Below are 134432 nucleotides of genomic sequence, written 5' to 3'. Positions count from 1 at the left end.
GCGGAAGATCACACTCGGAATAACTTCAGCTGAGATCCCTCTGAGGAGGCTGTGTTACAAACACAAGTGTCAGAACTGTAGTTTTCCAAACAAAAAAACACTGAAGTGACAGGAACATGAACAAATTGAAGCCCCTGCTGAAACTGCTGCAGTAGGCAGAGAGCCACTGCATGATGAGATGTCTCTGGTGCCAGGGAGACGCCTTAGCAGTATCTCTGATAGCTGGAGGGGTAGTGAAGATTTGGCAGCCACAAACACCACACACCAGTGACCTGGGACCACTGACCTTGGCAGTGAGATGTGGGCTGTGCCAGAGGGAGGAGAGGCACTCAGAAATCCTAGACACAGAGATCCTTTGGCCATGAAGTGAAGACAGAAATCCCACCAACTCATCGACTACCACAGCATTGTATTTAAACAGGTTTGAACAAATTTTCAGTTTCATCCCACGTGTTTTCGTTTCCTCAGTCATTTTCTCAACATACATATAGCCCAACTCTTACTTTCATCTTCCTTCACCATTTTTTTGCAATTTGCATTTTTTACTCTTTATACTGAGAAAGAAACAATTAAAATGTGTATGCTTTAATACCACAATTACAAGTACTCTTTTTATAAGACTTTTGCTTTTTCATTATATTTAGTTGACAAGCTACTGAACACATTATTTTGGATCTGAGACTTTCAGTATTGAATGTCAGACCCAACCACCCACTAACCTTGCAAGCAACAAAATGGAACTTTCTCAGATCAGCTGGAAGAACTGAAGATTCTGAAATATGGTGAAGAGATGAAAAAAATCTGTAGAAAGTGCCCTTGAAAACCAACACATGAGAGACTATGGTTTCCACAGCACCTGAGTTTTTTTGCTTTTGATTTAATGCCTATCAAAGGTCAAATAAAATCCAGTTTGAAGAAATGTTTTTAGAAAAAAAAATTGCAGGAAAGGTCAATAAAGAAAGAATTTCAACAAGAGTCTGCACAGCTTGTAATGGGTCTCAAGTCTGCACATTTTGTAGGCCTTCTCTGATGAAGAGAAAATGTTTTCTATGCCAATATCTTCATTGGTTTAGCCGAGTGATACAGAAAGATTGGAAGCTGTGATACCTCTGCAGCCTTCAATGCACTGAGCACAGAGCAATTGTCATTGCACAGATGGTTGGAAAATGTAAAGCTCCAGCACAAAGTCGGTGTTAGATACATCACTCCTTTGGGCTCCAAACTGCTCTTCAAGTCCTCCAACTTTAGACATGGAGGAAAATGGAACTGTAGACCCATTTGTTAATAATTCTCACATAATTTTATTATAATGTCCTTATTTTATATATATGTGATTGCATTTTCAGTTTTAGAGAACTTAAGTACAAAAGCAAAGCAAAGTTTAGAACTTGGGAAGATGAAAGTATCTCCAAAAACAGCAAGAAAGGGAATGTGCTGACGCTGCGGCTGCTGTCTTGGGTAGAAATAATTAACTTTTCTGTTTGCAATGTAAGAAACCAGATAATTCCATGTAATTGCTTATGATTTGCATTGCTTGAAATGGTATTGCTAATTTCCAGTGAAGATTAGCATGTTATTTAAGTAATTACTCTGCACCATATCACTTGGACACTTCAATTGCATGTATATCTACTGTGAAATTCCTAGAGGTGTTCACAATGTTTCTGGTTATTTGTAGGCTATGCCAGACCTTTGCTATTGCAGTGTTTTAGGAAACAACAGCAGAATTATTAATAATGTTGTACTGAAATGTTGAACTTAACCCCTAAGAACTTAAAAAAACTTTACTATCATAAGAATTGACCTGGCTGATTATCTTATTTAAAATACCATATACCAGCTCTCTGGAAAAAAAAAAAATCTCATTTCATCAACAGTCTAAGCTTAAAATGGTAAAATCTTCTCTTTCTCTGGGCTGAGTGTTGCCTCAATGTAGTTGAAACTGTGGAAAGGCTTTTTAGTGGGTTTTTTTGCAGCAGCTGCCATGTTGCTGTCTGGCGATCTCTGCCTGCAGCACTGAAGAGATGGCACAAAGAAAGGGGAATTCAGCAGGTTCTGTAAATCATTCCTGTAAAAAGGTCTGGGAGGGTCTTTGCTAAGGGTGACCAGCTCCAGATTCTTACAAGCAGCTCCCCTGAAAATAGTCTGGCTGGTAGTACACCTTTGCCGAAGAAACAAGAGCACTGCTGGAAGGGCACAGCTGAGCAAACATCTTTCCCCTTTGCTTGCTTTATTCTGAGGCGTCTCCTGCCATGGGCTCTTCAATGAATCCTCATTCAGCAAGTGTAAAAATGGAGCCAAGATTACAGTTCTCGAGTAATTATTATCAAATACAGAGTAATACCCTACTTTTTACAACTGCCTTTTCCTTCAAGAAAGCCATTTCTGGAAAAGTCAGTTTTGCTCTGAGCCCACATGCACAGAAGGGAGCCTGAGCACAGTGTGCTGCCTTTGAGCACTCAGCTGCTAATGGGCAGCTCACAGCCAGCACGTATAAAACCGAACAAAACTGTGGGAAAGGAGCTGCTGGTTTTAATCCTGTACCTTTTCTGGGGCACAAGTAATTGATACTCACCAGCGCTGGGGAGCAGTGGTTTATCTTGCTCTGTCAGAGACCACTTCTAAATGCCTCTGTACACAGCATGTTCTCCATGGTTCTTCCTCCTGCTCAGAGCAGAGGATGGATCTGAAAGCCAGGTACCTCCCTGCCCTGCCCCTTGATGGCGTCTCCTTTGTGGCACCTCACATGCACGCACCAAACTTCCCGCCATCATCCCTAAAGCTGCAGCTTTATGTCTTCCAAATGTTTATCCCTGCATTATGGCAGCGTGAGTCACTGCTGCCAAACACTTGGTTGGAATGCAAGAGGCTGAGGACTCTTCTCTTTCATCTAAAATCTATTTGCAGTATGGAGCTGGGCGCTGCCAGGGCAGGTCAGCCTGGCCATCAGGATCGTTTGGTCCCTGCAGAGACTCGGCCAACAAAAAGCATCCTGTGAAGGGCAACAGAGGCTTTTGCTGGGAGCTGCTGACCTCTTAATTTTTTTTTTTTTTTTCAGGCAGTTTATGAGTTTCAGCAAAAAGTCTGTTCAGGAGTGAATAGTCCAGAGAAAAAAAGGGTGGGAGTGGGAAATGAGGAAATAAATGGATTGAGACTTATGCAGCCAGTTCAGAGGTTTATCTTTAGTTCATATATTTATTTTGTTTGCATGCATGAACTTTGCATAACTAATGCCTTTTAAACCGCTAAAAAATATACGCTCAGTCAATTCATTCAACTATGAACAGCTTTGAAATTTTCTACTTTTCATTCTATGCCACCCACATTACAGATGTCATCCTAAAAAACACAAATAGCTCTTGGGTTTTTCTGCCTTATTTCTACTATTTACATGACAAACCTTAATGTCATTGATCCTATTTTAAAGACAGCAAAAAATCCCACATCCATATGTCAGCGCTTTAACATTGATTGATTGGCAGTAAACCAAGAAGGATACATATGTACATTTTTTAAGGGATAGTCAATAGAAACAACCATTAGGAGGTCTGACAGCATCTACCTTGGTTCATTAAAAATAATACAATGGGCAATAGTACAGGGCAATGGGAAATATCCTTAATAAGGGGAAAAACCTGTGAATTAGCCCTGATTCTAGAAACTACTACTCAGGTCCTGATGAAGCACGGGCCCTGCTAATCTTACATGTGGCTAACTGAAGCTATTTCTTTCAGGTGTGACCAGTGTGTTTCCAGAGCTAAGCCTGTCCTGCCTTCCTTTCTGAAGCAGTTTGCAAACCCTTAAAAATGTGACCATCTTTGGACCAGTGGAAGGAAAAAAGGAAAAGGGGCGCATGTGGAAGACAGAGATACAGGGCTAAGCTCCATTTAGAGACGTCCTTGCGGAGACACCACTGAACTGGGGCCAGGCAGATGGAGCAGGGGGCTTGCCTGGGCAGCTCCCTCATCCCCCTTCAGAACAGAATCATAAATGATCCTTCACCTCTAATAACTTAGAGTAGGAGAAATTCTCTACTATCCCTCATTCCAGACCAAACATTTCACTGTTCAAATGTAATTAAATATCACCAAATGGCAGGCTGGGGGGGGGGCAGTGGGATGGGGGGGGAAGGCTGAACTTTTTTTTTTTTGGTGGGGGAGAAATATGGCCATACTTTGTTATCTCCCTTTAATGCAAACTCTATCAACTGCATGTAAAGTTATTTTAGTATTATTTTTAACTATTTTAGTAAAATATTTCCTCTGCACCAAGCTTTTGAACATTAGATATCATCTGAGAAGTGTTCAGCCACACCTGATAGAAGCTTCTGCACCCTATGACTAGGAGGGTGGATGTTAGGGTAGCATTTACTGTGGCTCCTGCACACACACTGTGCAAGCCAACACGACTTGAGACATCCAGTGATTGTTTTAGAGAGGACATCCATGCCCACCCCTTTATCTCTCTATTTATTTGTGCTCTTTTGGGGAATATGCAGTTTTGAAAAGCAATGGCAGCACACAGACCTTTTAACTATGATTGTTGACCATCCACCACAGACCATCCATCTGGCTGGCAGCGTTCCTGGCAATGGCTGAAGAGAAAATCGGGTTTTAACGCCCTTCCCTGGTGGTTATGAGGTCTCTTGCAGTGCAAGAGTTGAGAGAAGTTGCATTCCTTGGGAGCTTTCTTGCATTAGCATCTACAAATCCAAACCACAACTCTTATATAACTCAATGTTCAAGCTTCCTGCAGAATCAATACAGAAACTTGGGATAAACTTCTAAAATCTTATTTGAAGCCTTAGGCAGTCAAAAAGACAAGACAACATTAATAAATAAACAAAAAATATTGATCTAAATACACTGGGTAAAAATGTTTCTCTGAGATTAGGGGATCAGGTTTTTGAGGGCAGAAGCGTTTACAGAGACTTGAAGTGGTCCTAAGAAAAATTCTCTCAAATATGGTATTTTTCTCTCTGCACAAAAGCCGCAGTCAGTATAGATCACATCTCCTAAAATGACATACATGCTGATTTCTAGCATGAAGAACGAATTGCCTCTTCTGTTGTTGATAAAATCATCCAAAGGTCTCTTTTGATGTCCCTGCCAAACTAAGCTTGTTTTTTCCTGATTTTATAATCTGTGTATGAAAGATTTGATCTGGAATGGAACCTCAGCCTGGATCCTGATTATATTCCCTCAGGTCTAAAAGCAGAAAACTTTTGCATGCAGGGCCTGATTCTCTACTCACTAAGGAAGGTGAAACTAGAATAACTGCAATGAATCCAGTGGAGTTCTTCCAAACTGGCATTTACTACTGGGTCTACAAATTTAGTCCAAGTTTTTGTGGGGAAAAGAACTGTGAATAAGAAATGGCAATTTAATCAATTTTCAGTTATTCTTACTCATAAAACTCAGGAACCATGCACTCTTCAATTAATGCAATTTAAATTTTAAATTAGGATGAAGGAATCTCTTTCTTGACTCAGCTAGGACCACATTTTTAACTAACTGAAGAGTTTTCTCCCCAAAGGTTACATCCTGAGTTCTCACCCCCATCAGAAAGACATCCCAGATGTTAGTTGGTTTTGTTACAAAATATTTAATATCTAATCAACCCATTAGAATCAAGCTTCTCAACTTCCCTCCCCACACTATGGAAATGAGTGGGCCAGCAGCAGGGACAATGCAGCAGGAGTCTGCCAAGGAACAAATCAGAGCTTGCTCTCCTTCTAGAGTTACGGTCACCCCTGGCAGGGAGAGCTCAGGAGCTGGCACAGCCCCCTTGGCATCTCCATCCCCTGTGGTGCTGGAGATCTCCTCACTGTGTCTGAGTCACTTGGCTTGTTCAGCAGAGCCAATTAGCCTGCTCTTGTACCCCCTCTAAGCCCCCTCTTGCAGAGGCTGTGGGGTCCTGCTCTGTTGGGTTTCCTTCATACACAGGAGCTTCCCAGTCCCTGCTCCTTCTTGCTCTTGCCTGAACATTTCCTTCCTACAGGAAAGGCACCAAAGTTCACACAGTGCTCAGTACATGGTTGATACAGCAACAAAACAACGCTTTCTACTGTTATCTAGAATTGTTCCTAATTCCCTCCTATCACTTGTTTTTTGCTTTTCTGACTAATATCTCTTTTAAAAGCAGAGGCTGGGCTTCTCCAGGGTTGCAAAGACCCAGATGGGTTTTAGGCTCATGTCAAGTGAAGTTTAAATTTCCTTTTGTGAGAAGATGTTAAAGTTTTTTTTTAAATGACAAAAAACCTCAACAAACCAGCTTCCATGTGTTCACTTCAGCTCAAAACAAACAAACAAACAATCATTTTAATATCTGCATATATGCAATAGTATGAATGCAAAAATTCCCAAATTCTTCATCTATTTCTCATTCTGAACTGACTCAAGCACATATACATAATACTGTGGTCTGAGCAATAGTTGTTGTTTCCAAGCTGTCTTAAAAAAAATAAAATACGTCCCTGTCATTATCAAGGACAAAAACTTGGCTACTTTGAAGCTGATGACAAAAATTCTTAACCAGCTTCACTGGCTTGGGATTTCACTTCAGAGATAACCATCCCTATTTTAACTCAAGGTTACAAATGATATCCTGAAGTAAAATCAGTAACTGGAATGTGTACTGTGTCTTGTAAACAGAGCTCCCAAAGGACTAAGTAATCTTTTAAAGTGATTCCATAGACTGTGTCATTGCAATGCAAGGACAATTTGGGTAGCAAAAAGTAACTGCCCAGGAGCTAATAGCCATGCTGGCACTCACTAATTCCACTAATCACAGTTAATAATAATTATTAATCTTGTTTTTGTATATTTTCCTACCCAGCTGCTTTACTGTGGCCAACATAACCACAATTTTGAGCCCCAAGATGCCACTGAGACACAGCAGTTCTGCATCTGAAAATGCCCTGCTCCACAGAAATCTCTCTCCTTGCAGAGGCTGCTGCTCCAAGCAAGCCCAAACAGGCTCTGCCAACCCCACACTGACACCTAATTCCACACCCAGTGTTGGATTAAATTTTCACTATTACTCTGAAGTGCAGAAAACACAGTGCTGGCTAAAACAAAGGACTTCTCTGAGGTTTTCCCTCTTTTTCTCTTTTTAGCTTGGTCTTTTTTGAAAAAAACGCAACAGTTAAATCCAAGAATGAAATTCCTGGATTCTTGATTCAGTTATAGCATCACCACAGGTTTGAAGAAGTGTCATTAGCTTAGGAGAAGGTAAATTTTATACAAATACATTTGTTCCAAAAGCTGCAGAAAACTTGGAAGACTGGACCGATTTCAATACTCTCTTCTAAAAGATTAATAAAACCCCTGCAAACAGCCAGGGCAGATCTGCCCTAACACAGTTGCTGCTCCAAGGAGCCATTAATAACCACACCACAAGAGATGGGGACTCCTTTAGTGTTTGTCACTGCTCTGCAGCCCCAGGGACCAAGGGGTGCACACCTCTGGAGCCCAAACGATCCAACCTGACATTCCCAAGGGCTGGATCAAACCTGGGTGTGTGCAGGGAACCCAAACCGCACAGCCAGCCCATATCTGCCATCAGCTTCAATATTTCTGAGCTGGGTTTCCCATGGATAGCACATCTGTGGGGATCTCTTTGTGCTGTTCAAGCTTAGCTATTTGAGAAGGAGATGCACCTACTGAACATGCCCTCAGAATTTCAAATAGTTCCTCATCTTTCCTTAACAAAAGCTGGTAATGCACTTACCTATTTTGGATGTGCTGAAAACACATTATGGAAAAGAAATGGATGGGAACAATAAGAAATTATTCCCATCAGAAATTATGCATCACCCCCAGGTTTAAGCCCTCACCCTTTTATTGCCAATAAACCTGTTACACCATTTGGCTTCAGACTGATGCCAATGAGGTTGTGTCTGTGCTTGGGGCTGCAGGTCAACACTGTGTGAGATGGAGAAGCTTAAAGGTTTGCCTAGAAGAAAAGAGAAAGCAGAGACCTCACAAGCAGAGGTGAGTCCATCACACATTTCTCATTTCCTGAGGCAACTGAAATAGGACAGTATTCAGCAGATACAACACAAGAAAGGTTTTTCTGGGGGCAGAGTGGTGTCAAACATTGTATTCCTGCATCTACTTCTGCATCTTTCAATATACATTGAGAGATTAATGTATTTTTATATGGCTGTGACTGATGTAGAATTGCTCATAATTGTAATCCATTTTCTCTTTTTCAGCTCCCTGAAATGGCCTGCAAATATTATTGAAAATGAATGTTCCTTTCAGTACCGAATGCAATAGACCAACATGCAATAGCTTTTACACAAGTTCCAATACAGAAAAGGTAAAAAAGCACTTTAATTATAAATTATTCAGAAATACTTTATATGAAATAAAATGTCAACCTAAAGAAAGTGGAAGATGATGCAGCATCCAATTATGCAATGATAGGGCATAAAAATAAGACATATCTTTTGCCACCCATCAAAAGTGGAAATCATACCTATTGTATAAGAAGATAGACTTTCTGGGGAGTTAAACCAGCTTAACGTGACATTATTGCTGCAGGGGTGTATGCCAATATGTCCCTTTTGAAAAACCGGAGGATTCTTCTATGAGGTTTTGGGTTTGACTCATTGATGAGTTAATTTCTACTGCAACAACTCTTCTTAGACCAAGTCCTGCACCAGCATGAAACTGGCACACTGCACAGGATAAATCAGGCCAAATATTTAACATTCTAAAAATCATTTCTTACCAGCTGCAGAATGATTAAGTGAAATGTGTATTTTGTAAGGGTTGTTTGCCACTTCAGCTCTGAATTTCTAACACAACTTCCGCTGAATAACATCCAAAGTCTCCTGTAGTGTTTCAGACAAAAGTCATCCCTCAGAACCAGCTCAGCCACATTCTGGGGTTTTCTTACAATAACATGTTCTTACAATAACATGAAATAATACATGTTTCCCACTAAAAAACAGTCCCTACAAGCTAAAAACCCAAATAATAAACACTCATTAAAGTGACTAAAAGAGAGAGTACATCTGGATCTCCAGAAACACGACAACTTTTCCAAAAATCTGACGAAATATTTCACCTATTCAGTCCCTGCTTAGGAAGTCTTTAAACTCAGCATAGAGGTGTTTTCCAGTACTTATGGTCAAGCATCTCTGCTTGTGAAGAATCACAGGGTCAATCACCAGAAGGATCCAGGTAAGAAGCCACCTTAATTCCATGTCGGGCATCCTTCCTGTCCAAGTGACTGAGGAGCCAGGGCAGCACCACATCACAGGGAGCAGATGTGGCACAAACCCCCACCTGGTGAACACACAGCCTCCCAGAGAGCCACAGTGGGACACAGTCCTGCAGAGAGAAGGATAGGGCTGCCGGGGGTACAGCTGATCCTTCAGCTTGCCACAGCAGGCTTTCAAGCCTGGCTCTGGACTGTGCCATCCCATGACACAACTGTAATACACATAAGACAGGATGCTGGACTATGACAGAAGGGCTGAAATCATTAATGGCTTTGTTCCATGGTAAGGTAAATGTACATAAATCAACCACGCTGTGGTCCCACCTCATTTCCTCTCCTGACCACACAGCCTCTGGCATTTTCCCTTGCACTGGCTGCAGACCTCATGCACCAGGCAACAACCTGCTTCCCTGAGCTGTTCCTGAGCAGCAGAAAAACTCACTTAAAAAGTAAAAAGTGTTCAGCTGGATTGTCTCCAAGAACTGACTGGCCATGTCACCACACAAGTTCCTCTGCTGGCAGAAGGCTAAGGACAGGACCTGCAAATGCCACTAGAGACACAAAGAGGTGAAGAGGAGTTGTGCGGTTCCAGAACAAAGCAGCATCTCACCAGCAGTGAGGCCCATGCACCTTACATGTTGTGCTACACAATGTTCTCTAGGGACTGCACAGCACGGGATAACCTCGCCTGTGTGGCACCGAGTTATCCAGCATTGTGCTCACAGGGTAACGGTGAACAAGGAGGTTTCTGGGACTACTCACCAGTTTTTCTCATTCTTAGTTTTAGCAAAGAAAAGAATAAATTTAATCCTAATTTTGCACTTAGCTGTTTTTAATGATTATTATTTTTTCAGTTATGCTCAACTTCTTCGTCTATTCTGTGTAGTTTTCATGCCAGAATTACAGGAAGCTGACTTTCACATACTTATTAGATGGAGTTTCAGTTGACCTCAAGGCAGATACATATCAGATAAGAAAACTCAGAACACAAAAGGCAAGGGTGAAGCAGTTTGAACCAGAAATGTAGCTGATGTATCTGGACCTTATTAAAGCATTTGATACAGTGCCTCAGAGAAAATATACTTGAAATATTAATTCATATTTGTGTGGATCTGAGGACTTTCACATGTTTTGAAAATTGTTGGAAGTTGCAAGGTTATGAAAACGGCAATAATATTAAAGAAAAGGAAGGTGCCTGGGATAATCCGACATCCTTTAACAGTGAACTAATTAAATAGGAAGATGATGCTAACTGGGAAAGAGTAGCAAGCAAAAAAACCAAAACAAATCAAACCAAAATAAAAACCCCCACAAAAAAACAAAACCAAAATAGACAAACTACTGGGAACATACATTTTAGAATATAAGAATGCCTGAGTAAATTCAATGAGATTAATTTTAAAAAAGAAGTTACCAGAGTTAGATGAAAATTCATCAGGCAGATTAGCTGAGGTTGCAAACCAGTGTGGGCTTTTAAAAAAGGGTAATTTTTGACTCCATGGGCTGAGTTGCTGTGCACTATGGACAGTGACAGCAAAATTCACCTTCTTTCTTTTTTTTAGAGACATAACTAACATTTCTAAAGGATTTTAATACATCTCTTAGAATAAATTATAAAAACAATGTCTCTCTGTACAGAGAACATTCCTAGTCTTTGCTGTTTGCCTTTAGCCCATTTCAGTTTATGCTAAGCTATGCTCCCTCTTTTGCTAGGACAATCACCACATCTGTCATCACAGTTTACAAATATGTTGCTTTTCATCTATCCAACAAGTCAGTCTTTCTAAACAACGGTTCCCCCACTTTATTTGGCTCTTCAAGAATGCTTAGAGCTCCAGAACGAAGTCCTAGCACAGACAGCACTGAGGAGAGAGCTGTCATCAGCATTTGCTGTGAAGCACGCCTGATCTAGCATGTCCCATGGCAGAGCAGGGGAGAAAGGTATCCAAGATGACACAGCTCTCAGCCCAGAGTTGATATGCCCAAGATGCAGCTTTAGCAAGACAGCAAGGCAATGCCACGTACCTGACACACGGGCCTTACTTGCCTAGAGCTATCCTCAGAACCACAGAGAGAAATAATCACTGTTATGGCCTCTGCTAGACCTAAAGATAAAGGAGTTTCTCCATAGAGTTCCCTGATGAGAGAGCGCAGGCTTTGATGTACTGAAATCTACCCGGTTGTTTAACATATGATGGCGACAGCTATGGACATCTCACTGTTTGGATGGTTTCTCATTAAACTGGGTAAAAGCTCTCAATTGCATACCGGTGTCAGGATGTAAATAACAACATCAGCAGCTCCTTCTGCCTCCAGCTTCCAGAATAAAACAACTCTTATTTTCCAGTGTGCACAGTGAACAAGAATCACAGTGCACAAAATGTTCTTTCCGAAAAGCAGTAAAATATCAGTTAGCCTGTGAGCTGTGGTGGATGAAAGAGATGTCACCCTGCCTTCCCATATTAACCCTTCATCTGCCGCGTTCGTGCCTAACGACTGTCATGTCATTGTAACTGCTGGTCCCAAAGCCTACTGACAGTGGGGAATCCTCGTCAACTGTTAAACCAACAGAACGCTTCAAAAAAATGCACTCCGGGATTAAAAGGCTGCCCGGCACCCAGGCGTGTTACCCGCAGCGCTGCAGGGCGGAGGGACTGCGGGAGAGCACCGAGCCCCGCCGGGTCGTGCTGCGGGGGCGGCTCCCGCCGGCCAGCCAGCAGCAAGGCGCTGGAACCGGCACCGCGGCTCTCCGGAGGGCCGTGCCGGGCCGGGCCGGGCCGTGCCGCGCCCCGCCGCACGCCAGGCGGGCAGGGGAGAGGCCCCGCAGCCGCCGCCGCGCACCGGCGGCCGCTCCCGGGGGCGGGCGGCGCCGATCCCGCCCCCCGCCCGCGGCAGCCGCCAGCAGCCCCCGGCAGCCGCCAGCGCGGCGGGCGACGCAGGCAGGCGGCCGGCGGCCCTGCCTCCATCCCCCGCCCTCCCCGCCGGGCCCCGCCGCAGCCCGCGGGCGCGGCCAGGAGGCGGCGGGGTCGCGGCTGCCCCGGCTGCTCCCGCCCGGCTCCGCGGCGCGGGGCGGCCCGGCACTCCCCGCCTTTCCGCGGCTCTCCGTCCCCCCTCCGGCGAGATGTTATGGCCGAGCCGGCGCAGACGGGCGGCGTAGGGCAGGGCGGGCGGCGGGAGGATGAGGCGGCGGTGGCGGCGGCGCCGCCGGCGGCCGCCGCCCCCAGCTCGGAGGACTACGAGTGCAAGATCTGCTACAACTACTTCGACCTGGAGCGGCGGGCGCCCAAGCTGCTGGAGTGCCTGCACACCTTCTGCCAGGAGTGCCTGAGCCAGCTGCACCTGCGCGCCGCGCAGCATCCCCCCGCCGGCGGCGCCGAGCCGGGCCCGGCGCGCTCTCCCGGCGGCTCCCTGGCCTGCCCGCTCTGCCGCCACCGCACGGCGCTGCCCGACCACCGCGTCCACGGCCTCCCGGTCAACACCAAGCTGGCCGCCGCCTGCCCGCCGCAGCTGCGGGCCCGCGACCCGGTGCCGCAGGACCGCCTGCCGCCGCTGCCGCCCCGCCGCCCGCCCCGCGCCCGGGAAGCGGCGGCCGCCCTCGCCCCGCCGTCCCCCGCCCCCGCCGGGCCGCGCTCCTCGGGCGGCGGCTACGAGAGCTGCCAGAGCTGCAAGCGGGCGGCGCTGAGCGCCGGCTGCGTGTGCGTCGTCGTCTCCTTCCTCTCCATGGTGGTGCTGCTCTTCACCGGGCTCATCTTCGTCAACCAGTACGGCGGGGACGCCGCGCCCGGCGCCGCGGCATCGCCGTCGCCGGTGGGGCCCATCTGCCTGTCGGTCGCCAGCATCCTCGCCCTCTTCTCCGTCGTTGTCACATGGCTCATCTGCTGGCTCAAGTACCGGCCCGAGGCGGCCACCGGCGGGGCCACGGCCAACGGCTCGGCTCGGGGCCGGGCCGCCCGCAGGAGCGACACGTAGCCCCGGCGGAGCGCAGCGGGGCCGGGCCGGGCCGGGCCGAGCGCGGCCGCTGCTCCGGGAGCCCCGGCCGGGGGCCGAGCCCCGAGCGGCCGCGGGGCGGGCGGGCTGCGGCGGGGCAGCGCACGGGCGGGGCGGGGTGACAGGTGCCAGCCCTGCCGCGGCCGCCGGCCCGCTGTCACGGCGGGCACTGACACAGCCCGAGGCGGCGGGGTTGGGCTGCGGGGTGACCCGGCGAGGGGTCCCGGAGGGTCCGGCCGCTCAGGAGGGAGGGCAGAGATGGCTGGCAGGGCCTCCCTGGGGAGCTGCAGCTGGGGATGTGCGCGATCCCCGCCTCTGCGGGAGCGCATCCCGGGTGCTGCGCTCCTGGTGCAGAAGGACACGATCGCGATTAAAGAAAACTGGCTTACTGTTGCCCCCACCTGGAAGATAATTGGAGAGGTTCACTGTGGTTAGGCGCAGAACAGGAACACGATGTTAAATGCGCTTTCTTTTCTCCCTTTTATGGCGTTAACATATAGAAGAAGCTGTAACAGAAGTGTATTATCTTAAAAGAGACTGAGCCAAAGTTTCCTACGGTGTATTGAGTATGGTTTCAATATAATTTCATTAGAAGGCTGTTGAGCCCTCTGATGGTTGCTTAAAATAAGCTGTTTTATTTAATTCTTTGAAATTCTGATTTAATGTGGGAAACTGAAACACTTCATTGAACACTTAAAACAATTTATGGAAGATTATTTAATTAATGGAGTTCTAAAATAGAGCTAAGAGACTCCTGTAATAGGGATTAATATTTCACTGGCCACTGATTTCAATTTTTATGCAGTGAGAGGAGCCCACATTAAAGTATGGACTTTCAGCATCACTGTAAAAGTGGAATGCAGTAGTGTAAGTTGTGATTGAAAATTCGGTCGAGATAGTTGTGGTAAGACAGTGGTTTTCCCTTTTGGTGAGTTTATCTTCTGTCTTGGAAGTTTCTGTAATGGACAGTAGAAAACGGTTTTGTTCTGTGAGGTTGGAACATCAAAGTTGTCTTTGAAATGTGACAAGATGTTCATGATATGAAATGGAAAAACATTGCCATACAGCTGGTTTTGTAGTATATTAAGGAGAGCACTCTATATAGATACTGTTCTATGTTGCAGGATAATTCATTTGGTGCCTGAATTTTTTAAACTTAATTAGTTGTTATAATCTATTCTATCGGGAATAAGATAATGCTGCTTATTCCGTGTTTCTACACAGTACTGTAATGGAATGAGGTAATTATTTTCGTGCTTAACAATTCAAGAATTTTAAAAGTGATCTTTTAGTATGTGTATTTTGCAAGCTGTCTGCATGATATTCTGACAAGTATCCTCTTAATAGACCTTTACTTGACCACTTCTGTTTATCACAAGTGCAAAGAAATTGACTCTGTAGAAATGTAAAGACGGCAGGTGAAGATGTGTGATGTGTTTTATGAGTGCACCAGTGATGTGTGCCGTGCAATGTCTTGGTTATCACAAATGTGTGAAAAACAACCCCCTGACACCCAAGAAGCCCCACAAACCAAGCGGTGTTTGTATAGACTCCGATGATGGACGCAGTTTTTGGAAACAGCAGATGATTTCTGTGTCACTTATGTCTATTGAAAAAGATCCACACCAGCCTTTTAAAGTTGTATATCATAATATAAAGGCCCTGAGGAGATAAATTACTGGGATCAACTGTGGCTCTGACCGAGATTTGTGTATTTAGACCAGTGTTTTCCAGCTTGGAGTTGCTCGTTAGCTGTCTAAAAGGTTGTGCCTCCTAAAATCAGGCCTGACCATTAGCCCCTGTTGACTTCAGCAGTAGTTGTAGATGTTCTGCACCAAAGAAAATCACAAGACTTTTATTTAAGCGTCTAAATGAGAATTTAGGTGCTTGACTTCAGGTACAAATATTTGAAAATTTGGGCCTTAACCTCTCTGTTCTTCAGTTAATGCATCTGTAAAGTTTGATAATAGCCTTGACCTACCTCACAGGCAAGATGTGAGGCTTTATTTATTAATGTTTTTAAGCAATTGGAGATCCTTGAAGAGGAGGTGCTATAGAAGTGAAAGTATTATTGTAAATGATACTGTAGTAGGAATAAATATATGTAAATTAATGGACATAAACAGCAGCAATGTTTTCTAAGAAAAATAAATATATAAAATATGTACATGTGTACATCATATACACCAATACATGATTTACCTTTTTGTGCTTCTCCTGCAAATGCAGTGTCTGTATCTGCATTTCTGTTCAGCCAGGTAAGCTCCAGTACCCTGCAGTTCAGGTGAACCCAGCCAGCTGTTGCCACTCTGTCTCAGAGACAGCCAGAGGTAACTCTGAGTGCTCCTGGAGCTCAGCTGGAGCTCCCTGCAGAGTTCTTTTCTTTCCTTTGCCTTAGTCCTGCAGGCCTTGGCTGCAGGGAGCTCCAGTGAGCTCCCTCCTATGTGGGAATGGCTGTAGGAGCTGCTGTCCCACGGAAGCTGTTATGGAGCTGAAATACTGATTACAGTAAGAAGTGTATACTCCATCTTTTCCTTTACTTGCCACGTCATAGTTTCATTCTTGCCTTTTCTCTGTAAGCAGTATTTGCCATTTTGACTAAACCAATGGTTTCAACTGGGATCCATGGACTACTAAAAGAGCTGTGAAAGGTAAGTAAGAAAAGCAAACTGATCATCAGAAACTTAAATCTGTTGCGTGAGGGTCAACTTTAAAGCATTTAGAGGTTGGCACATTACAAAATATTGAAGATCACTGGCCTAAACAGGATTTTCAGGCTTATTCACATTGAATGATCATGTTACGTATCAGGTTCTTACCCATATATTTGAAAATATATCAGAGCCAAATTAAAATGGACAGTCTGATCTTATGCCAAATCCTTCTCTCTCTTTAACACAAATTTTGGGAAACTCCACTGGTTTCAGGAGCGTTAGTCTGGATCCACATCTCAGTACCAGTCAGAAAAAATCATGCATTGTATACATCTCTGGCTACTGTAGAATCCCAGTATTATATTTGTATTTTGGGTTCCTTTGAGTGTACAGATTGCTTGTCCAAAGCCAAACTTTGCTCAAGTTTCAGTAAAAAAAGTTAAGTAAAAATACCATAAGATAAAATCTGCGTGGCTGGTGGTGTTTTATTATTGTAGCTATTTCAGTCACAACATTTGTGTGTTCTGGTTGTTTAAAACCACGCAGAGATATGCAGCAGAAGGGTTCTGCATCGGTCACACAATCCACACATCTTGCAGAAGTGCCACTTTGGGGCACTCTGTGGGAAAGCAGGGAAAACAGAATCCACAACACTGTGGGGGAAATCATGGGAAATACAAGCTGCTGGCTGGGGTTTTTTCTTGTGCCTTTTTTTTTTTTTTTTTTTTTTTTTTCCCCCCCTACTGTGCAATATTTTCCTGTGTTACCCAGTCTGGGGCACAAGGAATGGAAACACCAAGAAAAAATACAAAGGCCTGGTGCTTTCTCCGAAATTTTTTGACCTCTCCATGATCACAGTCTGGATGAACTCTGAAAGATCCGTAGTTTCCTGTTGTGCCTAAAGATCTTAACGTTTTTGTGGCACTAATCCCCAGTTCCTCTGCCTAACTGGAGTGTACTGGACTCCAAATGGGAAGATCAAATGTGAAGTGTGAGATTTGGAACAGGCTGCCAGATGTCAGTCACGTTAGACCCAGAGAAGGAAAGAAAAACAGGAGGGAAGAACCCAGATAATCAACACACAACCTGGGTGAGTAGTCGTGTGCTGCAAACTGGGCTTTCCTGTCTCACCTGGGACAGGTGGCAACTTCTGCTGGATGAAAGTTCTCACTGGACCAAACAGCAGCTGCAGGAGAAAGATCAATATGGGCTATTTGTGGGCAGCTTCTGCCTTTGAAAATATGTGGAGATGCATCAGAGCAATCACTACCACAACTTCTTTAATGTTGCCCTTCTGTGTAACTTGTGCTCAAGAGTTCAATTTTTTTAAAAATTATGTTTTTAATACTAATCCTATATTTTCAGTGACACAGTTATTTCTGCTCTCTCCTTTGAAAGTGTCTCTAATAAATCCTGAGGATGCAGAGAAGAAATTATTTTCCTTTTTTTTACCACTAGCCCACAAGTAGTAAAGAATAACAATGCTCATTTATATAATGGTGGGTATTCATCTTGGAAAGGCAGGTTTGACAGAAAAACACTTAAGTGTTTTGTAAATGCATGAAAGGAATGTTATCTAGTTGGTTGGTTAAAAGGCCTGCTTATGGATAGGATTTTCTGTTTTATCATGCAAAAAGCAACATAGCAGTCACACTATGATAATTTATAATTTAGCACAAAGCCAAATATTAAAAAAGTAGCTAACAGCAGTGGGTACTGGATTGTACATCCCTTCAATTAGAGCAATGACCTGTATTTCCCGAAGTGACTGGTAGTTTGCCTCCCATCTAGTTTTGTCTGGGCTGAAACAGCATTTTGGAATATTTTGAAAATCATGATTCATCATAGTACTGTGGGCTGAGAACCTCAACCGTCTTATTCTGAAAAGTGAGTTTCTGTCTGCATTTATATTTCAAAGAACAGAAAAGAATAAATTTCTTATTTTTTCCTTGTACTGTAGAAATATATTTTTAAAATCTGATGAAGGACAAGTACAATGAAAACATTATTGCTTCTTACCTTAATGCTCTTTCTTTATAGCTCAAATCATCATTCACAGGGTTTGTTTTCAAGGCTTGCATCCCAAGGCAGCTCACTGTGGGGTGACACTTCATATATAGCACTTTTTATGTATGATGGGAGAGTGAGTTACTGCACACAGGCAGTCACCATGGGCTGAGAGGTGCAGGTATAATTACAGGGTTAATGTGGATTCCCTGTTTAAATCCTTGCTGAACGATTTCACTGGAGTGGAGAGCTCTTCCTGCTGGCTGTCCTGGTTGTGCAAAGAGACAGAACCCCACTGAGTAGGAATTTGAAGTGTGTGTGAAGTGCAGTTTCTCTGTAGGTGTGTTGTGTGTATTCACACCTGGGGCTGCCCAGCTTTGCTTAGGGCAGTGGTCCTGGTGAATCCCAAGGGAAGCTGCTGTTGCAGTGCCCTTGCTCATGCTCATGACTGGCACAATCCCATCTCTTTCCCATAACAGTGTATTCTCCGCATCACCGAAAATTTTAACAGCTGCTGGAGAAGCCAATTTAAACACGAATGTGTGCAGAGGAATGCTTTTAACCATCCTTGATCCCCCAGCTGAAGCATTAACAGTGCAGTTGTTATTAATATGGTGTGAGATGTGTTCATGGACACAAAATTGAGAGCCTAGAATTTATTGAAATTGAATGTGTCTGACTTTGTCAGAGCTCCTTGTGTGCACTTAAACTCTCCTCAGCTCAATGGCCCTTTCCCCTGTGTTATGGATATTTTGTAGCTATTCTGTCCTTATCTGTTCTACCAGTCTAGAGGAGAAACTTTTAATTGATTTTGAAAATCATGTTATATTACCAAAGAATCTAAAAAATAAAGAAAAGATAAGAAAAAAAGACAAGAAAAAGACAAAAAGATAAATGTTTATATTTGCTTGTGATCATTTCTTCTCTTTTAAACCACATCAGAGGCAGCTCTCTGTCAGTTGTCCGTTGGTGGAAAAACTTCACACAAAGTTCCCTTCATGTTACAGACAGGTCAAGGAAACAATGGGGTTTTCATGGCAATAATTCCTAATGTTTCTGAAGGGTATTTAAATTTGCTGGCTCGCTTTTGTTAAAGCTAGAAAATCCTGCCATTTAGTTAGCCTGCTTTCACATTTTATCCAGGTGTTTGTAGAAATGGAGATAGTTGGAAGAAATGCTTCAACTGCACTAACAAAATATGGTTTGTGTCATGGAAGAGGCATACATTCATACTAGACACATTCAACTGCGCTGATCTTTGATCAATACAGCATAAAATACTCTTGCTTGTGTTCAGGGAAGGAGCAGTGTTGGCCGCCTGCCTGTATCTGGTCTTACTGAAAACACCTGGGTCTGAAACCGGCTTCACAGCTCAGCGTCTGAGCTGTCTCAGGCGTGCCGTTCACTTGTCATGCAGATTGAGAGATTTGGCATCTAGGTAATCATGATCTCTTACAAATAGCTTCAAATGAGAAATGTTTCTGCTGTTTTAAGAAGATTTTTACAGTAATCAAGTACCATGAGGTTGATTAGTCTCATTGGATTATGAAATTTGAGGGGAATAGCTTGAATTATTACTCTTTTTTTTCTCCCAAACCTACTTCTGATTCATCGGGAAATCTAAAATTTACACTTCAGCTCATTATAAGTCTGGATGTAAGCTACATTTCCCCATCCTACCTCTAAGTTGTTTAATCATTTAGCAAAACCTAACAAATCCATTTTAGTTATTATTTTCTGATATTTTTATTAGTAATAAATAGCAACAACAGCATTTGGATTTTGGATGAGGCTTTGTTTGTTTAATTGTGTGTTCTTCTAAATGAAATTTGAGGAATAGAGAGATAAAGATCAAAATTTGCTTTCCTTTAAAATGGGAAGAACAAAACTTTTTATGACTTAGAAGAAGTGATGTTGAACAATAATTCCAGCTTGGTTTCCACGTGGAAAATAAGGACTTGTTAGCTGGACAATTAATATTAGGAGAAAGAAAGTATTCCTCTGTGGAAAAAAAATGTGAAATTGTTGAAAAATCTGAAGTAAATTAAATGAAACCATAAAATAGAAAACACACTTTCTTCTGGTTAGGTGACAAACCTTTCTATGTGAGAATAAATTTAGATCCTCCTGCATTATGTAAGCGTCAACATTGCTTGGAAAATAGGTGACATTCTAGCTCGGAAGTTCCTTCTGTTTTCTTTCTGAAGGGGAGAGAAAAGTCTGTCTTCGGTACTGAGCACTAACTAATACTACTAGTCCAGATATTAATTGGGTCTGTTGCCCCCGAAAAAAAAAAACAACCCCCCCTCCCCCCCAAAAAAAAACAACCCAGAAAACAAACCAACAAGCGAACACCCTGAGTTCTTTGTTTTTTGTGGGCAGTTGTTTAATTTCGGCCCGAGGCCGAGCCCCAGCTCTCCCCTCGCTCTGGGGGCTGTGACCGGGGACAGCGGAGAGGCCGGAGCGGGGAGCCGCTCCCCCGGAGCCGGGGCTGGGAGCGCCCCGAACCCGCACCTGGCGCTGTGTCTGCCCCGCTGTGTTCTGCTTAACCCAGTCATGTTCTGACATTGGAAGTGGGCGCTTGGCACTGACGGGAGCTGTGAAGCGGGATCCCTGTATTCCAGCATGGGGTGGGTGGCGGGGAAGGAGACGGCAAAACAGCGGCGTCAGCCGGCTCCCGGCCCCGCTCGGGGATGGGCAGTGCCCGCTGCTGGAGCGGGGGCTGGAGCCGAAGGCTGGAGCTGGGGCTATAGCCGGGAGCCAGAGCTGGCCGCCTCCTGCCGCTGCCCCTGGTCCGAGACTCGCCCGCTGGAGCGGCCGAGGGCACGGCCACAGCCCAGGCACCGGCAAGACCTTTCTCTGGTCCTTTCCTCTTTCGTACTTTCTTTCTCTTTTCTCCTTTCCTCCCTTCTTCTTTCCTTCCTTCTTCTTTTCTTCTTTTCCTCTTTTCTTCTTTTCTTCTTTTCCTCTTTTCTTCTTTTCTTCTTTCATTCTTTCTTTTGCTCTTTCTCATTTTTTCTCATTTTCACTCTCTTTCTGCTTATCCTTTCCCAAATTTTAATTCAGTTCATCTTTAAAAGAATAAACGGTGAAATCATACAGCTGTGGGCGAAATACCGGTTAATGAATTCAATGTCCGTGCTAGGAGGGCCGCTTCTCCCTTAATATCGTTATTTCCCGGCTCCATCGTTTTGGATGGAGGGCAAGGAAGCAGGGAGAGAAGTAAAAATGTCCCAGGAGACATTTGGGACCGTTGGGATGGAATGTTGGATGCCTGCCGGTGCCTATCTGTTGACAGACCCGGAGTGGGTCGCGCAGCGCCACGGGTGTCTCTCGTTTCTCCAGCCGCTCTGCAAACCCCTTGTTCCGCAGCAAATGTGTCTGATGGTCCGAGCTTCGGGTTCCTAAAGCCTCCTGGTCTCTGCTGCAGTAAAACTCCCGGTGTAAATCCATTGTGACACTGCTGGAATTAATAATCTCTGGTGTTTTTACTAGTAATTAACGAGGATTAGACGCTTCATTTTGAAATGGGGCCGTTAACTACGGAGGCGGTGCGGGAGGAAGAGGAGCGTTTCCCGTGGGTGCCTCGCCGGCCCTGCCCTCCCGGCGGGGACACGGCGGGGGCATTGCCGCCGCTCTCTGACATGCACCCAAAACTCGATGGTAGTCTTTAAAGTCATAAATAAATGATAACGCCGCCTTTTCCTCCCATCTCTTCGCAGGGAAGGACCGTCCCTTCCCAGGCGCCGCGGCCCGCTGGAAGGAGCCCCGGGCTCTGCGGTCCGGGGCCCGCAGCCCGCAGCCGCTGCCAGCCCCAGGAGTGCAGATGTATCCCTGTCCTGCCTCCGAGGGCACGTGTCAGCGCGGAGTGGCAGCTGTAGTATCGCTTACTGCGGGATCTGGTAGTAATCAGAAAGGTGAGGAGTTAGTGAAATACATGTTGTATTTATTGCCAGTTTACAGGGAGACAGAGGGCGGCCGTTGCCGCAAAGTGAGCCATTTGTAGGGTTAAGTGTTTCAGCCTTCGCCCACGGGCAGCCTCGCCGGTTACGGGGAGATGGACTTCGGCCTTTCCCGGGACCACCTCCCACCCCCTGGATGTTTGTTTGCTCCCTCTCACGGCTCCCTTCGGGGCCCCTGTGATGAGTGAGCTCTACCTCGGATCTTCCCACCACGGAAATGCTTTGCCGTTACCCTCCAGATTTCTCTTCCCTCCGTGGTGCTGGCGCAGGCGATCCCCGAGGATGTAACCCTCGGAGGAAACTCTTCCTTAGGAGTGGCAGAGGCAGGGTGCCCTCCTTTCCCCTCGGCCCGGTCAGCGGAGCTCGAGAGCGGTCCCGGACTCGTCTCGGGGGATCCGGGGTGTTCTGTCCCCTATTCTTGGCCTTCTGCAGAGCCTTCTCCCGTACTGAGCTGCCCCTTCTCCGACTGCCAGGCGCACTGTGGCTGTAAATTGATGAAAACGTAACAACTCAAAAAGGAAAGAAAAAAAAAAAAAAGAAAAAAAAAGAAAAAAAAAAGATGGTGCTGAAACGTGCGGATGGGACATAAAAGCGATGGAAAAAGGTTCAAAGCTTTCAGTGATGACTTTTCAACCTTTATTTATGTGCCTATTAATGCAATATCCATCATGGAGATACGCATCTTTATCCTTTCAACTGATATGCTGGGAATCAATTGGATATGCAGATTACATTTCATAAGTTTCCAAATGTTAATCTCCCCGGCCCTTTGCTGGTAATTTTTTTTTTTTTTTTTGCCAAATAGTATTATGTTTCTGCCGCACAAAAAAAAACCAAAACAAAAAAAAAACCCCAAAAAACCCCAAAAAACCCCCTCACTAAAAATAATAATTGTTTAGGCTACTTGTCTCGATTTATTGCTGAGGCTTGGGCCCAGGTGCCAGCTCAGGAGCCGGCCCCTCCAGCACGCTCCACCGCCAGCTCGGCCCTTCCCAAGGCATCGGCCCCCGGTCCCGGCTTCTCCGGGACTCGGGCGGCCCTCTGCCCCCGCAGCGCGGTGCTCTGTGGGCCGGGGGAGGTGTCTGAGAGGGCACATTTCCCTTCTAAAATAAGGCTGGTTCCCTCCCAGCCTTAGAGCCGGGAAAGCGTCCCGCTGATCCCACCACCGCGTCCCGCCGCGCTTCCCAGGTGGCTGCCCCAGAGCGCGGCGGAGGGGCTCCGTCACTCCCTCCCTCCCTCCCTCCCAGCCCCCGGCTCCACCGCTAATGTCCCCGGACACCTCTGGGTCCATAAATGGGAAGGGGTGATGTGCGAATAGAGGGTGCGGAGCGGCTTTCCTCGGAGGGTTCTATGGCGGGGCTTGTTTCTTAGGGTGAGCCTGGGCTGTATGGAGCCGCCTGTCGCTGTGTCCGCCGGCGGGTTGTCGCGGGATGCCACCACCTGCTGCCTCCCAACCTGTCCCTCTTCTCCGTCCCACCACCCCCCGGCACTCTCCATCGCGTCCCCTCTCGAAGCAGGGGATTTAATAGCCGTTCACATCACACTGACACCAAATTACGTGAACAGTATTGAAGTTTCTCTTCTGTGGCATTGTACGCCTCGCCGTGCTACGCGGGTCACTCTCCTCCGAGCACGTCCATAGAGGTTTGGCTTAATGCGCCTCTGCTCCGTGGCAGCGCCCGCATCCCCCCACGCCTGGCTTGGGATGGGGAAGGACCCTCCGAGCACGGAGCACACGCTCGGGGCGGGACAGCAGTTCCTGGAAGCCCGCAGCCCCACAAGCCCGGCTCCATTCCCGCCGGGCACACGGTGCTCTGCCCTCACCGGCGGGCAGCGGCTCTCGGCCTCTGTCTGCCCTGACCGGGGGGCCGTGAGCGGGCGGTAGAGGGTCCCACAAACACACACACCCGCTCGCTCTGTGGGAGGGGGGGAAGAGGGAAACCTGTGTGAAGGGAAAGCCATGAGGCAGCGGGTGAAACTGAATCGGGCAGCGCCGAGTGTCTCCTCGGCCGGAGATCCGAACCCAGAAGTTTCTTTTTGAGCTGTTTATGGCGAGAACAGCGTGGAGTACGAAACAGCAGTTACAGGCGTCCATACTCAATAGTTATTCTAGTCTTTACTTCCTTCGTTGTTTCTTAGGGTTTTTAGTGTTGGTGGTTTTCGATTTTATTTCTCTCTTTCTCTCCTACTCTCTCCTCCGCTCTTTCTCTCCTTCTCTCCCCTTCTTCTCTTCTTCTCTCCTTCTCTCCCCTCTGCCTTTCCTTTCCTTTCCTTTCCTTTCCTTTCCTTTCCTTTCCTTTCCTTTCCTTTCCTTTCCTTTCCTTTCCTTTCCTTTCCTTTCCTTTCCTTTCCTTTCCTTTCCTTTCCTTTCCTTTCCTTTCCTTTCCTTTCCTTTCCTTTCCTTTCCTTTCCTTTCCTTTCCTTTCCTTTCCTTTCCTTTCCTTTCCTTCGTGTCTATGTATCACACTGTAGTCTCCTCTCCATCTCCCTTGGAAATAGCCGGGGATTTCGCTTCAAAACCCGTATGAGAAATGAATTTGTGCTTGCAAAACCGGAAACAGTGTAATTGATTTATTTCTAATAGAGGGGAGACCAACACTGTTTATCATTCAGAAATGATTGCCTGTGTTCTTAATAGCTCTAATTTTCACTGTCCATTTGATGTGCTGCAGGTTTAATACAGAGCACTTACTAATCCAATTAAAAGTGCACCTGGCCTGGAAGAGCTCTGTAATTAGCAGGAGCGTTTTTAGCTATTTCCACTGGAAAACCGTGAAATCATCTCTGCTGGCCTAAAGGACTGTAATATGGGGGTGGGGGCGAGGAGGGGAGGGAGGAGCGGGGCCAGGCGTTCGTGCCTAATCTTTTTGCCTTGAATTTTTCACAGTTCCCGTGCGGGAAGATGAGGCTGTTTCATCGCGGGGCACTCGGTGTCTGGTAGCGCAGGACGGCGAGGGCGAGACTAGGTGGGTTTCACACCGCTTTCCCCGGCCGTCCACGCCGGCCCGGCCCGGGAGCCTGTCCTGGGGAAGCGCGGCTCGGCTTTGGGGCTGCGGGGTGGCGCTGGGGTGGCGGGCCGGCAGCGATCCTCGGCCGGCAACGATCGCCGGGAGCAGCGGCGGCTCCGGAGCTCCCGGGACAGTTTCTGGCACGGGCTGGGCCCGCCGGGGCGGCCCCGGGCGCCGCACTGGCTCCACGCAAAAACACACCGCACGCACACGAAGGAACGTCCTTGAAGGAGGGGGGAAAGCAGCTGAAAAACACTGCCCAGGCTGGTACTCCTGCCGGGATGAGGGGATCCGCTCCTCCTCCTCTGCGGGTGAGGGGTCGAGAAAGTCCCTGCTCACACCCCTCCTCGCATGGACGAGGATTACTGCCCACAGCATCACAGTGGTACTCGATCCCAATGGGTAGGAAGGCTTTCTGCTCCCATGCTGGGAGCCGCAGTGATACTGATGGGGAGTGAAGTGGCCCCGGGGATGCTGTTAGTGCGCTTCGCGTGGCCTTGCTCCCCGCCGCGGGGTTCCCAAACGAGAATTAAACCCGAAGGAGTTTCATATCTTTTTCAAAATAACATTTCTACCGACTTCCTCCCTCCAGTAAAAGGCGCGTGGCGAGTGGCGCGGGGTGGCTCGTGGAGCGACGGCTCGGGCCGCACGGCTCCTGCCTCCCCGGCCCGGCCGGGACACGGGGCCGGGGGCTCCCCGGCTGCCGCAGGCGTTCCACCTCCCGGCTCTCACGGGGCTGGGTTTCCATAGGGCTCGCTAACGGGTTTCCCAGAGCTCCGACCACCGGGGTGTTTGTACAACATAAACGCTTTGTGAAATACGCTCTGACTTTCCCTGAGTGCGAACTTTTCCTGCCAGCCTCTTCCTTGGGGTGCGGGAGCCTTCCCGGGCAGCACGCGGTATTTGGATCTGTTTGGGTGCGTTTGAAAGCGTGGGAAACCACTCGGTTTGGTGGCCGGAGCGTGGGGCTGGAGGGAGAGGGACCACGGGCCAGAGCCGCCCCGGCGTGCAGTGGGTGCCGGTTCCTCTGCGGACCCCTCGCCTCCCATTGCGGAGCCGAGCCCGACGCAAACTGCGGGTTTCCCCGGGGGCCGCGCCGTGCTGCTGCCGGTCCCTTGGCGGCCGGTTCGCTTATTATTGAGGCTCCAGATTTGTGCCTAAATAACGCGAACCCCCGCCTACCCTGGGGCCGGCCCCGGCCCCAGCCCCGCAACGATCGTCCGGCTCGTAAAGGGAACGCGGACTGGGAGCCCAGAAAACATTTTTCCCCTTCATTTCAAAGGAGGAAACCTGAGCGATTCTCATCCTTTTGATTGATTAAGGTCTTGAATAACTTGAAGCTCGGGAGTGACAGTTCCTGAATAGACGATTGCAAATAAAGAGCCCTGTGGAAAGCCGGGCTGGCACTTCGGAGTGTAAAGGAGGCGAGTTTGCTGGCACTTACCAAGTTATAAATAAAAGGCCGTGCACAATGGTACCTTCTCTAAGGACAGACAGTCTTTACAACACTCCTGGCGTCATATCCTGCTGTGGGCACTCCAGCTCCGAGGCAGACTTTACCTCTTTTATTTTTCCAGCAGTTTAGTTTGAATACTACAATAAATTCCTGGGAACAAACGCTTGTTAGTAAGGCTTTAACACGCACCGCCTCGCACCCATACACATATAAACGCTCACGCACACGCGTGAAACGCAGGGACACCCTTGTCCCGCCGGGTTTTAAAAGCAGACATCCCTACGGAGATCTCACTGGCAGCTCTTGCTTTCAAAACGGTGAGCACCATTTGTCCCAGAGATGTTTCTTCTGGACGGAGAGAGATTTCGGTTCAAAGCAAATAAGTAAAAGGAAAGAATGAAGGAAGAAGAATAATTTTTTTTCTTAAAATGAAAAGTTATGCCCCCAGCCCGCCGCTGGTGCTCGGGGAACGGAGCCAGGAGAAAAAAAGCTTCACGGCGGCCAGGCGGGGGCTGTTCCGCGGAGTCCCACAGTGACACGGGGTGCTGAGGGCTGCGATGTCCAGGCCGGCCGGGTTGGTGCTTCTCTCCCGGGGCTGCGGCGGCCGTCGGGGTACATCCCGGGTACCCCATCGCCGGCCGCTCTCTGCTTGCGGGGAAAGGGCCCAGCAGGGCTGTGCCCGCGGGGCCATGCCGTGTCCCGCCATGCCGTGTCCCGCCATGCCGTGCCGGTGCGGTGCCGGTGCGGTGCCGGTGGCGGTGCCGGTCCGGTCGCGCCGCCGTCGCGCGGGCCGGGGCGATGAGCGGAGCCGCCCGCTCGCCCAATCAGCGGGGGCGGCGCGGCCGGGCCGGACGGCGGTGGCCAATCGCGGCGGCGCCGCCGCCGAGTCGCGGCGGGCACGGAGCCGATAAATGCTCCCGGCCCCGCGGCCGCCGCTCCCCGCCGCACCGGGGACACCGCCGCCGCCCCCCGCCCCGCCGCCCGCCCTCCCTGCGCCCAGCCGCGCCGCCCGGCGGGGCTCCGGCCCGGCCCCTGCCCTCCCGGTGCGGGGCAGCGCGGGTCACTGACAAAGGGGCAGCGGCGGAGCTGCCTCCTCCCCGCCCCTCGGCGGCATCCCCCACCCCCTCCGGGACCGCTCCTGATTCGGCGGGGGCCGCTGACAGCGCGGGTCTCCCCTAGATCAGCCCTCACCTGGATATAACCCTGCCGGCCGCTGCCGCCGCGATGACAACTCTGGCCGGAGCTGTCCCCAGGATGATGCGCCCCGGGGCCGGGCAGAACTATCCCCGCAGCGGGTTTCCGCTGGAAGGTAAGGCCGAGCCTGTGCTGCTGCCGGTCGGGAATGGGGTAATAATTCCGTGCCGGGACGCCGGAACAGAGCGGCCCCCCCCGGCCCGCCAGAACTGGCGCACGGAGGGCTCCAGGACAGCCGCCCGCCTTCCCTCCGGGCTGTCACAGCAGGGTTTGTCCCAGGACGGGCACGGCTCGGACCACTGCAGCCGCCGGCTCCGGCCTCGCACCCTGCGAATGGCCCGTCCCGGGAGCGGGAGAAACCGACCGCGAGGTCGGCGGCGCAGCCGGCCCCGGTTCTCTTAGTGAAGTGAAAACTAGGGATTTGGGGAGCCCAAAGTTCGGGAAAAAGTTAGGAAAAAAAATTAAACTCTGATAAAGGTGATGCGAACCGAAGGGAAATTTATAGCTGTGGGTCGGCACCGGACCGCTGCGAGTGGCCGCTCGTAATCAAGGTAGCGGCGGTGCGAGGGCCCCGCAGGGCCGGGGACAACCAGGCCGCTCCCCGAGGGAGGACGGGCGGCTGCCGCGGCTCCCACCGCCGCTCCCGGGGCACCGAGCCGGGGCCGGCCCCCGCGCCGCCGGGGACACTGCGGCCTTCCCGCACCGCTTTCCCCTTCTCCGCCGGAGCCAGGCGGGCTCTGAAAGCCGGCTCCGGCTGAGTGCAACAGGTGAAGCCCAGGGCCGCCTCCTTCCCCTGCCCGCCGGGCCGGCGGCGGGGTCTCCGCGGCAGCTGTGGGCCCCGGGTGCTCGGCGGGGCGGGCGGGGGTGAGTTGCCTTATAGAAAAGCAACGAAAAAAAAAAAAAAAACAACAAACGAAACAATAACATAAAGACGCGGCAGGATCCGAAGGAGACGTTAACGCCATTTACCCCCCTGCCTCCCTTCCCTCCTTTTCTAGTCTCTACCCCTCTAGGCCAGGGCAGAGTCAATCAGCTCGGAGGAGTGTTTATCAATGGCAGGCCTTTACCCAACCATATCCGGCACAAGATAGTGGAGATGGCCCACCATGGCATAAGGCCCTGTGTCATCTCCCGCCAGCTGCGAGTGTCCCACGGCTGCGTCTCCAAAATTCTCTGCAGGTACCAGGAGACGGGCTCCATCCGGCCGGGGGCCATCGGCGGCAGCAAGCCCAAGGTGAGCCCCTCCCGCCCGCCCGGAACGGGGCAAATCCCGGTCGCGGTGGCGGAGAGCGAGTTCTGACCGGGACACTGGAAACCCCGGCGGTCGGCACCGGGGTTTCCAGTCGGGACGGCGGCACCCGGGAGGGCCGGAGGGACCTTGCGAGGCCGGGAGTGGGCGCAGACATCCATGGGGCACAGCACCCTCGCCGTGTCCCCGCCTGTTGCTCTCAAACTTCCCGACCTTTTTGGAAATATTGTTGGAGCTCTTGGCAATCATATATCTTTAATTAAGGAAATGCTATTAAAAAAACAAAAGCAAAAACAAAAACAAACAACCTCAAACGAAAATAGGGCGAAAAGGGTGTTGTTATGAACGCTTGGCTTCCCAGAGCCCCGCGTGCCCCACGCTCGTTTTTCCCGCAGGAGCGCAGGCGGGCTCAGGGCTACGGGACGGATCGGGACGCGGTCGGTCTGGTGGTGGAGCTGACCCAGCACGGCTGGATCGGGCCCTCCCCGCTTGCATGTAAAGCGCAACACAACGACCTGTATTTCTGTCTGTCTTTTTACTGCTCCTTCTGCTGCTCTATTTGCTTTTTCTCTCTGCTCTAGAGCTGCGTTTATTTTTAGCTACGCCACCGAAAAGTTTGCGCTAACAATAATGGAGACGAATTTTTTTCCCCCCCAATATTAGGCTTCTCCTTCTCCAGCTTTTCTTTCTCACTACAGTTAAGGTTGGAATTTTTATTGGAAGTTGTGACTAGTTTTTCCCCCGCCTTTGATTCTTCTAAAGTAGCGAAGCGATGCCCGAACTTTTCCTTTCTGTATTAGGAGTAGAGGTAATTTTTTTATAACTGTGCTACTCAAACGTAAGGCCAGCCGGGAGATCGTTCTTTTTGTTTGATTTTTAGATTTATTTTAAAATCACGAGGCTACCGAAGAAAAATGCCGGTACTCGAACCTCTCCGCGTTTTTATCAAGATGGTTTTTGTTCAGAGCCGAAAACTTTGTTCAGCCGAAAATTTACTGACCTGGAGCTTCGTTGCCCGGAGTCCTCCGGGTATTTTCTCGGCCGCAGGGCAGCCTGTGCTGCCTAATTCGCGGTTTTCCATGCCGAGGGCTCTGTCCCACCTTCCCGGTAACCCCGGAGGACTTCCTGGGATGTTTCGTTTAACGCGGAGTGTGTTCGTCTTATGCTGCCCGTTATTACCTTCTGTGTCCCCTGTTACTTTACCCTGCCCGCATTCCGCATTCGGGTGTTTTATATCGGCGTTTCTCAGCGGGGCCGGTGTCGGCTCTCGCTGACGGCGGCGCGGGCGGCTCCAAGAGCCCCGGGGCTCTGACGGCGGCAGTCACGGCTCCCCCGGTCCTACAGACTGTGCCCGCTCGCCTTGTCTTTACTGAAGCAGGTGACGACGCCGGATGTTGAGAAGAAAATCGAGGAATACAAGCGGGAAAACGCGGGCATGTTCAGCTGGGAGATCCGGGACAAGCTGCTGAAGGACGGGGTGTGTGACCGCAACTCGGTGCCGTCAGGTACGGAGCGGGGGGTACGGAGGGTCCCGGAGGGTCGGGGGCGGCCCGGGGAGGGCAGCGCGGTACCGGGTGAGCCCCATCCCCTCGGGATGGGAGCCCTGGGCCGGACCGGTGCCCGCGGGGCGGCTGGCATTAGCCCGCGGTACCTCTGGCGCGTCCCGGGAGAATTCCTGCTCTCGGCGGGGTGTTTTCAATTAAATCGCAACTGCGTCCCCCTCCCCTCCTCCTCCAGACGCTTCCCCGCCATCCCCTCCGGGCTGCTGCCGCAGGAGGGCTCGGGGCTTGCCGGAGAGCCGGGGCTGGGAAGCAGGAGATGGGGAGCAGCTCCCTATGCCGGCGGGTTGTTTACGGGATGGGGCGGGAGGCACATGGAGCCGGGGCAGGGTTTGTGAGGCGTCCGAGGGTCTTTATCACCCGCCATGCTGGCTCGGGGGAGAGAAAGATTCTCGGGAGCCGCTGTGCCCGTGCTGGAGCCCGGTGTGGGCCGGTGCCCCGTGTAACCCCCGCGGGGACGGGAGGGGTGTGCGGCTGCCTTCCCCAAGTCCCCACTGGCAGTGGCCGAGGCACACAGGCCAGGGACACGGATGGGGGACTCGGCTCCCCGGGCCGGCCCGAGAGTCGCGGGGGGCTGCTGGGGACGGGCCGGTCACAGCTCTGCACTCCCCCCCTGAAGTGAGCTCCATCAGCCGCATCCTGCGGAGCAAGTTTGGGAAAGGCGAGGAAGAGGAGGCTGAGCTGGAAAGAAAAGAGGTGGAGGAAGGCGACAAGAAGGCCAAGCACAGCATCGACGGCATCCTCAGCGAAAGAGGTAAAGTCCTGTTTGCCCCTACTCCCCGTGCAGCCCTGCGACGGGCCACTGCCAGTCCCGGGTGCTGGTGGCTATCACTCCCCGTCTCTCAGGGGTTGTCCTGGGGCCAGCGCAGCGGGGGCTGCAGGGCAAGGGGTGAGCCCTGACAGCCCGGCTGCCACATCCCATCCTATCCCATTCCCCGGCTGGAACGACCCTGCAGTGTGCAGGAATGGCGCAGAAGTTGGAACAAAGATGGGAGTTACTGCTAGTTTGGCTTTCAGCAACGAGGGAGCAGGGAGGGTTGGAGCCACCACAGGGACCCTCATCACAGCCGTGCAGGGGTTCCTTTTCCGAGCCAAGTGAAAGACTGTGGTTGCCTGGAAGGGGCAGTTGTAGCAAAAGGCTGCGGAGCCTCAAGTCTCTGCAGTCTGAACAGGGCAGGGAGACACGTTTTGTTTTTTTCTACTCTTAAAACTTCTGGGAAGAGTGTGTGTTGGTGTTTGGTCCGGGACTGCGAGGAGGTTGCAACCTGAACAAGGCGGAGGTGAAGGGCTGCTGCGGGGGGACAGCTGCTGCTCCCGTTGAAGCCATGCTGGCTCCCGGCTGGGCCAGGGTGCAGGGGCAGGCAAGGGTCTGGCCGGGCCGCCTGTGTGTGTGGAAGTCGCTGCCCAGCACATGCACAGGCACTGGAGAAGGCGAGACAAAAGTACCAAATGAGCTGGTCAAACATTTGTACAACTTTTCCAGCTTTTACAAAGAAGGCCTTCTATACACAATCTACACTTGGAGATGAACTTGGAAAACAAAGAGGGGGGAGTCCATTGAAACTCACACTTTGGCTTTGCACAGACAAAGCTTCAGCTAGCAGCAGCTTGATGTGAACAAAAGAAGGCAACCTTTTTATAATTCAAGGAGAAAAGAAGAGAAAACAGCCCAACAAAAGGCTGAGAAAAGACATTATGGGCTTGCAATGAGGGATGAATTATTCAATGAGCCCCTAATAGCTGATGCTCCACGCAGTTTTATGGACTCTCCATCGTGGAAAAAAATTAGCTATTTTTAGAGAGAAAATGTTTATAGCATTTCTAGGCATCAAGGGATGCTGGTGCTGTGCAGGGACAACAGAAATCCATTCTTTGACAGTAGGACATGTCTTCGATTTTTTGGAACAAACCCCTAATCCCTCCCAAAACATAGTTTTTAACTCTTATTAAAATTTTCAGGGAAGCCTCATCTTCTGTGTGTCTGTGTTTGCAAGGAGGTGTGTAATACAGACATGCAGAAGATGCTAACAAAATTCAAGATTTTAAGGGCAGAAGGCACAGTTAGATTGCCTGGTCTAGTTGCCTCCAGAGATTCCTCCAGCATCTCCTTCAACAGAGGATTTTTCCAAGAGGGATGTGCACCACGGGGAAAAGAGCTAAATTCAGTGCCCTAGTTGTTAAATAAATAGCTTTGCTGCCTGCTTGAATTTCTTGACAGAGATTAGAAACAGAAGATAGTAAGCCTTGATAATATCACTGCTTTGTGGAACAAAGAGTTGTTAATAGAGACAGCAAGAGAAAAAATACTGTTATCAATATAACCCATCCTTCTGTTTCTGTTTGAAACAGTCTTCCTGTTCTTTGACTGTTTGCCCTTAAAAGTGGGGCTCCTGATTTATTATAAATCAGTGTCTGGGTGCATGGCTGCCTTCCACCAGCCCAGGGGAGTCCCAAAACTCTTGTAGGAAAACCACTGGGGCTGGTGATGCCTTGCTGCAAGAGGGGCTCACTCGTGCCTTGCAGAACAGCTGTATGAGGAGGCTGCATTCCACCTCCTGACATATCCTCTCTTTCACTTTCTGTGGATTTGTCTAACTTTATTTGTTTTGAGTTTCTGTGGATGTGAGCATCTAAGTTTATTTGTTTTGAGTTCAATCAGTAGCAATTTTCCCCTCGATTACATGGGGTAGAGCAATCCTCTCCTGCCCTATGTTTGCAGGTTTTTGCTGCGTGAACGTGACCGGACAGTTCCGTGGAAACAGCAGCTTTGGTAATCCCATCTGTTGTGTGACAGTGGCTGGGAAGGCTTGGCAGTGTGAGGGAGAGCGTGCTCTTCCCCACAGCAACGCCTGCTCCCCCCTCCCTGACTAGCAAGCTGTTGCTTAATCTCATTACTGGAGTGGCTGGGATGCTGCAGTGCGAGCAGGCTGCTGCGCCAGAAAACATTTGTTGCCATACTTGTGCCTTGCCTTGCATGGAGTGTGATACTATAGGAACAACACACACCAGTGAGACCATTACAAGAAAAGAATAACCATAAAAGAAGCCCACCACTACTTTCTGTATCTGACCAACAAAAAAAACCCCAAAAAACTAAAACAAAACCAAAAAATTCTGCTTCAACTCCTGTTGCCAGCCAAGCGGCTTTGATTTCACTCCATCTTTAAAAACAATCCTGTTCTGTTACTGAAATAACTGGCAGCGTTCCAAAGGATTTTGATGTCACAGGATCATATTTGCCAGCACCCACCAGCTTGGCTACAAGGCCTGGTGCGGCAGAGGGTGCCCGCTGGCAGTGCATCTCAGATGCCCTTTCAGACACTCGGGTTGCTTGTGGAATGCCCAAAGGGTATCCATATCCAAAGGGTCCTGTGCAGCAAAACCCTCGGGAGCTAGCTCAGCGCTGAGTGCTCCATGGTACAGAGGGGATAAAAATGTGGGGTTTTGTGCAATATGAGGAGTTTTAGTAGCTCTGTTCTTGGGGACTTGAGGTATCCTGGAGCGTGGGTGCAAGAGAAGGCTGTGGGATAGGTCAGAAAGTGACTCCTGTGGCTGATCACGAAGCAAAGTTTGGCTCTTCTGCTCGGGAGCACACATTAGTGCTGGGCATTTGCTGGCGCTGCCTGAAATCCCCTCCTCGCCACGGGCCTTTGGGTGGCTCAAGGAGTGGCATTTTTTCCAAGGACAAGGACTAGAGCTGTCATTTTAATGGTAGCTAATTCAAGATTTAGGGAGTATTTACAGCAGGGTGGGATTAGAGAGGATGGAAATGTGATATTTTTAAAAATTGTGTGATAGAAACAGTGTATCATTGGGATCTCTCCCACCACATATATGGGTGTAGGTAAACTTTTGTAGTATGCCTGGTGTGATTCTGTTTCAGCCTCTCTTCTAGGACACTTACACGTGATTCTCACACTGTTTACGGATGCCACATGTGCAGCCCTGTACGTGCTATATTTCAGTGTTTCTGCCAGCGTCACCCTCAGCCCTGATTCTGGGTATATATTTAAAGAAAACTTGATTGTCAGAGCGTGTATCAGGAGGCTGGTAGCTCTCTAACAGCATATCTGTATTTCTGCACGCGCGATGATTTTTTTCTTAAAGGCACAAGCCATAAATAAAGAACACGAGAAAGTTTTGCGCCTTTATGTGGCACACAAGGGCTTATTTTTAGCATAACCACTACAGAAGAGGGAGTTGCTTGTACCTTTGGTGGGAGTTACGCGGGGCATGGTTTGCTGACTAATGTGATAACTCCCCCCTTCATAAAATAGCTGTTGTTTTCTGGCAGGAACCAGTGGCTTTCAGCACTGCATCGATGGGGCAGAGTCGGTTCCCGGCCCCGCTGTGAGCGGGCTGGGGCCAGGGCCGGGACCCCCCCGCTGGCCTCAAAGGGGGCCTCTGTTCCCAGCCAGAGGAATTGGCCCCCGGGCCCTGTCCTGGCGGATCCTCCCCCAGTCATGCGCACCCGTCCAAAAAGGGCCCTACTCATCCCAAGCCTCTACCCTTGGCTGTACTGAGAGCAATTCAGGCTACAGCAGACTAAATTGCCTCCTTTATTTTCTTCTTACTTTCATCTTGGACCAAACCCTTCCCCCTCTCCCTCCCCTTCCTCTTTTCTTTTTTTTTTCTGTGTGCCTGAGGCTCACATTAATACAATTTCGGCACCACCCCTATTTTAGTGTGTGTATGTGGGGAGTTTGAAGGGGTAGGGGAAAAAAAGGACCTTAGCACAAAAGCCCTGCTCAGCAGCTTGAAAGTTCAAGCTGCTGCTGCCTCTCTTAGCTGTGTGATGCTTTTCCTGTTTGTGAGTTTTGGGAAACATTTTTGCTTTGTACTGTAATGGAATTAGAGGACAGATGCTGACTGTAAATGGGACACGCGACTACCAGCCCCTAGCTTAAATATTTAGATGCAATGTTACAATTACTGACTTGATGCAGGAGGCTTTGAAGTGGTGGCACATGATCTAAAGGGTAGCTCGAGCTAGATGAGCTGGCAGATGTTTTGATTAGGGTTGGTCAGTATCATACAGCCAGTTATTTTTAGATTTCTAAACTAATAAAGACACTTTATTAAGGGAGAAGATTAACACGGAGGCACCAGATATCAGTTTGAGTAATTTATTTCTACACAGTAGACGGTTGGATTAATGGCTGGAGTATAGGATGAGTCAGGTGCTGAGTTAGATTTTGGTTGCAGGGGTTCTCCTGGTTTTGCTCCAGTGTCCTGTCCCAAGGTGCAGTGGTAGGAGGACTTAGGTGCTGTGTGAAATGCTCTTGTGGGCTGAAAAGGGAAGTTTGTTCCCCTGCTCAATGTTCATGGTAAAGATTCACTTACTGAGTGAGATGTGATGGCTGTGGCTGCAGGCAGTTATCTCCTCGTGCCTGAAATTTCATGTAGTACTCTATATATTTGGTCACTAGCAGGTCTAAGAAATAAACTTGAACAGTGTAGCTTCTGAGGTTCTCAGAGCTGACAAGAAAATAGTACTTAATTAAGAAAAAACTCCCTAGTGAGTCCAGAATTTAGCTCAAGGGAGACAGTGCCAACTATATTTTCTGTCTTTTTTCCCCTTCTCTTTCCTCATAACTGGATAGTGAGAGCCCAGGCCAGGGTAGAAAAGCCATGTGTTGCACAAGTGCAGATTGGTGCAGGTGATTCCATGCAATCCCAGCAGAGCTTTGTTTCTTCTCCCTGACCCATCATCTCTGTGGGGCTCTGGGCCAGGCTTCTGCTTCCAAATCGTGATTCTGAGATGATGATGATGATGATGATAATAATAATAATAATAATAATAATAATAATAATAATAATAATAATAATAATAATAATAATAATAATAATAATAATAACTTATGACCTCAGCAATGAATAATGCCCTCACCATCAAGTGACAGTGTGATGTCCCAGCATGCTGAGCATTTTTAGGAACGTGTTAAATGTTTGACTGTAGGGTGACTTCAAAGTGGAGTTCGCTCTTCCAGAGCTGCTGGGGGCAGCCCATTCCCTCCTGTCTTGAAGTGGAGGATTTTGAGGAGAGTGCTAATTGTCAGACTAACTGCAGGCTAATCGTCTGACAAAAGCACCAAGTAATATTTCCAGCTGTGGGAAGAAAGGGTGTTAATCTAGCAGCGACTCTCTGAAGTAATATACATCATCGGCTTGAAATCATGATTTTATTAATGGCTTTGAATGTTTTGCCATCTTAGGGGTGCTTTCTTCAACTTGAGAGTCAGCGCCTATTCAAGCAGAATTGCTGTGGGCATCCTTTCCAGTTTTTCTAATTGCATATATCTAGAACAAAGCTGAATGTTATTTTAGCAAATGTCAGGATTGCTTCACACACAGCAGTCGATTAGAGTTAATTTGTACTCAAGTTAGCACCTTATTTGGTTGCTTTGAAAATCTTCATCTATTAGATTTAGAGGGTGTCATTCTGGAAAGGCAGAGGCTAGAAACAGTTGGTTGATTTCGGTGTGGTTAGGACTTCCTCTGAGAAGTTTTTTCATGTACTTGGCTTTCCAGATTCTCCTAGGATTGCGGAATCTGTGATGTCAGTAGGAATTTACCATAATAGACATCAGGTTTTTCTTGGAACCAGCTCTGCAAGGTGCTGAGGAACTGCAGCTCTGGGGCAAAGCCTCAGGTGTAGGATGTTAGAGGGGTTTACTCGACTGGGCATCAGTCCTGCCGTCCTGCAGATGTGGGCAATGGCGAGGAGACCCGAGGAGCCCCACTCAAAGGGCCTATTCATGTGTGTAACATTGCTCACGTGGGCTGGGGCAGGCAGGAATGGGGCCCAAAATTGTTCTATTCTGTTAGTAAAAAGTACCTACTGCACGAGAGTTTGATTTTAATCCCAAGTGAAACTCTGGCAAAACTCTCGCTGAGGGCAAGGATCTTTGTGTCTCAGTTTACACTGAGGTAGCAGTGGAATCAGAAGACAGACAGAGGTTTTAATTAGATAAAAAGCTAATTAGCAATTAATGCTGTAAATAAAAGCCAATACCGATAAAATCCTTAAAACAAATAATTTCCCGTGTCTGATTTTGAATAGTGGTTCTCTGTTATATCATACAAAGACAACATTTTATCTAATACTTATTTGAGGAACATTTAATTTGGTTTAGGTTTACTTATTGATAAGGGTTGGAACGGGGTTTAGGTGAGGGAAGCCAATAAAGTTGATAGTGATAAATTATCATGAGTCCCCAGAGCTGTGTAATAAAACAGCATTGGGAAATGAAGCAGAACTACAAAGTGCTCTCTGGTTAATTTAAGAAGAAATTGAGTGAAACACAAAGCAATAAATCAGAGCAAGCCAGTCAATGTGAATTTCTCCATGTAAATGTCACTTTAAATCCTAGGCAGCAAACATACATGGCTGGAGAAAGAATAAAATATAGAAATAAAAATGCAGTATACTTCCAAGTGGTCCTTGAACGCTGAGCTCTCTGGCTAATAAAAATGATGTACAGTAATGTAATTCACCACAGGACCTTGTTTAGAGTAGTGTGAGTGCGGCATTTTACTTTACTTGCCCTGGAGTACTCCTGCCCCATGCTGTTCGACTAATTCAGTTTAAATCACTCTGCCTAGAAAAAAAGTGAGGCGTAATGAAATTAAAATTCGCTGAGGACACATTAGAGTTAAAGTGTGTCATGTGCTGAGATTATTTAGTTAGGGGAGTTTGATGTAATTGTTGACAGGTCATTTATTCATCATAGTAAATAAAGATTCACAAACTATTAAGAATGTACATATATAACTAGTAAGACAGTAAAAGGCAATTAAGCAGTCAGTTTAATGTCTTATCTTGCTGGTTGCCCTACAGTTGTTTTACAACTAGGAATTAAAATTTGAAAAGAAAGTTTTCAGTGTCCCTGGCCAAATATTGATTAAGTAGTTGTTTGCTGATGCCATTGTGGCACATAAAAAGGCCAGTGGTTCTGCCCCTTGTTGTTCATCTTCCATTGTTGCTGATTCTTAACCTTGGAGATCAAAGGAGGATCATTTCAGTTTATCTGTCTTGGAAAATCCTTCTTTGCTCCTAAACCCGTATGGATTAATGGCCAAATTGTCTTTAATGAGATGTGAAATTTGAATGGAATCCTTATTTTGCATGGTCTGTTGAAGGTATACACTGTATGCCCTTACAGTTTTGTGGGGTTTTTTTTGTTTGTTTTTCTTTAGCATTACTGGGTTTGATTTTGTTTAAATCACTTTGTTTTTTGTATACAGTGCATTGAAATGTTATTGTTGTAGCAGGTAAAATACAATGTATTTGACTGATTTTTACTAAAACTAATTTTGTTGCATATAATCTTTTTGGTGAGTGTAGCCTAAGGTGGAAAAAAAAAGTTGTCTCTGTATACCAAATCACACAGGAGATAAATGGTCCAGGGCTGCCAATAAAAGAAAGGGAGCTTGAGGAGCCAGCCCAATCTCCAGACGGGGCTCTCAGAATACAGGGCATACAAACAAGCTTGCCACATTTGTTTGGTCATTTTCTTCAGTTCGGATTTTATGGACCCTACTTGCCTCAGCTAGGATAGTTGTGCTGTCCCTTCTCCCAAAAATACGGGAGTTGGATTGACGAGGCTGCGCAGAAAAACAAGCAAGAGCCCTTGAGAACAATCAGTTCCTTGTTGCATGGTAGAAAGCTATGTTTATTTCAGAGAGAGTAAAATATATCCCACCACATCCTCAGTAGAAGAGGCTGTGCAATCTGGATGTGTTTTCTTGTCATAATGATACAAGTTTTCATCTGAATTGTGAGGTATGAGAGTGTTAGATCCAGCTCCCACTGTGCCCACTGGACTCAGAAATTTAGCTTCACAAACAGTAGTCAGAAGCCTGGTGAGACCAGAAAGCCTCTCCTGGTGTTACACTGATTTTTGGGTGGGTGGGTGAGTCTTCTCTGCTGTTGTGAAAAACAGCAAAGTAAAGGACAAGACAAAATTTTAAAATCATCGTTTTCTCATTTCCTTTCCTAAATACACTCTGATTCCATTCTGTCTGGGTAACACCGATTAAAATATCAGACCGTGCATGCTTTGCAAGTACTCAGCTACTTTAAGAGAAATTTTGTCCCAGAGTAAGAGCTAACACTTTGAAAACATTTTAGATACAAATTTTCTCAAAGTCCATGAACTCAACTTTTTTGTTTCCACAGAGAGCTGTGGTGAGCACAGCTATATCCATGCTACCTTTTGATTTTTTTTAACCGATATTTGCCTGGTTATAGACTTTCTGCCCAACATTATCAATGTTCATATCTTGCACAAGCCATATAAGGACCAGTCTTAAGGATTTTTATATTTATGATATGCCTCGTGTTGGATGTCTGATCTAAAAATTACTATGTAGTATTTTTTTAATCAGATATAATGTCACATAGATCGCTGTGGTTTGAATAGTATGAGGAATAAACTGTCTGTGGCTGACAATTCTGCAAGCAGACAGCTTATTCAGCCCCTGTCAAGTCTTATTCACCTTACTGAAATGAGCAGGACTGTTCATGCCAATATAATCAGAATCTCTTCCACGTACTAGCCCGGAAAAGCAATAGCAACCGCAGCTCTTTTGGCAAAACTACTCTGCACTTTGTTAAAAATGTAACCCACCTACCCCCCGCGAGGCAGTAGCACCAACCATACTCAGTGTAACCAAGTTGCACTTAAAACTGTTTTCCATCTCTGTTTTTAACTGTCCCAGAGAGGATGGAGATGCGTACGGACAGGCTTTATAGAAACCAGGCTAGCAGAGTAGCAGGGAAAGCTTCCACAGAAAATCCGTTTTTACTGAAGACGGTGTGGCAGGACTTCCTTTTCATTTTGACCTAAGGGCTGGCTGTTTGATCTGGTGTGAAATGCTGAAGGGTCAGAGCGTGAGGTGGGGGGATCTGTGCCCCAGTAAACACTCTGACACCTACCCAGCCCCTCCTGTCAGGCTGAGTGGTGAGAAAAAAAGCTTGCACAGAACTAGCTGGAAGTCAGGACTCAGCTGGTCTCATGAACAGCAATGTAAGTTCTTTTCAGAAGGAAGGTGTTTTAAAAGAAAAGAAGGAAGTGGAAATTGTTCAGCTAAAGAAAATGGGAAGTGAAATACACTGTTTCACAATAAAATCCTGAAATTACAGATTTTGAAAAAACCCCACGAACTCTGGAATTCCATTTACCAAGGGATAAATCAAGTTACTCCACTGCAGAGGGTGAACTGATGCTGTTGTGTGAGTGAACACTTAATTAAATTATCAGTATTTACACAGAAGAAGAGATACTTCCAAACAACTTCTAGCTAAGAAGTGATCTTTTAAGTGAGCAGTCATCTAATCTTTACGGTGTGATGTTTAATAGATAGAGATCTATAATTTTTTTTTTGTAGAATTTTAACACATGTGATGCAGAGAAAGGCATAGTGTGTAACCTCCCTTGCTGAGTTTGGTGGCTATTCCCTGTATGGTATATGACTTCACTGTGTTCTTTGTCTGTGGAACTGGAAAATAATAGAAGAAAACATTAAGGAATCTATTTAGAAGATTATACAATAGATGTCACAGTTAGGAAAAAGCCCTGTGGGTTCATCCCTGCTTTAGCACAGTTGATTTGACCTGCTCTCTTTAAATCAACAGGCTCAAGCAAAAATGCTGGAATATTTGGCAGCTACATAGAAAACCACACAAACCCCTGTTGCTTTAGTACCCACAACTTGTTTTCCAACAAATACAGTGTTGTCTTTTGAAAACCTCTTAAAACTAACTGCTTGTCCACGTCTTCTGAACAACACTGAGACTGGCGTGAGCTGCATGTTGTGTGCACTGGGGCAGGGACTGAAGCAGCCAGAAGCACTGCAGGGTCTCAGGATGCTCACATGTCCTGGTGCAAAATGCAAAATGGCTGCATACAGCAGAAGTATTTTTAATCTTTTTGTTATTTCCATCCCTATGTTTTAAAAGTTTCTTAAGACCAAATTGTATTGGCATTTGTGCTAAAATTGTATTGTCCTGTGCTCTCAGCAGGGCTGTGCAAGTTACTTAGGATTGAATTTGGCCCTGCATGAAAGTTTAATCACATTCCAGACTTGAGGGAACACCTTCACTTTCTCAGACTTAGCAAGACCTTATAGTGCTAAACATCTATTTTTTGCTGGTGAAGAGACCTGACACAGCCAGTAAGCACCGTTAAAATGCTACAAGTAGAGCAAATTTAAAAAAGCTGCTTTAGAGAATGGCACTTCATTTTTCTATCATATGATTTAGCAATAAAAAAGGCAAACACCCCCACCCCACCCACCAGATCTCTGCTGTGAGGAGCCCTGTAACCAATCTGCCCCATCAGTCCTGGCAGGGTGGGCAGCAGTGCTGCTCACTCCCTCTTATTTCTGCATCCTCCCTGGCTGAGGGGTATCAGGAGGGGAGGCACACTCTGTCCCCATATACAATATTCCTGTCCTCAACATTTGGTCCTAATCAACACAGCACACGAAATTTTTGGAAGGACACCCTGTAATTTGAATGGTTGTCAAACCTTATGCTACAATGGGTGTAAAGGGGGTTTGTCCCCAGGCTGTAAGACGTCACTTGGCCAAGGAAGAACTTAAATCAGAATTCAGTGTTACTGTGCTTCTCCTGTATTGGCAGTCAAAAACATGAAGTGATGATTGATGGCATAAATATTTCTGTTAATCTGACATCATAAAGAGACTTGTCATCCCTGGAAGAGTAAATCAGAGACAGAAATCTAAAGTGAATATTAAAAAAAATTCTAACTATAGCTAGTATCTGAATCCTGGTAATGATAGTTATAAATAAAAAACAAAACACCCTAGAAAAGTGTTATGAAGGGGGAAAAAAAGGATCCCCCAGGTGACCAAGAAGTGTAGGAGGGACTCACCTGTTCCTATTCTTGAGTGCTACCACGCAGAAAAGTGACCTCTCTGTTAAAGAAACTGGCCACCTGGTGCTAAGTGTTTGGCAGCTGGTTAGCACAGGGAGGGTCCATGGACTGCTGGGTTTCCCAGGATGGCAAAGCAGGAACCCCTTTGGACGCACTTCTCTGTTGCTCCTCCTGTTTGAGCCCTTAGGGTGCCTTGGGCCTTTTTTCAGGGCCGGATCCTTTGGTTGAAAGCCCCATTGTGCTTCTCTGAGCGCGAGCTTGAAGCAGCGAGCAGAGCCCTTGCAATTCAGGGCTGGGTGCAGGGCTGGCTCCCAGCCCAGGTGGGAGCTGGGGCTACCCTGTTTCCAACCCAGGAAGCTCCTCACTCTGCCCTTTTCTTCTGTGAGGCTTGCACGTGGTTTCTTTATATTTATTGTGAGGTTTCAAGCTTCCACAGGAGCGTTGTGTTCTCGAGGTGGAGGCAGGGGGGTCACAGTTGTGCTTTGTAGGTGCTGCTTTGCACTTGGTGACATTCAGGTCCCTATGAGTTGGGCTGAAGGGCTTGCTCCTACCCTTGCACAGCTGGTGCTGGTTTGCTGCTGTGGAAAAGGGGCTGCCCGGGGCATCTTTCCATAGGCTTTAACTTTCTTCTGACTGGGCTGTGGTGAGTGTGGTTCTGCCTCTTTGAATTGGGCTAAGGGATCTTTTTAAATATCCCTTTAGAGTAGGAAGGAGTGATCTTGGTGACTAATATGTTTATAAGTAAGTGATACCCCTACACAAACAAACAAGAAAAAGGTGGTTATGGCGAAATTGGTGCTGGAAGAGTTGGCTTCAGTTTGAAGGAGAACTGGTTGGAGTTGGTACAGTTTGCTCGGTGTTCCTTGCCGTGACTTTCTGCATTGCTTGTGCCTGGAGCCAGCTGAGATAGGGCTGCTGGCTCCTCCTTCCCAGTTACTCATCTCTGCTGCTCCTCTGTGGATAAATTTTCTCCTTGTATCTGTGGTGGTTTTTTTTTTCTTTTTGTGGGTTTTTTTTTGTGTTTTCGGTCTGCTTTTTGTTTTGTTGTTGAAGAAACAGGATCAATGATATTTTCCTCCCTCAATGGTATTTCCAAATGTCTGGTGTCCAGAATCAAAAGTGTTCCATAGGTTCAGCTGTCATCGTTCATCTGCTGAAACTGCAAATCCAGATGGAATGATACTTCAGAATGAGTGTTTGTGGCTAGATAGGATTGCAGCCTGTCCTTGGAAGAGTAGCTGGGATTTCAGCTTTTGGGTTTGCAGAATTGGGAAGCACCAGGGGTTGTTTGTAGAGGGTTCAGTGGGTATCCTCTAGTGCAGTGGCCCATGGTTTGGACCACTTAACTCACTAGCTGCAGCAAGCGCTGGCACAGAGCAGCAGGGGTGTGCTTTGGTGAAGTGGTAAAGACTCTGCACCTTTATTTTTAGTAGCTCTATTACTATTTTTTAAAGCTAAACCAGATCAGTGGTCTGGGATTAAGTCCATGAATCTAGAGGTGTTACCTCATTTACACTGAGGCTCTGAGCCACCAAGTATTTACTGTAGTACAGCAGTAATTGATGCATATTTTTTGCTGGTTTTGCTGAGTCTCCCATGAATACCCTGCAATTCTCTCAAATATGTGGTGTGAAAAATCTATTCAACAATACATACAAATAATCATTGGTTCTAAGAAAGTATTTAGTGCTTGGAATTTATGTGGTTGTGACTGGGCTCCCAGGTCTTGCACTGGTTTCTCTTCTACAACTGCTCTTGCACTCACTAAAAATGTGTATTTCCTGAATAACTGTTAAAACTTTTTTTTTTCTTCTTTTTCAAATATATTTGCTTTTTACTATTGTACTTGTTAAAACAGAAACATGTACTGAGCAGAGAAGGAGACAAAATCAGGGTTTAAATATTCTTTTGTTGTACATTGCCAGTATTTATAGTTTAAAACTGTAGCTTTCCATCCTTATGCAAGAGAATGCATTTCTCAGCAGTGGGATTTTGTGTTTCACAGGATGACTAGAGATGAACTGATTTTGTTTGATTTTAAAATTTCATTAAATGAAATCTGTAATTCATTTTATAAGCATTCTTCTTGACAAAGAGAAATAGTCCAGCAACTTGGACATGAATTTATGAGCCAAAAAACTGGGGAGCCAGTTGCAGTTGATAGACTGGCCTAAATTTGTCATCAGGTCTTAAAAAAGAAAATATTTTAGATTTAAAACTGCAGGACAACTTGCAGTAGGGCAAGATTTGATTTCTAGAGTTAGTGAAACATATATTTTTTACCGAATTCTAAAATTTCAAGGAAAATTACATTGTTGCACTCTATTCCTCAAACAGTAAATGTATAGGTTTGGTTTTGTGCATTTTTCTTCTTTCTTAGCACCACTAATTCCTCTAATTAATAGTGTCAAGCATGTGAGATTGCTTATAAATCTGAAAAAAGGCCTATTGAATTTAATAGCAAGACTTGCATTGTCTTTAATGAAATTTGGTCAGACCCTAAACAGAAAGGTTTTTTTTCTGTCTCTCTCTTTGTTTTTTTCTTTTTTCCCCCCCGCCTCCTCTCCTTTCCTTGAGGCAGAAAAAGTTTTGAGTTTTTCTGAGGAAACTGAGGAATTCTAGCATTCCTGGGCATGAGAGGAGAATACTGATGAGAATCAGGCAGAGAGCAAGCAGGTGCTGAGCATGTTCATTGCTTAACCCCCTGCCCTGCTCCTGCATCCCTGCCTGACCTGGTGCTCAGACCCTGCAAATAGCAGCAAGTTGCCAGATGTTGGAGATGTTTTCAGTAGGGTGATTATTCATCAGGTCTTGTCTGAAACCAGGGGGTTCCTACAATGGCTGTATTTCATGTTTAAAGCTGGGCTGGGTAAGCCATTGGAGACAGTGTTGGGGAAAAATACTGTATATCTGGGAGCGAGAGCTGACTGTTCTGTGGTTGGCTGGTCTGTGGTATCCCTTTGCAAAAAGTAATTCAAAAAACTAACAAGCAGAGTAGATTGCCTGAGAGGCAGAAAGCAGCCTTTTTTTTTTCTTTTTTTTCTTTTTTTGGTAATGAACAAAAAAAGATTTTATGGTTTAGAAACAGTGCACCCTAAAGAGAGGTGTGTTTAAAAGTTAAGACTTGAAAGCTTTTGTCTGGAGAATAATACGCTTGGAGTAAAGAGCAGCACAATGGAACTCTTTTCTTCCAGTTATGTATGGACGAGCATCAGTCAGCCAAGGAAGAACTTCAAAGGCCAATGTGAAAACTTGCTAGGCTCTTTCTTTCCTGACAGGTTCTTCTTGAGGTAAGATGGGGAGAGCTGTTTGTGCTGGGAACTGGAGCTCGCCTCCTGCAGCAGGGGCAGTGATAAATCATGTGCAAGCTGAGGTACCCGGCCTCAGTTATCTCTGTCTCCAGTTGATTTGCCTTCTTGGAAGTTACTAAACCATCCCATTTCATGAGTCTTTTATTGCTTATTCATAAAGAGGTCTCAAATTCCACTTCTGCCTTGCTGGAAAGGCACAGTGCCAGATGGAGGGGGAAGATGATCTATTTCTCTGCCTCCAAAAAATACTCATTATTCATACGCTGTAATTTGCCTTTAAGGTGGAAAAACAGCCCCAATGTGTTTTAATATAAGTGGTCCAAGGGTATAACTGCTGAGCATTAAAACAGCAACCAAACTTCATGTCTGCAACTGTATATGGAGAGTGTCAGGGCTGGGAAAGGAGATGCTTCTCTGATATATGAAAGAGAAACTCCAAATAGCATCCAGAGAAATCTCTTCAACTTGACCTTATATAATAATTTCATTTTATTATGAATTTTAAAATATTTTCTTCTGGTTGGAAATTTATTTATGTTAAATACTGCAGTCTAGATTCATTTAATTAATTTCAAAATGGGTTTAAGGAGCAGTTTCAATGTTACCTGTGACGCTGTGCTCTGGAGGCACTACTTTAGAGGTCTGTGAGTGTCACATCTGTCTTTGTTAAAAGGCAGAGGCACAGCAGAGAAACCAGAGGATGTCTGATGGACAAAGCAGCTCTTTTGAGTTCCCAGGAGCAGAAAGCAGAGCAGGCTGTACTGCAAGCCTAAACAGGGCTGATGCTCCTGCTGATGCACACAGGGCTATTCACTTTCTAGGGGGATGGTGGGGTAGGGAAGGGCAGGCCCCTTTTGCAACAAAAGAAACCCTGCAGCATCTTGTCTCCAATATTTGAGAAATGCTTGCACAGGTGAGTGGGTAAGCCCTCTGCCAGCCCGTGGCCATGAGAAGCTTGTGAGCACCAGTGAGTGCCACTTGTGCTGCCACAGAGCCAGGGGCCAAGCACAGCTGTGGGAGCAGAGTGCTGGGTGTCCTTTCTCAGGAAGTTTGTAGCAGTTTTTCTGAGGTTCCGGGAAGGACCACGTAGGATGTCCTCAAAGTGTTTGTGGTGCAAGCCTGGATTTGGACTTCACTGCTGCAAAGATGAGGCTATGTGATTTTTGTGTGCTTTCTCTCTGTTCCTGTCCTGATCATCTAGCTCTGCCAGATTGAACATTTGAGTCCCTTTCCATAACAACCCTCATTCATTTAGCTATGCATTAGGCAGGGAAGAAGAACCAGTAATTATGAACAAGCTGGCAATACTGTGTTCCAGTAACTGTTTCATGGTGTGTTTGAGTTGATGGCTGCAAGAATGGAAAATAAGTCTTTGGGATGATGTGGAAGATCTCTGCATGCTCTGTCCCTTGGCTCAGGCCTGCTGTATGTCCTCAGGCATCCTTGGCTTCAGTCAGGCTGTTTGAAGGAAATGGGGTTTCTCTGAGGGTTAGGGTCAAAATCAATGATTTGCCCACAGCAGCAGCAGCAGCAGTTGTGATATTTGCTAGGAGTGCATTGCATGACTTACCTACACACAGTCTATGGGCTGCTTTGAAGCCATCAGTGGAAGGTGGCAGAAAAGCAAGGTTAGTGTTGGCTGGCTTAAATTTTCTGTAGAAGTGTATACATGCTGAGGAGAAATTGTTTAAGTGAAAAAAAGATGGGTTTCCACTGCATTGATGATTTCAGCTGAGTTCAGTTTCACTGCTGAGAAAATTTCATGTAGCAAAGCAAAGAAGTTGTGCTGTCTTCACACAACGAAGATGTGCAGTTGTGGAAAATGGTAATTTGAAACAATGGTACTTTATAATAAATTCCAAATGTGCAATCCTGCAACCGATCATCATTTTTTAAATTATTTTTTTTTACTTTCAGCATAACCCAATGCCATCTAACTCCCTGAAAATCAAGTCTATGGACATTCACTTACAATGAATTTTATCTTTCATTTCAGGAAAAGGGAGAAAAAATAAATAGGATTTAGAGCTGAGAACAGGACAATAGACTTGAATTTGGTAGAGTGTTGTCAGCAGGACTTTGGTTTCTAAAAGTAAGGGAAAGGGGAGCATTTTGGTTTTTTGTTATGTTGTGGGCTGACAGTCTTAGACCATTAGTGGAAATCAGGTAATAGTCCTTGGTTTTGCATCAGCTGTACAGAGCTTAAAATATATTTGGAAAATGAAAGAATTTGGTTCCCGCTTCCCTGGTACAATTTTAGATTCTTGCAATGTGAATGGAACGTTTTTGACCATGATAATGTCTCTGTATTCTCATCTCCAAAGTGCTTGTTTTTATAAAATAATAAATGTTCTTTGACTTCCCTGCTGGAAAAGTTCTAGATAAACTCAGGGTGTTATTTTTACCCTATTCCTTCTTCAAATTTAAAGCAGTCTCTCTTTGGTAGAGATTGAGATGGGGAAAGTTAAGGACCAGGAAGAGATTCTTATTTTACTACCACTTTTCATCAGATATTCACCAGTCATGGAGTGGCACAGGCACTTGTAGAATGAGTCTTTACAGGTATCAAAAATAGAATACAAACTTGAAAATTTGTCTGACACATTTCTGTTAACACAAATATTCAGGAGATGCTTGGGCGTTTATCTGCCTCTGCCCTTGATTGCACGGGGAGAAGAGCTGGGTAAAGAGCTCACTATCGACTTCAGGACACGTAGATTCAGCCATTATCTCCTTTTCCCAGTATATTTCTGTAGTGGCTGTGTATCGCTGATCCAAGTGTTAGTAAAAGAACAATTTTTATTTTGTTTATTTTGGTAGGTTACAAAGAATAAACCAACATAATCTGAGATATTGTCTTAATGACTCTTGTGGAACAAGCAATAATGGACTGAGCAATTAGAAATCTGTATTTTCAGGTACATTTTCCAATAAACTGTCAGGAAACAGTGCTACAGTATAGAATATATTTTTAGATCAGGTTGTGGACCTGGCATTAAATTTGGTACCTACTGGCATCAAATCAGAGTGGTTCCTTTGCTGAAGTTCCTTGATTTTCAGGGGTGTAATACAGATCTTAACCTGGCTAATGAATCATTTTGTAGTTTGAATAACTGAGGACTCTTTCCTGAGCAAGGGCATATAGCGTGTACTGCCAGATATTGGATTATTTGTGTTATAAGGTCAAGTTATTTTTCTAATTTTTCTTTGGGGATAATAGTTGCTCTTTATAGAGAATCTCTTTCTATTTAATAACTTAAAGCAAGTTATGGAATCAACAATACCATATTTTGGAGAAAATTTAGAAGATTTCTGATCTCTTTTTAATACAGCTTCTGTAATAAGGTGGTAAAGCACACTTCAGTGTGATGTGTGTGCCTATTGTTATCAGTCTCCTGAATGTATTTTTAAGGAATATTGCAGATTTTGAGGAATGATGCTCAGTAACTTCTGCTTGTTCTATATGTGTCACATTTCACACACATTCTGCAGATGCACATAAACTCTGAAGTTGGGGCAGAGCTCGGTCTGACCAGGCACATTGTTTGTGCAGCCAGAAGAAATTAATGTACTTGGTACAAAAGATGAGTTTGTAACTATTTAAGTAAAGCTGTACCTCTTTTTATTAGTCAAAGAATGCAAATGGAGGATTTTATGCATATTAAGAAACGTTTCTTTTACTGCTCAGAGAGCTTGCTGTCAGCACCCATTAAAGTCTCCAAATTAAAATAAAAATGCACAGAGCAACAAACAACCCCTTCCAACCCTTGAAATTTCAAACAAAACCAATCCTACAAATATGCTCTGTGTGGTAGATAATTTATTAAAGTAGGTTATATCCTCAAGACATTCTGCTGGCACCGCTCCATGTGAACACTGCTAATATCCTTTGAGTTACTTTGTGCTATTGTCTTTCTAAATACTACTTGGAGGTTGTGCTGCTCTGGAGATCCTCAGACCCGTTTTTTCTGCTGGGAAGATACGAGTCCATTGAACATGAAACTCTGTCAAATCATGACAATGATGGCAACATTTTGTTCTAAAGAAAATAAAAGGAAGAATTCAGGCTACAGAAAATCACTCTTTTCTACATTTGCCAGAACTAAATATTTTTGTTTGTTAATTTAAAAATTTTGTTTGTAATTTTTAGATTTTTTTTTTATTCTTAGAAAATGAAGATTAAAGACCTGATTATTATTCTCTTTTGAGACAAAATGAATGTATTTTAAAATAATTTTTTCAGTTTTCTACTGTTGAGACATATTCAGACTTCTCTTAACCAGAAGGAAAACAACTGCGGAGATACTCAAATTCTTTGGGGGCAGATCTCCCTCCACAAAGTGTCCTTCAGAGGGCTGACTGAGAAGAAATGTCAGAAACAATATTTTCACTTTTCTTTGCCCCACCACGCAGACTCTGCAGGTCAGTTAGCCCGTGGGATGTGCAGAAGTTGGCAGCCTCTTGCAGAGTGAAGGAAAGCAGCGATTTTTGATTTTTGTAGTGGTGGTTTCCTGTGGTGCTGCTGTGCAGCACCGGGGCAGGAAGGACCCGGAGCAGGAGCTCTGACTGCCCCAGCTGGGACAGTCCCTCAGAGGAAAAAAGAGGCTGCCACAGCAAACAGTAGGAGTACTCATTTGAACCAGAGCAACGTATTTCCCCCACCCATGCAGCGTTAGTATTGGAGCAAATTTGGTTTGCAGTTAGCTTAGAAAGAAACGATTTACGCAATAACTCTAATGGGGTTTTTTTCGGCTTGTTTTGCAGTGTTTTATTAATTTAAAATCATAGGAGCTGTTGAAGGAAATAGCAAACCACTTAGCAGCAAAGCAGTAAATTATAACAGTGCAGTGGTTTGAAACAGAGACATGAATATTAATTTTTTTTAAAGCTGCTAGACGTACCAGCCGAGTTTGTTTGGGGCTGCTTCTTTCTCTCTCTCCCTTTAGCATTCCTTCATTTTTTCATTCTTTTGTCCACTTGACACACAGCCTCTCTAAAATGGTTTTGCAGAAACTGTTGGCATGATCCCTGAACAGTTTTTCCATGGAATAAATTGCTCCCCCAATGTATAGCCTGCCTTTTAATTAAAAGATTTGTCTACGCTGTTTCAAACAGATGGAGAAGTATCTGATGGTGTGAAGGTGTGGGTGGAAAGATGGTCTGGTGCTGACAGTACTGAGCACCTCTGTGGCTTTTGAATGTTGGGGATAAAAAGGTTTTTTGGGAAAAGGATGTGGAGTTTTTTGCTTTTGGAAGATTTGTGGGACTGCCAAAAGTTTTCAGTGAGGTTATGCTCAGTGCCTTTGAAATTTAAATACAGGTTGAGAAAAGAGTTTTGTTTATTAACTCAAGTTATGGGTGCAGTCAGTCTTCTGCAGGGGGGAAAAAAAAAGGAAAGAAAGGTGTAACTTCAAGCACACACTGATTTGTTCTTATTACATAACAAAAGTCTATTTCTTTATCATGTTATCATTCAGTTAATAAAAATTAGCTACAATAACAGCACCAACTTAGAAACCCCTCAAAGTCCAGGGGATTTTCTTTCACAATGAACATGAATACTGTTCAGAAATACAAACAGTCAAAGGATAACTTTAGGTCTGAAAGAGAAACCTGGCAAGGGTAATTGAATAAGCCTGGATCTCCTGAATATGTCATGGTGAGTGCAGTCAACATGTCATAATTAGGTTTATTGAGGGCCATTCCAACAATCTGCTTCTATTCTTCCTGCCTTATTGTCCACAGCTAGGCAAATAGCCAGGGGACAAAAGGAATCAAGTGCTGACAAAACATGAAAGAGGAAAAAGATTTAGCTGCTTTTATCAAAGAAACTGAGAAGGACTTTGTGTAAATAAAGTAAGTAACTGGCCATCCTGCATTTAGGCAATGCCGTTTTCATTAGAATTAATTCTTGACATATTGGAAGGGTTCCAAGGGAAGGATTTCTACTTCTGACAAGTTTAATTTGTAAATTAAAAACAGTTGGTTAAACATGAGCTGCCATCAACAAAACTTAACCAAAGCCATACATGGTCAAGTCCTAAGCAGGTGAAAAAGAGAATTACTTTGAAAACAAAGTATTCCCCAAAATTATGCAAATTCTTATTACTTCATAACAAATGTTTTCTATTGAGACCTTCAGCAGATAGCTGATCGGAAATCTTCTTTGGATCCTGTTTATTTTGCTGTTTAAATCCTGTTAGCTTGCACAGTACTTGCTGCTTGCCCTTTATGGTGGATAAGAAAAAGTGACCTCAAGGTTTTGGGATCTGCTGGGGTCTAATAGTAGAAAAAAAAAAAAAAAGAAAAAAAAAAAAAGAAAAAAAAAGTAGGGCTTATGTAAAGTGCCTGTGCTTTGGGTAGTAAGTGGAGAAGAGCTTCTCAGGTGGATTTCTTCTGCCTCTCCTTCAACTCTTCAAGTGATGGTGATTCAAATGATGGTTTTGTTTAGGCACAGGGATAAATGAAGTATTCTCTGCATTCACACATGGTAGTTTGGTTGGGACCATCTCTGCACTGCCATCCTTGTCTGGGAGCTGCTCATGGAGAATCCTCGTCTTACTGAAGTCAATGTGAGCTTCTTGCTGCCTTAGTGGGAGTAGGATTGGTGCCTCTGAACGCAGGACAGAAAATACGAGACCATGTGCTTTGGGGCCATACCAGTGGTCTTTTAAGATTAAAGAATTAACATATGGTCTTATTTTAATTCTCTTGTACAGCTTTTAATTTTCCTTTAAGAAAATTAGGTTGCGTTGTATGTGTGAAAACTAGACATCCCTGTTCTGTAACTGTCTGAAGTGTTTGTTTTCTGAAAAGTTTGTCACTGAACATTTCCAGACCAAAAACCTCCAAAACCTTTTGCAAATTTAGTCTTAAGGTTAAGCAGATGTAGTATGAAACTTGTAGGGGAGAGAAAAAATTAAACACACATAAATCCCTTTCTTCAGAACTTTAGAATGTCTTGAAATTAAATAGGAAGACTGAAATTTATGAAATAAAAGTTCAGTGCAGAAAACTTCATAAAATGTGTCCAAAGTCTTTTGGTGCTTCCCAGGACTCTGTGCAGCTAGAACTAGCAGCTGTCCTGAAGAGGAGCTGGAATGCTGACAGCACAGTTCAGTTTATCTGGGTGCTTTCCCATAGATTGGAGTTTTGCTGGAAATTCAAACTTGTCTTTGAGTTTGTGTATTTTTGAGATTTGATTTGATTTTCAATTTTAGTGATCTTTTAAGATTTTTTTTCCCCTTAAAAACAAACAAACAAAAAAGCCTGACTTGGTTTCATTGATCTTCTGTCCAGGAACATCCTGGGCTCTTAAAGACAACCTAAAAGTGTTGATAAAATGTCTGGCAGGAGGTTGGGTTTGGGCAGGTGACGAAGGCGGATGTGCCCACCTGCATCAGGTCTGCATAAACCCCAGGAATGGTGGCACTCTTGGGAGCAAAGAGCAGATTGTCTGACTTTTGGGACTGTGTTTCCACCCACAGGACATAGATGGTAGGGGAATGCTGTTCTTCAAAGTTTAAGTTGGCTACTTTCAGTCAATTCCCTGAAGATAAGATTAGATGGTGATTATTAAGCTCTAAAGTATTTTGGTTTATTTTTTTCAGTTTATATATTTATTTCTCCCACCGGCCCCGCCTTTTTTTTTGTTTGTTTAGTAACAGTAATAAACCCACTGCCAGTATTAAATTGCTTTGTATAGGATTTACTACTGAAGTTGCAGATAATAAAAAAAGCTGGATAATCAGACTTTCAAGTGGGGTGGTGAAGTTATTTAAATGAAAACCAAAACCAGAAATAATATCAAAAAATTACAAAAAAGCAGAGAATAGCTGAATCCAGTTATCACAAAATGGTCTTGTGGTGTTTGTCACAAATTTTTTCAGGAAAATATTGTCCAGGAGCACGCATGCCCCAGGCAGTAGTGGAAGGACAGCTAATTGTAGGGGAGTAGGGCTGGTTGTGTGCATGCTCCTGTCCAGCGTGAAGTGGTTTGTCTCTATGAATGGCTCTGTTCTGCTTTGTATCAGCAAAGAACTCGTGTAATACAAAACACTAAGAAATCCATTTGCTTATGTTTCAAATTTCATGGTGGTTCTTGATAATTCAATAATGATAATGACAATAATAAATGGTCCCTTTGGTTCACAAAACATAGAGATTTATCTGTTTTTATGGTAGTGAATATGTAAGATGGCTTGAATAATATTTTTCTGGTTTGCCCAGCATTAGGCTATTCTACAACTGTTATTATTGTTCACTGTGTATGTTTTATATAGTGATAGAGGGTGGAGTGACAGATCAGACAAAACGCAGAATAAATTTAATAGGGAAATCCATTTCCCCCCATTTTAGTGTTGGGGGCGGGGGGGGGGGGTGGTGTCGATGTATAAGGGTAAAGCAATTTACCAAAATTTGAAAGATGGAAAGCATCTAAGCTATTTGTTTTGTTTTATTGGGTTGATTCTTAACATGTTCCAAATGGAAAGTCTAGGTATTCTTGCTGGAGACTTGTGCTACAGCTTTACATGTGTAATTTATACACTACAGTCAGGAGTTATTGTGACAGTTCACTGTATTTCTAGACTGGGTGTTACGAATAAGAGCAGTTTGTATCAAAGAAGGTTTCTACAGGCTGCAAACCTCACTGCACTGCTAGTCAAGAGAGGACAGTCTGTGTGTTTGGTGCTTGTTTCAATGATGTAATAATTGTGGCAATTAGTGTGTGAGTACATTTGACTTACTAGCTGTGACCTGATGGAGGTCAAAATGCAGGTCTCAGCTCTTGTAATGACACCGTAGCGTCTGTCATGGGAGAGAACCCTCATCCCTCCTGGTGGTGAGGCTGGGGCTGTGCCAGCCTTGGGAGCTGTCTGTATCTGAGCCTCACCTTTGCCTTGTGAAGCAAACAAACCTGGTGGCACCTGGCTGGGCCAGCTTCTCTGGCCTCTGTGAGGCTGTGGCATGGAGGAGGCTGCTGGGTGCATGGCTCAGTGCTGAGCAGTCCCTCAGCCTGGAGCAAGCCCTTGGGAACAGCTTTTCCGTCTGCAGCCCTGAGCTGGTGCCATGTGTTGGACTGCTGCTCAGCTCACTGTCCCCACTGTACCCGCAGCCTTGCTCTGATGTGCTCTGCATCTGGGAAACATTCCTGTTCTAGAGTGGAGGTGGCATACAAATGACTATTTCTAAATGTACTGTGACGCAGTTTTGCTTCCAGTACCCTTCCGAGGCTGTGATTTCTAGAAGAGGAATTCAAGTGGGGCAGGATGTCTTATGTCGACAGCTAATAGTGTAATCAAGCCTCATGTGCAGAGCTGCCTGTGAACATATGAAGAAGAGTGAAATTAATAATGTGAAGTATGGAAAATACAGGGAAAGTAAATTAGCTAATATTTTTTGAAAAAATGTGTTAGAAAATATAACACTTCGGAAATAGAGGAGCATCAGGTGTTAGAGGAGCATTGCAGCGGTGGTGTTTGACATTACATGAAATAAATCTCAGAGTTTCGAGGGTCTTGACTGGTGTTAAAGCAAGATTGCAAACCAGAGTAGCTCAAAAAAACCCGTCCAAATTTCAGTAGTACCGTTAATTTAATGCAGTGCAGTTGAGCAGTTTTCTAGCAGGCAGCTCAACATATGGCTTTGTATTCTGAAAAAAAAGCTATTTAACCATGCTGGTGCTGGCACTGAAACCTCCATGTCTCTTCTGCCCCTCTTCTGCAGCTGAGACCCTTTTTTTCTGTTGCATGTTTTTCACTGCTGTGCTGCTTCTCTCCACTTTACAAACGCAAGATGCTTTTCCAGAATTTGCCAGTACTGAGCTTCCAGCTGGGTGTTTAAGGTCAAATTTCTTCACGTCCTAGTAAGAAAGATCCTGATCCAGGACTGGGATGATCATCACTCTTGCTAAGCAAGGCAGGGGTAGGGTGGCAATAGAGGAGTAAAAAAAATAAATCCCAGGCAGTGTTGGTGAGGGAAAGTCTTGTGAGAGCTCGCACACAGAATTAGGTTTGAGTGAATGAAATAGTAATGAGAAACCATTTTTGCAATAGTGGGGCTAAAAATGTGGTCTGTGTTTTTCCAGATTATTTGTCTCCTACAACCTTCTTAATTATGGGAGATACCAGCACAATTCCTGGTGTGAATGCACTCATAAGTCACTTTTACACTGTTATGAGTATAGCTAATCCTCTTTCATGGGGGAGATTCTTCTGCAAGGAGACAACCTTGTATTTGTTAAGTAAATTATTTCTGTGTAAAGAGAAGTCTGAGTCTATAAATAATAAGCCAGAATTTTTAAAGAGGACACCTGGGAACTTCTTGTTTCTGTGTACTTGCATTGTGGCTGTAATTATGTTACATTATATTTTATGTTGAAGCTTCTCATTTCAATCTTATATTCTCGCTATTTTAAAGAGAAAATAGAAGACTTCATAGGCAGAATTAAAAAGTTCAATAAGTTTTCCTAGTGCAGCTTCATAAGTCTCAAATAATCAAAACTAGCAAGTCAACCTAATGAAATCCCTAAGTATTGTAATTTAAAACAAAGTATTAGAGACCTTTAGGCAATTAAGGAAGTTGAACACCCACACATTTTAACACAGTACTGAATTCATTAGGAAAATGTAAATCAATAATAATTTAAGTAAAGAGTTTTTTATTCCCTAGGCACTAAAATGCAAACTACTGAACATGCTTTGTCTCAGAAAAAAATAAGCAAAATTAACTTGCTGATTCCTTTTCTTTATAACCCTGGAGAGAACCGTATTAAAAGTATTTGTTTCTTTGGTCTGAGTCTAAGGGTGAAAGTTTAAACCCCAAAGTGTTTTTTGTGGATGGGAGCAAGCAGAGTCTGAGCTGGACCCCAGTATTTTGCCAAGGGTTAAGGCCTTATGAACACAATGGGATGTTGATGCTTTTTAAACACATTTGGCCATATTAACTTATTTTCTGTTGTGGGGGTGTTTGCGTTGTTTTTTATTTGTTTACTCTTGTTTGTTTGAACTAATCACCACTTAAGTAAAAGCCTCTCTGCCTGCCCTGCCTCCTCTTCACCCAGCATTTAGCCACGGTGACCAGTCAGGCATAAAAACGTGCTTATCTGCAAATGAATGGCAGCTCTTTGCTTCATTAAAGCCTCTTTCTCTTCTGGCACTCGCATTGTGACCCTTTGATATTAATTCAAAGGGCAATTAAAGAATGCGGCCCATCTTTGAAGTAGAGCATTCAGGGCAAGGAATGGGATGAACCTGGGACTCTGATGGACTGTGCACATTCAACAGGCCTTTTCAAGGCAGTTTGAAGTGACTCAAAGAAAATGGGCAGGAGAAGGTCAAAGAGAAAAAAGGGGCTAAAGAAACAGTCTGTATTTGTTCGAAGTATTAGCCAAGCAAACTGCAAATAGCAACAAAATGAAACAGTTAATAGAGCAGCCAGACAGAGGCATGTCAATCACTTAACTTGAACAGCATTCGGCTAACCAAGGCTTCAGTCCACTGTGTTATCTAATTATCTTGGGAAAGCCAGTAGCTGGAAGTAATAGTATTGTATTTCTTTCTGCTTACTGCTCAGAAAAGGTGATAAATACTCACAGCTTCATAATTATTCAACATATATACATAAAGAGTGGTGGGTTGGTGGATTGTAGGCAAGCTGCTAGTAGAAAACCAACAAAAAACCCTTCTCAATTAACCTGAGATGCAGAATGTGAGCATTAGCATGTTTAAAAATCGTCTAAGGGTTTGCTTATGGAGTGAGCTAAGACACATATGGTTTCCTCTGGAACAAACCTTAAAGAAAAACACATTTACAAACCTTGGAGCGTTGTTTTCGATGTTTCCTCCAAATATAGTTTTAAACCACATATAATGTTAAGGGTCAGACTTTAAACCACAATAAACAATGAGATTAAGAGCCAAGACTGCAACTCTCCTTACTTAGCATATGCTGTTGTACCTAAGCAATGCAGCGCACATGATATGAAATTCCTGCCTTATTTTGCCCTAACAGGGTAAATTAAGGACAAAGTTTTACATTTGCCTCACAATTTTTTTTTTTTTGTATTGTTGGTTAAAGTATCCCCATGGGGCTTGATTTTCCACTGACCCAAATTTGCACATGAAAAACAAATACATGATTTTATTTGCCCAAATGGATGTGCCCATAAACAGGCATATTTTAAAGTCCTGGCAGAAGAAAAGATTCCTGAACTTATCTTCATAGTTGCATTAAATTGTCAAATTATTGAAACAAGGAAATAATAATGACTTTGCAATGTGAGAAAAGTGCTCTGGCCTTGGTCCAGATGATGCAAAAGATTGTATAATAAGACATCAGCAGTAGTGTGTGGAAAGAACCATCTTGAAATATGTGAAGTTTTGCAACATTACTGAGCCACTTGCATCTTGGAGGTGCTTTTTTGGTCTTGATATTTTTTTTCTTTTTCTTTTTCTTTTTTTTTTTGGTCTGTTTTTAATGTGAATTGATTTTATTGGAAAGAGTGGCTGCTGCTTTCGTCTGCACAGGTTTGCATCAGTTTGCAGGTGCTGCTACAACCAAAACCTTTGTGTAAAAGTAACTTCAGTCTCCAGCATGATCCTGTTTGGTGGGATCGCACTTGTGTTAACAAGCCCTAAGCTGTGTAGCAGGATTGGGTGGTAACTTGGTTTACCATGGTAAAGAATTTGTAGCAAAAAATGCTCTACACACATGAAATGGACAATATACAATATGACTTAACGCATGTTAAAAAAATACTCCATCAACAGCTGGTAATGGTTTACTGTGGAGGAGAAGGAAGAAATAATTTTTTGTTGCTGTTGTTGAGAAAACAAAAGCATTGGCACAGTCAAAAAAATCACTTTTGTTGAGATCTTGCATGCTAAATTTTAACCAGAGGGACTATTTTTTTTTTTTCCTGGCTACATTGCACCCTTCTTTGAACTTCAGTCTAACAAATAATCCAAAAGGCTATTCAGTGTGGTTGTGCTTGTATGAAGGGTTCGGCCATCATACAAGAAGAAATATCATCTTTTCTTTTATAGTGGCCTCTGTATTTTCTTTTTTAGGAGCAGAAAAAAAGAGGAATCCTTGTATATGTTAGGCATAACACTGTTTTGAAGTTACATAATAATACAAAAAATGGCACTGTGTGAACACTTCACTGTCTAAGAATTTCAGCTGGAATAACTGTACAGAACCAATGACCTTTGTTTTGTATGAGTCCCTCCTGATGTCCATAGGGTTTTATCTGTAGTCTGTTGGAGTCAAAGCCATAAATTAAATCAGTTTGCTTTTAAAAGGTTCTCCTCTTAGAGGAAGGATAAGGCTTCATAAGGATCCCTCTGAATGTCTCAAGACTGACAAAGTATCATTTCGTCAGCTGAAAACAGAGAGGGTTTGTACAAGGAGCATAGAGCCTTAGCTGGTACACGCTGTCTTGCCTGTATGTCCAGGTGGATTTGGACCAGGATCCATGGCAGTGGCAATCCTGTTTGGTGTGGTTGGCTAGCTGGGCTGTTTTCATCATCTCTCCTGTGATTTTAAGCTGTTTCCAATATTATCTAAACTTCTTTCTTCCGCTGCAAATGGAAAGTGCATTGTTCTCACTCCCCGGGGTAGCTGTATATGCCTGGAGCAAGGAAGGTCAGTGCATGTCCTAGAGGGATGGTTTCCTCTCCTGCTGGATAGCATACCAGTTTAATAGGCTCTGCCAAGGCTAAACTGGGAGAGTAGGACTGCAAAAGGAAGCAATAGTCTTCATATTATGACCAGAGCAAAAGAAGGATGGCTGGATGGAGTCAGCTGAGCTGGCAAAAGAAAATGGAAGGCACTGAAGTCCCATGATGTGTGTTATCTATTATCTGAGCATACAGCAAACCCCTTGGGGTTTGAACACCCTGTTCTGTGGAAGCTTGGAGAATTAGGATATCTGCCTAAATCCCATTCCCATGAGTTTTGGGGAGCTTTGTTTCCTCCTTAGATTTTGGTTTCAAACCGATCAAGGCCTGGTTGCAACATGCATTGGTGGGACAGGTGCTGCAGTCAGGGCCTTGCTTGGAACAATTTTCTTTTCTTTGTTGCTGTTCTCTCTACTCATGGTTTTGTTGTGCAGAAATCTGCCTAATTGTCTGATCTGAGGGAGCCATCAAGCCCCAAACCCTGAAAAGAACCCCACATTGTTTGGGGTGTGTTCTCTTTTGGAAAGAGGAAAGAGCATTTTAGGTCTTCTCAGACATCCACAAGGATTTAAGAAAACCCCCACTCTTTGATTATTGCTGTTACCTGGTAGAGTTTCCTAGATGTTGTGTGTGTGACTGAGTCCCCTCTGTCCGTGAGATGAGTGTGCTTTGAGGCTGGACACTGCGCTGGGCCACTCCTGATTGTCAGCCAGGGGACTTGAGATGTGGGGTGGGTGCTTGGGATGCACCCCTCAGAGGGAAGTGGGATGCTTGAAAGAACAAAATTTCTTGTCTGGCTATTCCCTGACTCAACTAAGCTGAAGTCTAGTTTAGCTGCATGGCAAGAGGTAGAACCTGAGCATTTTTTCTGCAAAACTGGCACCTGGTTTTCCTTGTTGGTGCAAGCGCCTGATGTGTCTGTCATCTTTGATTTCTTCAGTGAGTGTTGGTTTGTGCTATGTGGATTTAGCTTTATAAATGCAAAATTTATTTTTAAGCTGCTTTTCTCTCAGAGCTTTTGGGAACTATTTTTGCCTAGCAAGAAAGCAGAGCCAGCTCTTAGACTATAACATCATAATTGCTAAGGCTATGCTGCATTTTCTGAACAAAAATAGTGGGTAGTCTCTTTGCTTTGTTAAAACCCCTTATTTGCTGTGTCCCAGAGCTTCTCCTTGAGACTGGAGGCCTTTTATTTGCTGGTGTTCCTTCCCAGACGCTGACTGCTGTGGTGCTGTGGGTGCAACATACACTCGATACATCCTCTGAGCACTGGAAAGCATTCATTCCCTTTGTGCAGTCTCTTAGGCCTGATGTAAAACAGGCAGAAGTGCAGCAATTCCTGCCATAAGGTAACATGACTCCAGGAATTAGAAATTTCCAACTCTGAATGTACCAGGAAGAGGCAGCATGCTCTGTGCCGGCAGGGATGGGCTGGTTGTGGGCTCCTCACCCTCTCCTTTTAGTGCAGTGTGTGTGTATGGCTGCAAGAAGAGAGGGTACAGAGATGGGGAATAGATGTCAATATAAATGCATCTTTTTTTTTTTTAACTGTAAACTCTGAAACTTCTTCCAATACTTATGTCTAAAACCACCAAGTGTTAGCTAGAAAGTGGTTCTGAGTGGCTCAGCCGAACGTCTGGATCCTGCTGACATGGGAATCAATGGAAGTTTTGCGTTTGGCTTTTATGGCTGTGGGACTGCATCTGAAAAATGCCATAAAGCGATCTGAAAACAGTTGTGAAGCTGCAGAAATACACAGACAAATCTGAAAAGCATGAAAGGAGGGTTTTTAGAATATATTATCATTCATGGGGAGGTTTTTTTCTAATGTCAAAGCACTTGAGTGTTACTGGGAGTTTTACAAAGCTTGGAAACAAAAGATTAAACTCTAAAGGAGTATCTTTAGGTTTGTTTTTTTTTTTAATTTGGAAACGCACTAAATGAAAAAAACCATAAATTTTACTGAAATTCAAATAACAACAAGTTAAAAAGAGGCGAGAAATGCTTAATACAACATGTCTAAAATTAATTATTACTAGAAAATAAGTTTTTTCCACTTGCAAACAATTGACAGGGTATAGGAATCAAGTCTGGGGTCAAAGGGTCTTGATGGCCAAGTCAAAGGGCACCCAGAGATGTATATTAATGCATGTCAGCTTCTAGATCCTAGAGTCAAGCAGTAGTTCATAAAAGAAACAAGGCATCTTAAGAAGAAGTGTTATTAGCAAACATCAGGTCAAAGTTTATCTTTGGGTCAGTGTGTACGGGAGGGTCATCCATTCATGCTCCTAACACAGGCGCTATCCGTAAAGCTGCTTTGGCGCAAGATGTAAAGGGAAAACAGAAAACTGAAGTTTTAACTGCAAAAACTTGGAGATTTATCAGAACACTTTGCAAGACTAAAACTTAAGTTAAGCATCCTTGCTGGAGCAAATGAAAATAGGAACTTTATTTCAATTACTCTTGGTAGTGTTTTTTGCTCAATTCCTTTTTAAATCCAAAGATAAAACTTAATTTTGTATGGACGTGCGGGATTCTCAGCAATGTCTTTGCACTCTTGCGTGAGTCAGAGTTGATGCTATAGGGGACAGACACGTCTTTCTTTTGAAAGGACCAGTATAGCCAATGTCAAACCCTTTGATGTGGAGGTATTGTAAATCTTTCCACGTGATCCTTCCTGGAAGCCATGGATTTCCTAAGAAGCGCGTTGACCAGTTCATCCCATTTACAACGCTGCTTCTGCAGCTCTGCTTTCTCCTCTTCCCACCGCCTTGGGTGTGGGAACCCTGGCGCCCAGGGCAGCCGTGGCCGGGGGCACTCCGCCACTCAGACCTGGAGGAATGCTCCTGCTGTGCCTCAGCACACAAAGGCTGCCTACTTGCTTTGACAAGCCCATGCTGCAGAAAATCCTTGCAATCTTTTGTGCTTCGTGGTGTTGACTTATTTTAGTTCCACGCTAAGATGCTCCCCATTGAAACAAAAAAAAAAAAAACCCAAACCAAAAAACGGTTCTTTTAAAAACTGTTATTCCGACGCCTTTTGGAGGCACTTTGCCTGACTTTCTAAAGAGATGTGTTTGAACGGTGCAACTTTGCTTATGCTTTGGAGGGGAAGAGAAGGGCATAGCTGTAGGAATAATAAATATGACTGTTCACTAAAGCCCATTATGTTTGCGTTCAATGGCGATTGAAATATAATGTGCAATGATAACTGAGTATTTCTGGGAACCAGTGTGACAAGTGGTGACAGAAAAGAGATTATCTGTTGGACTTTTACTTAGTGTATAGTGTGAATATCGTAGACCTGAATTGTGCATTTAGTACATACGTTGTGCACTGGAAAGTCCTGAGCTCCAGGGACATCAGCATGATGGAAAGCCTTGGCATGCTCGGGAAAACAGTCATGTGTTTGCTGCTCCTCAGTGCAGTTATAAAAAGAGAGTTCCAACCTCTTAATTAAGTTTTTCAGTAAATGTTTCTGAATTTTGTGTTGGTAAAATATATGAGGAAAGTCTTATATGTGAGAAAAACTCATGAGCTGCAACAGTCAAACTTCAGTGTTTTTTAGACAAAATGTTTTTCCTCTTGGACCCTGGCAGTTGGACAAAACTGACTTTTTTTGGAGCACATCATATTTGCAAGGAGAACTCTCCTGACTCCAGATAGAATTCCTGGTTGGGAGTAGGGCATAAAGTGCCTGTGCTGCCTGCTGTGGGCAGGGCATGTTGCTGCATTAGGAAGGGAATGTGTTTCCCTGGCACTGAGGTCAAAGCTGTAACCAGACCTCTCTAGGTCCTCCAAGTTCCTCCATTTCATCTGTGTAGCTACCCTCTGTTGGGTATCTGGATTGTGGGAGAGTCAACCTCAAATGCTGGAGGCTTATTTTGGGGTGTGTGTTGGAGTTTTGTTTGTTGGTTTTTGATTTGTCTTTTTTCAAGCACTCATTGGACTTTCTGAAGAGTAGAAATAGAGCAGGAGTTACTGGTCTCATAGACTGTTCAGTTGGTCTCCACTCTAAAGCATCCTGAGTGAGTGCCATGACCACATGCCTCTCCCTCTAGAAGACAAATGATTCCTTCTCTCTTTACATTTTTCACAAAAGACTTTAACTAGATTTTGGGTTTTTTCCACTAGCACAGAATCGGGAAGGTGGGGGAGAAAGCTTGGAAGGAGAAATGTGAAATGAAGAGAAGGGCAAATATTCCCTTTCTCACCAAGTTTCAACCATGGCCTGAAAGCATGAAATGACATCAATTGGAAACATACCCAAACGGCAGAGCAGCTGAACCTTTGCTACTATAATCTGTCATGGCTCCACTGAAGTTAATTTGAAAGTCTGCCTGTTCCTAAATAGGTGCAAAAGCCTTCCAGTGAATTATGTGTTACCATAGGAAATCATATTAAAGGGAACGGCATTTTGGGAATCTGTAAGTTGTCACTTTTGTAGCTGCATTGAGTTTGATATAAGCTCTCAGGAAATTTGTGGGGTTGACTTTAACTTAGAGACAATATTTGTACTGCTAAACTGAGAGTTGAAACTCTGTAAAATATTTTGTGCTAGAGCCTGGTCCTAATGGAGTTCTGCTAAAAAATGGGAGCTGTATCATGGGAACAGAGTCCTGAAACATGTTATACGTGTGGTGCAGAATTCAGAAAGCCAAAAGTTTGTTCACTGTCTTCGTGAATTCCAAGGCTAAGGAGGACTGTGGGAATCTTGGTTCCTTCAGTGGCTCAGCAGGATCAAATTTTCTTCTAATTGTTTCTCCCTAATTCTGGCTGCAAAAATTGATCAAGTAACTTGAATTTATCAGACAAAATTAGGAGTTTATCATGTTCCCAATGAAGCTTATGGCAGCATTCGTTTACTACAAGATGGTGCCCACTAAAATACTAAACAATTACTTTAAAAGAGGAAAACAACTGAATGCCAATTAAGACAAGCATCAGAATGACAATGTTCCATTTTTCCACTGTACTGAGAATGATTTGTGTCCAAGGGATTACTTTTGAAATTGTTTTGAATTCTGCCCTTTAATTTATTAAATGAATCCTTCTTAGGAACTTGATTGCTAATTCACTTTAATTTAGAAAAGCCCCACTGTCTTTGGATGTAGGCAGAGCCCTCAGGGGTCTATAAAACTGTCAATAGGGCTGTTAATTTGGCTTTTCTTTTTTACGTATGGCTTAAAGCTTAATTGTGAGAGCTGGGAAGATGCCACAGTTTTGGTTTGCAGGGACTCAGTGTCTTATGGGTTTGAGATTCCATTAGAAGTCATAGCAACCTTCCTGCTGCTGCCGTCACGCCAAGCTGGAAAAGCTGAAAAAATCTGGGGAGGACTAGGGGTTTGCTGAAGTGAGTCCCACCTGGTTTTCATGCTGGAATCAGAGATGGACAAGAACCAAGTCACTCAGTCTAAATGTCCCTCAGCTTTGGGCAGGTCTGGATCCTGATCAGGATCTGAACTTTTTGTGCCTTAGGCTTGTCTCTAATTGAATCCATGCAAACCCAGACATTTCACATGACTTTGATGCAAAACCATAAATAGGCCCATTTTTTATTCCAAACGAAGTCCAGGTTTGCTTAGAAAGATCACAAACCTCCTACTGAACCTTGATGGTCCCAGATTATAATGAAAATTGAAGTCTCCAATGCAGTAATGTTCCTGGAGGCAAAGGTGCTTCATTTTTGTCCTTCTAGTTAAATGTGTTACTGTTCAGAGGCAGGCAATGATGTCCCATTTGCTGCGAGATGGACAGAAGATGGTCTAGACCCTTCCTTACACATACCCTGGTTGTAATTAAGTTTCTTGGGTTAGATCCCAATCAAAAAAATCTTAGTGGCAGTTCTTGTGGGTTTGTGTCTTATATAGAGGAGTATAGAAATAATTCCAAGTGATATGGGATTAAAACTGCAAAACAAAGCATGGAAGCTTGGATGAGATTTTGTTTGGATTGAAACACTTCTTGCAAACTCTTTCGCCTGAGCAGTCAGATTGGAAAAAAACACCCCACCTCTAGACATTTGAATGTTGCAAAACGATTTCTGAGTTGAAGGAGACTTTGAAAAAGTGCAAGGATTTTGGCAATACAAATTCTGGTACCTGAGCAGAACAGCATGACTATTATTTAATTTTAATGACAGAAGCAGGCTCTTCTTTGAAGATCCCAATCTGAGCGTTTACTGTGAAGTTATCCACTGCACATATTGGTTAATCCATTTATATGTGATCATATATGTTAGAATTAAGTGAGTGTTCATCAGAACATAGCCTGGGTCAAAGTTTGTTTGTAAAATATTGTTTGGCAACTGCCCTTAGACTGTGATTTGGAAAGTCTGACTGGAGTGTCTGAATAGGGAACTGTCACTGAAAACATCAGAAATGTTTCCAGGCCATCTGTCACTCAGCCACTTGTTGTTATTTGTATTTCTATGGTAAACAGGAGCCCTGCTCATGGACTGCCACTGTGCTGGGAGCTGTACCAACACAGATCTTGGGATTTCTCTGTGAAAAGGACCTAATGATGTAAACGCATGAAGGTGCACAGACATGTTTAGACTTTTAAGTAGAGATGGAGGCTATTGAGCTCTATGAGGAGCAGTGCTTTCAGCTCACTGGTACCCAAACTGCAGCAGATGTTGGCAAGCTGTCACAGTAGCAAAGCCCCTCTAGAATTCCTGTCTCATCTGATGTCTATTGAGACAACTAATGTTCTAGGCTTCTGCTGTGAGCCCAAAGGCACAACATCTATGTGCTACCAGGCACTGAGTAACACTGATTACTTGGCCAACAGTAGATGAAGGCAAAAACCCACACAAGGTAGCCCTCTTGCATTTGTTTCTGTGGTTTGTGATCCCCCTGGGCAGGATTAAACCTGGGACCCTGGATCTCCCTGTCCTGCTTGTCTAATAATAAAAAGGAAGCCACTTAGAAAAGCTGCCAAGAGCTGGTTTCTCCGTTGATCTCAGTTTCCTTTGCAGGCACAGGAGGCTGGCTGGCAGAGTGCAGCTTTTATTCTTTTCTGTCTCTCTGCTGTTGTGCAGAGTTCACTCTGGCAGGCTCCCCCAGGACACATCTGGGGCATCTGTCAGGCCCCTCCACTGGGCTCTGTTTGGCTGGGTTGCAGGCCAAGTTTTGACTTCCTAATCTGTATTAACTACTTTGACGGGGCTCTCAGCAGGCTTTGACCTAAAGCAGGTAGAGAATCACATCTCACAATTCATAGGGTATGAATTGAAGGAAAAAAATATCAGCTTTTAAAAAAATTGCTGTCAAATAAAAACAAAGAACACGATTTTTGCTGAAATTCAGTTGGGTTTGAATGCTTGTCTTTTCTAAGTTTCCTAGAAAAGTCCAGCAAAATATATGCTGCTTGTTTGCGTAGGCAGGGAAGGCAGGCTGTGTGGTAGTGGTTGTGGTTCTTCCAGAACTCATCATGGAGGTATTTCTCTTTCAGGCTGGATTTACAAGATGAGGTACTCAAGCTTCCATTTTAGGACCTGTTATGTTTTCACATGGTGGCAGGAAACTGTCAAGCACTCTGGAGAGTCTGCTTTCAAGAAGTCCTCTTGGTTTTGAACGTGCTATAATATGATGTTTTCAGGAGAAATTAGAAACAGGGAGAACTATTTTTATTCCCACCTAAGAAAGCTCTCTTGTTGCATGCTTTGTGATGGAGCTATTAGGACTCCCACTTGTGATGTTACTGGGTACCCAGCAGTGCATGTGTGAAGTTTGCAGGCTGTGGTGCTCTTAGTTGAGTAAAAGTGGAAGCAAAAAAGAGCTCTGAGTGGTGCCAGAGCACTGGAAGGCAAGATGAAGCAGGAGCCAGGATTTTTATAGCTGACATAAAGCTTCTCCCAGATCTTCTCCTGCTTCCTGCTGAAATGTTGAGGACCTCTGGGGAAACAGAGAGAACCTTTAAATAGATGCTATCAATTAACCCTACAGCCTAACAATTTATGATAGCTGATTTTACAGAGATGAAAGACTGTAGCTAAGAAACTAGGCATTTTAACTTTTCTGGATTCATCTATTTGCATTTTGGCAATTTCCCCCCCCTAATTTAAAACATTGCAAATCTGATTTGGGGCCATTTTCACTATAATCTTTGAGAATTTGCCCTATTTCTGGAGGGTAAAACCATCAGTTTTAATGAAACCATTGATTTTCAGTGTGTGGGAGATCATCTAAAAGTGAGCACCTCTTCATGCTCCAAAAAAACCCCCAAAAAACCCAAACCCACAGCAACTTTCATTGAGTTCCCACTTGGGTAAAAAGAACTAAAGTAAAAACCTTGTGTCTTCTGAGTGTGAACACTGCTAATGCCTGAGGGTGGGTGAAGGCTGCATCTGAGTCTAGAGGCTGGATCCAAAGACCACTGACACAATGTAACTTGCATTTAATACTGGGAAAGCAGAACTAGATTCTTCAGTCTCTTTCTTTGGGAATGACAAGGAGCAAATGAGTTGTATGTGCGGTTTTGCACCTTATATATCACTTAAATACTCTCTGTTTAGACAAGCATGTCACTTTAAGTCGTTGAAATTCTGGATGTTGTAGGAAGACTGGGAGGGGAAATAAAGGAAATGAGTGAAAATGTGTTTTGCAACGTTAGTGTCCAAACAAAGCCTACAGGACTCCTCAACAGGCATCCTGCCACTTCTGCTGTATGTGTATGGTGAATAGTTAAGAGAAGCCAGCGTGTTTTATTGCACTAAATTTGGTGCAGAGTTACTTTTTCAGTTTTTGGGACTGCAAATAATTCAGAGAGACAGATATAAATTGGTTAATATATGTAGAGGTTTCAAAGCTGGTGATATTAAGTATGTGTATATTTAGTCAAATAATTTTTGACATCTCTACCATTAGGCATTCACCAACAACCATCATTACCGTAGGTTTTCAAGAACATTTATCAGCATCTGTCAACAAGTAGTAAATGAGAGCAAATGTACGGGAATTGCAGATGTCTGTGGTGTAGAGCCTGGATCCAGAGTGACTCCCAGCTGGCATATTTTCCATGCTATAAAGGTGCTGTGGGGCTGGCTGCAGCCCAGCACAGCCCATCACTCCCTTTCATTGACTACTCTGAGATCAGCTGGTGCAGAGCTTTGTTCTGGGGTTTTTTTTATTGGACTGAAAATTTGTGAATTTTCTTTGGAATAGATAGCAAGCTGTATACCTTGCCTCATTATTAGCAAGCCAGGGTCTATGTCCTCAGAGCACTGTGTGTGCTTTATTTTCTCATGTTTAGTGTCTGTATTATGGCAATGCTCTGGTCAGGTGACATCTGTGAGCTCCAATAGATTTTGTGAGGTTGGTAGAAGACAGTCCCCAGGAAATGTAATTAAAGGATGATACCAGGAGCTCATGGGCATGCAAACCTCACAGGGTGAGGAACAAGAAGCATCTGCAGGTGACCAGTTCTTGGATGGGCTCAAGGTAATTACTGTAACAGCATCACAGGCACTGTAATGAATGAAGCAGCATTGTGTTCTTCAGGGAGTCTTGGGCACAGAGTGCTGCACGCCCCCCATGCTGGCACCTAAGGTAGGGGCTGGAATGAGAAAACCCACAGGAAGTAACACAAAGAGGTACTGAGCACCCTGCTGCTATCCTGTTGTAGGGTCCTTTTATCCCAAACACTGGAATGACCATAAAGGCAGGGGCTCTCTTTGACCAGTGGGACTGGAGGGCTCAGTACCCAGTAGGACCAGGTTTCATGACAGTAGATGATGGATTTTGAGGTCAGCACCCCAATTCTTATGTAGCTGTGATGGAAGTGACCTAGAGTTACTAACAGCTTTGGCTGGAAAAGAAGTACTTGGCAGGAGTAGGTAGTGTCTTTGAAAATCAATCATAGGAAAAAATATTTGATGCAGAAGATAAGCTATTTTTATTGACTGAAATCTGAAAAGCAGAGGAAAAATGTGTCAATACTTTTAGTTTTCTTTCACGAAAGCCTCCTACCAATGTAAGTGATTTCTAGAGGAAATGGAGTTGTATTCAATGACAAAATCCAATATTCTGTTTATGGAAAAAAAGAATTCTGGAAATATTTTGGCCATTTCAAGTCCTGAAAACAATAAATAGAGATGGTCATATAATTCAGTGTACCTCTGTACTGGGTAAAAGTGGCTTGAGGGGGTGTCTTGCTGCAGCTGTGAGTTTAAGAAGAGATGATAAACTTGATTTCCCACTGAGACTTTGAGGACTGTAATTACAACATGAAGATGAAGCTATCTACAACAGCTTGCTCTGCTAGTGTTTGTTTGGAATCAAGAATGTTGTTAATTCAGATGCTAGAATTAGTTGAGACAAATAACAAGTTTATTAAAACACTCTTTTTTCTTTTTTCTTTCTTTTTTTTTTTTTCTTTGGCAATCTGTACAGTTTTTGTTTTCTTCAAAAATGTTTAAACAATACAGTTGGAATCAGTGAAGAAATGCAGAGCTGTTGTTGAAAAATGGTGGTAAGCCTTTTCCATCTTGGTGTGCCCAGTAGTTTGATCAGCTCATATAACTTTAGGAGTTCTGTTTGCATGGTGTTGTTGCAAAGGATTGAGGCAAATATAATTTATAGATTTTTTTTTTGTTGTTCTGAAAAATCCACACTGCCTTACATGATTGAGAGATTGCTGACAACTCAATTATTTGCAGCGCTTTAACTCACTAATACAGTCTCATTATTTATCCAGAGACTCCTTCATTTATTTAATTTCTCAGCTGACAAATTCCATCTCCCAAGATACTCAATGTTTTCAGTCTTAATTGGTTATCAATCAGCTCTTCCATCAGCTGATACCGGCTTGAAGACATGATGCCAATCCCTTCTTAATATGTTCTGGGATTTCTGCAAGAAAGATCTCACTTTGCTCCTAAGTCTCCCTGTCTTATATTAAAATATCACCTAAAATATCAAATTCCTAAAGTTTCTTGGGGGAAAACCCCATTTGGATTTGTGTATTTAGTTTCCTTCACTTTTTTTTTTTTTTTTTTTTTTTTTTTTTTTTTTTTTTTTTAATTTTAGGAGATAAAGTTCTTTAATCCTCTGGAAGATTTTCCTTGAACTGTCCTAGTATTTGTAAGTGAACAGACAAGGCGTTGCAATACCTAAATACAGTACTTGCATTCTCAGCATTAGCAGGGATGCTCCTGCTAACGGGAAGGTGCTCCTTCATGCTCCTTCTATGGGAAGAAGGGCTGGAAAAACCCGCCAGACGCAGGCACTCGGAGCTGCGGGAGAAAAACAACGAGCTGTGCTTCTGCAGAGCTGCTCGGGGCGGCGGGGCTGTGCTCGGGGGCCGGCCCGGGGACTCCCAGCCCAGCCCGGGCCAGTCCGGCTGTGAGCTCTGTGCCGCAGCCCCGGGTACCGCAGGGAGTCTCCCGCCCGCTGGACCCTGCCTGGTCTGCTGGGAAAGGAGGGACAGACAGACCGAGCCAGGGTCAAAGCTTGCCCGGATCCAGCTTTGCTCGTGTACCAGTAGAAACAGCAGAGCAGTCTTTTAATGCCAGTGAATGGAAACCCTACAGAGTCAGCGAGGAAGTCTTGGCTTCGTGGAGAAAACTATCAACTTAAATTTTATTTAGTCATTAAACCTGAGCTAACCCTTATGTGAATACCAACTTCTGAAACCACAGGGAAACCTCCCACAGGCTACATGACTTTTAGCAAATCACATTATTTATTTGGCGCTTTTTTTTTTTTTTTTTGGTAACACAGATACGTGTGTGTACTCCCTGGACCACAGGATCTAAGTGCTGATTGCAGTTCCTTTCTCTTTAGTTTTCAACGTAAAATAATAATAATAATAATAATATTAATAATCATAATAATGACAATAAATAAAAGTAATCCCCCAGTGCAAATTTACAGCAGTGAAAGTTGGGATCAGACCCACATGCAAAGCTGTTAAGTACTTGAGCGTTACTTGTATTAACAAAGCAAATCTCTTTTTGGCAAAGGAGGTGGGGGAATAAGAAGAGATTTTTGTAGTTGTATTTGCAGTTTCCTTTTCCCTTCCTTTCACTCAAGAAATTCCTTATCCTTTCATGCACAGTTGAGAATTAGCCATTTATTCTTAGTGCTGGCGATGCAGTCTTTGATATTTAAAATGGAATGTGATGCTCTGTGGTTTTGAATGAAGTACATGCTAGCAGATTAATGGTGCAGAACAGTTAAACACTGGGCATTTTTTCCTTTCCATATTATTTCATCATTGCAAAAAAAAAAATTAAATATATTTTTAAAGAAGAAGAGCCTGTGAATTGTCTATTGTTTATGCAGTGAAATTGTTTTCACAGTGTTGTCATTCTCTTCGAAGTTGAAATCATTGAATAGCTATGAGCTGTCACATTTTTTGTCACTTATAACTGCATCAAGCTGTGCTGACAAAATGTCCCTGCATAACTGTTAATATGCATTGTCATTTTAAGCATGAAACAGTTTAGCTAATGATTTATCTTTTATAATGCAGCACTTGGGGCAGCTGTATGATTTGTCTCTTTAGCAAGTCAAGTAATTTCTTTAACAAAATGTTAAGCACAGATGGGCCATAGGCTGTCAGTTAACCATTATTGTGCATGCATCTGCTTGCCTTCAATGCACTGTTTTATGTATTCAGCCACTTACTTAGGCACAGTTCTCTGAAAAGCGGAACCTACTCTGATTGGCAAATAAAATGTTCATTTGTCTCTTCTTCCTATTGTTTTGTTTTGGTAACACATGTCAGCAGCTCAATTACCCAGTTCATTAACAGCTCCCAGTGGACATGATGGCCAACCCATGATAAGGAGGGCGATTGTGGCACATATGGTCAATAATAGCCTGTCTCTTGGTAATTGTAAATAAAAGTCACTGTTGGCCATTTCCTTTTACTGCAGCTACTGTTTTCCTTTTCACTTTGCCGTACAAAGCACATTTCTCTATGTGAATCAGCGCAAACAAAATAAAAATACCATCCATTTCTCTGAAGGAGATCACTTGTATCGCTGCTGTGGTGGTTGTTTCCTTTCTGTGCTGACTTTTCAGCTTAGAGCTCACAGGTTATGGACTTGCTCTTTTCCAATTACAGCAACGAATTATCTGCTCTTATTAATGAGTTTACTTAAGTAGCAACATATTTTCTCAACATTTCCCTCAGTCTCTCATTGCAGACCTTTTTTTAAATGCCTGTGGAGCTAAAAAAAGTAATTCACTTTTTTTTTTTTTTTGTAAGTTTGCCCTTTACAAATAGCAGCGGTTTTCAAAGGAGTAATTGAAGTGTGACTTAATCCTTGTTAGATGAGCGATATTCCTGTCTAGAACAGAGGCTTTCTTTTTGGTTTAGTTTCTTCTTCTTTGATATATCATAGTCAAAATGCCAGTAGAACTGGTTAAAAGCAATTCTACCGCTTGTCGGTGTTTCACATTGTACCGGGTACTCTGCTGCTTTCTAGCAAGGCTGAGAATTTCTTTATATATTTGCTGATTCCTAAATGTTCACTTTTAATAGAAAAAAAGAAGAATGTAGCAGCATTAGCATGTTTTATCATAACCCATCTGAGAAATCTTTTGTGGCTGCTTGTTTCATTCTTTGTTTCCTGAAATTTGATCTTGCACTTCTTCTCAAAGAAAAGGAGTCCAGCTGATAACAAGTTTTGGGCTGTGACTTAATAGGGTGAAACTTAGGGTGTCCAAATCTTCCTTCTGTCCTCATAGGTGTTGAAGCACAGAAATTTAACGTTGAATTGGATAAAGCTGCAGCTCTGAGTCTCAGTAACTTTGCCCAAAAGGGCATTCGTGGGAGAACCTAAACTTTAGGGGTGCTCTTCTGTTCCTTGAAGCATGGTTTATCTTAGATAAACACGGCATTCAGTTGTGGCGTCTAAAGAGCTCACAGGTGGCTGTGGGGTGACTCGGGACCCCTGAGCTCGTCCCCTGCTGCCTGCCATATTCATAACTAATCTCCTCCCCGGGCTGCAGGCACTCGGGGAGTTGTTGAGTGTCAGAGTTTATTTGTCCTGGTTTGATTAGCACAGACCTGGCAGGGCGTATTTTCTTTTTAATGGCTCCTTGCTGTGACAGTGAGGTTTTGGGAGAAGGAGGAGGAGAGGGGGGAGCCTGGCGTCATGTTTCCCCAGGCAAACACAGAAAAATGAAGGGCTGATGTGCTGGGAGGGAGAGAGGTGCTCCAGAATCTTCATTATGTTTTGTATGGATATAAGAGCCTGCCCCTAAACAGGACTGCTGAGAGGGAAGGAGAGAGGGGGGCTGTTAGCATGAAATAAGGATGCCGTTTTATCTTCCGGTGGACTTTGTTTTGAGGAAGAAAAGGATGCTCGGTGCATTTCTATCTTGTCGACTGTTAAAAGCCAGCTGCTGAAAGCCTACCCCAACACAAACAAGGATCCAGGCAGCAATGCCCTGCTGGCCACCTACTGCAGCTCCCGTGGCAGGGAGCCAGCCCCAGAGGTGTGCTTGGGGAGCGCCTCGGGTGCCCCTGACACCGCCATCCTGCAGCAGTTCAGCTGCTCGCCGTCCCTTTCCTCCTTAATTCCCCCCGCAGTGTGACGGAGGGCTGTGTTTGAGACCCTTACCTCTGGTGGGGGGAGGCAGGGTTGGAGGGACGCCTCCAGGTGCGGAGGTTTGGGGAGGGGGAGCTGGATTAACCCCTGCTGTGCATCCCCTTCACCCGGCTGCCCTCCCCAGCCCCCCGGCCCGCCGCCCCCGCCTCCACGGCAGCCGCTTTTGTGCCTCCCGCATCCTGCCAGGCAGGTGTCAGAGCCCTGAATGCGGGCAAAGGCCCCGCTGATGGATACCACAGATGGAGCGTGGAAATCGGCCCAATAGGCCTCAGCCACAGGCCATTTCTTAGGACCCAACAAAAGCCTCCAAATAAGTCAACAAAAATCCCGAAGATCACAAAGAGAAAGTGTCATTTGTCATTTGCTGTGGGTTTGTGTGGGGGTGGCGGCCCTGCTGCACTCCCCTTGCCTGCACCCGAGCAAACACGAGGAGGTCACTCGCCTCGCCTCGGCCTGGATGGCTGCGGGGATCAGACGGGCGCCAGCAGCCACCACCGCCCCAGTGAGCCCCGGGGCCGGCAGAATGGACACCCGGGGAACCCCAGGGCCGGGAGAATGGACACCCGGGGAACCCCAGGGCCAGGAGAATGGACACCCGGGGAACCCCAGGGCCAGGAGAATGGACACTCCAGTGAGCCCCAGGGCCAGGAGAATGGACACCCCAGAGAGCCCCAGGGCCGGGAGAATGGACACCCCAGAGAGCCCCAGGGCCAGGAGAATGGACACCCCAGTGAGCCCCGGGGCCGGCAGAATGGACACCCGGGGAACCCCAGGGCCAGGAGAATGAACACCCGGGGAACCCCAGGGCCAGGAGAATGGACACCCGGGGAACCCCAGGGCCAGGAGAATGAACACCCGGGGAACCCCAGGGCCAGGAGAATGGACACCCCAGTGAGCCCCAGGGCCAGGAGAATGGACACTCCAGTGAGCCCCAGGGCCGGGAGAATGGACACCCCAGTGAGCCCCAGGGCCGGGAGAATGAACATCCCAGAGAGTTCCAGAGCTGCAGTGGAGCAAGGGGACAACTCTGTGAAATTAATCTTGCTTAAATAAAGAGCTGAGAAGATGGATGTGTGGAGGGTAGCTAGCTAATAAACTGCCACCAGAATCCTCCCTGGCCTTTGCTTTTTAAAATTTTTTTTCATTGGCCTTATTTTAGTGAGATCTATGGCAAGACAGAATTCATTCTGGCTGTTACACTAGGAGGAAGAGGCTGTGTAATATGCTATTAAAAAATGTTACTGTGTGTGAAGAGCTGTGGGAGTTCTGCTTCCCTGGGTTGCAGTATGATAACCTCTCCATGATAACCCCTCCGCCTGCCTCTGTCAGGTGCACTGTGTTGTCGCCCTAATGCATGGGCTTTAAATGGTTGTCATGTTATTGTTATTTAATTATTCAAATGGAATGTCTTGCTGAGAGGAAGAACAGCCCACAGAATGACCTCTTGTGTGTCATTTTGTTGTTTGGTTTTTGCCCCGATGTGTCTATTTACAGTGTTTGGAAAAGGGATGGTTGCAGAACTCCAGGTGACTGAATGCCTGTGACATTGGGCAGTGGGGTTTTCATTTGTGCTGATAATCGGCATGCAGCATTTCCTTAGGCCACTAGATAGGTCATGAGAGGCTAAGGGACAAATAATTTCTCTTTAATTCTGTAATTCGTTTTTTAATTACTCTTTGTGACTTAGCTACTGGTAGTGCTGTTGGCTGCCTTTCCCATTTTGAGCTCTGTATTAATAGGGGTTCCAGTGATCCCAAGGAGCTCAGTCAGGGAATGTCGCAGGGCAGTGAGTCTCCTTCTATTTTTAACTTGAGGAAAAAGTAGGAAACTTGAGGGGTTGGAAAATTAGGATCATTAGAACACATATAAAGGTTAGTGATATGCAAGTTTTGTGTCTGTGGAGGTGGTGGATGTGAAAATAACCCAGCTAAAATCTCACCTGCTTTTCTGGTGCTGAATAATATCTTGGCTTATCATGGAAGTCAGCAGACCTGTCAATGAGACTGCTTAGAGAGAGGGCAACGCACTGTGACTGTTGAACATATAAAATATATGTTGCTTCTCTAAAGGCTGGGCTGTATTCAATTTTTGTGCTTAGCCAGTAGTCTGACTGCCTTCTCAGCTACACAAAAATCTAATGGTATTTTAATTGGAAAAAAACAAGAATAAAGGCTTCCTTGATGATAGTGATATTTAGAAATACTTTGTTAGAAATAAAAACAGTACAGTTTGTGGTACAGACATGTAGCTATCCTTTGAGATTACATTTGTCTGACTTTATATCACAGGGCAAATAAGACAAAAGAAGCCAATGTTTTCAATAAAGCTGCACACTGCAGTCAGGCCTGGTGAAAAGTAATGCCAATGAAAGCAGATAGATATGAAAGTCCTTTCATGTGATACACATTTTCTCCCTACTTTAATTTTATTACTTTCTCTTTAAATTCTTGCCCTTGATTACACATATTGTTCCAGACTCTTAGATTCTGTAGAGTTTGGGGTTTTTTATTGCTTTACCTTTGTGCCTTTCATATACTGATTATTGAAATATAAAGTGTAAATGAAGTAAATGTAAAAAATTTAATAAAAATTAGAAAATGTAGGAAATAAGTAAAGTCAGGGTTTTAGTTCTACATTATTTTGCAGAAAGGAATGAGAGCATAGGGGACCATGTCAAGATTTTGCTAAGTCTTTATAAAACATTTTTAAAAAGGTAATGATATGTCTCCTGATACTTTCCACTGAGTTGGTGAGGGAGTTCACTTCAGAAATTTAGCAATAAATATCCCCTTTAAATTGCACATTTTAAGCTGGATTTTTATAGGCATATACATAGATGTTTGAAGAAGTTCTAGACATGTGGAGTCTGAAAGTGCATTGAAAGAGTTCCTGACATCTTGGGGTTTAACTTTCTTTTAAACTCATTGTACACAATTAAAGGCAGCTTTTGTCAGAGAAGTTGTCTCCAAAAGGGGCATTTCTGAACTCTGTTTCAGATCTCACCACACCAGGTAAGGGCAAAGTGCAGTGGTAGCCAATGTGACCCTGGTAGTGTGGCTGGTGTGCTCTCCTCATGCCTAGCAGGGCAGTAAAAGCTGTTCTGCTTAAGGTGGGTGATTTGTATCTGAGAGTGACATTGGGGAACTATACTTAAAATATCCATATTTCTTTTTGCTCTTGAATGACAGCATTGAGCCATCCTGGAGGGTTGTAACTTGGTAGTTGATGAGGAAGGCAGGTGTCACTTGGGACCCTGGCTGAGGAGATTTGGGATTTGTCACTAATTCAGACAATGTATTGTAATAATTTTGGGATACTCTAGATTGTCTGTTTAGTAAGGACTGAACTTGAACTGTTTAGGATAGGATGTTTGTGCTGATTCTCCTTTGTTCTAGAGAACAATATTCTCAAGAATGAGAACCTCGTAGCCCAGTCTCACTTGGGACAAACCTTCACTGCAAGTAAGAGACTCTGGGAGTTGATATTTGTTCAGCATATTGATGCTGAGGTCCACAGGAGTTTCTCCTTATGTCTGTGTATGCTGGGTCCAAGATATTGATGCTGTCTGGAAAATGAAGACCCCTTTCACAAAAGAGCCACTGGTCTAGCAGTAATTGTACTTTCTTTTTGGTGTGCAGAAATTCATAAACTTTTCAGATGAATTGTCTGAAAAAGCACTTTGTGTTTCTCATGCTCTAAGTAAACCGATTAGGTGTATTTATTAGCTCAAACAGCTTGAGTGAAATTGGAAATGTAAGATAGCTAGAAATGAACCTGGTGGGGGGTTTTAGCTGGAGCTTGAGAAACAGTTTGCTTTCAAATAAATTACATTAAAAGGGTTATATTAAATCAATGTCTATATCAACAATTTCTTTGGCATTGAAGAAATTGAAGTAGTAGCAGCAATGCTTGTATTTCCATTGAACAAGCAGTTTCAGCATCGCTGGGGAGTGTCTGCCCTCTTTAGGTGGTTTCCCTTGACTCAGGCAAGAAGGAATGCTGGTTGCCCGGACAGCAGCTGATGCAAGTGAAGACAGGCTTTGAAAGTCTACGTTTTTGGTTCATTACCATTTGCTGGAGAAAGAGAATGTGGTTCGGGACTGGAAGAGGTTCTGCTGCCTTCACAGTTATAGCTCTGGGTTCAGCTGTAGCTGGAGTTCACTTGATGGCCAGGAGAAACAAGCAATGCTGCAGGGACCTGGCTGTGACCTCACTATCTCCATGTCTGTGAAGTCCAGAAGGAGTTTCCATGTTGATTTTTCTATAAACTGCTGATTTCAAGAGTGGTTAGCCCCTTTCTGGGTCATGGTCATGCTGTGTGTGGTTTGTTTCTTGCTGACTTTTCTCGAGTTCTGACTCAGGGTTTGTGAGGGGCCTTTGGTCCAAGACAGCCTCCATATGAAAGGATGTCATTGATTGATTCAATATTTCACTGTTCTTTCTCCTTAACTAAAGCTAATTTTTTGCCTTTTTTTTTTTCTTTTTTTGAGCATCAGCACCTCAGTCTGATGAAGGCTCTGACATTGATTCTGAACCAGATTTGCCTTTAAAAAGAAAGCAGCGTCGCAGCAGGACAACCTTCACAGCAGAACAACTGGAAGAGCTGGAAAGAGCTTTTGAGAGGACACACTACCCTGACATATACACCAGGGAAGAACTTGCACAAAGAGCCAAACTCACAGAGGCTCGTGTCCAGGTATGTATAATATAAGCTGCCTAATGAAAGGGGTGTCCTTTCCTGTTAGCATGAGTCCTTTTATATTCTTACATGATCCTGCTCTGGAGTAGAAGGAAAATGTGAAACAACACTATTTGCAGCTGTAGAGTTTGTACATCTGTACAGGGATGTTGGTTTTACAACTGTTTAAGAGAACTGCTTTGAGAAACTTTTGTGTCTTCCCCATTAATTGTTCCTTACCTACCATGAATATAATACAGAATCTCTGAGGAAGAAGGTCTGACATCCCCATTTGTTTGTTTTATGCATTTAACAGCACTCTGCATGTAATCAGGTCAGCTGTTGGCCCGGTTTATTGTTACTTAACTGATTTCATCTGTTGTTGTCTGGGTCTTCCAGGCATTAAAAATGGAGAGAAAAGCTTTTTTTTTAAAGACAATGAGCCTACAGAGCCATCCAAGTGAGCAAGGTGGCTGGTGCAGTATCTACAGATCAGTTTTAGGTTAGATTTTGAAGTTGATTTGGTATAAAATCTGTAATATCTGTTTTATCCCCACTCTCAGCTTAATTCAAAAGAAAGTAAGTGCTCAAATAACTTCTGTCTTCACAGGCTCATTTAGATCTGGATTGTCTAAAACAAGTTAATGTACCAGAGCAGTAACATGGAGTTGATTTAAATTTTTTTAAAAAGCATGAACCTGGATTTTTAGCTGTCTAAACCCAGGAAAATAGCAGCCAAATTATCCTGGAATAAACTGCACCCCAGAGTTCAAGTTTCGATTAGGACTTATCCTGTTTAATATCAAAGAAACACAGTGTGTGAAAAGTTTAATACTGCAGGCGGAATCTTCTGCTGCTCTTTCACCACTTGACATCTACAAATTGCTGGGAAAAGTGCACCCCATTTAATTCAGTCTGAATTGCAAGTGTTGCTAAGAAAATATGTGGTTGGGTGACAAGCAAAATGTTGAAGCTTGTGTTCTAACAAAGGAAGAGAAATGAGTGGTGACTTGTGGTCTGACCAAGGATACAGGTGAATTTGGTTTCTTTGGTGCAACTCTATTATGTTTTGACCTTTGAAACTCAGCCTGAGGCATTCAGACTGTGCAAACTGAAATAAGCAATACAAAACACCTCTCTGACTTTTTAAGACCGTCAGGCCTATTGCAGCATGACTGTATAATTGAGCATCTGTATTGAAAGGCTCAGAGTTTTTACCTGCTAAATGTTTTTGCAGAAGACTTCATGCCACATTTCTCTTAAGTGTTTGTTATGACTGTGGGAGAAAATCAGATGTGTGGATGAATTTGTCTGGAAGGCAAACTCAGTTGTGCCTGACTCTTTTCTTAACATATTTACTAAGTGAAATGCTTGCAAAACAGCTGCATAGATAGACTTTAGCCAGGTAAGACCAAATCAAGCCCCGGGAATTTTGCACACAAAATAACAGAGATAACTTGCTTCACAAGTGTTGTTAGCAAGACGAATGGGATCCAGGAGATGATGTTTTGGTCTACGTTAGCTTCAGTGGAAAAATACGATAAAATGAAAAAGACCTTGTTCATGTTTTTCTAAATCAATGACCCACAGCTAGAAGAAAAGCAGAACTCTCATTAACATAACAGCTGTCTTAATGTGGCTTTAACCCTGTGACTTTTTACATTCCTCATGGCTTCCTTGGTTCCCTTGAGACACATCCTGTCTCACACCACTCGTATGATCTACAGCCTCACAAATTCCCCAGTACCTCTGACATGGATATTTTACCTAACCCAGCATGGAAGAGAGTTCCCAGTCAATCAATGATTAAAATACCAGAACAAAACCTTTCTGGATTAAAGATGAGCTGGGGTTGAAGTAACCAGCCTGTGGGCAGTTTCCTAGTGCACTCCATCTGTCTGGTACACTTGAAGGCTGGCAGAATGATTTAGCAGTGGATTAAAGGATACAGGATTTGCCTTATCAGCATTCAGCACCTCTCTGTAGCCCCTTAAAATAGCCACGTATGATGAGCATGAAATAAAAGACGACCTGTGAAAAGAAATAACCCTAAGAGACTTGAGGCTGAGAGGGCTGGATAGCCATACTGAAGCAGCATTCAAGCTTTCTTAGTCACACTTCTTTTTTGGTAACATTATGACAGACATCAGAGATACCAAATTTTATATGGATATATACACAAAGATCTCTTTGACTGCTTCCCAATAAAGCAACATCTAAAAGAGCTGGCTCTGGCCGTCTGAATCCAACTAAGCCCAGAAATTTATTTATTTTTTTCCTTTGCAGCTGTAAGGTCCAATTGTGTACAGTTTTATATTGTCTAGGTAGTTATTTAGTTGATTACGGCTGTATCGACCTTGTTATTCCCTCCATCCCTCTGTGTAGTACTTGCATCTCATGTTTTGTTTTCTCTACCATGCCACCCCTGTGCTTCCCCTTTCCTTCTTTTCCCTGAGGCCATCTATTACTCTCGTGAAAGGAAGAGTCTTACACCACTGAACCATATTTTTTCTCACTTCCCACTGCTGCAGGGTAACCAAATGCATGTTTCTAACCTGGTTGCTTGGAGGTGGGCAAAAAAGTTTGCCTCTGGTCTGGGATCAAGCGTAGAACATATCAGCCCCTAAGGGGAAATTTTGAGAGCCACAAGCAACTGAAAGCAGACTTTACACTGTGAATGTTATTTGTGTACCTAATCATGGGACCAGGAAAGTCTTTTGGGGAAAGAAGTGTTCCAACAAACTCCACATTATAAGAGTCACGAGATGTGTTACTGTAATCATGGCAAATATTTCAACACTGGGTGTAATAAAGAGTTAAAATGCTCCCTGCAATTGCTCCTGCAGCACCTTTCCACTCAAAGACTGTTGAGTCCTTTCCACCAGTGTTTGAACCTAGATGTGATGTGGAGCCAGGACAACTTCTGCTGCCTCTTCCAAAGGCACTTGCTCTTCTCTGCACCTTAGATGCAGAAGGAAGAGGAGAGTTCTTTGGTCTTGTGAGTTTCTCAGATAAAATTCAGAAAGATAAGCACAGTTCCAAAGGAGGGCCCTTCCTTTAAAAATAAAAAAAATAGTGATAGTCTGGGAATGTGAAGTTAAAGGTTTGAATATTTTGAGTATAAATTGCAACCCTGCGGTACTTTACCTGTCCAGTTTAGAACCTCATTAAAACCATCATTATGTGGCAGTGCAGGCCCTTAAGGTCTGTGGCCTGTTTTTACTGTCAATCTGAAGGCAAGTTTGAAAAGTGTATTTATCTCCAGTGTAGACCAAAGGCTCTTTCTGAGCTGCAGAGCTGGGGAGTTATGGTTTCTGTAACAAATGGTGCATCAGGAATGAAGGGGGTAGTATCTTTTCTGGCCACCTTTGATTCTCTTATCGGGCTTGTTTTCAGACCTGGATGAACTGGGCAAGCTTTGGCAGCAGCTTGGGGCCTGTTTCAGATTGATGGTGGGGAGTGTTTATGTCAATCTTTTGGCAAAGGATTTTTAAATAAGGTTCAGGTTTGTCCTGTGGCTGGCCAGGAACCTGCCTTGGCCAACGGGGGCTGGTCATGCAGGCAAATCTTTTGGGGCTGTGTGTTGATGGCAGGCATCCCAAATTGCCAGAAATGTGTTGCATGAGACTTGTGTTTTGGACCATGTTAAGGAGTGCCCCAGCTGTATGGATCCTTGGGGCAGGAGGCCCTGCTGTGAGAAGCAGCTGGCACATGGCTTCCCTGTTTAATTCCAAAATGCAATGGGAAAAATTTATTTGGATTCTTTTTCATCCATGAATAATGGTGAAAAAGAAGAGCAAGTCAGGAAGAATTCTGGATCATGACTATTTCCCACCCTGAAGACTTCCTTCTCAGCCAAATCCCAGTTTTAAACTGATTTGCTTGAAGACATTAAAAAGAAAAAATGTTTATCAACAGAGCATGTCTGAAAATTTAGGCTGATCTCTCCAGGCTACTAGCATGGAATTGAATGTTCCCATGTCAAAGTTGTAATCAGCTTGTAAGCTATTGTAAAAACCTTATTATAACCTCAACAAATAAGTCCCAAGAGCTCAGATGTCTTGAGTAGCTAGAAGGAAAATTATTTTAAAAAATAAGTGTTGTGCTTGCATTTTATTTTCTTTGCTTCACTGTGGTACAAGGAGGGGGAAAGAGTTTGGAGAGGAGTGAGGGGAAAGATGAGAGGAGAAGTTATGACTCTTGAGCTAGTAGTAAAGTTTAAAGGCTCTGAAGTCCAATTTCTCAGCTTTAATAGTCTTTTCGCAGTAGAAAACAGTGAAAAGTACTCCCTGAGAAATCACTGGGGAGGGGGAATCTGTGCCAAAAAAAAGTTTCAACTTCCTTTCAGCTCCTCTGAAATGGCTTGAGCATATACACTGAACTGCCCAGTCCTATGAGAAGATGGGGCAAAGGAATGTAGGATGGATACAAGAACACTTCAGACTTTTCATCAGATCTTTACAGTTATTCCTGATGTGGTTTATGGAGAATATCTGATGCCTTTTCTTGAGACAGAACCTCTTGCATCATTAAAAGGCTAAAGAAAGAAAATGCTGTGTGCATCCTTGCAGTAGATAACTCTGTAATTGTAGGTCCCCCCTCCCCTATAAAAGGGGAAATTTATGGGTAAATTAACCAACTGCATTCATATGCAAGCCCAAGAGGACATTTTTCAATATAAAGGAAAAGAGGGATGTGATTTTGATTGTCTCTTTTTGGTCCCTGCTGCCTAAGGGCTCTAATTAGTGTCACTTTAAGTTATAAATCCACAGTTCAATTTGCTTATTACTCAATAACTTCCAGAACTATTCAGCTGGAGTTTTTTTAGAAGAATTTTTGTAAGACTGAGTCAAAGTTTTCTCAAAGAAACTTAAGAAATTGGAGTATGTTGGATCACACTGGGAGGTGGTTGGAAGTCCCTGTCCCCTTTGGCACAGTCCAGTGGCTTTTTGGTCTGTGTTGTTTTTTTGTTTTCTGTGTGGTGTGTTTGGTTTCATTTTGATTTTTTTGTTTTGTTTTAGTTTGGTTTGGTTTTTTTTGGGGGGAGGGATTGTTAGGTAAGTTCTTCCCTTTTATTCCCACCCCCTCCCTCCCTCCCAGTATGTTTTCAAAGAACTCTGGTTTCTAGGACACTGATAACTCCTAGTATCCTAAACAGCATCACTTCCCATCCCCATAAAGAGCATGCTTTGGCAGGCTGGGAATCCTCAGCATTGTGATATTCCCACTGGTGGCCATGGTAGGTTGATCTCAGCAGGCTTTGGGCACAGCTCTAGGATGCTGTGAGGGAACATCTGTACACAGTGGACCTTATTTCTGTGAGGCTGGGGGTGTGCAGATGTCACAGTCAAGATGATTTTTCAACTAGTTGTGCTAAAAAGCAATTCTGTTTCTACTCTTGCTTCATCCTATGGCTGCTCCCTGGCAGTGCTCTCCCTGCAGCTCATTGTACTGATACCTTGGTGAGCCAGGATGGAAACTCACCCTGCTGCAAAAAAAGAAAAGGGAGGATAAAAACGTTATTTCCTGTGCACAGCCTCGCAAGGCTGCTGAAGTAAGTGTGGTCTGGCATCTGTAGGGACTGCAGGAGCAGACACTGAGGATGTCTGTAGATGTCACACTGCCATGTTTTGCAAAGGTAACAGAGTCAGCTCTGCCTGGGTTGGTGGAGATCAGCTTTGTTTGCAATTTCCTTCTTCAGCCTCCCCTCTTCCCAAGGCACCCCTGCTGCTTCTGGCACAGCCCACATTCTTTCCCTGGAGGAACATCCGGCAAGGACTCCTGCTTCCAGGATGGTCTGACTTTGTTTTGAACATGTGAATTTCGTGGGAAGGGAGAGGTGGGGAATAGTACAGTGGGGGAGGCAGTTACCATGAAAAATATGAGGAAAAACCGAACCAGCCCCTCCCTCCCCCCATCTAAAATCCATCTAAAATTAGAAGTGCCGTTAACAATACATCAGTCTTTCGACTTTTGTGTTTCTGGCACTCATGCTTGCAATGGTCAGGACTTTGTATAACAAAATATCCATGGGTTTTTTGCAACATTCACATCTTGAATGTTTTGCCCTGTTGAATCAGAGATCTTTTTGCCTTAAAAGCACACAGAGCACTCTGTGTTTATGATCAGACTGTCGAAATGTCAAGGCTAATTACACTAGTGTGTTCCCAAGTGAATAAATGCATCTCCTAAAGAATATCCTGTTGAGATCAACAGAATAAGATATTGGCATGATCACTTGCAAACTACTTTAAGAAAAAATGATAATAAGAGGCAGGATCCAAATATCGGGAAACAGAGATGGAAGAAACCTATTAGTTCACCTTATCCATCTACATTGGTGCAAAATACAGTTTTTAGGTTCTGTTGCAGAGTGATTCATGTTTTGGTCAATCCAGTCCCAAGTGCTTGAAAAACTGGAGCCTCCAATACTTAAAGAGTTACTTCCCCCTCCCCCTCGTTTTGTTATATATTTCACCCTCTTCAGTTCTATTTTGGAGATGTAAATGTTGGCCAGACATAGGGATTCAAGTTTGTTTCCAAATCATCTAGATCATTTACATTCCATCTTTGAAAGTGACACAGGAACCAAGGAGTCCAAGCCTCACTATGGTGAGTGTGACTTGGCTTCCGTGCAGACATAGTTTTTGAACGCTTGGGTCCTTCAGCCAAGTCATGTTTCCTCTGTCCATGTTTAGATAGTTAAAAGTTTGATTTCTGTTGTGCCCACTGCAGGGTGGCACTTTCTCGCAGGATGACACTTGGGGTCTCCTCCAGGGGCTGCTTCCTCCATCCCTGCAGCCAGGTGATGATTGTGTCTCTCAAAAGGAGGCTGTGGGAGAACAGGAGAATCCTATGGGGACCTGCTAGATTTGAAAAGGCTTCTCATAAGATGAGGATTTTGTCATGTTGGTGGAAGTTGAAATCTGTTGCACATAAGGGGATATTGTATTTAAATCATATTGGAAATGTACAAACAAAAGAAAATATTCCCCCAGGTGTTTACAATATGTTTCTAAGAAGACACACTGGCTTGTGGTGACTGGATTTATTTTTAAGTCTTGGCTTGAGATTAGCAAAGTTTTTCAAGATTTCTGTAGTGGTAGTAGTATACATGGACTTTTCATGATACATGAGGATTTAAGAAATGAAATAAAAACCTGGACTCTTGAAATAGATCAAGGTAACTGACTGTAGTCTAAAGGAAATATTAAAACCCCCAGTAATTTCAGTTAAAATAACATATAACTGCTTCTGAATAAAGCTTGGGATTTGAATAATTTTATGAAGCATTACATAAAATGTAAATGAAACACTTAGTTTGATTTATTTAGGTTTCAGTTATTTAGTTTTTAATAACTTTTTCTTGATTTGGCAGCTTTTTAATTTTTGTTTTCTTACATGCCTCTACCATTCCGTGGTGATGAACTTGTGTGGTAGTAGTGGCAGCAAGTCTTCCTCTGCAGTTTTGAACTTGTTCAAGGGGTTTTGGTGAGTTAATTTTGGACAAACTCCGGCGCTAGTCAGGTGCCATCTGGGGAAAGCAAGAGGGCAGTGCCAGAGGACTGTGCTCATTTAGCACATCCCAGTCACAGAGGACTGAGATGGCGATACACAGCCTTGTTTCTGCACAGCCCAGCCAGGTTTCTGCAGGACCCCTGCAGAGTCCCCCTCAATATGATGGGGCTCCAGGTGGCAACAAAGCTCTGTGCAAGGATGTCCATTTTGTGGCTGCTGCAGACGTTTTGATACCATTGAGTGTCCCTTTCAGAGATGTCTAATATGTAGCTGCAGTTGTGGAAAAAATGCAAGTCTACAAAATGAGCCAAAAATCTGTAAATAAAAATATAAAACTTGGCATTTATGTAAATCTCTTACTACTGAATTAAAGTTTGGGATCTGACTCATTTTAATGAAGATTTGGAGTTTGAAGGCAAATGCTTATCTGTAGAGAAAACAAAATCTTGTTGCCTCACTTTCCTGGGTGAAATCCATTCAAATAGAGTAGTTCAGCTGGTGTTGCCAAAGCACTTGGAGATCATGAGATAACCCTCTTGACCTGAAGAAGAGAGAGTGTCAAGGCAACAAGCTGTAGTTAATGACCTGGGTCAGCTAATTACAACAAGCGTTTGCTGTTCCCTGATCACTCTTTGACCTCCATTATCCTTCCTAAGTGTTCTTTGGATCTTTAGCAAGGCCTCTTTCTTGCTCTACAGACTGAACCTAGACCCATCCCCAACTACTGCTCATTGCAGGTTTTGCATCTTCACCCCGGTGCCTTGTCCCTACCAGCTGCTTTCAGAAATGGCTCGTGTGGAGACAGAGGGAGTTAGTATGTGTAGCAAAACAACAAGAGAGGGATTTGTGACGTAGAACAGAGGCTCCACCTATCCCTCTGATCTTAAACTGGAGTGGGAGTGTATAATTGAGGAGTTGGTGTTGCGGCCAAAGGAGGAGGCAGCTGTGTGAACTGAGCATCTCATTCTGAAAAGAGGATGAAGTCAGAAGAAACTACAAGGTGACAGATGGCCTGTGTCAGAAACCAGATGGCCCAGTGAGTCCCACTACTCCTGTAATGAAACAGCAAGCAGAGGAGAAGCCCACAGTGTAGCCCAAAATGTAACCCCCTTGTGTGAGGGCCACTCATGGTTTATAAATGGTGTTACACTTAGAATTCCAGTCTGTGATGCCTGATTCATAAGCCAGCAAGGGCTGCCTGCTGGAAGGGTTACAGATCTGAGCCCCATCTTACTTACACAAACACATCTATATGTGACTCATCAGCTAACATGCCACAGCAGCTCTCAGGCCAGGCTCCCTTACAGGCTGTGCAGATCTACTTTATCAGATGTTAACACTCAGCTGAGGTCTTATCTAATTAATTGTATCTATAGATGAGCATCGCAGCTGCTTCAGGGTGTAGGATTATGAGCAACTGGCTGCTTGTTTACAAATGTGTGCAGTCTCTGTTACCTTAACCAACCATTCTCTCCCTCAGTGCTCAGCCATGGAGCTGAGAGCTGTGATCAGGAGCCTGCTCTGACCCTGCAACAAGGCAACAGGCCTGCACTCTGCTCCAGGCACCCCTGCACTGACTCCTTGCCCTTCCAATTTGTGATGTGTGTAATCGCTATAATATCAAAATTAACAAATGTGTTTTGCAGCTTCTATTATGTCTGCATTTGTGATGTCTTGCGTCTTCCTATCTTGGATGTAGTAAGAATCATCCAAGACTCGGAAAACTTAAAACATGAACTGAGAATGATGTGAAGAAAAGCAGATTTATAGCTAAAATGTCCCACAAATCCAAACCCCATCTGGCTGGTGTGCTGTCCTGGGAGCGGATTTCAAAGTGGTTCTGAAATGCTAATCTAATACTGAAGTTCTGACCTACTGCTGTAAGTTTAGTAAGAGTTGTTTTGTACTTATGTGAACACAGGAAAACTTGCTGGAAGGGATTTGTGTATTTTGTATGTAGGGCTTGTATTTTTCCAATTAAAAGTTTAAAGTTCTGTTGGTCATTAGGGCAATATAGTATCCCAATGTATAGGTACATGCACCTTCAAACAGTGCATTAAGTGATACCGCTAACTTGTCAACAAGTTAAAGACAATACAGTACAGACTAAATAGCTTTGGCTGGCACTTACATTAAATGGAGAGCTTTCCCCTTTCTCATTAAATCTGGCACAGTAATGATAGTGATTGAAACCACTAAGACTTGAAAGAGTAGCCAGCTTTTTTCTCAGGAAAGGCTGTGTTTGATAGGAAACTAGGGACCAGAATTCCTGTGTTGAATCTGTTGGACCGTAGAAATGTGTGCCAAGGGCACCTTTCTTGTCTGGGAGCACCGAGTTCAGTGTGCATCTTCTGCATCTCTCATCTCAGACACTGAGTGTGTTTGAAATACAAGGCCGTTATTTCTGATACATCTGTATTAAACGTGCAGAAATCAAATGTTCATATTTAAAACACTTGCAGGTCTGGTTTAGTAATCGTCGTGCCAGATGGAGGAAACAGGCAGGAGCCAACCAACTGATGGCTTTCAACCATCTGATCCCTGGAGGATTCCCACCCAGTGCCATGCCGACTTTGCCAACATATCAGCTCTCTGAGCCCTCCTACCAACCCACCTCCATACCCCAAGGTACAGTAGCCCACAGGTACTTGGTTAAAATAGTGTTACTGGGGGTGTTTCCTGTGCTCATCCATTGTAGAAATATTTTCTTTTGTAATGTGTGAGCTAATTTAGTGTCTGACTCAGGGAGGACTCTGCAAGCCTGCTTATTTTAAGCACGTAAGAACTCCGATTTGTTTTGCTGCAAGAAAGGGTTTCATGTGAAGGGTGCTCTCCAGAGAAATAATCACCTTTTTGCCCAGCAGACATGCAGATTTGGTAAAGTGACAGATGCTCATCCCTGTCCTGCCACTGCACTGACCTGCTTTACTGGAAGTGTCCTGTGTGATGTAGGAGACCAGGTGCACTCTGTCTTTGTTGTGACTATCAGCAATGGAGCATTGGAACTTCTGTTAATACTCTGAATATTTATCTGATGGTGGAAAAAGCAGCTATTCAGAACACTTTGCTTCACATCAGAAAGTAGTCAGTCTCAGTAGGGTAAAAATTTTTTTTAATGTAATTAGAAATTCTGTGAACTTTGATGGATTTGAGTGGGAGGGAAAAGACCCGCAAAATTAGGCTTTGTTAGATTTTACTGTTAAATAAAAACCTTATGAGTGACATTTTATAAAATAAATTATGTGCTATTATTGCTCCCTTCTTGAGATTTTGATCCCAACTCTTGGTGGAGGTTCTAATTGAGGGAATTTTTCACAGCCTAGGGCTTCTCCCATCCACTGCTTGACTTGATACCAACCATGGTGGGATTTCTGAGCTATGACCAGGAGGGGAAAGCTGGTCTTAGAAGTAAACAAATATTTTCCTTTATTTTTATGTAGAGACATATATAAAAAATATTGCTGACAATATGTGCTCACTAAGGGGTGTCTGAAAACCACATGTCTTTTGTTATGATATTTACAGTCTGTTTAAGAATTTTTTGTGTAAACTCATAGGCCAGTTAAATATCCAGCAATATTATAGATTTACTTTTCTACTTAACCATCATTTAGATGCAGGTTCTGATGCAGTTCTCTTAAGCTGAGCTTCACATAATGAACTTATTATGCCAGAAGTAAAGGAGGAAAACATATCAACGTGTTTCTTCTGCTTCCAGCTGTGTCTGATCCGAGCAGCACCGTCCATAGACCTCAGCCTCTCCCTCCAAGCACTGTACACCAAAGCAGCCTCCCTTCAAACCCAGAGAGCAGCTCTGCCTATTGCCTCCCCAGCAGCAGGCATGGATTTTCCAGCTATACAGACAGCTTTGTGCCTCCGTCCGGGCCCTCCAATCCCATGAACCCTGCCATTGGCAATGGCCTCTCACCTCAGGTCAGTCCTGTGTTTTCAGACAGAGGATTTGCTGTATACCAGAACCAAAGAGTCTATTCCCTCAGGCCACAGTATAATGAATTGCCAAATTTAAACCATAATGTATTCTTTATATAAGCCACATGATTTCAGTTTGCGAGTTTCCTTTTTTTTAAAAAAAAATTCTTTTCCTCCTACTGGCTGAATGAAGAGTCATAGCTTATATTTAATTTCAACTGATTTTATAATGGAATCATGCAGACTTCATGTTTGCATTCAGTTGTCAAGCATTTGTAATGTACTGCTCTCTTCTTCTGAAGATCCATGGGTAGGTACAGAAAACAGATCTCGTATTTTTTCTGTGAATAAAATATCTCATTAAAATTACCTCATCAAGATTTTACCAAGCGGTCCAGGAAAATTATGGGCAAGTTGTATGAAGAGTTCCAAGGACTGAGAAATGTGTATTGAGATGAGCTATAATCGAGTTATAAATACATAAATTAGGAGTATTACAGCTCTTTGGCAATATGTAAATGCATGAATACCATAATTGTTTTTCTAATTTGCGTGAGCTCTTTTAAGGAAATCAGGTTAATAAATTGCCTCAATAATTGAGTGTCAAAAGATTGGTCAAATTTTCCTACACACAGCATCTGTCTGAAGCTGACATTATTAGTTAAAGCTTGAATAGATGGTAGCTTATTTTATTAGCAAGAGCTTTGCCCAGGTGCTTGGAAAGAGATGTCCACTAAATTCTGAGGAGTCACAAAGAGGATGCAATCTATAATTACGATCAGGAATCTCTTCAGGGCTGAAAGTGAGAGTTTTAACAGCTTTATCTGCTTTCTACCCTTTTTTCCTCTCAGCGGTTAGAAAAACAGAGAGAAGCTCAGAATGACACAAATGAAAAGTGAAAAGACAATTATACTCAATTACACACTAATCACTGACTATCACCACTGCCTAAGCAGGGAGAGGGCATTCTAATAGGCAGAAAATGAGATTTTAATGGCACAAAGGGTGGCCAAAATAACGACTCGTATATCTTTGCCTCCTTCGTTTTCTTCAACTTGTGGTTTGCATCTCGGGAGTGCAGTTCCTGGTTCCTGTGCAACGGTGATAACTCTGTGCAGCTGAAAAGTTCAAAGGCACTGGAGTTGAAAAGAATGAATAACAAAGGCAATGAAATAAACATTTTTGCCCAAAGGCAAAAGTTCATAAACCCTTTTTTGTAACGGTAAATGTAATTAAGATTCACAGATTCCTATAGCATAGAGTGGGGTACAAAACTTTATGGCTTGAAACCTCAGGAAAAAAATACCACCAGAAAAACAAATGGATGTACTTCCAACAAGACTTGAATAGATTTTGTTTGAAAGAATTCTGATTTCTAAATGCAAACTTCAACAAAATCCATGACATTATATTAGTTGTTTCTGTTTGGTGTTTTTGTGGGTGGTTTTTTTTTTTTTTTTTTTTAATGGCTAGTTTCATAGTGTGCAAGGCTTTCACATTTTTGACATGATTATCTATCTGGTTTTCAGTGTTAATCCATAAAAAGTAGTTGTTAGTGTCAGTTTAGATGTGTGTTGGTTCTGGCCATGGAAAATGTGATCTTTTTTTTTTTCCTCTTTCACAAAGCTTTTATTGTCTGTGACACAGAACTGCAGCACAACAGTAAAGAAATCTTGTGATGGCTGGGCAAAATGGGACAAAAATGTGAGGCCAGGTCTCCTCCTGCCAAAGTTTTGCTCATTTGAGGTCTGATATAATCAAAAGGAGATTCTGTGGTTTTTTACACCCAGTCTTGTCTTTACACTAGGAGACTTCTTTTGTTTGTTTGCTTGTTTGTTTGTTTGTTTGTTTGTTTTCCTTAGACTTCTGAAACCTTTTTCTAACCCAGTGTTTAGCACTTTTGGCTGTGTCCAGCAGCTCTACCAACAGGTTTAGGGGGATGCTGATCCCTCTAAAGCTGACATCATGCTTTCATAGCTCAGTGCCTAGAGGAGATTACTTATGTCCGTTTAGATTTGGAACAACTTCTGGGCAACTGAATGATTACCTTCAACAGATGTTAAAAATCTTCCCATCAAACAATCAAATGAAAAACCCAGACCTAAATTCATGTGGCATTACCAACAGCTCCTCTATATCAGTTTTGGTGCCTAAACAGTGAGTTAGAGACATGCATAAAATGTAGAGATGTATAAAATGACACAGTCAGATTTTGTGTTTATATAATGCAGTAATACAGCCTCAAATATGTAAATTATGTGCAACAAACTGTGGAACTGTAGCAAATCAGTGCAACTCTTGATAGCCAAAGAAGCCTCAGCTGCTGGTCACAATGTTGAGGTGTGAAATGTCCCTTAGTTGTGGGGTGTGTCACTGTGCATCTCCTCTCTGTGCTTCCTCAGGACTCTTCCTGAGGTGCTGAAAGAGAGGCTGAGGTAAGGTGAAGTTGAAAGTCAGCTCTGCATTTTGGGTTTCATGAAAAAGGGAAATGGGAGTTTTCCTGCTGAGTGGGCATGTTGCACTGCCCTGCCTGTGTGCATGGAATTTAGATGAGAAAGAAAGAGGGTCTATTTACTAGCCAGTGCATTTTTTACCACAATAAATCTGGGTGTGTGAGCAATTAACATAATGTTTCCACCCATCCATGTGTCTCTTGCAGGCAAGTGCTCCTGACAAACAGTCTAAAGCTGAATTTGTGGTGACTGTAGCAGGGAGGGGGAAGGGGGGCTTTGTCTGAAGCCCAGATAATATTTTGTGATTAAAAAAACCCACCCTTAGAACATACAGAACAAAATCTAATACTAAGATACGCAGGATCATATTCTTAGCAGACTTAAACCTCTTTCTCCTCTTTGTCATTGATTTATTACAAATGACGTCTGGCACAAAGATGCCAGGGAAGCATTATTTTCTATGTAGAAAGTTTCCATTCCAACATTTTTCTTGAATACGATGGACAAATATGGTGTTTAAGGCAAGCACTGGCAAAGGCAGAGGACAGGCAGAGACACCTAGGGTGATGTAATTTTATTTTTATTGTGTTAGCCTTGAATTTTGGGGTAAGAGAGGACTGTATTCCTCAGTTCTAGGAAGCAGAATGCTTTATTACATACCTGTCTTGCAAGCTGCGTGTTGAAAAGTTGTTGATCTTGTTTAAAAAATAAGAGAACAGAAAGAGTTCCACCTTGTTTAATACTTTTTAACATCAAGACAAGATCTGCAGAGATCCTTCAAATGACTGATTACTCTCCTTGCTCATCTGGTTTATTCATTACTACCTGGATGTGGTGAGAGAACCTCTGTCTTGCAGGCACGCAACGGGTTGACTTTTGCTGGAAAAAGTCAGGGATTAGTGTCTTGGGGAGCTGGCAGCCTGGAGTGTTTGTATTTCATGAAAAAGCAACTCAACTGCAAGCATGCCATCTCAGCCAGGGCTCTTTGAATATAATGTCAGAAAAGAGATTATTAGTGTGTAATATATGTAAATTGCATATTTTTATGTTTTCTATGCCTATTATGCAGCTTCTTGCCTGTCATGCATACATTTATGGGAATATTGTATTTCCTTTTCAAATTAGGTTTTAGTTGCTTAGTGAGTTTTCTTTTAACAAATGTTTTTTAACTCAGAATTATGAGGGGATAGCATATCTGGACATTAATGTATGTATACAGGACTTAGGCATGCTTTTGGGTTGGCATGGCACTTTATGATTAGTGGCCATCACTGGCTTTTTGCTGTGAAGAAGAACAGAGACTGCAGAAACACTTGTCTCACAACTGCAGGTGTATGGTCTTAGAAAAGGGCAGATTGTTTTAAAGACAGGATATCAGTATTTTGAAGTGCTTCATTTAAGATAAGGAAAAAGGCTTTTCCGGTGTACATTGGCATCCCCTGACCTCCTCATGTGCTTTTTATTAGTGTCAGAGCAGCAGAGTCTGCCCTACACCAGGTCAGGCTGTTTGCTGGTTTGGAGAGTGATGTTCTGGCTGCTGTGGATTCAGGTGGAGCAGCAATACTCTGCCTGGATTGCTGCCCATGAGGCCATGTGCTTCCTCTATTTAACCTGTAGAATATTTAACCTGTAGGATAGTTAACCCCTAGGATATTTAACACAGAGGATAATCCAGGCTTAAACAGTACTTCAGTTTTAAGATTTTACTGGGCAAAGAACAAATGTGTGTAGCCTGTCTGCTGCTAGGCATAATTTTTTTTTCCTCCCTGACCTCTAGAAAACTTCTCAGATCTACTCTTTCCTCTTCCTTGCCTTCTCCCCCCATAATTGAATCAAACCTGTAGATTTAAAGGCTGCAGTTTTAACAGGGGAAGTGGATTGAGTATTGAATGGGCTGTGTAGGAAATCATAACAGCCTTTAACAAAGTATGCAGTTTCATGCCATTACCTGGAGCTCAGGAATAATCTTGATAAGAAAATCCCAAACTTTTCCGTGAACAGTAGTAAAGATGCAAGCTGTTTCAAAGCTTCTTTCTTCTTCTGTCAAAACATTTCACTGCCTGAGTTTAAGAGTTACCCTGTAACTCCTTTTGGTGAGATAGATCTTAGGCAATGCACTTCTCTTAAGTCTTAGAGAGCACTTGGTTTTCATTAACCTGATGTATGGAACTGATAGCAGCAGTCGAATCAGTTAGATATGTTCATACTGTCTTGTTAACTCTTGTTTTTAAGGGAGGCACAGGAACCAGGGCTAAAAAAAAAAATCTCATTCCCTCATTAAGAGGGACAAAAGCAGTGAAAAAAAGCAGCTATTAATTCATCATACTTTTCCCTATGCCTTCTGTTGGATTACCTTGAACTGGTTGCCCACAGAAACATTTGGGTTCAAGTCCCACAGCATCACAAAGCTCATGATCTTTGGCACAGTGCACTTGGCTTTGAGAGCTCTTTGCTTAATGACCCAAGAACATGAGACAGGACATGGATTTCTTGTGAGTAATAAAGTTAATTCACATGATACAATTTTCATGAACAAGAGTTTTTGTTCTTTTTATTTTTTAATTTAAAAACAGAAGTTCAGACAATGAGGTTGATTATTTTTTGTTTCTGTGAGTAAACCAGATGAGATTCAATAGTTTTGTAATTTTTACTGTGTAAAAGTAAGAACATGTATTTTTTCTTTAGTAATTTTAAGAATATTTTATATAAAATATTATATATTTTATACTGTATATATTTATATAGCATATATTTATAGATAATATAACATGTGCTATATACAGTAATACAGCAGAAAAAAAAATAAACAGGTGAGAGTACGTTTTTGAATGTCCACCTCAACTTTTCTCTTTTCTTTTGGTTTGTTTTGCTTTTAGCCATAACAAATCCATACACCCCAGTTGTTGTGGGAAGGTGTGTGAGAGCTGAGCTAGTGACAGCTGGGCTGGTGTTCATAATGGCCAGAATCCTTCTTTTGTGTTTGGAGCTGAATAGAAGGTGGGAGGAGGAGAGTTCACAGGCAAAGAGCAACCTAATACCAAATTTAGGCTTGTTATGATTTCTTTTGAGTAATATTGCCATAGCTGAGCATTTAAAGTCATGAGACTCCATACTCTGAGGCTGCCTGAAAAAGTTGTGAGGTGATTGATTGTATAGATATGCTTATATATTCATAAATTATGAGTTTATGTTCATCTTTGAGATTTGTTTTTACCTTTTTAGTCATCTTCGGTTGCTTTTCATACCAGGGGCTCAAGAATTAGCTGATCTTAGAATTATTTTGGTGACAGTATCAAGTTCTGGGACTCTATGATATATCACTTTAAAAAAGGCATGAGTTTTGTGACAGACTGTAATAATGTTCTGAATAATGTTTGGTAATTCTCTGTAGGTAAAAATGTATGTAATGAAAGAATCAAGTTATCCTCCTAATTATCCTAAATGTGCACCAGTGCACCTTCTCTAATTCCAGTGTAGGTACCAGTGATACCTGGTGGTGTGAAATCAGTATGAGGTCTCTTTTGGTATGAATATGCAGAGAGTCAGATCACCAATGTCCAGTCAGTACATTTGCTCTTATTTTCATTAACCAAGTATGTGGTTGCCAGCTCTTGCCATTTGGCAGAAAATGACTTTCTGACAGGTTTCTTGTATCCAATAGAAATATTCATATATATAAAATGAATCAGCAATGTGGTTCTAGGATCCCATTGATATATATCCATACAACTAATTAACTTTAATTAATCCTCTGAAATCTCTCATTATAGTGCATGATAACAGTCCTTTTTGTGTTCTTTCTTGTGCAATATTTTGTTTTTTGAGAGATTTCTCTACAGTGAAGAGAGTTAACAGCAGGTAATGCCATTCATCTCGGAAGGAGTTTGAAATTTTCAGTGTTAGTGATGAATGAGGGTATCTGACCCACATCTGTTTTACATTAGAATGGAACATTGCCCTGACATCGTTAGGAGCATTTGTCAAGATTCCCTGGACAGAGCTTCTGTAAATTACATGCTGCAAATGTGTCAGGGTCAGATAAGAGGATATCATTAACTGTGCTAAAGTTTACTCATGGTTCTGTCAGTTCAACTTAATATGTTAACTGCCACCCGTTTTCCTTGAGCTGTTTCATTAAATCTTTCATTCACAGGAGGGGAAAAATAGTATCACTGTACCCAAAAAAATATTGCACATGTTCTTTTCTCATAAATCATATTAATTGCAGGCATGGTCACAAAGCATATTAAACACAGGCATGCGTAAATGAATTAAAACATATGAGAATTTTATTGTGCCTATGGAGGGTCCTACATCCTCAAATACTAACCATGTTAACAGCCAGAACGCTTCATTTCAATAAAATAAGCTTTTTGTTTGTTTGTTTTTGTTTTGTTTTGTTTTGTTTTGTTTTGTTTAGTGGCCTAAAGTAAACTAAAATACTTCTATTTGGTGATAATAGAAGTATTTTCCAACAGGTGATAATGGACCAGACATTGTGTCCATGCCTTCAAGGCTTTCATGAGTTCTCTGTCTCGATCCTATCCTCTGCTAATGATTTTGTACTGACTCCACTGGCAAGGGATTTGTCCTAATGAATATTTTGGATTGCTTCAGATGTGTTCTTCTAGAAAAACTTTTCAGTAGAATTTGGTTGTTGCAGTCCACTGTGTTCTGTTTACTTCTTCCTAATTTCACCTTTGTCTTCTAATAGAATGATTTTATCAATTTTATATTGTATTTTATTGTATAAGCACAAAGGCTGTGCATCAACATTCCTGTGTGCATTTTTTAAAAGGTGAGAACAAAATATATGTAGCTAAAAAACTTAAATCTGATTTTTTTTTTCCACATTTATAGGAGTTCTACTCTAAAATAAATCGAATAGTTATTGCATCACTCTATTGTACTGTTAGCTCAGCTGTTGGATTCTGGGTCAGTGAGGCTGATAATTACTAATTTAGCTTTCCCAAAGTGATTTAGAAGGAAGCACATATTTTCCAGTAATTTGGATGGTATAGAGATTGAATAAAATTATTTTCTACTTTAAATATTATAAAGCAATCATATCTGTTTACTCCCTTAGAACTACACTGCTTCATCCCTACAGAAGATCTGAGCTACAAAATCCAGATCCTTGTGTGTCTCCTGTGCAGCGCTAAGCTGAGGGTGCTGAGCATCTTGCAGACATGGCCTGTTAATGGATTTCTAATTGATTAGGTGAAAGTTATCCATGCCCTTCCTGTAACTCCTTGTATGGGTGAGAAGGTCATGGCACATACCGCAGCAAAGACTCCTGCCCTGAGGCTACTTCCCTTAGAGCTTTCAAAACAGACATGACCAAAAATCAAATTATTTAGATACTAATCAACTGCAGGATGATTCTGAAGGCCTCTGAAGAAGATATTTCTGGGAAGTTGGTTACTGTTCAGACTTCAGTTTTCTCCGGCTCAGAGACAGATGGCTCAGTCAGTTCTGCTCCAGAATATTTACTAGGTGCATGTCCACTTAATAAAATGATCCCTAATTATTTTCTAATTTTAAAAAGTTAAAGTAAATCTCACCTAACACTAATTTTAGTTTGTTAAAGAAAAGAAATCTCTATCCAAATAGAGTTGCTACTGATGTTTGAGTGCCGTTTGAGACTGTCTGGACCTAGGTTTAAATTTCAAGATAAATCTCCAATTTTAAAATAACTTCCAATCCAAAAGTTTTTGAGCTCACTCTTTTTGCTGGCAAAGTCTAAATAATTTTGTGTTGGGTTTTATTCTGTTGAAAATGTTAAATTAAAAAAACAAAAACAAAAACAAAAAAACACCTCTACTTGAAATACACAGTTGGTAAAATAGTTATTTACCCAAAATAGCAGTTGTTCCTAAAAGTGCTGGCAGACAGCATTGATGTGAGAGCCCTGAGGCAGAGAAGAGTTTCCTGTGACATGAGCCCAGCCCAGCCCCTTCTCCGTGCTCTTGAACTTGGAACAAAACCTGGGGAAGTCCTGTAAATATTGGTGTCACCCTGGCCCTACATGGCAATGGAAAGGGTTGTGCACTTGAGATTTCTGATAAACCCCTGTGCATTTTAAACCTTAGTCAAAACCATGATACTCCTGCCAACAGAAATATTTCCCAAAGTAGTAATTTTCCCTGTAAATGTTTAAGTTATCCCTTTTTTTTTCTTTTATTTTTTTTTCTGTAGTTCTTTCTCATATTTTAACTCTATTAGTGTTAATTTCAAAGGACAAGCATTAATATAACCTGAATGAACACAGGTTCTAATTCTGTGACCTGCTGATGCAGTGTCAGGTCATTAAGCATGCTACATTTTGGACCATATCAAATTCCAAAGTTATGAGAAAAGTATTTGGAATTTCTGAAACAGAAAAACTTGCTAAAATAATAGAAATTTTAATGGTTTTCAGAACCAATTTTTAGAACAAAAGCTTGAGAGTCCAGTATTTTCAACTTTTGGGGGAGTTTTGGCAAAAATTAAGTACAGATAACATGATTTTTCGATCTGTGGTGATTTCAGAGTTGTTTTTTTTTTATTATTAACCACAAGTTCTTTCAACAGGTTTTGGGCATTAAATGTATTTGTTGAATTAAATAGAAAATTTCTTACATCCTGAATCCAAATTAATCTTGTTTTTATAACTTAAAAGTTGTAAGATTTCAATATCCGAATACAGTCTTTGCATATATTTTGGAATTTCTTTTTGCATTAATGCTTCAGTTTGTGAAACATTCAGCAAATACCACCAGTTAAACACATGTTTTTCAGCTTAGTAAATCAGAAGTGAACATTCCAGTGCTATACGTAGTAACTGAACTTCTTTCTCAGCAATTTTTTTTCCAGTAAGATATCTTGGATGTATTGGATGCAAACATATTTTGTGTTCTCCATGCAAGGATCTGGGTTTCTCTTTCTGAACTACTCTGCTTCTACCTCTTGCTCTTTTCCTAATCAGACATGTAAAAAACTGGGTAGGTCTTCTTTCCTACCTAAATCACTGTCCCTGGATCTTGTTTCATCTCTTTATTAAGAAAAACAAAAAACAACCCAAACCAACAAAAAAGCAAACGACTCAGAGCTGGAAGCACAAGCTCCCTGTAATAATAATAATACCTTTTAGTTTGTGATGGAAAATAAGTACAGTTCCAGGAGGAGCATCAGAACTTCAGGAAACACATGTTCTTATGAAGTTTAATTTAGTCTTTAAAAAATAGACTCCAATTTTAAAACCTCTCTTTAGTTTATGGCAAGAATTGCTGCAAAGCAAAATGATTATCAAACAGCACATGTCAGATAATTGTAATGCCTTTTTGGAGCAAGAACAGGCTGTGAATTATCACAATATGCAGTTTTGGCAGAAGCTGTATGTCATCCATCCGTTAGAAGCTGCAGAATGCTTGTCAGGCTCTGAAGTGCACTTTATTTCAGCAAAAGTAAGCAAATCTCAGTCATACACTTATTTTCAAAGTGTTCTGTAGTGGTGTGCCAGGAAAGGAAATGTTCTCCAACCTGTAGAGGGAGAGATTTTTGAACAACAAGAACTTTTCACTGTAGTTTCATGCTTGAAAACACAGATGCTTTGGAAATCTTTTCTTTCTCTTCTACTGGAAAGTATGGCCTAGAGGGCTGGGCTTTTATAGGGACAAGCATGTATTTTCCAGTAAACTCTTTTCAGCCACTCATTTTAAAACTGTCCCTGTAGAAGCAGCGTAATAAAGGAGTCACAGCTGACTTGAAGTCACTCTGGACTACCTGACTCTTTCTGCTGTGTCCTCTAACTCAGATGATGGAATCCATAACTGGTGTTAGGACCAGCACTTTACTCTTGCACATTCATTTCTTTACAGCACACAGGGCATGCAGCAAAAGGGAGTATGGCTGCTCTGCCCCTTTCCCAGCACCCAGAAAATCAGGATTCAGTGGGGTTCTTTGTTACTTCCATCAGTAGTGGTACCGGGCTCTGCTCCAAACTGATTTCATTGTAATGGTTGCTGATGTTAGAGAAGAAAATTGTGTGAGCTTTTTCACATCTTTATCTTTGTAGATCTTGCAGGACATCATGGTTAAACAGCCACTACTTGTTTTTTGTTCTCTTATAATTTAGTCCTCAAGGAATAAACATCTGCAGAACTCCCAGCTGGGGCTGGGATCAGGCACTCTAAAACCATAAAAGTTTTAAAAAATATTATTCCTTATTTGTCCCAATATAACTTCTTATTGCTTGTTGGCCATCAGATTTTATGTTGGTGGATGATGCAACCAAATTCTACTTCCTCTTGGGATTAGCTATTCAAAGCACAACTCAAGTATCAAGTCTACCTGGTTTAGGAAATCAAATTATAGATTTGAGAACTTCTGTGGTTCTGTAAGCAATGCAGTCCTTCATATATTTTAACTCTTTGTATTATTCTACTTCTTAGGTAATGGGACTCTTGACTAACCATGGTGGCGTGCCTCACCAGCCCCAAACTGATTATGCCCTGTCCCCTCTAACTGGGGGCCTGGAGCCCACCACCACTGTGTCAGCCAGCTGCAGCCAGAGGTTGGATCATATGAAGAGCTTAGACAGCCTGCCCACATCCCAGTCCTACTGCCCACCAACCTACAGCACCACGGGATACAGCATGGATCCCGTCACGGGCTACCAGTACGGCCAGTACGGACAAAGTGAGTACAGCACGTGTCACTGGGGAGGGCACACAGCTACCAACAGCCTGTGCTGCCTGCCTGCCTGCCTGTCTGTCTGTCTGTCTGTGAGGAAGGGAGTTCTGAGCAGAGATCCTCAGGGCTCACTGCTACTTCTCCTCAAAGCCATGCACTGGTGAGATAGCTGATTGTTCGAGCAGGATTTCTGCTGCATAATTATTTTCTTAAGTGATGTCAACAACATCTTGATGTTATTAATTGTTGAGACATGAAACCTGATTGCCATTAGGTAAAACATAAGGGTTGTCCAAAATGAAATAACCGCTGGCATTCCACTATTAGAAACACATGTTCTTAATGAGGTCAGCTCAAGAATCATTACAGTATATAATCCCAGATACATAGAGTTTTGTCAAACTTGTCCTAGGAATAAAAATATTAGTCCCTTTCCTTTGATATATCAGTATTAAATATGACATTGTCAACCTGTAGTTGGCATGGCCCCATGCTGTGAGGTTGTCACAGCACGACTTAAAAAGCTTCTTTTGCTTTTTTGCAGGTGCCTTTCATTATCTGAAGCCAGATATTGCATAAATGAACTGTCCACTTCAAGTTAAAGCTGGTCTTGTTTTCCGGTCTCACTCCAAGGCTTGGATATGAGGGATCTTCTCAACACAGTGCAGCCTAAACTGGGGCAGTCCCACTGAGAGAAACAAGCTTGTTATGTTTTCTCCAGTCATAGCTTTTAGTAGACTTTTGAAGGCTGGACAAAGCTATACAGAAGACAAAGGCCAAAAGCAATAATGAATAAACGTGACATGCTTCATTATGAGTGGGTATACAACACAGAGCAGTATTTAACATCACAGCCTGGCAAACATTCCATTTTTTTGTTGTTGTTGAAATTAATGTGCATTGATTGGGACAAATGGAACATTTTGAAATTAAACTTAGAGCAGTTGAGCTCTGTGTACTCTGACTCATCTGACATCCAGTGCTGACTTTAGTCTAACTTTAAAACAGCTCAGTTTCTGAAGCAAGGTTGGGAGAGCCTCTCACTGTACACACTGGAAATTGTCATCAAGAGGAAACGTCACAGTCCCTAGGAAGCTGGATAAGTGTGAAAGACTTTCTGAGCAACCCATTGGTTACCTTACCATGCTTTTGTAATCAGCTTGCCAATAAACGTCACTCACAGGTTTTGCTTTACCAAGAGAGGAGATCTTGTGTAACATGAAATCCAGATTTTACCTTTTTGTATGTGTTTTCCCAGCGTGTTTTACCTTTTTAAAGGAACATGGGAGACAAAAACCCCACCAACAACGCGACTGATTTTTCACGACTGCCTAGCAATGTGCAATACTGTGTACCTCACACAAACTTTGGGATCATCCAAAGTCATAGATATAGAATCAGAACTATATTTTTGCAGGTACTTTTATTTTTGCAGTGCATAATTCCTGATGATAAAATACAGAAATGTTTCAGTCTGCTGGATTACTGAAGTCCAGCTTGCTAATCATGATTTAGAGGTCATCTTCAGGAAACAATACTAAGAAATGATTACGTTTACATGTTTTTTAGTGATGTACAGGACATAGACAGAGATGGACCTGTATTTGACACATCTGTTTAAATTATACAGTGATATCCAATATAGAAAGTATAATTATAGGAACCAACGTTTACAAGAAGTTTGCATCGTGACATTTTAGAATGTCAATAAATTTGTGTTTTGTGATGTTGAGAGGAAGAGGACGATGGAAGGCGGGATTATTTATTTCTCTCTATTCTTGGAACAAAGAGGGAGGCAGAACACAAATACATTCCTTTTAGAGTTAAGGACTATGAAGTAGTAAGTTAGACTAGGTTCAGTACAGAGGTTAGTTCACACAATGGTCTTAAGGGTGATGGAAAAATGAAATATTATCTTTGTGTTGCAGCCTCTACAACAAAATGTGTTGTAAAAAAAAGAAAAACCCAGAAAAAAAAAACAAACAGAAAAAGAAAACAAAAAAACAAATGTCTTTCATGTAAAAAGTTCAGTAAATATTTACTATTTATAATGAATAAACATTATGAAGACTTGCAAAGCACTGATGATTTTGTCCTAAAATGTAGTATTGTGATAAATACATTGATACATTTTAATCTGAATATCATGAAGAAATAAACCATGTTATCTTCAATGCAGACTGTATTCATTATGTGAGTGTATTCTGCACACATCCTGGGCTGTGGGAGCATGGGGCAGCCTCTGTGCCCAGGTACAGCTTGTGTGCCACATGGAACTCTGTGTGTGTCTGGGTGAATGGGAGATCTTTGACTGGGATGAACTTTGCATTTTCTGAGTGCTGTGAGTACCAGGAGTACATCTTCCCAACAAGGGAAAAGCCCTTTCCATACAGTCTAAAGAAAATAACATAGTTTTAAACTCAGCACAAGTAGGGCAACTGAGATGGCTTCGGAAAATGCAGGGACTTTGTAATCTGTTGTGGGTAGTATCTGTCCTGTATTATATTTTTTTTCCTCAGAAACTCAAGAATTTTTTAATAGGCCTACACACAAGCTGATTGTAACATGGGGAAAACCCGTCAAAATGGGTGGAGTAAATTTAACTGCCACATCAGTGTGCAAGGGAATCTTATTTCACCCTAGGCTTGGTGAACATTTAATTTCCTCACTGTTTTGTAGGGGATGTAACTACCTTGAATTTATTTCTGCTTTTATTCCATGTGTATTTTATTTTTATTTTGTTCTTTAAAGTCTAGCCCTCTTCCATTGGAAAAGGAAGGAATACATTTCTTGAAAATAGGACATCAAAAATGCTGAAAAATTGGGAAAGGAGATTTCTTTTTTTTTCCTATTCAGTTTTGGTTTCTCTGATACACTTTTTAACTTCTGAGACAATTATAATATAAAACTTTCTTATTAACACCTGTTCCTTGCTCTAAACTGCTATTTTTAATGATTGTTTTCAAAGTTGCTTCCAATGACTTGGCCCTTTGCAATTGTCTCATGTCCTAGCCTTGCTGCGAAGGCCATGTAAACTTCTATTTCCCCCTTGCAATCCCTTTTCTGTAAAATATTGGATAGAATCCTGCTTGTTTACACAGTTTGGAACTGGGTGATGAGTGCTCCTTCCCAGGAGGAGTGTACCCTTGTCACAGGGAGATAGAAAAATGTCACCTTCCTTTTCTGTTCTGGCAGCTGCAGGGCTGGGAGACCTGTGATTTCTCCCCATCCCCTCAATCCCACTGAGGTGCTTTACTGTCCTCATGCCAGGGAATGGACATTTTGGCAGTTGCATCCTCTTAGGGGTGTCCCAAATACTTGTGTGTGAGCCTAATGCAGGGCAGGAGACACTGGAAACAAGACAGAAAGGGAGAAAAGGCCCTGTCCCTGCCCATGGTGTGGGGTTGGAACTGAACGATCTTTAAGGTCCGTTCCAACCTCAGCCATTCTCTGATGCTTTGAAAATCATCCATTCTTCTCCCAGCCAAGCCATGCAGTGGAGAACTGGGATGAACTCTTGTCATGGGAAGGGAGGAGCCTGGAGCAGAAGGACTAAGAAATACTTTGATTTATTACGTGCTGTAGAAATCTTTGATAGAGCTAAAAGGATAACTTGGGACACTATTGATCCTTTCTTGTTATCACTGTCAAGACTGAAGAGGTTCTTGGGAACCACATGTGTTTCTGGGATATGAATCCTGAACGCTCAGAAAGTCAAAGCGGAATGAGCCTGCCATGAATATTGCATTTGACAGAAAAACCATGCAGTTGATGGGAGGAATGTGCTCACAGCAATGGAGTCCAAACCCCACTCACTTATGAGTGCAGAAAGGGCAGGTCTCAGGGTTCCTCCTCTTATTTTCCCTTTTTTCTGTGCGTGAGAGTGCATATTTTAGAAGACAGAAATAAGTCACCACAGCTGCTTATCCAGCTGTCATCTCATTAGAACTGGAAGATTTTCAGAGACAGGCTTTCACAATTTTTTTTTTTTGTGTCACAACCATAATTTTAAAATTACCATTAAGTCTTCCTTTATCTAGAAATGACTTCTACTCCCATCACAATACCCAGTATTTGCACTTTGCCATACTTTAGTATGTATTGCCATTCCTTTACCCAGGCATTAATGAATGAAGTAGGAAAAGAACAATTTTTAATGACACTTATTATCCTTTTCCCTAGATATTTCAGTGTTTCTCATTTAAATAAATGCTAAAAAGAAACATTTTTTCTCCAAAAATCACACAGGGTTTTCTACTCAGTATTGCTCAAAAGTCCATCCAAACAACAAATGCAGTGCATCCTGAAGTGTATGTTTCTGGGCTATTTTGAAAGGCACAAAATGCTGATCCCAATCTACAAATCTTCACTGAAAATAGCTGATTGTCAAGCAGGTCTGTGTCCTCAGAAATCCATTTCTGCACCTATGTGGTATTAGAGTTAGGCTTTTAGTCCCTATGTTAAGGTCTGTGCAAATTAAAACACAAAATATCTGGCTCTAGGTCTATAACCTGCATCTCCAAGTGTAATGAAAAAATACAAAGCTACTTAACTTCGCAATTCCAAACCCCACCCCTAATTATCACACGCCACTAATGTTTTTTGGTACCAAGGATATCTGCGTTTTCTCAGAAGTAAGGCAGACAACAGCATGTAAACTATATGTTACGTCTGAATTCTGCGATATATTTCACAGAAGATATAAGAAATGAGTTGTCTCTGGTTACTGCTGATGTAAAAGCAGTAAAAAAAGTATACATGTTTGCTGTGTTGGTAACCATGAACATTCTCCACATTTGCTATCCAGAAAGTCTTCCGGCCTTAAAGTCTATAAAGTGGATTACTAGAAGATATCTTTGGATGAAATAAGAAATTAATTTAAGGCAGTATCAATGGGACCATCAGAAACCTGGAACAGCTTGAATTTATAAACTTTGTCTTGTTCACTTCAATGTTCTGCTTAATTACAAGAAAACCCAAATCCTGATCAGAAGATCTCATTTTTAATTTATTTTCGCTTTTCCAATGACATCTAGACGTTCCCTAGGGCAACTGGCGAGTTCTAGGGTTATTTAAAGAAGCACGTGAGTTGATTTGAATCTGTTCAAGATATTTGTCTGTTGTAAAATAATAAAACTGGCAGTCTGCTTCTGTGGTCATTGCAGGTAAGAGGCCATTTGACGTGTCAGATATTCACTCCCTATTCTCTCCCAGCACTTCTGGGCAGCTCATCACAGGCTGGAAAATTCTCATCAGGCTCAGGGAGCGAAATGCTACAGCTAGGGGCTCAAAAAAGTTACAGGTATTTATCATACACACAGGCTTCAAAATCAGGATGTACGTAGTGTTGGTGTTTGGCTCTGTTTTGCCATCATGGTTCCCACAAACAGCACTTTGCAGTGTTCACACACAGTTGAAATCTCTGCTTAGTGCATTTACGTCACCTCAGAACCAGTGACTGATTAACCCGGGGTGGCTGTGGACAGCTTTGGGCACTGCAGCATTTTGACATGTATTGTTTAGTATTCAGCTACTCAGGCAATGTCATGAAAAATCATAATAAAACTAGGAAGACACATCACCTTTGACCTTTGCTGAATAATTTAATAAAGCCAGCTTGATACACAAATATGAAGGAGCAGTTGCTGGTGAGAGCGGAACTATTGCTTCCTTGTCTGAGAATTGGAAACAGTTCAGAAGCTTTATTAACCATTCGGTGTCTTCATCTTCAGCAAAGTTTGTCCCTTAGGCCATAACCAAATGTTAAACTACTTGTTTCTCCCCACACTCCCCTCCTTCCAGCACTCACACGGGTATCTTTGCTTATGCTGCACACATTTATGGTCTCAGTTCTTCTCATGTCTCTACAATTATCCATTTTTTTTCCTCACAGACTCAGTTTTATTTACACAAACACTTTCTCCCCATGTAATGATTATAAATCATAATATGATCATCATAATATTCATAATGATCTCAAATGTACATACCTCTAAAATTTTAGCTTTAAAAGGGTGATTGTTACAGGTACTCTGCCCACTCAAACCATGATATTTTATAACTCAGAAATTCAGAGATGGAAAAAATGTCTTTAGAGCCACTCTTGTCTAAGTGTCCCCATGGTCAGTACTAGAATAATTAAGGGTACAGATCTCCTGAGTTTTTGGGAATGCTGTTTTGGCTGCCCTTATCCTGGGGAAGGGTCAGCGGGGCTGGGGGTGCTGTGGCTTGCAGGGACTATGGAGTTCTGCACTACATGAGCCATGGAGCACCACTGGGGCCTTTCCCCTCTGGGGAGTTCATGACACAGTGTTTGACTGAAGCCTTTCTCCATCGTCCTCATCTGAGGTCTCCAGGTGGTGGAAGACACACTTTGCGCTCAATGTCCTGGCTTCTCATTGCCTCCCTTTCCCCTGTGGGTCTCCAACAAACTTGAGTCCTGCCAAGGTGTCCGCACTCGCCAGGTATCCAATAGCCACACCTTTTATCCCAGTGCCTGCATCAGCTCCATGGAATTTCACTTTCACTTGCCCTTCACAAAGACTCTGACCCACAGCACCAGCATCAACTGCAGCGCTCCCAAAACCTCCCAGCACTGTTTCACCTGGCACTGAAACCTGAGGGAAATACTTGCACAGTCAGGGCTGCCTGACTGGAAAAGGGGATAATGAATGTGTGTGAAAAGGTAAGGTGGAGTTCAGCTTTTCCTTTAGAGCCCAGAAAGGTTTCTGAGTGCAGAGCAGCACAGTGCCAGGCATGGGGTGGGCATGGTGGGGGGTCAAGGGGCCAACTGCAGAATATGTGGGGAGCAGCCAAAACATGGCCCTCACCAGCTGAGGGGACACAGCCCTGTGGAGACCACAGAGCCACTGCCTGGAGCAGCTTCTGACCTGCTGGTGGCGAGGGAACGTGCGGGGACGGCCCTCGCCTGGGAGGTGCTGGTGCCGTGCTGGGGCTCAGGGGTGTGTGAGCCATCTGGTGTCCCTGGTGCCAGCATGTCCACATGCCACGTGCAGCAGAAACAGCACAGCTTGCCCTGTGGGTGGGTGCAGAGACAGCAGGAACCCTGCTGGGAATCCTCTGAGAAACCGGAAGGATTTTTCAGCTGAGGGTTAGACCCAAATACAGTTTTCCACATGGGTGTTGCTGTCCCAGGGAAGGTGTACACTGGGTGGGAGGGGAGATGGTGCTGTGGCCCCTCAGTACCCCTAAACGTGCATTTTTCTCATGTGCGCGGGGTCAGCAAGGGCTGGCTGAGGTGTTCCCAGAGGTGCTGCCTTTGGGTGGAGCTCAGTCTATCCTTTGAGAATGGTTGGGAACGGCAAGTGCCATTTCTGGAGTTGGCTCCTGGTGCATGGAGCACTGTGCAAAATTTAATCCCCCCCCCCCACTTTCAGGTTGTCCTGGGACATGGCAGGACATGCCAGTGCTGCCAGAGGTCCCGGGTGATCCATGTGTGAGCAGCAATGGGATATGGGGGGGAACAGGATCTCCTGGGGATTTGCTTGGTCACTGCACTTCCCAGGGCAGACAGCTCCTGTGAGCCTTCCCCTTAGCCTGGCTTTGGTTTCAGAGCTTTTTGCTGGTCCTGCCAGTGCTGGGACAGGGATGGAGCCTCAGGTGGGAGGGCCCTGCCAGCCCTGCCAGGCTGTCCCAGCCAGGCTCTGACCCCAGGGCTGGGACAGGGTGAAGGGCTGGCCTGCCCTGCCTCACTGAGAACCAACACTCCAAAACCACCTGCGAGATACTTGTTTGGCTAAAATAACCCCATAGATTCTGGTAAATAATTTCTGGGGTTTAGACATGCATCGAACTTGTGGCAGAAATCCTTACCTACCTCCTTTTGTAATCCTTCTTCATAAAGGGCTACATAAATGCCAGACATTTGAAGGATCTGGAAGGAAGCATTTTCTCCACCCCCCCATCTACAGGAAAATGTAATCTCTACTAGTGTGGATAATATCACAAGTGGTCTTGCCAAAGAGGAACTTGGAGTAGTTATTTTTTACTGCTAAATATAAAAAAAGCTCTTAAAAAGAATACACAGAATAGATAAGGAGCTCAATCTTATGCCCATGTGCACCCATTTCCCTTTGATTTTTAGAGGAAATTTCAGGTGTGTGAGGACCCAGAGATAGCAAAGATGAGTGAACAAGGCAATTTTGATCTGTGAAACTACAGTTCTGTTACTTCTATTCTGATTCTGCTCAAGTTCATCAGGAAAGATTAACTTTGGCAGCTTGTTCAGTGACTAAATCTTGATATTTTTGTGGCTTAATTCATAACATAACTGTAAGCTATTGCCCTGTGTTTATATTTCCCATCCATTTCTCACATTTCCAAAGCATACTGATATGTGATCCTGGCAATTTAGCTACCATAATTGGCATTTTTCTAGGGCCAAAAGGAAACAAATTCCTTATCCTCCATACTTCTTTAATTTCTGAAAAACAACAAGTAACATGGTTAATCCTCTTTTTTGATCTTTTCCCCCCCTTTGAGTTTTTCTTATGGTCTTTTCCTTTTAATCTTTTACATTCTTTTTAATCTTCACTCATTGTCCCCCTGCATTTGAAGAATTTCGTGTACTTACATCTCTAAAAAGAATTGGACCACTTTATGGAAATAGCTCTTTAGGATCTTGTTCAAAGCACCATTATGTACTTTTAACTGTTTGGGGGAGGGTGAAGAAAGGAGAGAAAAAGCAGCTTTAAAAGCAATGTTTGTCTGTGTAACCTAGCAGAACATTGATGCAGAAACTGTCTGGAAACACCCCAAGTTAAAATCAGACCAGACTGCTTTAGATGAGCAGAAGGATGAATAAGCATCTGCCTTTGATAGGGGTTGGATCACATCATCTGACTCCTGGTGGAGGTGTGTTTGTGCAGGAACATTCCAGGAGGGGCCAAGCAGAGCAGCACAGGTGAGCTCCGTGGTTCACCTGTGAGCACCTCCTCCCAGTCTGGAGGGAATCAGCTGTGCTGTGTGGATGCAAATCCTTTAAAACTTTCCTGCAGAGGACACCAGTACAGCCCCAAATAAGTCTTCCTTTGTAGATCAGCCTTCCACAGGAGGTGTGGACACAGCTCTGAGAGCAGCCATGTGGAAAATGGTGAAATGCAGTATCAGTTTTGCTGAGGATGGCGTGCTTCGGCCTAGAGTGGCCTCTCCTCTGGGTGACCTGGACATGTCACAGCGGGTTTGGAAGAGAATGTGTCGCACTGGGTTTGTTGGGCCAGGAGGATTCTGGGTTTGTGACATACCTGTGGGATGAAGCCCATGTATTGACAAGCACAGCCCAGTGCTAACACAGTAATTTATCTTCCAGGCTTAAGCTGATGTGCCTGTGACTGTCTGAATGCTGGAGAAAGAAAGTTTTTTTGTGCCTTTCATTGAACACTAAAAAACTGCTTAGATGTATGAGGACGCCAGTGCACTGCATAGCATAAGAGGAGTTAAAACACTTATTTCTAGGAAAAATTCAGTAATAATTCTCAAGAATCAGGCTGAAGCTGTGTTTTAAGCGGCAAGGTGAAGCACAGCATTCCTTGTTCATTGCATACCCAAAAACACCACTGTGAATTCACTGGTGTGATTTTTGTCACTCAATTCTTGACTTGGTTGTTGTGTCTTTACCCCTCAAAACCTCCTTTAATTTTTTATTTTTATTTTGCTAATCTCAAAAGCCCCAGAAACTGGCCAACAGAGGTCATATGTTTCTCAAGCTGGCAAGAAATTTACAGGGATTAGCATGTGTCCAACTTAATTTATGCAGAATTGCAGGCTTCTTTTACTGAACCAAATTCTTTAAAAAACAAACAAACAGTAAGAATTTACAGAGTTCTGGAAAAGTTGCAAAACCTAAATGAAAATCCTTTTCCAGTTACATGAATATAAATTGGGCATAGTTCCTCTGAAGATTTTATACTAGTTTAATACATGTATTTCATTTGTAGTTAGACTGCTGATAAAATTTTTCTTCTGTCTCCTCAAAACAAGATTAGGTCCTCTTAATCTCTTCTCCTTTAGCCACAAGAATAGGTGAATTAGATCTCTCCTACAACTTGGCCCCAACCAAGAACAGGACTTGGCATTGCTCTTTATTGGAATTTTAAATCTTGTTTCTTTCTATTCTTTTATATTTTTTTTTCTTATTTTTAAGGCTGATTTTAAAACAAATAGTTAAAATGTGGAGCTGAGCATTTCTTCTAGAAGTTGCATATTCTAAATGTACTTATACCGTAGTCTGCTGCTCATATAAAATTACAGACCTCACTTTCATCTTTCTTTTTACAAGAAACCCTTAATGACAAATGCAGGCTGTTTAGTGATACCGATATACTGCAATCTTAGCATGTGAATTAGTCATCATACAATCAGTTCAGGGGGTCAGGCCTAAAGAAACAGTGCAGAGTTGGCAAACTGCTAGTCTGGTGATGTGCTCTCCACTTCAAAGTCATGGTGCTTATTCCCCAGAATTCAGATCACAGAAAGAAACAGCTGGTATTGTCGTTTGTGGCAGTAAGGACTTTTTTTTTTGTAGCAAGATAAGGTTTCACTACTTTGTAAAACAACAATTTACTTTAGAGTGACCCAGCCTGTAAAACACAATAGGAAGCAGGAATCCACGGAGCACTGCTCTGCTATTATTATGCAAGTAGACATGACCTGTGACAAACTACACTGGAGAAGACTTAACCTCCTTGCTCCTTGTCTGAAAATATTCAGTGTAGTCCACTTGTCAGTGGCAGTCAAAGGTTTCATGTTCCGGAATGACTTTATAAGAAGTTCTTTTCTGTTTGAATATTGCTCTCTTGCATATTTCCAGTGTGGCACCTATTTTTGGCAGCACACAGCTACAGACTACCAGCCTAATGCTTAATGCAAACACATTAAAAATTTCAACTTTGCATCTAAGCTCCAAGGCTGTCCAATTTGAGTTCAAATTTAAGTTTTCATGTTCAGCTTGTAGATAGCAGCTGACTGAAACACCACTTTTTTTTTTCTTCTTCCCCTAAACTCCCATCACATCACACTGGTGCTTTTAAAGTAATTTCACCTAGTAACCTGAGCAGATTTGTTGCCCAAATATTGTGGGGGTAGGGGAATAAAAAAATAAAATCACACATTTTAAACTGCCTGGCAGATGTGTGTCTCAGGGACTTGTTATTGTTCTATTATTGTTATTATTCGTAGACTTCACAGACAAGACAGGCTTATCGGCCAAATGCCTCATTATCAAATGACTGAGACCCTGTAAGTGCTTAACAGCATTCCTTACCAAAAGAGGAAATGGTTCCAGGCCAGATCCAACTCTGCCAGAGCTGGTGGACAGAGTCCCACTTCAATGAAGCATCACTTGGGGCCCCTCTATGCTCACTCCCCTCTATTTTCTGACATGCTTTTTAATTCCCCAAAATGAACCAAACAGCTTTAGCTTCTCTCATCTTGCAATGTGTTCTGCAACTTCTGGAAAGGAACCTGGATGCGAGGAAAAACGCTACAGAACAAAAAGAGCCACAATACAAACCATATGACAACGCCTATTTCTTCATCCTCTTTGTCATGTTGTTTTACTCTTTCCTGGCATTAACTGTCTTTTTTGGTTATGTACGCTCGAAGAAAGCAGTTTCAAAGCAAGATCCTTACCAGGAGTTCATCGAGGATAGGAATCGAAATAAGAAGTGGAACATGACCCGGCCAGTGGTGGTGAAACTTGACTTTGAAGAAGAAAGTATTCTTTGAACTCCTTAAACCAAAATACTCTGCAAAATGCACCGGACTGTCTCTGCTGCCAAGATCTCAAGTGAAGATCGACACATTTATCTTGTTCAACCGTTACCCTTCACAATAAATCAGAGTATTGCTTAAAATAGGTAAAGGAAAAGGACTTTTCTTTCTTTTGTATTCTTGTAATCCATTTGTTGCTGGAATATATATTTTCTAAATTTTGGAGAAATCTCATAAACTTTAAAATGAGAGTGAAAAGTGGACATTTTTGGCTTTTGCTTCTGGTTTGGTGCAGCAAGAATGGAAATCCATCCGACACAAAGACCATGAACTTAAGACAAAGGACTAGTTTGTGTATGCATATACCCACTCCAGTGGAATGCTGTTTCTTCTGATCCCTTCAGACCTGGGAACTGGAGTGCAGTATCCCCGGGAAGTGCCTCCCTGGAATAGCAGAATGCATTTTGCCTAGACCAGCAAATACTACTTAACATGTAAATATAGAAAAGCTCCTCTTGCATTCCCTCCCCTCAAAAATTAATTTCATATGCTATGGCAAAAGGCTGAAAAAACATCTGCAAAATGTAATTAAAATGCTTCTAGTGGAAAAGCAGGTTGTGTGTTCAGTGAGTTTAGAGTCCTTGCCTTGTCCATGTTTTGTATGTATTTATTCTTCACCAGTTTCTAATTGAAGTGTACATTTCATTTATAGAGAATGGTAAATACAGCTGATCACAAACCTAACATGGGATGGGCTTCTCTGTGTCTGCAGTAAATAATTGCTAAAATATTGCACAAGCTTTGCTCAGAGTTGTACTGAATACATTAGTCTACCATCTGATTTAATAATTTCTCTTCTTCTTAATAAGCATTGAAAAAATAAGAGTTCTGACATAGAACATATTGCTGTGCTTAATAGAAAAGAACAGTGCTGAACTGCTCAGTGATATCCTGCATGTGCTGTGACACACTGCTCTGTGATAGCACGTGTTCATCTTCTGAGCCTTTAACTTGCGTCCCTCCTGAGCCAAGGTCTCCCATTAATGGTCTGCACTTGTATTTTGTGTGTAACTGTTTGGATACATTACACAGGGGCCCTGGTTGCTCAGAGGGCTTTCTGAGCACAGGAATCATTTTCAGGCCATAGGCAGGCTCTGATTTTTCCTTACTGTGCATACAAAGCCAAAGTGGGGCAAATAAATTTCCATGTATGTATTAACTTTTCCTGCTACTGGAATTGTAAGGTTAAGGATTTGGTTTTTCTAAAGTGTGTAGTCTTCATGATTATGTATGGATTGTTTTAGGCATGTGTAGATTTTTAATTCTGTCAATATTCAAAGTATTTTATATCTATTCATCCTGGGCTAAATGACCAGATGTTGTTCCTGTTTCTTGGTGGGATGTGTTCTGGTGTGTGTGCAAGCAGGGAGGTTGATGCTTTGCAAAACTCCTTCTCATAAAACTAACTTTTGCTTCCCGCTTACCAGCATGAATGCTTGTAGAAGTAGGTGTTAGCTCAGAGTGCTCTGTCTCTGATAGTTGTGCCACAGGAAGATAATAAGCATAAAGTGCTATTTTCTCAGTTGTACTTGTTCAGCCTTCAAGGATTTGTTGGCCAAACAGGGCCATCTGAGGCAGAGGCCACTCCTGTTCCCTAAATGTGGGGGTGGGATATGTGCAGAACACTGATGTGGAAGGGATGAACACAAGCTTTTCAACAGGCAAGAAAATGTTCACAGATGTACTTTTGCTCGATTCATCCAACTCCAATTTAAATGGTTTTGACTGTATTAACAAGACCAGTACTGCAGTTCTTGCACAAATCAGTGTTTTGTCTATGTTATGCATGTCCTGGCTGCTTCATCTACAGAGTTTGGAGTGGAAAAATGAAAATTCAAGTTATCTGTGTTCACATCATGCTCCTGACTTTGGAGTATGTGAAATTGAAAGCACTCTGAGTTGAGTGGCTTGTTAGGGCTTGGAGCAAATGGGCAGATCGACTCTTCAAAACACCGAACTCTGGCTTCTTTTTGTGCTCTGAGAGGCTGTGTAAATGTGCTCTCCTGACAGAAGATCTTTTACTGTTTTTATCTTGTAGTAAGTGTTTTTTTTATTCTATTCAGTGTATACGATATCATCTTAAAATGAAAGATAATTCTTTGAAACTTCCTTCAAAGCCATGTCTTTTATTTCTGTAGGCTCTTTCTGCTTTCGTCTTACCAAGCAATTATCAGATCAGCCCAAATCCCTTGAACATTCTTCAGCAATGTGCTGCTATTGTCTGGAGTTTAGGCTTTTTGGAAACATTCACAGCTCGCTTAACAACAAGACCGCAAACAAAAAAATTGTTCTTCAAACAATTTTACATCGTTCGTGCCTGCGTTTGTGTTTGTGTGTGTGTTTGTGTGTGTGTGTGTGTGTCTGTGTTTGTGTGTGTGTCTGTGCATGCGTTTGTGTGTGTGCCAACAAGATGAGGCTTTTTCCTGTCCTATCTCAGTGCGGTAGTAAAAATGTCTCTTTGTCAGTGTTAGCCACAGGACACGTTGGAGGCATTATTGATTGGCCTTTTTTCTTCTGTGGGTCAAAGCCTGTTCATCCCTGCCCAGGTGCTCTTACGAGTAACAAATAAGAGGGAACTATCCCACGCTGCAGCTCCCACAGGCAGGTCCTCAGCCACAAGAGTGTTTCGGAGCCTTCAATGCAGCCACGTCCCTCTGCCCTCCCGAGTACCCAGTGAGCTTGCTGGAGCTGGAGAAGTTTTAGGTTTGGAAGGGTGGCACAAGACCTCTGTGCAGCCTTGGGAATTGAATGCCATCTTTGTAGGACAAGCAGGACCCCTATCTGACCAGTGGTGTGCACAGAGAAGGAGGGTGAAAGGTACGTGTCCTTCCCTCAGCAGAAGGAAGCATGACAAGGCACTGCAGTTTTGGAGCCTCCACAGAATGGTGTGTTGGCTGCCTGCTCGGGAAACAGGCGGTGGTGAGGGCAGCGAGGGCAGGGCACACATGCTTACACTAAACCACACACGTACCATCACGTGAAATTTCTGAGGCAGCTAACCCACTGCCTAGAATGTGAGAATCATTCACCTGGTTCTGTCTTCTGTGCACGAAACCGGTGTCAGCGCAGTGCTTCCAGAGCTCACAGTGGCCTCTGATGTGTAACCTTGTCAGTCTCCTTTACAGCCACCTCTGGTTTTCTGTGTGGGGCGTGAAACACGGATAGGAGAGCCAAAATGACTCCATTCAGGGTGAGCCCTGGGCTGTGAAGTATGATTTACACCTCTGAGATAACCAGAATGCTCCAGGCTAAGCACTGGAGAAGGAAGGGGGCTGGGGAAAGGAGGGCATTACAAAACACCATAATGAGGACTTAGGCCAGGCAAGGGGCTGTGGTGCTGTAGGAAATGGAGAGGCTGTTGGTGGCAGAAAGACTCAGTTCTACATGCTAATAAGTGCCTTGAACTTTAAAAGTTTTAGCATTGCAAGAAGAGAGGGATTCATTAATTGTCTTTGGTTTGTATTTTTTCTCTCTGCCTACTGGTGTTCTGAATTAACATCACTCATCTGGTGATCTCACTAAGAACCTTCTTGTTCCTTCTTGCTTGTATGAAACATGCTAAAACCAATTAGATCATGGGTTTTGCTTTAGTTCTCCTACTTTTTGCTATTTCTTGTGGCCCTCTGTAACACATTGCAGCTGATGTGTGTGGGCTGCTTTTGGGGAGGCGTCCACTTTGAATTTAGTTTGAGCATTTTGAGACACTCTATGAAAGGCTTCACTGAAATGCAGGCATGTTGCAGTTTCCACTCAGCCTTTGTGAATTAGTACTGCAGCTCTCTCAGACTGGTTTGCAAGGTCTACTTCTGATTAAACTCCTGCTGAGAAATATTAGGTTCTTCTCTAATTTTATTTGCCTATGTGTATACCCATGTGGCACACATGTTTTATTGTATTAGGCTATGTGTTCCTCTGAATGCCAAAATTATGACAAATAAGCAGGATCAGCTAGAATGGCAGATATTTTGTACTGTCTTCATACTGGTAAAAATCTGGAGTAAGTTGATTTGGCTGTGTAATTTGTGGTGTTTGCTGGTATGCGAGTTACAGATAGAACAGAATCTTATAGGTAAATTTTGACTAGCAAGCCTGGCACTATATATTTCTCTACCTTGTTAAGTTAGCATGGCAGATGCTGCAAATTTTGTCACTTCATCTGCGACATACCTGGATGCACAGGCAAAGAGAGCCTGATATTTAGTAAGAAAATACTTTTCTCTTTACAGGAACACATAAAATGTCTTAACGGAATTGTTCAAGTACCTCTGGCCTCCATTCAAAGAAGCACACAAGTCTACACTGAAATCTTCTGTCAGTCATGTGTGTGAGTGCAGTGGGACTTGGAGAGCACATGCTTGAAATTAAACACATGCTGCCATGTTTTCCTGAGCAAGCCTGTTTCCCAAGCTTGGAAACTCAATAAGTGCAGCAATCTGTACTACAAACTTAAGCAGCTGAAATAGGCTGATTTTTTTTTTTTTTTTTTTTTTTTTTTTTTTTTTTTTTTTTGTGTGGGATGTGTAATAGCAAATCCTTTGCCATGTAAGTAAGCTTAGTAAATTAACAGAGTTCATACTTCTGGGAATAAGTAAATTCTGGGGCTTGTTTTGAATCACATGAATGTGAACCCTGTAAAGACTCTTTTCCTCCATAACAGAATGACACAGTTGGAGACCTTCCAGCTTTTTGGGCTATTCTAAAAAAAAAAAAATAAAAATTGGAAGGCACAATAAACCTTGACTGACAACTTCTTGTAGTATAACTGCACACTACTTTCAACTTGTTTTATAAATTCTCAGTAACAGAGCCTTCTTTTCATCTCGGGAATGCTATGTGACCCAGCACATGAGACTTCAGTAAATAGAGATGGCAGTGCCCCCTCCCTGCCTTATATTTGCTTTCATCCCCCAAGACAAAGGACAACCAGAGGGTTCATGAAATTAACACAAAGATAAAATATTATTCCAGGTGAGGTTACATGGCTGGGTATCCTTGTGTGTATAAGAAAATGATCAATGTATATTCAATAAGTCAAAAGAAAATTGTACTTTCTTTTGGCTCATTTAGAAGCCTTCAGTCAAGCCTAATATATTTGCTGAGGTAGCTGTGCTGGTTTTCTGCCTTGTCAAAGCACTCCTTATCTTGTAGTTGCATGCTGATGACACAGTTCCTACCTCTGTGTCTGAAGAGGACTAAACTTGGATGCAGTTTTGTTGATGAAAGTGGCAAAAGCTTACAGCGATCATTTTGTCCTGAGGTGTCTCAGTGTGGTAACAGAGTCAAACCTGTGTTGAATTCATGGTGTGGCTACCCAGGCTCACTGTGAGGTGATTGGACACTGAGGATTTTACTGAGAGATAAAAATCTGTGACTTGGAAAGGGCATCCTGTGAGGGGTAATGTGATCCTGGTCTCCTAACACTGAGCATGGTCTTTGCTTCAGCAAAAAATTAAGTGCTGTATGGTCCACAGTGACCTTGATGAACCAAAGAGTGCCACAGTAATTTTTTTAGGGGAAGGGGAAAAATAAATCTGTTTGACATAATGCCGAGACTCTAGTTTATTTTTTTCCCTCTAAATAAAATAGCTTTTAGTAAAGCTGTATTAGTTTTATTTTCAGCAGAGCATTTTTACTGAAGAAGTCTTTGAAACTTTTTGATGCCCAGAATCATTAGATAATCACATAAATAGCTTGGTCATGCAGTGTCATGTGGTTTTACTTATATAGAGAAGTTCTGTCGAAACATTTTCTGTCTCTTCTTTCTTCTATCTCCATGGTATTTGCTGATTCATCCAAACTGCTGTGTATTGAGGGAAGGAGTTAATTGCAGTGGAGTGGTTCTGTCAGAGCCTCGCATGGGTCCTCTCATGTTTGCTTATCAGTGCTGATCCTGATGGGCTGGAGGAGAGGGAGTGTAATCTGTCCTCAGCACTGAGCACTATCAGCCTGGCAGGGCTCCTGGCTTCCACAGGAGCCCTCTAGAAAACGACAGTTCTCATTTTGTGGTCATTTGAAGAAAACTCCCCTGCTGAATGGTGAAGTTTGGTTCCGGTCTTGGAATTGTGAGCAAAATGGGAACTGTTTTGCCACTAATTGTCCTCTCAAGTCACTTAAGTAGAGGATATTTTTTAGTGTTTTTTTTTTTTTTTTTTTTTTTTTAAGTATTTTTAATTTTTTATTTTATTTTTAGGAAAGGAGGGGAAAAAGAAAAATGTGTTTTTCTAACTTTCAGCTGTATGCTTTGATCCTGTATCCTTCTGTGTGTACATTTGTTTCATTGCTGCAAGATCAGGATGTGGAGGATATTAACTAGCTTTTTTTCTCCAGCTTTATATTGGTGACAGATCAGATGCAGAGCTCATCTGAGGAGGGTGAAAATCATTTAAATTTGGCACAGGGAAGTTACTCATAGCTACCAACTTTAGGGCCTGAGCAAAGTGGGCTGGTGAGGGGCAAGGCTGCAGCTCTTTTTTCTCAGTGGCCCTATAGGACAAACACACTAAATCCAAATTCGCATCTCCAGGTGGGACCTAAACTTAAATATATCCCTCCTGGTAGACAGGTAGAGCTTTTCTTTCATAAATCTTTATTTGTATCAGCCTTTTAATCATTATTTCTATTTAATATAATGCTTTAAAAATTATCTGCATCCTGCACCATGTGACACACTTATAGCTGCTGTGTTATACACAGTTACTATACAACTATATAGAAAATTGTAAATCAGTGAGTTTAATAAAAAAGTCAAACAAGCAACTCTGCATTAAAAGAATCTCAGGGAATACAAGTTTTCCAGCTGTTCATTCTTGAAACTGACTGCAGTCAAAATTAAATGCTCCACATCTCAGAAGAGCATATTTGAAGCACTGATTGAAGCACCGATGTGTCAATTGGAATGTGTTTGGAGCTATATCCAATAAAGATAGGTGCAAGAAAAGGGGGTGGGTTAGCTGGTGAGGGGAGGATCATGAAGGAGGAGGGACCTCAAAGAAGAGGGAACGAGAGGATCATGAAGAGGAAGGATTCTGAGGAGAGAGCATCACTGCTGTGAGGTCAGTCTGGGCCTGTTGTTGGAACCTGCCGTCACAGTCTAGCTGGGTAAATCCTGCAGTGACAGTCTGCAAACTGATCCCTGCAGTCAGAGTTTAGCAGGAAATAACCAGCAGTCAGAGGCTGCAAGGGAAACCTACAGTAGGAGCTGCTGCAGGCAGTCAGTGAGTGGTTGGAGCCAGGATGGCTGAGCTGTAAAGAGGAATAAACCAGGGCCCTTTTCATGCTGTGATAGACAAGAATTCTGTGTCTTCGCTCATTTCTACCCTCTGACAAGAGGGCTGCTGCAATACCAACCATGATTTGTGTGGGACCAGGTCAAGTGTGATGAAGCTTGGACTGGTTATCTTGATTATTCTGTCAGTTAACTGGATTTGGTTATCCTGATTTCTTATTGTCACCTGATTACTTGCCAGACTTTGCTGCACACAGTGGAGCCATGTGAAAAGCAAGAGGCAATTGGGCCCATATAGTTTGCTTTTTTTTTTTTTTTTTTTTTTTTTTTTTTTTTTTTTTTTTTTGGTCTGATAAAACACTTTGGTTTTTTTCCCCCCACTTTTCGATTTAAACTTTCAAAATTTCCATTGGAACGGACAGTGTGACCTGAGGAGAGGTTATCTCCATCTTACTCTCTTATGCTGCATTTAGCTGAAATTTAGTTTTCTTTTGGTACATTTCTCTGAAATACTTGGTACTTTTCAGAAGGACAATAAGCAGGATTACATGTGCCAGACAGCATGAGGATTTCAAATCCAGAACATTTGTCATTTCAGTTAATGGAGTGTGACTGAGGGAGGGATTTGATCTGTGAGTTTTAATTTTGGATCCATCAATTGTGTTGCTGACCATTGGTTTTGCATCAGTATAGTTTAAAAAATCCATCCTTTATATATACCTATTAGAGGAATAGTTAAAAAAAAAAAAAAGTAAGGGTCCACATCCATTATAATTTTGGTTGGGATCTCCCTCTTGCACCCATTCACATCTATTGTAAACAATCTCCCTTTCCTGAAGCCAACCTTGCATCCTCAATTCACACCAGCTGAGGATGTGTCCAGTGTTGTTTATTTTTGTAAGACATTTCCTTCACTTCCATTGAGTTAAATTCTTTGTACGTGGTTGAGTACTCTAAACTGTATGTGGCCTTTGTGAAAGGAAGGGAAAACATTGGATTTCTGTGATTTACTTCTATTTTTTCTGTAAATTCCTGCAAAAGCAACTTATTTGCTTATTTTCATTTTTTATTTTTAGCCTGAGTTTCAATTCTTCCTTCTTTTCTTCATCCCTAATTCATTTTTCAGTCAGAAAATAGGACACCTATCAGCCAACTGTGAGCTGAATTTCTATAATTTACAGAAAGACTGGTCATAAAGTGCTTAAAGCTCTGGGGACTTGGGTACCACCCAGTGCAGAACAGATTAATTTCATGGTGTTTTTCTGCATTTGCACAAATTAAAAATATGAGAATCTGTACTTTGTTTGTTTGAACTTCTTGAATTAAATTTCTTCAATTCGTTTTGAACTTGGGTTTGGACACTCAGCAATTTCAAAAGTCTCCAAATTCCAATTTCAACGCTAGTTGGATGTGCAGGCCTCTTTCGCTGCTTGTATCCCATTAGTTTCTGATGCAAAAGGATTAATTTCTGTAACCTTTGTTCCTCACCAGTTTTCTCCACTTGGACATTACCCTTATTGTACGTTTCAGACTAAGCATTCCTATATTACATGTTATTGCTGGATGAAATGCTGATCTCAGTAACTTTAAATTTGTGTTCACTCCTACCTCAGACAGTGAAGGTGCCTTATGTTGGAATTGGTGTTTGAAGAGACAGAACTGTGGCTTCAGGGATCTCTCTTGGTTGTTTGGGGGAAACTGTGCTTTGATTAACAATTTCCAGTGATTTAGTGATGTAATATAATTCAGCCATCCTTAAATTTAGCCAAACCAGTCCAGACCTTTTGGTGTTTTTTTGGGGGGGGCTTTTTTTTTTTTTTTTAAATTTTTTTTTTAAATTATCTTCTCTCCTTCCTTGTAGTGAGAGGGGATAGGAGTGTTCACCCCCTTGGCCTTTGTAGAGCGTTGCCATGAAAACAATACCTTTCAAACCTGTGAAACATGGAAAACCCACAAATGGAAAATTTAGGGGCCAGAAAGAATAGCTACAACAATAGTTTGGCAACTCAGAACTTACTGAATCACATCTCCCTCTAGGGTTTAGATGTCCCTGGATGGGGTCAGGCTGCTGATTGATGACTTTGCCTGTAGAAAGTTGTGCCATTTATAAAATGGCTCCTTGCAGTTCCCGTGATGTTTTTACATGCACAAAACTGTTCTGAGTTAAACCATCTCTTTATTGCTGGCTCTGTACAGGAGTTAACCTGATCATCATCTTAAAGACTGAACTACAGTTTTTGGGTTTTCCACAAAATTTTGCTACTAAATGCAGTTTTGTTGGTGGTGTTTTGAGGTTTTTTTCTCCCTATTTTTTTCTACTTTGGTAAATTTAGATGGGTCTTCTACTCTGCACTTAGCAGTTCAGTCAAAACTGCTCAGGTTAGGCACCCTCTGTGGTTAATGAAGTAAAATAGGAGCCTTCCTGATTGCATTTATACTCAATTATATAAAAATTTATTTTAAGATTGGTGGATCAGCTTCTGATGTATCTCTGCCCACTGACCAGGTAGGCTAACATTTATTTACTTCACTTTATCAACTTAATAGGAAGGAATTTAACATATGAAAGCAGTATTATGTAACACTTTGAAGAGCAGATTATTTTTGTCTAAGATTTCTTCATAGTCATGATTTCTTTATATACTAAACTTGATAGATACAGCAATTACTTGGGGAATTAGTCTGGTTTTCTGTTCTGAGATGTGGATCATTGGTCTGCAGCTACTTGAAGGGCTGAAAATGCAGGAGGATAGTTTACTGAATATCTAGTAGCTGTTGCCTAGTTTCAAGCCTCTTCATTCCACCCTAATTTGACAAGCTGCAGAATATCTTGAACTGGTTCCCTGTTTTGTTGAAATAGAACTGAGTCAATGGTGTGATCAAGGCCAAAGAAGATAACAGTCTGAATTGTCTGTTGCTACCTGCTGGCATAAATCACTTGAATAGATCAGCCCTGTGGTGTCTAGATTAAATAAAGACAAGTTGGAAATGACCTACATTTCATAAGCGTTTCAAAGGCTGTACTGAAATTGGGGAGTAATTCTTTTGTTCTTGCTGCCTGCCTTTTAAAAAAATCACTGCAATTACACTGCTTTCCTTGTATTAATAAAGACTGCAAAGGTAAAGGCACAGTAGTACCTGGCTGGATTTAGCAGACTCCGGCAATAGACTATTTGCCTTTCCTGCATTTACTCCACAAAGGAGGGCTAATTTACAACAGTGCTTTTTCCAGAGACTGTGCCTAACTCACATGTACAACTTTTCCATTCTAGAACTAATTAGTTTTGGTTGAGTAACTCATCAACATTAAATACCAATAAGAATCATATTTCCAGGAACACTTTCCTTGTTACAGAAAATTGGAATCAACTGTGGAAGTGTGGTTACTGAATCTAGTTATTTTTTACAGAGTATTTTTTGTTAAAGACAGAGCTTCCTCCTGAAATATAAAGTCTTTTAAACACAGCTGATTGAGTGATTGGATTGTGGTTGTAAAATTTTAGACTTCTTTGAATGTAAAGTTTAATTGCTCTCTGATTTTAATAGAAAGATTTGCATATTCTGAAAACCTTCCCAATATGATGGGCAGTTCTTCTAACAGAAAATTTTAAGAAAACTCTTTTCTGGATCCTTTCAAGAACAGATTAGATAAGTGTTGGCTCTGGGTGGAGCTCTGAAAATCCCTCCAGTTTCACACTTGCTGTGAGCCATGCAATCTGTTTAGTCCATTTGTGTTACACAGGACTGCAGCTGGTTTCAGTTACAAAAGTTTTGTTTATCCTGACTGGGCTTCAATCTTCAATTTAGGGGCAGATTCTGACACTGAAGAACCATATACAGCACTCCTCTCCCTGAAAATCAGCCTGGACTTACTTTTTCACCATCTAAGCATCTGGCTGGTGTCTACCACCTGCTATTCCTTCTGTACCAGTGAGAAATTTCAGCCCTTCCCCTTTTGTGCCTATTTTCTCTTCTCTCCCTGTCCCAGAGGATGCACCTTCTGCTGGTTTTTACCTACCTGGAGGCTGCTTGCCTCCATCTCCTTTCCTCAGTTATTGCTGGCCTGTCTCCAAGGAGTATGCAAGGATGTAAATCTTGAGGTCTGAATTGTGGGGTGTTTAAACATCCTTGGGTAAATGATTTCTGCATATTCTCACTTTTTTGTCTCTCTTGAGACTCTTCTGCTGCAGTTCTGCTTTGATTTCACACTCTGTCCATTTACAGTCAGCAAGATTCCAGTAAAATAAATGGATTCCCCCAATGCACTGTGGGACATGTTTCTTTTGAATGGTGTCATGTTCTTTGTGACTTGGTTTTTCATTACTCAGAAAAGAAGGGAGAAAGGTGAAGACCTTGGGCTTTTACATGTCTCAGTTGTCTCCTTGCTTTTCACTTTAACTTTCACTTCTTGTCTTTCATCATTATACCACCCAAATGTGCTTAGGTCAAAACTAAATGCTTCGCCCTTTCACTGTTTGCATTCAGGCTTTGCTGCAGAATCCACAGTTCAGCACATCAACCTCATGGCAAGGCAAAACAGGTATTGAGGGGAAAAAAGAATCTAATCACATTTTTTGAGGGTTTTTTTTTTTTGGTTTTGTTTTTTTCTTCTTCCCCTGCTTTGACTGTCTAATGTTGTTAGTTTACTTACCACTAGAATATACAAGTGAGAAGCTTATTGACCCATTGGGGCCTGCCCTTATTAACCCAGAAAAAATCTAATCAACCAATCCATCACCACTGTGAACTAACAAGTTCAATTGGTGGCTGCAGCTTCTGGTTTCTTCCACAAACATGGATCCAAGTTTCCTTTGAACTGACCATCTTTGTTTACTTTCCTCCCTGAGTGTGTTCATTTGTTGCTCAACTCAGCCGTGTGATGGGTGGATAAATTTTGTCTGCTCCTCGCTGCAGCCTCATGTTTAACTTCGTGCTGCCTTCTTTATGGCACCAACTTAATTCAAAGAGCTAAGTGATATCAACTTGTCAACTTCCTTTAATGCACGTGTACCACGTTGTTCACACAGTGAAGCAGTGTTCATTTCTTGAGCTGACTTTGGTATGTGCAGGTATAAAACCCCACTGCAGAGTTGCCCGGAGCTGACCACACTCATGAATCCGCTTTCAGCCCTGCAGATGAGAGCAGCTACAGTGGCAGGCAGCACAGAAAAGGGGCACAGTGACCTTATAGCAGCTCTTGTCTCGGGCTCTCTGTGCCAATCTAGTCAAATCAGGCTGCAACATCCACATTTCTGTCTGAGACAGTCACCTGTGTTGTGCTCAGCACATCGGCCCCAGGGAAGCTGCAGTTGAAAAAACCCTGTAGTTTTTCCAGTTTTCCTCCTGTTCATTCCACAATACCCAACACCTTCCTTATTTACAGAGCCTAAAGGAATTTTGTCTACTGGGGAAACTTTCCACCAGCACAACAGAGAGTGTTAAATCCCAAGGAATGGTACACAGTAGAGAGAAGGTTGTGTAGCTTTAACTTTTACAGCTCTGTTTTCCTGTGACAGTTTTTCCAGGTGAACAGGAATGTCACTGGCCTGAAGTTGGGGTTAATGTAATGACAGCAGGTCCTGTTCTGACTGGCTGTATGGATGCACTGTGGATCTCAGTCTGTGTTTCAGCTGGCGTCAAGGGAATCTTGTTGGGCAGAGAGAAGAAATCATAATAAATGCAAAAAAAAAAAAAAAAAAGAAAAAAAAAAGAAAAAAAAAGAAACAAGGCAAGAAAGAAACAGCAAATGTAGACCAGCAGTTTTCCTGGGTACTGTAGGTTTCCAATACTGCCCAAGATCAGTCACACCTTATCTGTTCTCACATCTGGGCCAAACCTTTAGTTCATGTGGAAAGGGTACAGCTGCACGATGCCAAGGCAGCAAGTGAGGATCCAACTCCCCAGTTTTCCTTTTGCTGGTTACTGTGCATTGCATGTCATGTATTCCAGGCAATGTGTTTCCTATTTGCATAGCTGTTTATATTTTAAACAATCCTATCTCAGAGCAACAATGTGTATTTGCTTTTTAAATATTTGTTTTGATATGTTTCCCAATTTCTGGTCCTGGCACATCAAACTCAATAGAATACACTTTGGTTTTGGGAAGACAAAATCAGCCAGTGATGTAATCTTTGTAACTGATGTCTCTCTTTCTTCATGGCTTGACTGAGTTTGCTTTTTAAATTTTATCTCTCATAAATTCAACAACAAAGGATTGACAATAAAAGTTTGAGATTTCAGTCACTCCCTGTGTTTTAAATTTGTAAGAAAATTATCTAAGTGACTGAGCTAGGATATAAATCAGCAAGTAACAGAGATAAGACAAACAGCCACTAGACTCAATGCCTGTCAGTCAGCAGAGATATATGTATCTTGAATGCAGAAAGGGATTGTTATTTTAAATTCACTGCAAATATTCTCCATGTTAACAGGAATACCCCTTATCCTGGTGCTGAAAACCATGGCTGGTATCCAGGATACAGTAAGAAGAGGAAGCTGTCCTCACTGTTGAATGACTGGTTTGAATTTGGTGTCACATGTCCTGTGGCACAATCAAGCTTTGGTGCTGGCAGATCAAATCCTGGGTGGTTATTCTGTATTGTTGCCATTGACTTTACAGCTGATACTTGCAAACCTTTTGGTGAACCCTGGCAGAAAAGCTGAGGGAGTATAGAAAGTCCTGTCCAAAGCAAAAAAACAAAACAAAACAAAACCACCAAACAAACAAACTTGGGAGCTGTACTAAAAAAAAATAAAAATTTTTTCCTAATTAAAACTTTTCTTAATTTGCTTATTTTTGATAAATCAGTTTAGGAAGCCCACTTTAATTTATTTTCAGTCCTCTTCCACTGCTGGCAGACTGTAACACAGTGATCTTAGTATCAGTCAGGATCCATCCTAAGTCAGCAAGGTCTTCCTGACTATTGAACCATTTATTTATGTAAGAACGACTTTATGATTGTAGATGGGGGTTTAAGCTTTTTCTGCTTTCAGAAAACAGACCCAGATCAAGAGAGTGAAGGTAATGAAACATTTTCCCACTATAAATGTTTTTTCCTTTGAAATATCACCTCATTCAATTTAGTAATTTGTAATTGTTATACCTATGCACACGTGTGAGAAGCAGAACAATCTTTTTTTTCCTGCAAAGAGAAAATAAAATTTTTTTTAGCAGCATACAAATTCTGTGATGTTTTGAGTGGTATTTTGGCCTAGGATTTTATAGAAAATAATGGAAAATAGCTAAAAATAATTAAGGAAAAACAACAGCAGACGAATAACACTTAACAATACAGCTTTTCTAATTCAAAAGAACAGCTGGTAAAAAGAGTATTTTTTTTCCTTTGTTCTTTCCCTTATAAAACCCCCAGTTTCTAACTCTCTTCAAAAACCCAAATAAAACAAAAGTAGTACTGAGGCCAGAAGTGAAGCAAACCCGTTTGTTTAAATGTCCTGAGTTTAGTGGAAATTATGAGACTCTGTGACAGGAAACCTGAGTTGTAAGAGTCCACACTAAGGGTGGAGGAGCAGAAATTGGGTGCAATGGCAGTGCAGGGACTGTTCAGTGGTATCTGAACTGACACTCTGAGCAAATGTCATTGTCACACGTTCGCATTTCGCTTTATGTCGCTGGAAGCTCATCTATGAAAAATGCAAGCCCTTTATGTTGCTTTGACCCCAGTGATGATTAAGGTAAACACTTTCAAAGTCATAGGTGAATGGCCACATGTGGCTTCTGTTGACTTAAGTGGAGCCTCTGCATGAGCTTCTGTGTTCAGAGTTGTTTGTCCCTGGGATAGGGAATCTTGCCTGTTCCGCTTCATCTTGGTCTGCAGACCACAAAAAATAAATTTTTTAAAGTAGTGGCCTAAGAAAAAGCCACAGAAACATTGTATTACAAAGTTGCAACAATATTCAAGGACAAGTACAGAGATGATATGACAGATGGAAATGAAAGAAGGAAAAGGAATGTGGTCTGGAGACCAAATATGTTGTATAAATTTAGCCCACAATGGAAATTTTAAGTTCAAGCAATCACACCAAACCCATCAGCCACAAAGCTTGGTTAAAACATTTGATATAATTCCAGTGGTATTTGTATCAAAAGGTTGATTTTAGTCCTAGCAGCATTTTTCCATCATGAAACAGGGAAAAAAAAATAGAAAATAAAATGAGATTTATAGTTAAGATTGACATTGGCAAAAAACCCCAGTGCAGATTTGCTGATCCTTGCCCTGGAAATCCAGGGAGCCTGTGAGTTCTTGTTAAATGGGACCCACAACAGCTCACATTCTCTCCCCTGTACCCCCTTTTTGTTGTTGCCGGCTTTGAAAACAAATTCCTGAGCTATGTGGTCAAAAATCTTTTGAGTCGCCCATATACCACAGGTGTAACTCAAGAATGACTTTAGTGTGCTTCCTAACCCTTCTCCATCTGCTCCTGGCACCTGATTTATTACAGCACACAGGTCAAACTTGTCTCTGCTGCTTGACTGGTCATAAACTCCTTTTTGTCTGAGGAAGAGAGGATAGTATTAGCACTCAATAAATCATAAAATGAAAGAGGAGTAGGAGTAACAATATCACAGATTTTAGTCTGGCTTTGAAACCCCATGTTAGGCAGTAGAATTACAAGCATTTTGGCCAGTGGAATCTGAGGCCACCTTGGATCCTGAGGTTTCCTGAACACTGGTTAACTTGGGTGTGGGATGCACACTCCACTGGTGTTCTCAGAACAGACAGAGGAAGGAGTGGAGCAGTTGGAAATTGCATCTCCTCTTCCAACATGACCAACTGCTGTTGCAGTGTGTTTAGATAGCAAGGTTGGCTTTTCCACAAATGGCCTTCAAGCTTCTAGTGACCCAAGCTGACAACACCTCCCTGGAAGTTTAGGGTGAGATTTTCTGAAGAATCCTGTAAAGGCCCAACTCTGTTCCCCTAAAGATTGGTGGTGATCCTTCTATTGATTTTTATTGGAAGTGCTGCTTCAGAGGCAGAAAAATCTTTGTGTCTTTGTGATTTTAGTGGACAAATTGGAGTGTAAAATGCTGGTGTTTAATCTCACATTTCCTTTTGCTTTGGTGCTCTGGTGAGCTGTTTATTTTCAACCTTTTCCTCACTGGAAGAGTAACTGTGAGTTTTTTCTCAAGCTGTCATGACACAAGCTGAGTAAATAGAGCTGCAGAGAGCTTTATCCTCAGCCTGTTTTTTCACAGTGCAGAAGAAAACTGCAGACTTAAGATCACATCCAAAGTGGAGGCAAGTCAATGAAAGCATTTTTTGTTGTTTTCACTAAAATTTGGAACAGGATGGCTCTCATAAAAAGTGAAAAGCTTCCTGTGCAAAAAATTCCACCAAAGTAATTCGTTTTGCTTAGTATCACACTTTCCTGTAGTATAGTAGAATCAGAAAATTATATTGATTTTTGAATGAGGGAAAGGGGTCAAGTCCAGCAATTAATTAATTTTTCACTCCATCCTCATTTCTACTAAAGACTGGAAGAATTGCACTACTGTTCAATGTGAAGTTTTAAGACAGAAGTGTGGGTAACAGGATCAAGATGATGATACTTAACAATACTGTGAGATGTGAGTGGATGTTATTAATTCTGCTGGTTGGACTGGATGGTTGCATTGTGCTCAAGTAGTTGAACTGACTGTCAATATTCTTAAAAACAGACATAAACAATCCAAAACACAAGTTCTGATTTGTGGCTGAGAAAGGATTTGATATATCTGTTTAATACTCTTTTCTCTAGAGGTATTTAGTAGCATTTTCAGACAGATATTTTGTATCATGATAAATGGTAAAGATGGGCAGGATTGCTCTTCAAGGCTGAAAAATGAGCTTGCAAATATGATCCTGTGGTTCTGTGTGCACTGAGCCTCTGCCTTGGGAGGCAGAAGAGTAAGTTCTCCTGGCATTCTGGTAGCCTTACCACAGCTTGAAGGAGTTTGTTCCAAACCGTGGCTGTACCTGTGCACAGATTTTCTTCTGTCAATTTTGATGATAAAACAGGAAACTGTGAATTTTGTCTCAATGGCTTATAGATGTGTTGAGTTTTAACTGGAAGGGGGGGGAGAAATTCACAAACACCCCTATTTGTAATAGGCAACTCAGAGCTTTCCTGTTTTTAGAGATTAAACCATTTCCCAAACCAGCAGTAAGATTTTAGGTACCTCACTTGTCTGTCAAGTGAGGTCTGTTTTCTCTAAATGAACTATTTGTTCTGAATGGTACAACTGTGTCTTCCAAAGAGAGGATCTGAAAGGCAGAGGCCCATCTGCACCAGTGAGCTGCAGGGTATGAGAGTCTATGAAATAGCCCATGTTTTTAACTGATGGCATGAAGTTGTGGTAAAGACTGTTGTCCTGTAAGCCTGGGTGGTTTGGGATTTTCTTGGTGTCTTATACACAGAACCAAACCTGATGCAGTAATAGTCACTAACGAAACACCACCACCACTAAACCCACTCTTGTATCTGTCTGTTAAGTTCTCTGTTTCCTTCAGCATGAGGTGAGGCAGAAGAGGTTCATTTTGTTCCACAGCTGGAATTTAGACATTTGCTTCTCTGGCAAGAGAATTTGTGAAGGCACCAGAACTGAGTTGCTTTTAGATTAGAGTGTGTGCTCTCCTCTAATGGAATTAAGACTCTTTGAAGCCGCTACAACAGAGTTGCAAGCTTTTGTATAGATTTAAACACAGATGTAACTTAAATCAATACATCAGATCCCACTGGAAATGTGGTTTGGAAGTTCTGTTAAAATTTCCAAAGGAAGTGTCCCCATGGTCACTTTGCTACTTGCTGGAAATGATTAGCAGTTGCATCTCAAAAAGGTGAAGTGGATGCTGCAAGGTCCTGTGGAAGGACAGGCAAAATATATGAACCAATCATGCTTTCCAATTCAGATGGTGGAAAAATCTGTTTCACAGTAAATATCCCTTTGGATAATATGATCTAATTTTTGCCAAACACAGATATTTGGTGGATTTTTTTAAGTGATCAAAAATACGTATCATAAAAAATCCCAACCAAGCAAATAAAAACCCCAAACTATCCAGAGTACTTTGATTAGTTCACTCTCCTGTCTCTCCTGTTATACATAAAACTTCTGTGTGTACTTCCATGGCTGATGGGGAATTAGCTCCTCTGAGGAGGGAAAAGGAAACTCTCAGAGGCGTGGAGATGCTGAATGTTTTACATTTGAGTAGCTCTGTAAAAGGTATGCTAAGACAACTTTATAAACCATATATTCAAGGGGATAGCACCATATCATGAATTCAGATAATCTAGTGTGGCTATGGATTACAGTGCTTAATGTCTGGGAAAAGTGGAAAAAAGGCAGCAGGGGAAAATCAAAAAAAGCTGTGTTCTGACTAATCAGTTCATCAGCCGTTGCACTTCTGTGGTGTGCCCTACAACCATGCTCTTCCCAGGCAGAGAGACTCTCACATGACATGAGATATGCCCCGGGTCATAAATCCTAGCAGTCACATTATACACCAAAACAAGAGATAAATGCATGTTTTATTTATCTTGCTGTAGCCTGCAGTTAACAGTGCTTCTATGTCTTTTACTGCAGAGCTTCTCACTTCAGCCTTTCCCTGCCCCATCTCCCAGATGAGTGATTGGTACAGATTTAGAGTAGTAATGAATATCTTCTTAGGTAAATGGTGAGATCTACTGAAGAGAAATTGTACACATGTACCCATGGAATAAATGAACTGGCATATAGATTCCCTTGGCTATAAAGAAATACTCAATATCTTTCTGTCTTCTTCCCTGTCATCTCATTTGGACACACAGGTTCAGTGATTTTTTTTCCCCCCCTCTCCTCAAGGATAGCGGTAATGCGGTTGAGTCAGGCCATGAACAATATCTAAAAGTTGTAGCCTTTTATCACGCCAAGGGGAACTTGAAACAAGTCCAGAGATACAAATAACTGTGTAATTACAGATGTTTCCCTGAAAAACCTTCTGTGCAGCTTCCCACTAAACTCCTGTTTTAGCGTGTGAGTGACAAGAGCATGAGGTCTCAGTTGTTCTGCTTTTTGGAAGAATTATGAGGCACATTTATTCTCAGGCAGGGGTACAGCAGGTAACTTCTCTGTGCTGTGAGGCAGTAACACACGAGGTACTTTTCTGCAGTGGCTGTGAGCAGTTTCATCAGCTTTTCCAATGGCTGTCCTGACTCCTTGTGGTCACTGAAGACACTTGTCATGCATAAGCTCATTTTTCAGACCACAGGATTTTTTTTCTCTTAATGTTGTAGGGATCAATGCTTGTTGTATTCAATTGAACTGTGTCACTACTTATTCTTCAATTCTGTAGAAACCTCCATCTACCTGACTAGAGGGCTCTGTGAGTTAGGAGGTGACTCGTGGATCTTTATTCATGCTGAAATTTTGCTTGCTGTAAAAGCATTCAGGGCAAGGTAGAAAATGCTGTAAGTGTTCTTTACTGCTAGTCTTGCCTGACCTGTGTGGTGAGTACACTTCCCACAGCTACAGTGGCAGCAGGTATAGAAGAATGAGGAGGGAGAGAACCAGAGATATTTTTGTCTGGAAAGCTCTGTGACACAAGGATGTAGTGAAAACCACACAAGTTTTCCATTCTTGAGTCTTTATTTTGTGTTAGTTTTAGTTTGTTGGATTGTTTAGCCAGACTGAAATTCGACAAAAGGGAAATAAACTATCTAGGTAATGCTGACAAGAGTTTTCCCTTGCTTTAAGGTATTAGTTTGTAGTGGTAGGTGGGTGGTTTGCTTTTCTTTTGGGTTCTTGCCTGTATAAAAATAGACTACAAATATCCTGCCTGGTGCAGTTACCCAAACATAGCATCAGTAGCAGGCACTGCCTAACAGTATTTGAAAATTGTTAATGTAGCTACAGAGAGAGAATACCTGAGTACTACCAACATCTGAAAACTGCCTACACTTCTTTGGGTGTGCTTAGGACATCTTTTGGGAGGAGCTGGGAGCAAAACAAAGCAAAGGAGATCTTGCTCAGTTCATTGAATTAAATCCTAGATTTAGCAATGTAGGAAGCTTAGCACAGTTTTGTTTCTACAGTAGTGTGGGTGGTTTTTCCCTGGTATTGATTGTTGTAACTAGTTCTGGATAAAATGTTGAATGTCTCAAAAGCTCTTGATGGTCCTAGGTGGTTTGTGTAGAGAATTTGCTGTTATTTTCACTTCCCAAGGTGCACTAACATAAATGACAGTCTTTTAATATCTATTCACCTGGGACTTTCTCCTCCTTCCTCAGAAGCTGAATATAGCAATTCACAAGGCAGCAGTATAGAATTCAGCTAACATTTATTTTCCATTTTTCCTGGCTTTTACATGTGTGATCTGTAAACTAAATAGCAACCTCTGAGCTATTTTTATTCATGCTTTCTGAATGTGACATTTTGATTGCCACAAGTGAATACTTACTAGCCCACTTCTGCTGAATTCTGATGAGGTCCTGCTTCATAGGTATAAAAATGTGAACAATTATAATGAAAATGGTGCAGTAGAAACTATCCTATTGGCAATTAATGCTTTAAATTTGCAACTCAAAACTCCACTTGAATTGAATGAACTGAATTCAACCAAATGAATGTCTCATGCTTCTTTCTGTAATAAGGCAAAAGAATTGCTGACTGTTACTCCCAAAGAGATTTCTTGTTGTGATGTATCCTCTAAGTTATTGCTGGGAATAGTTTAGGTTGGGGATACCTGTATACTTTATGGAAGCACAAATTCTTCTTTTTTTTGTAATCTCTGTAGTCCTGTGGTGGAGAAAGTTTCGGAAATAAATTGATAACTGACTACAGAGTTCATAGCTAGCCCTGCTGAAGGACTTAGTAAATACATGTAGTATAGAATAGCCCAATATCCTCAATATGTCCTGGACACTTCAAATGTCTGTCTAGAACCAGATTAAAGTTTTGCTTAATAAGAAGTTTGCCCTTTCCTTTTGCTGGCTGCCATCCTGCCAGCTGCCAGATCCCATCAGCATGTTTTCACTCTAGCATCTCACATTGCAGGTGCTGGAATCCTCCTGCAGTCCAAAGTTCTCCATACCACAGGAGCACAGGAGCTCCATACCAGGGCAGTCCCCAAACTGTGCTGAGCAGAGCCAAGGGATGCAGAATTCCCCTCTGGGCTCCCCAGCAGCTGGCAGGGAGCTCACAGGACATCCCTGGACTGACACTTGGTCTGTTTGAGGGGAACACCACCAAATGGTCTGTGCAGCTGTACTGTTCCTGGATGAGATAGAACACAGGGGGCTGATAAAACTCAAGGCCTTGATGCCTTAGGATTTAACTTTTGTATTTTTCACATCCTGTACAGCTTTAGTGTGTAACTCTAAAGGTCCATAGCCTGTCAGCTGCTGTTCTCCTGTTCTATT

General features: G+C 42.8%; 2 protein-coding genes across 6 annotated transcripts; both read left to right on the top strand.

Annotated features, from left to right (window-relative positions):
* The first annotated feature begins 12360 nt into the window (after positions 1–12360).
* Positions 12361–13277, top strand: RNF228 (ring finger protein 228). Its single transcript, XM_066194032.1, has one exon. The coding sequence runs from the start codon at positions 12361–12363 to the stop codon at positions 13201–13203; it is 843 nt and encodes a 280-aa protein (XP_066050129.1). The 3' UTR covers positions 13204–13277.
* Positions 13278–27261: 13984 nt separating this feature from the next.
* PAX3 (paired box 3) lies at positions 27262–103014 on the top strand. Of its 5 annotated transcripts, none has more exons than XM_066193148.1 (9): positions 27262–27617; positions 28501–28736; positions 30130–30256; positions 30930–31064; positions 78262–78467; positions 88430–88595; positions 89686–89900; positions 100783–101029; positions 101568–103014. In XM_066193148.1, exons 1-9 carry the CDS (start codon positions 27533–27535, stop codon positions 101600–101602), a joined length of 1452 nt encoding a protein of 483 aa, XP_066049245.1. In that variant the 5' UTR covers positions 27262–27532; the 3' UTR covers positions 101603–103014. The 5 variants fall into 5 exon arrangements, with proteins under 5 accessions (XP_066049245.1, XP_066049244.1, XP_066049249.1 ...); XM_066193147.1 differs by having other exon boundaries at positions 30127–30256; XM_066193152.1 differs by lacking the exons at positions 78262–78467; positions 88430–88595; positions 89686–89900; positions 100783–101029; positions 101568–103014 and adding an exon at positions 70236–70440 and having other exon boundaries at positions 30127–30256.
* The last annotated feature ends 31418 nt before the right edge of the window (positions 103015–134432 follow it).

The sequence above is a fragment of the Chamaea fasciata genome, unplaced genomic scaffold (genome assembly GCF_029207755.1).
Source record: "Chamaea fasciata isolate MVZ Bird 193981 ecotype frontalis unplaced genomic scaffold, bChaFas1.0.hap1 SCAF_11, whole genome shotgun sequence".
NCBI classification, from domain to species: Eukaryota; Metazoa; Chordata; class Aves; order Passeriformes; family Sylviidae; genus Chamaea; species Chamaea fasciata.
The sequence above is the reverse complement of the archived record's forward strand: the minus strand, read 5'-3'. Positions and strand labels throughout refer to the sequence as shown.

Excerpts from the sequence above, each read along its gene's own strand:
- RNF228 (XM_066194032.1), top strand. The coding sequence starts at position 12,361 with ATGGCCGAGCCGGCGCAGACGGGCGGCGTAGGGCAGGGCGGGCGGCGG.
- PAX3 (XM_066193147.1), top strand. The coding sequence starts at position 27,533 with ATGACAACTCTGGCCGGAGCTGTCCCCAGGATGATGCGCCCCGGGGCC. Across the intron at positions 27,618-28,500 it reads CAGCGGGTTTCCGCTGGAAG|TCTCTACCCCTCTAGGCCAG; the intron begins GTAAGGCCGAGC and ends CTCCTTTTCTAG. Across the intron at positions 31,065-78,261 it reads CGGCATCCTCAGCGAAAGAG|CATCAGCACCTCAGTCTGAT; the intron begins GTAAAGTCCTGT and ends TCTTTTTTTGAG.